This window comes from Moschus berezovskii, chromosome 14 (assembly GCF_049115385.1).
Source record: "Moschus berezovskii isolate FMDL1 chromosome 14, NW_MosBer_1.0, whole genome shotgun sequence".
Taxonomy (NCBI): Eukaryota; Metazoa; Chordata; class Mammalia; order Artiodactyla; family Moschidae; genus Moschus; species Moschus berezovskii.
This window is the reverse complement of record NC_142473.1, coordinates 28,139,630-28,261,525: the sequence shown is the minus strand read 5'-3', so window position 1 is coordinate 28,261,525 and position 121,896 is coordinate 28,139,630. Positions and strand designations below refer to the sequence as shown.

The 121,896-nt window shown below is 44.8% G+C and overlaps 2 protein-coding genes and 2 pseudogenes across 2 annotated transcripts; 2 read left to right on the top strand and 2 right to left on the bottom strand.

Moving 5' to 3' along the window:
• Positions 1-300: 300 nt before the first annotated feature.
• Positions 301-36,238, top strand: ZW10 (zw10 kinetochore protein). Its single transcript, XM_055423046.2, has 16 exons — positions 301-485; positions 2,691-2,825; positions 8,308-8,409; positions 8,608-8,685; positions 8,839-8,998; positions 10,431-10,583; positions 11,008-11,199; positions 18,495-18,658; positions 19,540-19,722; positions 24,460-24,698; positions 27,390-27,461; positions 30,044-30,213; positions 31,056-31,186; positions 31,822-31,953; positions 32,712-32,914; positions 35,686-36,238. Exons 1-16 carry the CDS (start codon positions 381-383, stop codon positions 35,804-35,806), a joined length of 2,340 nt encoding a protein of 779 aa, XP_055279021.2. The 5' UTR covers positions 301-380; the 3' UTR covers positions 35,807-36,238.
• Positions 3,307-3,750, bottom strand: LOC148775553 (large ribosomal subunit protein eL42-like; annotated as a pseudogene).
• Positions 36,239-53,487: 17,249 nt separating the features above from the next.
• Positions 53,488-63,066, bottom strand: LOC129553553 (lysosomal-associated transmembrane protein 4A pseudogene; annotated as a pseudogene).
• Positions 63,067-63,072: 6 nt separating this feature from the next.
• Positions 63,073-78,384, top strand: TMPRSS5 (transmembrane serine protease 5). Its single transcript, XM_088843372.1, is given in 14 exon segments — positions 63,073-63,178; positions 63,566-63,664; positions 64,158-64,277; positions 65,599-65,731; positions 66,044-66,157; positions 67,407-67,454; positions 68,080-68,241; positions 69,172-69,350; positions 71,122-71,220; positions 71,641-71,779; positions 71,865-71,868; positions 72,036-72,191; positions 73,357-73,605; positions 78,034-78,384. Coding segments are annotated over 14 exon segments (1,959 nt in total).
• The last annotated feature ends 43,512 nt before the right edge of the window (positions 78,385-121,896 follow it).

The following is a 121,896-nucleotide window of genomic DNA, read 5'->3' as shown; positions in this document are numbered from 1 at the left end:
GATGGGTTCCTTGGGTCTTCAGGCTACATAAATTTCACAGGAAAGCGTTTTGCAATTGAGAAAGGTTCACTTGGGACTGGTTATTAAATAAAACCATTTCACTTCTAGTGAAAAACCGGCGGGAAAAGACCAACTATTTCAAAGGAGCCAGTAAACGCGTCTACGCACAGTTTGCCAACTACGGGACACCGTGGAAAAGTCCCCGCCAGGATAGCCGCGATGCCTGCTGGGAGTTGTAGTGCGGCCATCGCTTTTCGTGAGGAGATCTGGGCCACGCGAGACTCCGTTTCCCGGCAGGCCGCGCGCCAAGGCAGCCGGCGGGACGGGAGCTGCCGCGCTGTCTGCGAGGGATCCTGTCAGTTTTGGTTCTTGTGGTGGCGATGGCCTCGTTCGTGACGGAAGTCTTGGCACACTCCGGGAGGCTGGAGAAGGAGGATCTGGGCACTCGGATCAGTCGCCTGACCCAGCGGGTGGAAGAAATCAAGGTGAAGCCGGAGCAGCGGGCGGCTGACTGTAAAGGGACGGAGGGAGGAGCCGGAGTGGGTTCAAGTCTGTGGGGTGAGAAGGGGACTTAGAGGGGATTCCGGACTGGGACTGGGGACTGCGGAGCCGAGGAGGCTGGGACGGTGGGAAGAGGCGGTGGCTGGGGCAGGATTGGGAGTGGGGTTAGGCTGGGGAGGTGTGGGGTAGGGGGACGAGGGGAAGGCGGTGGAGACCAGCGGAGCCGGGAATTCGGGACTGGAAGCCCGAGGCGTCTAGGGAGCGGGGGATAGCAGCTGGATAGAAATGAGGGCAGAGTCACCCCACCCCTCTTCGGTGTGCGGTTTCCTCCTCTGTATGATTCCTGGATGAATGTGATAGCTTTGGGAGGATTGTACCGTTCTCCTCCCTGAATTTTTTGTTATTAAAAACGTATCAGTACTTTATCAAACTCAACTCTCTTCACCCCCAGGCCTTTGAGACTATGCCGAATGTTATAAAACACGTGAACAGCACTTGTTTGGACCTTGCTGTCTTGCGATTGATACAAAAACAAAAGGCACCCAACCACACGCAGTTTCACTTGGTACTACTGTCATTACATTTGTTGTTTGCCGCATCTTTGTTGCTTTCTTAAACATCTTACAAAGATGTATACCCTGTGGATTTAAGAGAGCAAGTTTGGCACTGAACCATAAAGGCACAAAAATGGTTTTATTTTGCCAAAATGATTTCCTAAGTGTTAAGTATTCATGTCACTGGTATCTCCTGGAATATGGCTTTAGGATTTTTCATTGCTTTTTATATGATGGAAAGAGGACCAACTGTTAAGCTACTCTAGGGTGGCGCTCGAGGCTCCTCCCCATTCTGGAACCAACTTGCCTTTCTCCAGTTAATTTTCCCATCCAGAGAGATGAGTTACTTTCTATTCTCCAAGCAGACCCATTTTTCCCCTGGTTCCCAGATTTTATTTGTGTTGCCTTCTCTCCATCTTTTACCTGTTAGTATTTCTACTCATTCTTCAAGTTCCTTCTTGAATGTAGTTTCGTGTGTGAAAAATATCCCCATTTACCCTCAGGCAGAGGTGCTCTGTTTCTCAGTTGTGCTTCTGGAGTACCTGAACTCTTGCTATATTGTATTTCTGTATTCTGATTACTTAAGTGTATACTATCTTTCCTACCTAAAAGGAATTTATTTGGATCAAGCATAATTTCCCTGGTTCAGTGGTAAAGAATCTGCCTGCAGTGCAGGAGACATAGGAAACGTGGGTTCGATCCCTGGATTGTGAAGCTCCCCTGGAGGATGAAATGGCAACTCACTACAGTATTCTTGCCAGAAAAATCCCATGGACAGAAGAGCCTGGTGGTCTACGCTCTGTGGGGTTCAAAAGAGTCAGACATGACTGAGCAACTGAGCATGCACACAAGCATCGTTTATTCTTTTCTCCCAAACATTGGCTAATTCAGTGAAAAATATTCAATGACTTATTAAATTATTTTGCGTTAAAGGAGATAATGGAACTCAGATCAACTTAAGGGTTTTAAGATTGTGTGTGCTCAGTCGCTCTGTTGTGTCCAACTCCATAGCCCCATGTACTGTAGCCTGCCAGGCTCCTTTGTCTAGGGAATTCTCTAGGTGAGAATACTAGAGCAGGTTGCTGTTTCCTACTGTAGGGGATCTTCCCAACCCAGGGATAGAACCTGTGTCTCTTGTGTCTCCTGCATTGACAGGAGGATCCTTTACCACTAGTGCCACCTGGGAAGCCCGAATTAATTAAGATTAGGTCTTGCAATTTTATAAGCAAGAAAATAGAAATTCATAAATCAATTGAGGTATACAGATTATTTACTTTTTACAGATAGTCACTTTTTTCCCTATTAGATATATGATTAAAATTAGTGACTGTAGTCTGAACTGATTTGATTCAAAATGAGAATTTCTGGCTCTGCCTTTCTCTTTCTTAGGGTTTGTACAATTCTTGGGCACTGCTGAGATTTGTTGATCATTGTCTTCTTGTATCCTTGTGTTATAGGACTCTTAATGGTAGGAGAAATGATTTTTTCAGAGAAACCCATTGGCTTGGAGGGAAAGTGAATGGGTATGAGTAACTGGCAGAAAGGCCCTGACTTGGAAGATACCTAACATAAGACGAGCTATATATTTTAAGAATTCCCTACCCATCTCATTGTAATTTTTCTCTTGTATAATAGGGTGAGGTGTGCAGTATGATCAGCAAGAAGTATAGCGAATTCCTGCCTAGCATGCAGAGCGCACAGGACCTGGTTACCCAAGTGGATAAGCTGTCTGATGACATTGACTTGCTGAAATCTAGGATAGAGAGTGAGGTAAGAACAGTTTGTTATGTGGGATAGATTTGTAGGGAGAAATTTCAGCTTCCTGATTCCGAAGACAACCTAGTTTGCAACTTTTTTTTTTTTTAAAAAAAGAAAAATTATTTATTTGGCTGCTGCTGCTAAGTCACTTCAGTTGTGTCCGACTCTGTGTGACCCCATTGACGGAAGCCCATCAGGCTCCCCTGTCCCTGGGATTCTCCAGGCAAGAACACTGGAGTGGGTTGCCATTTCCTTCTCACCAGGTCTCAACTGTGGCATGTTGGATCTAGTTCCCTGGCCAAGGATTGAACCCTGGCCCCTTGCACTGGCCCTGTTAGTCACTGCAGGGAAGTCCACCAGGGAAGCCACCACCAGGAAAGTCCTTAATACAACTTTTAAAGACCTCACTTTCCTTATTGGTGAATAGAAGTTGAATTAGATGACCCTAAGGTAACTTCCAGTTTTAAAATACAAATGTTTTCCAAAACTATAAAGTGTTTTTTTTATGATAAAAAACTTTAGGCTATACTAATAATGTCTTGCATTTTAGTTCACTTTATAAATTTAAAAAAATAGCCTAAAGATTTTAATGTCTTCATAATAAAAACAGATAAAGCATAGAAGTGAATCATTTGGCCTTGTTTCTTATCATCTCCTACTTTAAAATGCTTGTATCTCTTAATGGCACGATTCTCTTATATCTGCAGCTGGCCTCAACATATTAAAGCTTCAGCACAATCTTTGTCATTTGGCTTTCTTGTGGAAAATTGGCTTCGATTGCCAGTCACAACCACTCTACTTCCTGTCATAAGGCCACTTTCCTTGGACATGCAGGGAATCTCTGCCCATCTTGTACTGTGTCATTTTACACTTTATGAAGCTAGTGCTTACTGTACTTCTTATGAAAAGTCTGGCAGTTTTTAAGAATGTTCACCATGTTTGCCAGAGCACTGTCATCACAAAGGAGTAAGCCAGTGTTGAAACAGGAATATCCACTTCATAATTAAAAAAATGCTTTTCATATATATTATCTCACCAGGACTTTTCCCTTACAGTTTTCTTTTAGGAAAAATAAGCAGTTGAAAAAAATCAAGCTGATATTAGAGATTTAAATTGAGTAGGTGTCTTGTACATTTATTTCTAAATTTTCACTCAGGGTGCATTGATATCCAAAATTAAGATGTTGAGATATTCTCAAGGTCCTAAAGGAAAGACATCAAGTCTCTTCTCTGTGTGACAGTTCCTAAAGAAGGAAAGGGAACAGATGTGTTTTTAAAAGTTCTGTATAAAACTTGAATTGCAAGTGGGGAAATCACTAGCTATTAAAATCTATTTAACAGTGAGTTTACCTGTCATTCTGGTTAGAGGTTTTAATAAAAATAAATCCATTACTCTGCAACTCTGGCACAGTTCAAATAATATATTCCAAGGGTATTTGTCAGACAAATAAGTCAGTAGTGCAATCATAGACTGTGTTATTAGAGATGAGGTATCTGGAACAAGAGAGTAATGGACTATGTACGTTTTCCTGGCCAGATTATGACTGGCCAATCACCCTTATGGCAGAAAGTGAAGAGGAACTAAAAAGCCTCTTGATGAAAGTGAAAGAGGAGAGTGAAAAAATTGGCTTAAAGCTCAACATTCAGAAAACTAAGATCATGGCATCTGGTCCCATCACGTCATGGGAAATAGATGGAGAAACAGTGGAAACAGTGGAAACAGTGTCAGACTTTATTTTTTTCGGCTCCAAAATCACTGTGGATGCTGATCGCAGCCATGAAATTAAAAGACGCTTACTCCTTGGAAGGAAAGTTGACCAACCTAGATAGCATGTTAAAAAGCAGAGACATTACTTTGCCAACCAAGGTCCGTCTAGTCAAGGCTATGGTTTTTCCCGTGGTCATGTATGGATGTGAGAGTTGGACTGTGAAGAAAGCTGATCGCCGAAGAATTGATGCTTTTGAACTGTGGTGTTGGAGAAGACTCTTGAGAGTCCCTTGGACTGCAAGGAGATCCAACCAGTCCATTCTAAAGGAGATCAGTTCTGGGTGTTCCTTGGCAGGACTGATGCTAAAGCTGAAGCTCCAATACTTTGGCAACCTCACGTGAAGAGTTGACTCACGGGAAAAGACTCTGATGCTGGGAAGGATTGGGGGCAGGAGGAGAAGGGGACGACAGAGAGTGAGATGGCTGAATGGCATCACCGACTCGATGGATATGAGTTTGAGTGAACTCTGGGAGTTGGTGATAGACAGGGAGGCCTGGCGTGCTGTGATCCATGGGGTCGCAAAGAGTCGGACACGACTGAGTGACTCAACTGAAGATTTACTCAGTTCTGATTGTTGTATTTTTGAAGATGACTGGTCTTGATGAGAGGGTCCAGACCTGATCACCATATCATCTGAAGAACAGTGAAGAAACTGGGGGTATTTAGCTGTGAGAAACACTTTCAATATTTGGAGTCTTATCATTTGAGAGAAAGATTCAAATTTATGGCTAGAGGGGGAATTCAATTCAATAGGTGGACTAAAGGGTTTATTCAGTCATTTGATATATTTACTGAGCATCTGTAAGGTGCCAGATACTATGGTAGTTGTTGAACTAGATAGGTTTTTATTTCAAAATGTGAATCTCATGCCTGCTATAGAGGAATAAAATAATGTAATACACACTAAATAGGAATAATTCAGTTAAAGAGAGGAGATGTTGCTAAAGATGTCTTCCTGTACAAACTGGGGTCCAAACCAAAGTCTGAAGTGATAGGTAATTAAGCTAAAGAAGAAGGAGAAATGTTTAGGCAGGCACAGGAAACATGGAGGTGGTGGAGAGATACCACTTTTGGTAATCTGCACGTATTCCATATGACAGATGTTTATAGAGTGTGGTGGGAGGGGCCATGAGATGGAAAAGGTAAGCCAGAACCATGTGTGTCAGTTTAAGTAGTAAGGATTTTCTTGATTGCCCTGTAGAAGCATTAGAGGAGTTTAAGTAGGGGAGTGATGTCAGATTTGAATTTTAGGAATCCCATTCTGCTTGTAGTTTGAAGAAAAGACTTGAGGGAAAAGAGACTGGGAAATGAGAAGGCAGTTGAAGCATCAGCAGGCAGTTAAAGTAATCAGGCAAGACAGGCTGCAACCTTCACCATAGTCAGCGGCAATGGGCAAAGAGAAAAGTGGATGAATCCTGGGGACTTTCAAAAGATATAGGATCTTTGGGAGTTGCTGACATGAGGAGTTAAAGATGGAGGAGTTACCGGTAACTGCGGAACTAGGTTATTGATGTGCCATCCACTGAAATAGAGAATCTTGAGGAGGAGTAGGTTTTGGTTGAGTTTAAATATGGGCTGCCTGTATGAGATCCAAACGGAGCTGCACAGTTGACTTATATGAAGATGGAGGGTAGACTGTTGTAAAGAAAGATGGGGCAGGGCCAGAAACTTGAAATGCATTGACTCAAACAAGATACATATTTTTAAATGATGGTCTCCAGGCTAGCAGGCTGATTCTACAACCCAGGGCCTGGCTATTCTAGTGCATTCTGAGTCAAGTACTGTGGTGGATAGTCTGTTCCCTACAGTAGTAGCCAGTGGTTGAACGTTTTTCACAGCACCCTGAGCCCCAGTTTCTACAGGGCAGTGTGCGGTGGGCTGCATGAGAGAAGAAAACTCCTGAGCTTAGACAGCATAAATGTCTTCTAATGGGTAGTAAGGATGCTGGATTTTTGTCATGAAGGGAAATACTATTTCTGTTTTTCAAATGTTTGTTTACTGCACAAACATTTTTGAAAAGATAGTTCAGAACAAAAGACAGTCCATTGCTTAACTTGCGAGATGGTGCTGAAGTGTGAGAAAATCCTAAAAAATTGTCTTCCAACAGTCTGTAGAGCAGTGGAACTGGCAGCATTTGGTGGTTTGGTAGACATGGAGGATCTCAGACCCCATCTCAGGCCTACTGAATTTGAGTCTGCATTTTAATAAGATTCACCAAGCAATATGTATATATGCCTGTTATAGTTTGAGAAGCACTGCGTTAGAATTTCGTTGTTGTTTATGTGGTTGCAGTTGGTCTGTCCCCATGTCCAGTGATATCTGGAGGTTAAGAGAAAATAGAGGACACAGAGAAGATGCATCTGTTTTCTTAAGACCCAGATTTGGAAATGGTAGACATCACTTCTGCTTATATTCCACTGGTGGGATCTTAGTCACATGGTCACACCTGACTGAGAAGGACAGTGAAAACATATGGTGTAGTTGGGTAGCCACATTGCTGTTCCTATGAGAGAGTGGATTTTAGAGGATAGTTTGCACATCACCCCCTCTATATACATATTTGTATTTTAGGAAAATGGTGTGGACTTGAGAGAGCCGCACTTAGAAATTGAAACTATGAGAATGGAGAGAGTATATAGAGCAGGGTTTTTCAATCTAGGCACTGTTGAATGCCTAGATTGGGACTGGATATTATTCTTTGTTGTGGGGGGGCGGCGATCCTATACATTTTAAGATGTTTAGATATTGAGTATCCCTGGCCTCTGCTCACTGGATGCCAGTAGAACTCGCTCACTTGTAACAAGCCAAAATGTCACTGCTGCTGCTGCTGCTAAGTCACTTCAGTCGTGTCCGACTCTGTCTAGACATTGCCAAATGTCCCTGGATGGGGGTGAGCAAAAAATGTTTAATTTTTTGAGAACCATTGGTTCAGAGTAATAAGAGGGCCGGGGAGAAAGGAATATCAGTATCTGTGAAGTGATCAGAGGGAAAATGAAGGTCCCAAAAGAAAATGAAAAGAAGTGGCCAAAGAACAAGGAGAAAAATGATTAGAAATTGGTGTCTTAGATCTAAGGGAAGGAGAATAACAGTGTACTGATGAATGGTTAAGTACTGCTGATACATGCTTTAGACATAGAAACAAGGATTTGACTGATATTTTTCTTAAAGATGGGGGAGTTTTTAACATATTTCAATCTGATGGGAGGAGCCATCCTCTAGTAGATATTGAATCAGTATGTAATTCGTGAACGAAGAATGATTTAGTAAAAGGTAAAAGAGAAAAGAGGAAATAATTGATAGTGCAAAGTCCCTGAAATGGTAGGACAGAATAGGAGGTGGATCCTAATTTAACCTAAGAAAATCTTCCTATTGGTTAGAACTATTGAACTCTAGAGTGAATTATCACTTGGCCGTGGGGATACCCTTCTAGTAATCCAGGTGGGTGAGTTCTCTGATGTGAGGTAACTGCTTAAACTAAGACTTGTTGCTGACAAGAGGATATTATGTTGATGACAGTGGGTGTTTCTGCATAAGACAAGGATTTGGGCCATTTGGACCACTTCAGGTCTCTTCCTACTACATTCTATGATTTTTATTCCGTTCTTAACCAGCATTTAAATTTAATCATGAGTTATATTCAGCTAATAAGGCTTATTGATTATAATAAGTGCTTTATTTCTTAGGTATAGTATAGCTAAAAAGTACTTGTCTTTAATTGTGAATTAGGTCCGCCGAGATCTTCACGTATCAACTGCTGAATTTACAGACTTGAAGCAACAGTTGGAAAGAGACTCAGTAGTCCTCTGTTTGCTTAGACAGCTACGAGAGGTCAGTAAATTCAAACCAAACTTTAGTGCTTTGGTGGTGAGAAAGTTGTTTGTTTTTTCTCCAGTTGGTTTTGTTGTTTAATGAGTATCCCTTGACTGTGTGCTATTCTTTTCATATTTTAAAAACAAACAAGCAGACAGACTTGAAATAATAAGATGTATCAGATAAAATACCTAATAACTATACTTATCTTTTCAGTTTTCTACTGCTATTGAGGAATATAATTGTGCATTAGCAGGAAAGAAGTATATTTCTGCTGCTCAGCATCTAGAAGAGGTATTAAACACTTTCTCTAAAGCATGAACAAGTAATGCTACTCTTGTTTTACGTAAATTTTGTGTCACATGTATTCCTTATTGTTATACAAATATATTTAGATTGCCTAGAGTACAGATGAAATGTTTAACAGTGATTCCATTTCACTGCCAGGCCCAGAAATGCTTGAAGTTATTAAAATCCAGAAAATGCTTTGACTTAAAAATATTGAAATCTCTCAGCATGGAGCTTACAATACAAAAACAGAACATACTCTATCACCTTGGAGAAGAGTGGCAGAAGCTGATTGTGTGGAAGTTCCCACCATCAAAAGGTGATGCTGACCTCAGTGAACTGCTTGAATCTGCCTGAACCAGCTTGGCTTCTGAATGTATTCCAAATATTTTATATTGGGAGAGAAGAAGACTTCATTTATTAATCTCCCAATTCTATATTGAGTTCTCATTTAAGCAGAATGCTGTTAGGACCAAAATGCTTGTTACTTCCTTCGCACTTCTCTTTCTGTCCCTTTCTCTAGGAAGCAAAGGGTGGGGTCCATGAGACGAGGGTGAGCTAGAGGAGGTGGTAGCACTTTAAGCCCACAGTTCTACTCCATTGTAGAGTGTGCTCATTCCCAGAGCCCTCATCCCAACAGTTTATCTTTTCTAAAAAGCTTAAAGAAACTGTTTGACCTTTCTCTCTCTTGCTAAGGAAGACAGGGGATCGATGGGATAGGAGTTTGACCCAATTTTTTCAGTCCTTGGGGAAAATCGGTGAAGAATCATGAGAAATGGGATAACTCTGGCCCTGGCTTTTATTTATACTACTTGGCTGTCAGCCCCTCTGCCCATCTCTGGGTGTGAGAGATATCTCTTAGATATCTTATTTACACAAAGTAAAGTCTCTGAGGGTATATTGAAAGACATGCCATTAAGTCCAGTACATTTTCCAACATTTAATCTTGAAACCTAGTCTGTTTCAGAGGAAACCTCAGAGTCTCCCCTTTCTTCCTTCCCCTTACCCACTTTGGCCTTCAAATACAGTGTGTATGTATGTATGTACATAGGCACTCCGCGCCCCCACAGACCCCATGTGTATTTTCAAGGAAGTCATCCAGAAGCTTTAGATTCTATTTCCAAGCAGATTATAAAATTAAGAGAAGATGGCAATTCTTTGTTGTAACACACCCTTGTTGTTCAACTTGTTTGGCAGGCTGTTCTCTTTCCTTCATAAGAGGAAACATAGAAGAGGAGGCCTTAACTGAAACTAGGATCTTACTTTTTATTCTTTGCCTTCATTCAGTCATTCAATATATTTTTTGTTGTTGAGGTATAGTTGATTTACAGTGGTATGTTAATTTCCTCTGGACAGCAAAGTGATGCAGTTATACATATATATATATATGCACACACATTTAAAAATTTTCTTTTCTGTTATGATTTATCATAGGAAATTGAATATAGTTCCCTGTGCTGTACAGTAGGACCTTGTTGTTTATCTGTTCTCAATACATATTTAATATGCAGTTATTGTAGGTACATCATCTTTGCACTCAGTTTGATTCTTTGAGCATACCAAAAGAAGTAATTTCTTGTTTTAAAGTGATGCCAAGGACTTGTATGAAGTAATTTGTACTTGCTTGCATTAGAAATGTTTTATACTAAAACCACGTTTTTTGGACTCTTGGTAGACAGTGGGCTCTCAGGAATAGAAATGGGAACGTCTTGTATTCCTGAGACAGCTGATATTTTTTCCCTTCTCCATAGATAACAGCAACTTGGAATCTTGCCTGCAAACAGAGCTTCATTTATGCACTGAACAATCTCAGAAAGAAGAGAAGAACCCTGTGCCACCAATCAGTTCTGTCCTTTTGGCATTTTCTCTTCTTGGAGAGCTACATACCAAGCTTAAGTCATTTGGTAAGACATCCTACCTTGTTTCATTTACATGACATTTTCAGAAAGTCCAATGTTAAAGGAATGACAGGAAAAATTAACAAGTATTCTCTGAATGATATTGATGATGGATCATAAGGTTTGGCTTCATGATTCATTAAGTAGAATTGTTATAAATATTACCCTTTTCATTAAGGGCTTAGATCCTTTCCTTTTTTCTTTTCTCTTTTTTTTTTTTATCAAACTAGCTGCTGGTGTTTTTTATTTTTTAATAATTTAAATAAAAATCTGTAGACAACCTGGGAAGCTTCAGTGGGAAAACTTGCAGTGCATATGGGTGTTGTATAATGTCATGGTATATGTTTTTTTGTTGTTAGGCTCAAAGATCTTTTTTTTTCTCAAGTGTCTTCACGTGATTTTTTTTAATAAGTGTTCATATAACTTTCAGGTCAGATGCTGCTGAAGTATATCCTTAAGCCTCTGGCATCTTGCCCATCCCTTCTTGCCGTGATAGAAAGCCAACCTAACATCACCATCATTCGGTTTGAATCTGTGATGACTGACTTGGAACATCCATCACCATCTGAAGTTTTTGCCAAGATCAGACTGGTACTGGAAGTGGTCCAGAAACAACTTTTAGGTATGTATTCCCAAGGCCATGCTTTCATATTTTGGAAAAGTTGATGAGGTATTTGAAAGTAAATATTATTTTAAAAAGTGGACAAAAATGCCGCCATTCTGAGTGAATGGAGGATGGAGGCGAGTAAATTATGTCATGGGAAAAAAGTAGTTACCTTTCCATTTCTTGCTCTGTTTTGCTTTCCTTCTCTGCCTATTGTTGACAGGTAAGGTCATCAGTGGTACCTCATATTCTTTGTTTGTAATATATAGTTGGATTTTGGGATGCATTTCTCTTATGGGACTTCTAGGGACATCATATTTTGGGACTTCTGGTTAATTATAGGAAAAGCAGAAATTAACTAAGTGCTGTTTTATGTATGTCGGAGGGAAAATCCCCATCAACCTAGTTCATATAAACAAACAGTTTAACATAGGACATGAATTTCATTCCAACTTAGCCTTCTGGTTAGACCTTTGTATATTCACCCTTGAAACAACCAGTTTCTGTGTTGCTTGAATCATTTTTTGGCTGTCACACTATTAAAAGTAAAATTTCTTCTGTTTTTTTATTATAATACTGTCATTTTCGTCTATTTGACTTACCTTCTTTTTGCTTTTCTCTGTTGTCTTATTGAATAGTCAAATTAAGCACTCTTGCTGTGGAAAAAATAAAAAAAAGAAATGCTGCTATTGTTTGTAAGCCTTCCTGGCAGTCACATAATTTATTTATATATAAATAATTTATTATGTTTTATTAAAGTATATTTAATTTACAGTGTTGTGCCAATCTCTGCTGTACAGCAAAGTGACTCAGTTGTATACATATAGACATTCTTCATTTATATATAAATAATTTATATGTAAAGCAAGGAATTCTTTCTAGTTTTGATAGCAGAGAATAAAAAATTTCAAGACTTGCATGAACTGCAAAAATCCAAGGTAGTTTTCTTCTTGTTCCTTTACTTAGGGAGATAATGTACTCTTGTTTTTATTAGATATAACAAAAGGTTGTAAACAAAGAGTCCAAGGGGTGGAAGGAGCTAGAAAGGTAATCAATCGAGATATCTCTGAGGCTTGACTCTCCTCTGTAACACTCCCATCAACTGGTCACAACAAACCTGAGCACCTTTTGAGAGTCTGTCCTAACCTCTGTGCAGCTCTGAGTACTGTCAAGTTTTTGTTTTTTTTTTCAAAATTGTGTCTCTTTTCTATATTAAATACTCTTACCAAAATGCCTTTTTTGGAAATTAAATCTTCAGGGTAGTTGTTTAAAAAATATGTTCAAAATATATTGCGCTGTAATATGTGCTTTACTGATGCTGTTTCTACTATGTGGAGCCGTATAGAAGTCTAATTCTTTGAAATCGGTCTTTGAAATTATTTCCAGTCTCTGTTATTATGTCCCCTACATCTTACCACCATCTTTACTTTTTTTTAAATGAAATAATGCTAGATCTTCTTATCTTCAGTGATCTTCTATGGATATATTCCATTTCTTCCATAGTCCTTTTTATTATAGTATGGTGTTCAAAACAGAACAAAGTATTCTAGATATAGTCTGAACCAATTCAGATTAGTATGGGAGGATTATTCACTCCTTCCGTCTCAGTTTCAGGTTTCTGTTAGTATAGCCAAAGGCTGTTTTTACACAGTTAACTTATTGAGCTTGATGTAAATGAAAATCCCATGTTATACTCGGTGCAAATGACTGCTTTCCTGTCTTACACTTGACTTTTTACAGTTAAACATTAATCTTTGTTAGATTTTACTTGATAAAATTTTGCGGTGAGTTAACTATCCTTTCTACTTCATGTTGAATGCAAATTTGATAATCATGTTTTCTTGTAGCTTAAGTCAGTGATGGCACTGTTAACCTAGGATAGGGCTAGATTGGAGGGTGCTCTGGGAGCACCCTGGAATGTCTTTTCAGGTTGACATTGGTCCTTTAAGCGCTCAATCCACTGTGTTTGTAACTTTTCTTTGCACCCAGGATATTCAGAGCAGAAGACAACTAGCTCACTGTTGCTAGGTTCGCTTCTCATCTCTTTTTTATCTTTCAGTCAATATTCCCTTTCTTCATACTTAATTTCTCTTCTTTGCATCAGCAATAACACCTAAAACAATGTTAACAAATATTAATGTCAGTGTGCGTTCCTGACTTAAAACTGATTTTAATGGAAATAAATGGGGATTTTTTTTTTATTTAATGGTTTCTTCTTCCCCTAACTATTAGCTGAGGATCATCCTTTGTAGCCTTAGTTCTTTTTGGAGTCCTCTACTCTCTTTGCATTTTAGTTAGGAACTTCATAAAGGTTTTTACCTTCTCTCTTATGTTTGTCTTTGGTTATATGCTCCTTTCATCTTTTAAATATGTGTTTTTTACTTCTAAGTTTTCTTTATTACTAAGCATCATTGTACCAACAGCAAAGGAATTATTAAAAAGAGGATAAAAAATTCTTTTGGAAATAATTTGGCAAAATATATAAAAAGTCTTAAAATGTTTGTATCTTTAAACCAAGATTTCAACTTCTAGGAATCTGCCCAGAAGAAATCATCTTAAATATGTGAAACCATTAAAAAAAAGCCCCATTTATTTCCATTAAAATCAGTTTTAAATCAGGAATGCACACTGGCATTAGTATTTGTTAACACTGTTTTAGGTGTTATTCCTGATTCAAAGAAGAGAAAATAAGTATGAATATTAAAGAGAAGAATTTACTTGTAAATGATGTGATTGTGTACCTAAAAAACCAAAAGACTACTAAAACTTTTATAATTAGTAAGAAATTTACTAAGTTGTCTAGGTACAGTATAAATCTATAAAAATCAGATTTCTTCTCTCTAGCAACAATCAGTTATAAAATATAAAGATATCTTATTTACAATGGCAACATAATCTATTAAATTCTTAAAGATAAATTTAATAGAAAGAATATATGTAAAGGAAAGCATAAAACTTATTGAGGGCATAAAGGGAAGGGAGGCTATCATGGATTAGAAGACAATCTCAAAAAATTGTCAACTCATTCCAAAATAACATATAAATTTAATACATTTCCAATCAGTTGCTTGTTATATATTTTTTGAACTGGACAAATGAATTACTCTAGAGCTTACATCAAAAAATATGAGACTTGCCAGTGAAGATTTGAAAAACTCTAGTTGGAGAATTTTATAATTAAAACTATGTTTTTGACATAAGTTCAGTGGAATGAAAAAGAGTCCAGAAGTAGACCCAGGAATAAAAGAGAATTTACCATTTGATCAGTCACATTTTAGTTTAGTGGGGCATACAGTTTATTAAATAATAGTGCTAGCAAAACCGGCTATGTGGAATGAGACAAAGTTAGATTCCTGCTTCGTACTTCAGAGATACATTCCAGACGGATTAAAGCCTTATATGCAAAAAGTAGAACGATAAAAGTGTTGGAAGAAAATTCACAAGAATACTTAAATATTATCAGGAAGCTCCGAATACATAAAGGAAATGACTGACAAATTTGACTGTGTATAAATGTCAAATTCTGTATGGTAAACAGTACCATAAACAAAGATTATATTATATGGGGAGAAAATATCTGCAGTGCGTTTGACAGACAAAGAGTTGATTTAAAGATTTTTTTCCAAAGAAAGAGAGAACATAGTAACAGAAAAAGCGTAAAAAATATGAATAGGCAATTTATGGAAGAAAAGGTTCAAATTATTAATAAACATAAAAATATGTGTTGCTTAATCTCCCTAATAGTGGAATGGAAATCACACCATCAGAGTAGAAATTTCCACCCTTAAGGCTGACAAAATTCAGAGATCTGTGTAAGACACTTTTGGTAAGAAAATGGAAAGGTAGGCTCCTTCATTGCTTTTGTGAGTGTTTTTTAGCAAGTAATCTGAAGCACCATAGTTATGCTAAGATATTCATCCCTTTGACCCAGGTAGCCCACTTTTTAATTCCTTACAGATGTCATATCAACAGTATGTATGTTTGCCTGTGTAAGTACTGTATATACTTGCATGCTGGAATGAGTGTCATCTGAAGAATGGTTGTATAACTTACAGTTGAGCCATAGTATGGAGTATTATTCAGCTATTAAAAAGAAGTGAAGTAGAGCTAGATACCTCAGAGATGGCCATGATCTATTTTTAAGGGATAAAAAGTTAAGTATAAAATCAATGGCAAGAACCCATTTTATAAAAATGGAAGTGTAGCTCCTTATTTGAGTATTATATTAGTTTACCAGGGCTTCCATAACAAAATACCACAGGCTTTGTGACTTAAAAAGCAGAAATTTATTTTCTCGCAGTTTTGGAGGCTGGAAGTCCAAGATCAAAGTGTTAGTGGATTTGATTTCTCCTGAGTCCTCTCTTCTTGCTTAGCAGTCTTCTCACTGTCCTCACATGTCCTTTCCTCTCTGCATTCTTATCCCTGATGTCTTTCCTTTTCTTAGAGGGACACTAGTCATAGTGAATTAAGGGCAGGGCTCCACCCGTATGACCTATTTAAAGGTGAGTCCTGTCTCCAAATGCAGTTACACTGGGGACTAGGGCTTCAACATGTGAATTGTGGGGGACACAGTTTGATCTATATCAAGTGTGTGTATTATAAATGTCAGGGAGGAAGAATACAAACCAAACTCTTAACACTGATTACTTGGGCACAGAAAGACAGAGAAACTTGTGGATATGGAGAGGGAAAATTACCCTTTTTCTTTAGAAACGTTAGTAGTGTTGATTTTCTAAAATTTACCGAGAAGTAGAGACTCTGAACATACAAATAGTTGTAGAAGAAATTTGAAAGGTTGTTAAAGATTTCCTATTTAAAAGGTCACCATTAGGCACATAAAGTTTATGGCTAAATTCTAGGTTCCCTTCAAATTACACATAATCCTTTTGATAATCAAGCTCTTTTGGTCAATAGAAAAGGATAGATAAGTATCCTGATTAATTTTTTAAAAACAAACATAAACTTGATATCAAAATGTACACACAGAGAAAACAGAATGATTTTATCAAATCATTTTATCACTAGCTAAATTTACAAGCTCAGTTCAGTTCAGTTGAGTTGCTCAGTCGTGTCTGACTCTGCGACCCCATGGACTGCAGCATGCCAGGCTCCACTGTCCATCACCAACTCCTGGAGCTTAGTCAAACTCATATCCATTGCGTCAGTGATGCCATCCAACCATCTCATCCGCTGTCATCCCCTTCTCCTGCTTTCAGTCTTTCCCTGCATCAGGGTCTTTTCCATGAGCTCAGATCCCGTTAAAATCGCATTTTTGGTTGGACATTTAATTGTGATTTCAGGCGACTAATTTTGTCAATTCTTTTTTGAGAGGAAGCTTGACAAATTCCTAATATATTTGCTGAAAATGTCTCCTAATATTGTCTGCTTTATCATCTTAAAAATTTTTTTGCATAGCAAAATTTTGCCTTGCTCTGTTTTAGCAAGTTGCACTGCCATTTGTTGTAAAATTCGTGGTATATTTTCTTCCAGTCTCTTTTTTCCTTTACTGTTTCTACCACTTCCTCTAATTTTTGCATCTTCACTTGATTCTGCATCAATAGTATATTTTAGTTTTAAATTTGAAGGTTTGTTTAGTTATTTTCTTAAATGAGAAAAATATATCATAATGAAAATAATAAGCACTTCATTTGACTCCTTTTTTCAGTTCATATAGTTATCACTGTAACCTGTGTGGTATGCACAGAACATTCAAGTACACACATTACAATGCTACACTGATGCATAGGGAAACAAAGTCATTGGAGTGGAATGAATCTGTTTACTTTGACTACATCGAAAATGTGTTTATATGAAATACTAGAAGTAATATACGTGCCTGAAATGAGCACTACAGTGCACATACGTGATGCTATGGCTAAAGTGCTGCTAAGTCACTTCAGTCGTGCCTGACTCTGTGCGACCCCATAGACGGAAGCCCACCAGGCTCCCCCGTCCCTGGGATTCTCCCAGCAAGAACACTGGCTAAAGTGAGATGTGGTCTTATCAAAGCAACAAAATTGTGTTTAACAGAAACGTGTTTTACGCTACTTCCTTTTTTTTTTTTTTCAGTTTAAAATTTTTATTCAAAAAATGTGTAGAGATCCCATATACCCTTCACCCAGCTTTCCCCAGTGTTAGCATCTTGTGTAACCATAGTATAGGATCAAAACCAGGAAATGGACTGTGGTACGATTCACAGAGCTTATTCAGATTTCTCCAGTTTTCCTTGCACTGATTTGTGTGTGTGAATAGTTCTATGCAATTTTATGACCTGGGTAGATTCATGTACCTGCCATTACAATCAAGATACAAAAACTAGCCTATCACCATAAGGCTTCCTTATGCTACCCATTATAACCACACACCTTTGCTTCCAGTTTTTGAAATTACTTAAAATTTAAAACAATTGAGTTCATCAGTCACACTAGCCCCATGTCGTGTGCTCAGTAGCAAACTGTGGCTGCTTGCCGTCATATCAAACAGTGCAGGCCTAGACGCCTGATAGTATAAGAGAGCTCAAGCCTTTGAGGCAGTATGGCCACTTTCTTTCAAGGTTCTCTTATACTATTTAGTTAATTAATAGTGAAAGTTGCTCAATCATGTCCAGTTCTTTGCTACCCCATGGCCTATATGGTCCCTGGAATTCTCCAGGCCAGAATACTGGAGTGGGTAGCCTTTCCCTTCTCCAGGGCGTTTTCCCAACCCAGTGATTGAACCCAGGTCTTCCACATTGCAGGTGAATTCTTTACCAGCTGAGCCATAAGGGAAGCAGTTAATTAATTAACTTCCTCAAAATATGTTAGAAAAAACCACCATAAAATATACTGTGGAAGAGATATTGAAGTCCGTTTGACAGACTAGATTTTACATAATAATGTAAGGTATTTATTGATATTTTGCTTAGAATAAACACTCTGATCCTTTGCAGAGATGAAAAAGTATGTTCATTTATTATTGGAGAAATGGGATTTTATTCTAAACTAGTTTCAGCTTGGTGTGCAGAACTTCTGAGTGCTTGTCATATAATCAGATCCATGGATTAGCAGTGGATGATTATAATGTAGATAGCGTACTACCTAATTGTTACAGAGAACAGGCGGGCAGTCTTATACTGCAGATGACTCATCGGAACAGTGAAAATACAATAATAATTGTGTGTCATGATTTTCCCACGTAGTTAGTTGAAGTAGGGTAGAATTACTTGTGCTGTTTTCTTCCCTGTCATCTTAAAATTGAAGAGTTCTAGAAAAGTAGGGAATTTGAGAATATATCTGGTGTGTGAATAGCTTCTTGTTTAAAACTTTTGATTTCAGATTTACCTCTTGATGCTGACCTAGAAAATTTAAAGACATCTAAGATCACATTGGCTGAAATGCTTGGTGACATGATCTGGGAGGACCTATCTGAGTGCCTTATTAAAGATTGTTTGGTTTATTCTATCCCGACAAATAGCAGCAAGTTACAGCAGTATGAAGAGGTAAGAGCAGAGGTGTGGTCACTGAAGGTTTGGAGAGACCACAGGTTCTTGTCAGTGTTGTTTGTTTATCTTAGAGATCATTTGTTCTCTAAGAAAATTATTCATAAGGTGTGGATGCAAATTCCCTATAACTTCATTTCTCTTCCGGCCTTCTGCCTTTTGATTGGGAAATATGCTTTCTTATTCAGTATTAATATGTTTTCATTAGGTACTTTTGAAAAACAATTGTTTTTATATTTGTATCAGCTCTAGTAGCTACTAGGCAATGCTTTACCTTTTGGCTTCTTTCTAGTGTTTCCTCAAACACTAAAATAAGTACAGAAGTCCCCCCTTATGTTTGGGGTATGTTCTAAGACCCTCAGTGAAGACGTGAACCTGTGGTTAGTATTGAACTGTAGATATATGTGCAGTGTTTTTTCTATACTAATGGGCAGATATAACACGGATATGCTGTACAAAAGGATGATTCACATCCTGTGGGTAAAACACAGCAGGACAGTGCAATATTTCATCACACTACTCAACAGCGCACAATTTAAAACTTAGGAGTTGTTTGTTTCTGGAAATTTTCTTTTAGTATTTTCAGACCGTAGCTGACTGTGGGTAACTGAAACTGAGGATAAGGGAGGGGAATTACTGTATATTTACTAAAAAATTTGTTTCACTTTTACTAAGCAGAGTCAAAAACTCCTAATGAAGATGCTCTTCCTGATGAATTTAAATATGTAATGTTTTCTACCTAGTAATGGATGGTCTGTTCTAAAACTTAAATAACCATCTGCTCCTTATTCTTTTCTGTACATTAGATTTGAAATTTTAATATTGAAAAGGAATATATCAATATAATTCTTTACTTTCTTTTTCTTTCATTTCTTTCTTAGATCATACAGTCCACTGAAGAATTTGAAAATGCCTTAAAGGAGATGAGGTTTTTAAAAGGAGATACTACTGATTTGCTGAAATATGCCCGTAATATCAATTCTCATTTTGCTAACAAGAAATGTCAGGATGTGATTGTGGCAGCTAGAAACCTAATGACCTCTGAAATTCACAACACTGTGAAGGTATGGGTGGGATGGTTATAGTTTATCACATTGAGTTAGGAAGCAGCTTATTTTTGAGATGATTGTGGTAGAGTGGAAGAGCATGTGACATTTGCTGAGGTCACTGAGTTGAGTTATTAATTTTCTTAAACATTCAGTTCAGTTCAGTCGCTCAGTCGTGTCCGACTCTTTGCGACCCCATGAATCACAGCACACCAGGCCTCCCTGTCCATCACCAACTCCCGGAGTTCACTCAAACTCATGTCCATTGAGTCGGTGATGCCATCCAGCCATCTCATCCTCTGTCGTCCCTGTCTCCTCCCACCCCCAATCCCTCCCAGCACCAGAGTCTTTTCCAGTGAGTCAACTCGTCGCATCAGGTGGCCAAAGTATTGGAGTTTCAGCTTTAGCATCAGTCCTTCCAATGAACACCCAGGACTGATCTCCTTTAGAATGGACTGGTTGGATCTCCTTGCAGTCCAAGGGACTCTCAAGAGTCTTCTCCAACACCACAGTTCAAAAGCATCAATTCTTCGGCGATCAGCCTTCTTCACAGTCCAACTCTGGACCTTTGTTGGCAAAGTAATGTCTCTGCTTTTTAATATGCTGTCTAGGTTGGTCATAACTTTCCTTTCAAGGAGTAAGTGTCTTTTAACATTAGTTTTCTCATTTTGAAAGGGGTCCTAAGACCTACCTCTTTTATAGGGTATTGTGGGATCCAGATAAGATAACACACATAAAAGTGTTGTATAAATTGAAAAAGTGTACATGAATTTAATGGATTACTGTTGTTGAAATCATAGAGTATATCAACCTATAGTTTTCTTGACTATGAAGTGATAACATTTGAATTTTCAGTATGCAATTTTGTGACAGGTACTGTTATATCCAGAGATTATATCCTGTTGTAAAAATGTTGACTTCAGTGCTTAGGCTAATAGAGGTGCTAGTTTTAAAGTTAATAAAAGGAAACAAAAAGATATGATCTTTGTATGGTATAAACAGTTATCTGTAAAATCCGTGGACAAATTATAATTTGCATTGAGAGTAATTTACTCCTTTGACCTTAGATAATTCTGTGTACTTTTTGTTTTTAATATCTTGCATGTATATATTTAGCAAATATAAGTGTTATTTAGATTAAAGAAGACATAGACTTAACTAACCCCATAGAAAATTCCTCAGCTGCTTTTCTGTTACCACTGAGAGGACCATGTTCTTCTCCCCTCTGTGCTTTCTGCACGCCCCTTTCTCCTGGGGTTACCCTGTTGTAGTGTCTGCTTCGGTAAAATATTTAATTAGCCATTTGAGCTCCACAGATATTAACACATTTTGGTGTAATCTGGGGACATGAGGGAAACTGAAATGCACTCAGTACTGGGAACTGGGCTGCAGGGTTTTTACACGAAAGTCAGTTATGTGACAAAGCCCATTGACTTCGTGTCTCATTCAGAGAAACACCCAGTCGGCTTACTGTGGCCTGCAAGGCCCTGGGTGATGTGTCCCCTATTGCTGCTCTGACTGCATCTCCTACGGCATTCCTCTTCAGTCATTCTCTTCATTTGCCAGGACAGCTTGGCTACAGAACTCTGAAACCTCTTTCCCCCTCTGCTTGGAATGTTGCTATAGACCTGCTCCCTTTCCTGATCACTATTTTACTTTTTTTAAAAAATTCATTATTTTAAAAAATATTTCTTTGGCTGTGCCGCTCAGCATGTGGGATCTTAGTTCCCCAGCCAGGGATCAAACACACGCCCCGCCCTTGCATTGGAAGCACAGAGTTTTAACCACTGGACCACCAGGGAAGTTACCTGACCACTATTAAAATTGTAACCTCCCCCTATTTCTTTTTTTTTTTAAATTATTTATATATTTATTTTTATTTTTGGCTGTGCTAGGTCTTCTTTGCTGTGTGGGATTTTCTCTGGTTGCAGTGAGTGGGGACTGCTCTCTAGTTACAGTGTGCAGGCTTCTCATTACAGTGGCTTCTCTTGTTTCAGAACTCAGGCTCTAGGCCTGCAGGCTTCAGTAGTTGTGGCTCCCAGGCTCTAGAGTCCAGACTCAATACTTGTGGTGCATGGGCTGAGTTGCTCTGCAGCATGTGGGATCTTTGTGGATCAGGGATCGAACCCGTGTCTCCTGCATTGGCAGGCGGATTCTTTACCACTGAGAGTCACTCAGTTGTATCTGACTCTTTGTGACCCCATAAACTATAGCTCGCTGGGCTCCTCTGTCCATGGAATTCTTCAGACAAGAATACTGGATTGGGTAGCCATTCCCTTCTCCAGGTGATCTTCCTGACCGAGGGATTGAACCAGGGTCTCCCGCGTTGTGGGTAGATTCTTTACCATCTGAGCCATCAGGGAAGCCTTCCCCTATTTCGTATACTCTTTCCTTGCTTTGATTTTCTTCCCCGATAGTTTAGTTGGTAAAGAATCTGCCTGCAATGCAGGAGACTCAGGTTTGATTCCTGGGTTGAGAAGATTCTATAGAGAAGGGATAGGCCACCCACTCCAGTATTCTTGGGCTTCTCCTGTGGCTCAGCTGGTAACGAATCTACCTATAATGCGGAGACCTGGGTTCAATCCCTAGGTTGGGAAGATCCCCTGGAGAGGGGAAAGGCTACGCACTCCACTATTCTGGCCTGGAGAATTCCATGGACTGTATAGTCCAGGGGTCCCAAAGAGTCGGTCGGACACAACTGAGTGACTTTGATTTCATGATACTTATTATCAGTATATATTTTGTCTGAATTATTGTTTTTCCCTGCTAGAAAATATGCTCTGCGTGGGGGTTTGGTTTCTGTTTTTCTGGTTTGTTTTGTTCTTTACTGTTTCGTTTAGTGTTGTACCTCTAGCATCAAGAATGTGCCCGGTGCCTACTACTGTGTACTTAGTGCTCAGTAAATATTTGGTAATGAATTAATATATATCCCAGTAGCTCTTTCATAACCCCTTGTTATAAATAAGACTGTTACTAGATTGCTTTGTGACTCTGGGCTAAATCTTTTAGCCTTGTTGGATCTCAGTTTCCTTTTATGTAACATGACAGAATTGAACTAGATAATCTCTGAGCTCCCTATTCAACTAGTTCTGACATTCTTTAAGACTGTATTTTCCTCCCAAATATCCAAATCCTAATGATAGCACTTCCTCTAGATCTGAGTTTCTCAGCAATGCCACCGTTGACATTTGGGACCAGGTAATTCTTTGTTCTGGAGCCTGTCCTGTAGGGTGTGCAATAGCATTGCTAGCCTCTCCCCGCTCAAGGCCAGTGGCACCTCCCCTGGTTGTGATATTTGTATTCTCATTGAAACGTTATAACAGTCCTATAAAATAGATAGTATACAAATGTTATATATAGATGGCAAGTCTGATGACTTTAATGTTTTTTTAAGACTTGAAAAAAACTTGAACTTTTTCTATCAGAAATTTTCCGTAGAGGTCCAGTATGTGCTGAGCAGAGCAGCTCGTCTTGAGGTAGGAACCTGCTGCTTCCACCTGCTTAATCTTCCCCCAACTTTTTTTTGGCTCCTGAGGCATCTTTGAGAAGCAAGATTTAAAAACCATTATTTTAGTGCAATTTCTTCATATTGCAATGAGAAAATTGAGGTCAAGAGAGGTTAAATGACTTTGTTTCAAGTTAGGGTAGAAAATATCACTGATGTTTCCAGACTAGAGGCCTAGTATTCTTCCCTTCGTGTGTGTGTGCTCACTTGCTTTAGTCGTGTCCGACTCTGCGACCCCGTGGACTGTCAGCTCCCAGCCTTCTTTGTCCATGGGATTCTCCAAGTAAGAATACTGGAGTGGGTTCCCATGCCCTCCTCCAGTGGGTCTTCACAGCCTAGGAATCAAACCAGTGTCTTCTGCATTGCAGGCCATATTCTTTACTGCTGAGCCACCAGGGAAGCCCCGTTCTTCTCTTTCAGCTCAGTTCAGTTCAGTCGCTCAGTCGTGTCCGACTCTCCGCGACCCCATGAATCACAGCACGCCAGGCCTCCCTGTCCATCACTAACTCCCAGAGTTCACTCAAACTCATGTCCACAGAGTCGGTGATGCCATCCAGCCATCTCATTCTCGGTCGTCCCCGTCTCCTCCCGCCCCCAACCCTTCCCAGCATCAGAGTCTTTTCCAGCAAGTCAACTCGTTGTATGAGGTGGCCAAAGTATTGGAGTTTCAGCTTTAGCATCAGTCCTTCCAATGAACACCCAGGATTGATCTCTTTAGTTTTCACCAAATCTAGGAATTCTCATTCAGTGTAAATGGAGGGAACGTTTTTGGATTTTGTTTGGAATTTTGTTTTTAATTTCAATTTTGTTTTTTTGTTTTAAGCTAGCTTGAATGTATTGTTTCTTTGGCTAAGCCAAGACATGTTTTTGATGGGAAATAATTTAATGACAGTGGAACACAAAGTCATACTGATGTGCGTTAATCCAATAGTCTAATCTGAGAAAGAGGATTTTTTGAAGGTCCTTTCATTTACCTAAAATCTTGGGTCAGTTTCACAGCTTTGTTGTTTCCACCAAAAGAATGCAGAGTGAAACAAATGGCACAATAAAGGGTATTGCTTATTCCTTATGACGTCCTTTCACCCACGATTGAGCAGTCATTAAAGTACTGCCATATTCACTCATATCTTGTAATTATTCTGTAGATCTACAGCTTAATTGTGATGGAAGCGGTCAGTATCTTATTCCTCACCATCTGCATGCATCTGGATTATTCTGAGGACAATGCATTTTCTGTGTTTGACTCTTAGATTACTCCTGCTTCTAAGATAAGTGTGCCAGACTTACTTCGTCCTAATGAGGACGACGAGCTTCAAGTACAGAAAGTGTCCACAGCTCAGTACAACGAAGTGGCGAATTTAGAGCCTGAGAATACGTTGGACCAACATTCCTTTTCTTTGCCTACATGTCGCATCAGTGAATCTGTGAAGAAATTAATGGAACTTGCCTATCAGACTTTACTAGAGGCAACAACCAGCAGTGATCAATGGTATGAGTTCTGATTTATCTGAAAATGGCAATGACTTGGTTAAATGTGTATCTGAACTAGACATTTATTAAGAAAATTAACTGGAATTCTTTGGGTTTTCTTATCCTATTAGTTAATATTTTTTTCCCTAAAGAATCAGTTTAGCACACAGATATGTTTGGTAATTAACTTTTACTTATACCAATATATAGTCTTACAGCAAAGTATGAGAAATAAAATCATATATGTGGATGGACAAATGGATTTGACATTAAAAATTTTTAATCACTTTTTAACGAAAAGCTCTTTAATTTTTTACTTTCAACTTTTTATTTGACTTGAATGGTATTACGTGAGAAAGCTCTTGTGAAGAACATAGAATGCTCCCTGGGAAATAATTAATCCTCAGATGTTAATTAGTATTGGTGGTGGTGGTCATAGTGATGGTTGTACCATCTGCTTCAGCATGCTCTGGCTCTTTAGCCTAACATTCATTTTACCTTTTGAAATCTAGGTCCTAATTAATTTATATTTTGAATACTAATTTTAAGCAGTAATAGTTTGTTGGGCAGCCAAAGGTAGAAGGAAAAGAATGAAATGCACCAAAGTTCTGATTTCTCCCTTTCCAGGAGATGTCTTCTAATCAACAAGATACCTAAACTCGATCCCACATACTTCCATACTGAATCTCTTTTTGTTGAGTAGGCTTCTTCCCCTACTCCTGAACCAGACTGAGGAGACGACGGTAGGCGGTAGCCCAAGTTGATCGTAGAGTGGGTTTTCCAAAGCCTCTTTAGTGTGAATCTGTGTATCATAGCTTTTTATTTCACATTCTCATAGGAAAACAGTTTCAGTCAGAGCTTGACTTAATCAAATTGCATCTTCTGAGGGGCTTCTGAAGTTTTAATCCCCACGTATAAACAAACCCCTTTATTCTGTTCCAGAAAGAACATGCATACTAAAATACTTCCATGAGTTCAATGAATCATTATATTCACAAGTCCATCCAGTTTTAAATATAAGGAGGAAGAAAAACGTAATACATATGAAGGGAATTATACACTCTTTTGGCAGAATAAGAGCTTCCCTTTGGCTCAGCTGGTAAAGAATCCACCTGCAATGCGAGAGATCTGGATTCGATCCCTGGGTTGGGAAGATCCCCTGGAGAAGGGAAAGGCTATCCACTCCAGTATTCTGGCCTGGAGAATTCCATGGACTGTATAGTCCATGGGGTCACAAGAGTCGGACTGAGTAACTTTCCTTTCACTTGGCAGAATAAATATAGGAGTGAATAGGGCTTCCTAGGTGGCCCAGTGGTAAAGAATCCACATACCGATGCACAAGACACAGGAGACTCAGGTTTGATCCCTGGGTCTAGAAGATCCCCTGGAGTAGGAAATGGCAACCCACTCCAGTATTTTTGCCTGGGAAATTCCCTGGACAGAGGAGCCTGGCAGACTACAGTCCATGGTGTAACAAAGAGTTGGACATGACTGAAAGACTGAGTATGCATGCAGGTTTTTTTTTACATGGCATTCACCTGAAATATACCTGAGCAGAAGTTAGGGGTGCAAGGCAATTTTTCATAAGATAGTACCAAACTATATATATGTGTGTGTGTGTGTGTGTGTGTGTATTTTTAAATTTACTTGTTTGGCTGCACCAGGTCTTAGTTGCAGCCTGTTGGGTCTTTAATTGCAGCATGCAAACTCTTAGTTTCGGACTGTGGGATCTGGTTCTCTGAACAGGGATCTTACCCACAACCCCTGAATTGGGAGTGCAGAGACTTAGCCGCTGAACCACAGGGAAGTCCCACCAAACAACAATTTTTGTATTCTGAATGTCTACAAACATCCTTCTCACCAAAAAATTAGTTTTAGTAGGACAAACAAAAACACAACTACAACAACCCACTTTCCTATTATCAAACTTCAAACAGCAACAATGCAACGAAAATAAAATGAAATAATTTAGTCAGGTATCATCGTCATCAAGTTTTAACAGTGTTTTGGGGTATAGTGAACCATGACTAATTTTTAATAATCATTGGTGGAATTCCTGTGACTTACTCAGGGTACATAGTTTTAGTTAGTCTTATGTAGAAGTAAGCTCCATGAGCCTTTTATTTGCTCTAAGAGCTTTTTAATAATAATCTTTAGGTGTTCTAAGACCAGACTTAAAGGGCAAGAAATCTTGAGGTTGGATTCTCTCCTAGAAATGTTGATTCATGTCCTTGCGTTGGGGTGAGAAGGAGAAAAGGTGGAGGCTAAAGGCAGACTGGCCCTGATAGCACCAGCGAGTGCCTTTATTGATGCCTTGCCCTTTGCAGAGTGCGCCAGTGAGCAGGTGACATTTGCTGAGGCTTAGCTCCATTTGTTACTGAAGGGATACTCGGGGTCCTGGCAGAACACAAATTGATAAATGGAAAAGAGGCTTTGGGTTGAACGTCACTGTTCTTAACACGGTGAATGGGCCCAGGTTTTCAGACCTGCAGTTCAGTTGGTAACTCCTAGCTGAGAATGCATTCCATCCAGAGGAATGGTGTTCTCAGCAGTGACCAAGGCAGCTGTAGTCCTAGCTGTAGACCTAGCTTAGTCTCTCCAGCTGTAGTCTTAGTGGGGGACTCTCACTTAAGGTGCACTGACTTTGAATTTTTTTCTCATTGCCTTTATATCCGTATGTGTCTCTCTTGAAACTGTGTTTTCTTTTTAGTGCTGTTCAACTTTTCTACTCAGTGAGGAATATCTTCCATTTGTTCCATGATGTTGTACCAACATATCACAAGTAAGTGCCATTGTGTATGATTTCTGTATAATATTGTAGGCTTAAAATGTTTCAGTTGGGTTAAAACAGTAACTTTATATTCCCACCTAAGATAGTTGGCTGATAAAATTCATGATACAGTGCAATAAACCATTTATAATACATGTTTAAAGAACATCAGTCATTTAATAATATGTTAATAAGGGTACTATAATCTGTAGTATAGTAGGTGAGACAGATTTGAAAACTCAAGAGAACTTTTACCCTATTACCGATGGTAGGTATTTTCAAAACTGTCCCACTTTACTTAGTTGCAAGGTCATCCATCGCTCCATATTGCTATCTAGTAAACACCCCGCATTTTTTCGTTGGCATTCATAGCTTTGCAGACTTAATACCAGGTGGCACTAGTGGTAAAGAACCTGCCTGCCAATTCAGGATACTTAAGAGATGCTGGTTTGATCCCTGGGTTGGGAAGATCGCCTGGAGGAGGGTATGGAAACTCACTCCAGTATTCTTGCCTGGAGAATCCCATAGACAGAGGAGCCTGGTGGGCTATGGTCCATAGGGTTGCAGAGAGTTGGACATAACTGAAGTTATTCCATCTTCCTCCACCTTTTCTCCTTCTCACCCCAACACGAGGACATGAATCATTTCTAGGAGAGACTGTTTGTGACAGCACACACACACAGCTGCTTTTCTTAGTGATCTTAGGCTGTATTTATCTCACATCTTGGATTTTTAAAGTTTCTTTTGATGTTAATCTGATAAGTTAATATTTAAGCCTCCAGGAGTTCTCTCTATCATCCAAATAAAGTGTTTTGGATGACTTTATAAATATTTTAAGTAACATGTCAGCAAAGCTATTCCTTAAGTCAAGAACTCTAGTTTCAAAGAAAAAGTCAGTTTAATGTTTATAGTGGTTTTTAGTTCAGATTTTTGAACAATTGAGATGTTTTTAAGTAGGCCCAGTTATTTTGTTCTAAAAGACCACTTATTTATTGTAAACTTATTTTATTTGTATTCTCTTTTCTGTGGCTTAAAATTTTATTTCACTTCCTACTTAATTAGGTAAAGGAAAAGAGAAAACATCTTCAGGTCAGTTAATAGCCATGTCCTTGGGGATTCAAAGACAGTTGGCTTAGGGCTTTTTGTGCTTATAGACATTTTTCACACTGGGGTGGAGTCAGATTTTCTGTTTCCCCTCTTTGTATGATCTGAGAACTTTATGCTAGACCAGTCATTTATGAACTTTAGTGTGTTTCAGAATCACCCAGGAAACTTTGGTAAAATACAGATTGCCAGATTTCATGCCCCAGATATCTGAATCAGTAGGACTGGAGTAATGTTGTTTGGTCGCTAAGTTATGTCCAACTCTTTGAGACCCCGTGGACTGCAGCATGCCAGGCTTCCTGGTCCTTCACTGTCTCCCAGAGTTTGTTCAAATTCATGTCCATTGAGTCAGTGATGCTGTCCAACCATCTCATCCTCTGCCACACCCTTCTCCTCCTGCCCTCAATCTTTCCCAGCATCAGGGTCTTTCCCAGTGAATCAGCTCTGCACATCAGGTGGCCAAAGTATTGGAACTTAAGCTTCAGCAGCAGGGTTGGGATAAAGCCTAGACTTTTTAACAGATTTCCAGGTGATGCTGCTATTTTCTTGCCAGGGGACCACACTTTGAGAACCACTGTTCTAGATTAGTGTTCTCAGCTTTGGCAGTATTTTAGACTCTTTCATGGACCTTTGAGAATATATATATTTGCTTAGGCCCTAATTCTAGAGATTTTGATGTATAGGTGTGATTTAAGACTCAGATCTCTCTGTTTTCTAAAGCCCTGTGATGATTCTGACATGTAGCCCAAAGTGAGGACAACTGTCTTAGGTTGTTAGTTTCCAACTTTGTATATTCTAGCCTGACATGGAATGAAAGTTTTAACTGAAAGCCAGGAAGTTTTAATTGAATGACTGCAAGTGGATTTGTAGCAGAGGTTTAAGACAAGCTCTCTTCCCAAGCTAGGTAGGTAGACTAATATGTGTGGACGAATTAAAACAGAGATTTTTAATCTTTTATGAAAATTTAAAATCACCTGGGGGGATTTTAAAACATATAAATGCCCTGATTTCACTCAGAGATTGCATTTTGTTTAGAGTGAAGTCTAAGCATCTATATATTTAAACTTTCTCAGATGACTCTAATCTGCAGCCAGCTTTGAAAACTAGTGAATTGGAAAATAGTTAAGTGCTTCATTGTAAAAATGAAATAGGAGTTTGGAGAAAGAGGAAGCAAACCTGTATTTCCACAGACTTATCAGTGTTAAATTTTAAGGGAATTATGTATAGCTATTCTAGGTTTCTAGTACAAAGAGTTGACACAGGTGAACATCCATTCCCTTGCTCTTTCTTGTTAATCACTGGGCTAGTTTTATCGGATAAGGTCTCATGCAGGCAGAACAAACTTACTGTGTGGGAGTGGGAGCGATGAGTTGACATCTTGTTACGTATAGCATTTATACAGTAGACAATGATTGATACCAAGAAAGTCATTAGAAGAGTCAAATTCAACAGGTGATTTCTTCCTTTTCCTTCACTTCCTCCTGACCTAGGGAGAACCTTCAAAAACTGCCACAGTTGGCTGCCATTCACCACAACAACTGTATGTATATTGCTCACCACTTGCTAACCCTCGGACATCAGTTCAGATTGCGTCTTGCCCCCATTCTGTGTGATGGCACTACTACTTTTGTGGACCTTGTACCTGGCTTCCGGCGACTTGGTAATGATGCCTCAAATGTAGGAAAGCATTTTGATAATGCAGCTTATCAGACTGGTATCTTTGTAATTTACAGATGAGACCTGTTTGAAATTAGATGGTGGTCCCTGAGCTATATTGGAAGAGAGAGGGCATTTAATTTGCAGGTGTTGCCAGTTATTTAGCTTTATGAAGTGAATGCAATCTTTTGAAAGCATTACTTTTTCACGACATGATTCTGTGGTACATTAGAGTTCCAAACTGCATTGCTGGTGTGTGGTGAATTCACCAAATTAGACTTATGTCAGTAGAGTGACATGCCCTAAGAGGTGGAGTGTGACAGTCCTGTTAGCATTGTTCGTAAGAATCACTAATGTCAGTGCTTATTCATTTGCAAAACCTCAAACCAGCTCCCTTCTATTCTACCTCCCTTAGCTTTCCTTCTGATTATTAAAAATCAAAAGAAATATGGGATATCAGTATGTTTACTATAATGATAGCCTAAGAAAAGCAGAGAATCTGTATCATTTACTTAGTTTTCAATTCCTGACTTTCCCCTGAGGTAATGTAGATATATCAGAAAAATAAGCAGTGGTTTCTACTGTATATGTAGTCTTTCTTATCTGATTCTGGATGGACTGTTGAAAAAAGCTCACTATTCTGAGGATGGGCTTAGAGGGACTGGCTGATGTATGAGAAGTGGTGTTTTTATTAATCGTAACCTTAGGGCCACCTTATGTTAACTAACAAGCAATTGTTTTCAAATGGGCAAATACAGATAACTTGGTTCCTTCTTGTCCTTCCTTTTCCACCCCGTGTGTAACTGAACAACGCTCAGCATTCTTTATTCTCTTTTCTCGTCATAGGGACAGAGTGTTTTCTGGCCCAGATGCGGGCACAGAAAGGAGAACTCCTGGAAAGATTATCAAGTGCTAGAAACTTTTCAAACATGGACGACGAGGACAATTATTCTGCAGCGAGTAAAGCCGTGCGGCAGGTGGGCTGTCGTTAGCTCTGCAGTCCATGCTCTTTCTTTCGCTGCTTCCTGCTTGTTTTTTAAGCAGCAAAGTGTACGTGGCAGGTAGCTCAGTTGATTCCCCACAACTCCCTGTGGCAATGTGGCCGCCTTTTCTAGTCACGTTGATGGCCTTTCCTTTCGTTTCCCCTGCCCCACCAAGTCAACAGGAAGCTGTCTTCCCATCAAGCCGGTAGTGCGCCTAGTTATCTAATAAGTCTGCCATCGCAAGTATTAGGTTAGCCAAAAAGTTCGTTTGGGTTTTCCCATAAGATGTTGCAAAGAACCCAAATGAGCTTTCTGACCAACCCAGTGTTTTAACCCATAAACTTTGAGAAGATTGAAATACTAGCTTTCATCTTTAAAAAAAAAACGCTTCTCTCTCCTGAGTGACTTACCTTTTTACTCCAGTTTTCCTGTCCACAGGGTAAGTATTTTTCATCAAGCAAGGATATCACTAGGGTGAAATATTCAAGAAACGTGTGTTCTGAATGCCTTTACATCACTTTTATATAACACCTCTTCTTCCACACACACAGAAATGGTAAATGTAAATCTAGGAAAATGTGAGTTGTAACAACCTCTGTTCCATGTAAAGATCTGTGTTTTTCTGACAGGTACTGCACCAGCTAAAGAGACTCGGAGTTGTGTGGCAGGATGTCCTGCCGGTGAACATATATTGCAAGGCTATGGGGACTCTACTCAACACAGCGGTTTCTGAGATCATTGGCAGGATCACTGCCCTGGAGGTAAGGGCCACTGGATGCCCCTCCAGACTTGAGCTGCAGTTGTTCTTCCAGATGATGTTGATGTCTCATTTTTAGTCAACACAGATGGTAGAAGAAGTTGTTCGTGTTTCATGTCTAAGTCATTATACTGTTATTTTCTCACTTTTGTCTTAATTCTGTTTTTCTGGAGTCTTGCTAATTTCTGTCCTTCATACCTATTGAAGAAAGTAGGATTATACAGCTTACGCCACCTGGGATCTGTGTAAATTATGAGTGAGGAGCCTGGAAATGGGGCAGTGCTCCCAAAATACAGAGTGTGAAGTTGTACACTTAATAAGTAAGTGGATCGAATAATTTAGATAACATGCAGCCTTATGCAGGTACCACTTTACCAGCACTCTGTTGACATTGGGACTATGTGTGTGATCCTGCGGGATAGTTGCCTGAACTCTGCGAGCTGATTCCTCTAAAGTATAGATTGGCTAAACCCCTGTAATAAGATTCCCTGATTTGTAGCATACTGCACCACTTTCTTCTGGAGAAATGGATTCTTTCATTCAGGCAAATGAAATTACTGACAATCTGTTGAAACCTATTGTGTGTCATTCTAGTTTTGGGAGTATTGTCAGAACTGATGAGATCAGTAAGATCTGCTAAATTGGTTGGAAAACATCTTGCTGCCACTGACCCCCTGAATAGCTTGCACCAAAGATCTGCTTTTTTCTTACCACTAAACTGGTCCAAATCTGTTCTGTCGTGTTCCCTTTGTGCAAAATCAGGACATCTCTACCGAAGACGGTGACAGATTGTATTCCTTGTGTAAAACAGTGGTGGATGAAGGACCTCAAGTATTTGCACCTCTGTCTGAAGAAAACAAGAATAAGAAATACCAAGAAGAGGTTCCAGTCTACGTGTCAAAATGGATGTCATTCAAAGAACTGATGATGATGCTACAAGCCAATTTGCAAGAAATTGGGGATCGGTGGGTAAAACCCTTCTGTAGGATTTATTTATGTCTTCACAACTATAAAAGAATATTAGTGCCATCGAAGGCAGTGCTTTTCTCTGTTTCTTAATGTTACTCAGGAAAGTTTCATATTGAGTGGCAGTAACTGGGGCCTTTGCATGCCCTGTCGTACTGTGGATCTCATGACCACTGTTCTTATTTGATAATGTAAGGACTTCTTGCTTCTATTATTTTTGTCTTGAGCATGTTGTTTTGTCATGCTCTACAGATAGATGATCTTGTACTACTTGCACTTACAAGAAGTACAACCTTCTGACACCTAGATGGAAATTCTTGCCCATTTTAACCAACAGTGGATGCATTTTGAGATCGATTTTGATATATTAATAGAGAAGTGACTTTTACCTGTAAGAATAGTCAGCATCAAACCATTGTTTGATTGAGCAGCAGTTTTCCTACAGGGATTCAGTACCACACACATAGAAAGGATTCATCTTTTCTTAAATACAGTGGATGTTGTTTTCTCTTAGCACCATCAGTTAACACTGCTATGCTCTGTAATTGCATGCTTTGTTGTATCTTGTTGAGTGTGTGAAGGTCATTGATACTGTGCAAAACAGGATAGATATAGGCTAGTTGCATATCCATGGATGCTTTAATTATTGTCTTGGTATATGATTAGCAAGCACACATAACCTTGCATAGAGAACGCACTGAATAGGCGTTAAGATCCATATCCATCTCTAAAACTACTTGTCTAGCTGATTCAGGGTGGTTTATTACAGATGCCCAAGTATATTAGACTAGCTATCCTCGATGTGTCTGAGTTGTTCCCAGCAAATACTATTCATTCTTAAACAAGGTAAATGAGATTTTTGCTTGAAAAAAACAAAATCACCTCAGAAGACCTCTAACTTAGTACAAACTTCAATTGATTCATCTGTTATTTACAAGTCCTTGGTGGGTTATGTCTTCAGATAAGACTCCAGAGGGCAGCAGATGAGAAATTTTGTTTCTGCTGTTAAAAGGGCCCTCTTGCAGCCCAAAAATGATGATTAATTCTTTGTTATGAGAACAGTTATAATACTGATATATCTAAGTTTCTTTTCTTCCGCCTAGGAAGATGTTTTTCCTCCCAGAGATTTCAGTAGATATAAGGATAAAAACTAATTGAGAAAATATTTTTTTACCAAAGTAACTATCTCCAGTTGTGTAGTTTAAACATTTGAAAATTAAAAACTATACCTATGAAGGAGTACAGTATATATAACATATTCACAGGTCTAAAGAAAAAAAGAGTAAAATAAATGTTTGCATACCTATTACCCAACTTAAGAAAAACATTATCATTACCTTTGAAGACTCTTATGTGCTGTTCCCCAAATGGTCCCCCCACCCCCAGAGCCAACTGTCTTGAATTTTGTGTTATCTCCTTGCTTTTCTTTATAGTTTTACCACATTCGTACATATCCCTAAATATGAATTTTAGACTTGCCTGTTTTTGAACTTCCTGTTAATGGAATCTTCTATAACTTGCTTCTTTTGATTAGAAAATTCATTCATGAAAGTATGTGTAGCTACAGTTCATATGCACTGCTGTATCATATTCTGATAACGGTCATAGTTTTTTTTAAAAAGAGTTATAATGAACATATTGCTTTCAGGTTTAAAACATAGTGATTTGATATTTTTGAGTTATGAAATGATCACCACAGTAATAGCAGTTACCATCCATCACCAAAGTTGTTACAAAGTTGATTGTATTCCTTATGGGTATGTTACATCCCTGTGACTTACTTATCTTATAGCTGCATATTTCATAGTTTATTTATTCTGTTGTTTCACATTTTCACCAGTATTTGGTATTATCAAACTTGAAATTTTTTCCTAGGCTAGTTGCTATGAAATGTTAGCTCATTGTCCTTTTAATTTATATTTCCCTAAATTCTAATGACATTGAGCATCTTTTTAGTGATCTTTTTTTTCTATTGTAAAATGCCTATTCATTTTTTTTTATATTGAAAAATTGTGCTTTTTTGTGGAAAAAGCATTTTGATGCATAATATTATTAAGTTACAGGTGCACAATGTGGTGATTCAGTTTTTAAAGGTTATACTCCCTTTATAGTTATTATTGGCTATATTCCCTGTGTTGTACGATATATCCTTGTAATTTATTTTATTGGTTTGTACCTCTTAGTCCCCTACCTCTAAATTCCCTCTCCCTACTGGTAACAATTAGTTTTTGTTCTTTCTGTCTGTGAGCTGTTCATATTTTTTACCCTTTATTCTACTGATTTTTTTGTGATTTTTATATGTATTATTTTGTGCCTATTCTTTGTCAGTTAAAATGTGCTGCACTTTTTAAAGTAGTTACAGGTCCCATTTCTCTATATAACCATGTAAGCATGTGGTCATAATTGTCAAGTTTAAATGGGCTTAGTGAGTATAGAATAAGGGAGAAGAGTTTTTATCTTTCTAAGTTGGTCTCTTCATCTGTCTATGCAGATACCAAAATGCAACCAAGAAGCAGAAGATGTTAAAGATACTGAGTGGTAGACTCATAAAGAAGGGGGAAAAATGCCAGAATTTGTTTTATTTCCATTTTAACACATTATTGAATCAGTGTCACTTATATAACAAACCAGCAGCCACAGGCAGTAGTTTCTGCAAAAATCCCCTGGTCAATAATGAGTTAAACAAATACATGTTTGGAATCAAGCAAGCAATTTAAAAACTTTGCTTATACTTAATAGAAAATAGAAATTGTGTTTTTTTATTTTGCAGGTGGGCAGATGGAAAAGGGCCTTTGGCAACTGCATTCTCTTCCAGTGAAGTAAAAGCTTTAATTCGTGCCTTGTTCCAGAACACAGAAAGAAGAGCAGCCACCCTTGCTAAGATTAAATAGCTCCATCTTCCTGAGAAAGCCATGTATTGACCAGGTGGATTCCTCTTGGCGTAATCACTCCTTTAAAGACTTCTTGGAATCACTGATACGTTGTGAAAGTTTGATTTCACCCAAGAACGCCTTACCTCCTGGCCTGTATGATAAGATAGCAAATGAAGTACCTCAAGTTGTTGACTTTTCAGCCACCCTCCCATGATAAGAAACTATGGTGACATTATTTCATGTTGCTCCCAGGGTCTGGGGACCATATCCATTGAAAATATAAGCCCTGGCCTTGGATCAAGGAATCCGGGACATTCCAAGAGTCAGGATAAAGAATTTGTGAGGGATGGGAGATTTATTTTGGAGGGCAAGGGAACTATATTTGGTCTCGTGGGAATTAAAGAGACTGCTTTTAATATTTCTTTCCAATAAATAATGATTTTCAGAGTTGTGGGTGAGTGTCTTTAATAATATGGGGGCTTAACAAAGGAGGCTATCAAGTTTTCCTATCTTTTGTGCCATTCTTTTTATTGACATTTATGATCCTCACAGAGGACTCACTGACTTATCTTCTTTCTTCATGATATTCTCTGATGATTTCTCAACATTCTTAGGACCACTAAGACTTTCTTTTAGTATAAATTTTTGGCACTTTTTGCTGTTTCAACTAAATGCTTTTTTTTTTCTGACCTTGCACACAGCTTGTAGGATCTTAGTTCCCTGATCAGGGATTGAACCCAGGCCCTAGGCAGTGAAAGTGCAGAGTCCTAACCTGTGGACTGCCAGGGAATTCCCAGACTAAATTCTATTTTTTTTAATTGGATTTTCTTTTCTTTTTTTTGTCTTCTCAAATTCCACTGTTTCTGTACCTATCAGATGGCAAAGGTTTTAAATTGCCAGTGTGCCTTCGGTATGTACGTGCTGTGAGGCGCTAACTCTGGGTTCTACAGCCTAATCCTTTGTTGGGTGAACGTGGTTAATCCTACAGTTCAACTTTCTGTGTTTGTAACTCTGCAGCCATTGGAGGTTATATTAGATTGAAGTTATTCTCTGTAGAACTCTGGATTGTATCTCTTCATGCAGAACCATGATTTCCTCTTGTGAAAAGAGGGAGAAGAGTGTCACCTGTGTGCACCTCGGAGAAAGTGTTGTCTGGAGGAAGATTTCAGTGTAGTGGTCTGCTTCCTTAGGCTTCAGCCCCCAGTCTCTGGCATGCACAGAATAAACTGCCTTCAATTATTCCAGCTTCGCCTTGTTCTTAGTTTGGGCTCAGCTGCTAGACATTCTGTTTGCTTAGTTTTCCTTTTACCTATTTAGAGGTCATAGAAGAATGAATTAGAAAGAAGGCTGGTGTTTTTTTATCAGAGAACTCAGCTGTGGTTAGTGACAACTATCTATTTATACTCAACATACCCTGTTAGGACAACGCACAGAGAAAAGATGCCTGAACCAACTTTAGTTTTTTGAGAACAAAGAAGTTGTCTTCCTTGAGAGAGGGGGAGGGGACCGTTTTCACAGATGAAGAAAATAACTGTTTTTGAAAATCCACACAATTTGAGGTAGCATTCTTCTTTTTCAGCAACGGAGAGAATGGGGAGCTGAGGACAGAAGTGAAATACATGAATTACAGGACTGTTAACACACAATAGCAGATTTCTTTTGTTCATGGAAGCTATTCCTGTTGCTTGACAGGTGTAGCAATTGAGGGGTGGGATCTCTTATAACTGAATAGCATGCTCCTCATCCCTTCCCTCCCCCCAATAGCACAAAAAACTGCATCACAATTCTTCTGAGGCTGGGTAGGCTCCATCCCTCAGCATTTGTTCGTCTAATGAATACCCTGTATATTATAGCACACAGAGCAGGCAGACTCCAATTGCCAAGGCAATGAACAACCAGCGTTTAAGTGAATATTCATTCTGGTCAGAGATGAGCCATCTGACTGAGCAACATGGGAGTAGGGTCTTGCAGCTCTTACTGAGACCTTGAGGTAACTATTCTGATCGGGAACCTAGGATGGACTGGGAGGGGAACCTTCTTCCTCTAGAAAGAGTGTGGATTATGGGAGTAAGGGGATTTTTTTTTTGATGTGTACCACTTTCAAAGTCTTTATTGAACTTGTTACAGTGTTGAACTTCTGTTTTATGTTTTGGGGTTTTTTTTGGCCAGGAGGCATGTGGGATCTTAGTTCCCCTACCAGGAACCAAACCTGCACGCCCTGCATTGAAAGGGAAAGTCTTAACCACTGGACTGCCAGGGAAGTCCCGAGGGTAAAGGAACTTTAAGAGGCTTGACTCTTGTATCTGTCGGTCAACAAGAAGAAGCCTCTTCCCAGATTACACCCAGAACTATACCAATGACAGGGAAATGAAATTCCAGAAAGGGTTTCCAAGGTTTGAGTAAAATGGGAAGTTTTCGTTAAAAAGGCAACCCCCCGAGGTAATTTGATAGTGGTTCTGTTGCAGTGTGGATTCTGAATCGTTAGTGACCCATGCATGGTCACTTTTGCACTGGATTCTCTCTGAAATGGGGATCCTCCAGATGGCACTCTCTGCTCAGGCCTAGGAGCAGCACAAGGCAGCTAGGCCTGGTCCGTGGGAACCGAGGCCAAGGAGCTTGTCCATTTCACCCTGTGCTTACTTTCTGGCCTTGGTCAGCGCAGCAAGGTGGTCCAGACTCTACATGCATCTGTATTATGAATGGTGACATACCACTGAACAATCACTTGTAAATAGATCAAGTGGTATTTTCTTTGATTAATAACATTGTTAAAAAAAGATGTGGGCTTTCCTAGTGGCTCAGTGGTAAAGAATCTGCCTGCAACACAGGAGACGCAGGCTTGATCTGTGGGTCAGGAAGATTCCCTGGAGGAGGAAATGGCAACCCACTCCAGTATTCTTGCCTAGAAAAATCCCATGGACAGAGGAGCCTGGTGGGCTGCAGCCCAGGGGATCGCAAAGAATCAGACATGACTGAGGGGGCATGCGTGCATTCTATTGTTTATTTGATTTCCTATGATTGAGTCTCTCTTCTGAAAGTTCTGAGAGGTACACATACATCCTCTGGGAATGTTTTTGTTATGAGAAAACTGGCCCAAAGGAGTAATTTGCCCAAGTTCCACAGCTAGCTTGTGCCATATAAAAATGAAGGCGTGTACAGTAGTGACTTCTTAGCAAAGGGAGGTAGCTTTAAATTCAGGACGGAATAAGGCTATTGAAAATATCATGGCACAAAGTAGTCTTTTTAAATTGGGTTTGGTTTTGCGATAACTTCCTCCTAAAAATAGACATTTTGCTAAAGCCTAAAATTTCCTGAAAGTTACAAAGCCCCAATTTTGAGAAGTTTTTCAATTATATGGTTTAGACAGACATTCCTCTCCTTGTCATGAGGAGTTTGGTTGAGAAGTTTGTGATGTCACATAATATAACGAGCTAGCCTTAGATGTCTTGAAACCCTGTTATGAAATCTCTGCCTTGAGTTTGGGGAGGAGGGCAATGATGCTGATGAGCTATGTATAAGTTCTGCACTCCTCCTCAGGAATCAGAGTGCCCCAGATTTCTTGTGTAGTGTGAAAGAGTGGGGTGCGAGTGGATAGGTCTTAGCTACACCTGCTATTGAAGAAGACACTAGTACCAGGGCTGAAGATACCTACTCCCTCCCTTGCCTCAGCTTTACAAGTGGTCCTAAAACTCCCGATATTGACTCTACTTACATTTACTGGGTGCAGGCATTACTTGAGTCACTGAAAAATGCTCCCCTCAGAAAAACCCCACAAAAATTCCCTATTTCTCTGGTGTTTCAAATTCTGGTTTTAAAGTGATAGATTTATTTGTAGTGATGCCTTACAAAGCTAGTGGAGGTGATGGAATTCCAGCTGAGCTAGTTCAAATCCTAAAAGATGATGCTGTGAAAAGCACTGCATTCATTGTGCCAGAAAATTTGGAAAACTCAGCAGTAGTCACAGGACTGGAAAAGGTCAGTTTTCATTCCAATCTGTAAGAAAGGTAATGCCAAAGAATGCTCAAACTACTGCACAATTGCACTCATCTCACACGCCAGCAAAGTTACGCTCAAAATTCTCCAAGCCAGGCTTCAACAGTATGTGAACCAAGAACTTCCAGATGTTCAAGCTGGGTTTAGAAAAGGCAGAGGAACCAGAGATCAAATTGCCAACATCCATTGGATCATAGAAAAAGCAAAAGAATTCCAGAAAAACATTGACTTCTGCTTTATTGATTACAGCAAAGCCTTTGACTATGTGGATCACAACAAACTGTGGAAAATTCTTAAAGAGATGGGAATACCAGACCACCTTAACTGCCTCCTGAGAAATATGTATGCATGTCAAGAAGCAACAGTTAGAATTGGACATGGAACAACGGACTGGTTCCAAATTGGGAAAGGAATACATTAAGGCTATATATTGTCACCCTGCTTATTTAACTTATATGCAGAGTACATCATGTGAAATGCTGGGCTGGATGAAGCACAAGCTGGAATCAAGATTGGAAAATATCGATAACCTCTGATATGCAGATGACACCACCCTTATGGCAGAAAGTGAAGAAGAACTAAAGAACCTCTTGATGAAAGTGAAAAAGCTAGCTTAAAACTCAACATTCAAAAAACTAAGACCAAGGCATCTGGTCCCATCACTTCATGGCAAATAGATGGGGAAACAATGGAAACAGTGACAGATTTTATTTTCTTGGGCTCCAAAATCACTGTAGATGGTGACTGCAATCATGAAATTAAAAGACACTTGCTCCTTGGAAGAAAAGCTGTGACCAACCTGGACAGCATATAAAAAGCAGAGACATTACTTTGCCAACAAAGTTTCATCTAGTCAAAGATACTGTTTTTCCAGTAGTCTCGTATGGATTGAGAGTTGGACCATAAAGAAAGCTGATCGCCAAAGAATTGATGCTCTTGAACTGTGGTGTTGGAGAAGACTGTTGAGAGTCCCTTGGCCTCCAAACAGATCAAACCAGTCCATGCTAAAGGAAATCAGTCCTGAGTATTCATTGGAAGGACTGATGCTGAAGCTGAAGCTCCAGTACTTTGGCCACCTGATGGGAAGAACTGACTCCTTAGGAAAGACCCTGGTGCTGGGGAAGATTGAAGGAATGAGAAGGGACGACAGAGGACGAGATGGTTGGATGGCATCACCGACTCAGTGGACATGAGTTTGAGTGAACTCCGGGAGTCGATGATGGACAGGGAAGCCTGACATGCTGCAGTCCATGGGGTCCCAAGGAGTCGGACACGACTGAGTGACTGAACTGAACTGAACCGAAAGAGAAAATAAACACACGAAATAAGTAAATTAGGTAATATGTTTGAAGATTTTAAATGTGTGGAAAAAAATAAACATGGGGTGATAAATCCGAATTCCTTTGTCCTTCCAGGGCTGGAGGGGAGAGGCGAGAGCTGACATTCTGAATAGGATGGTTAGGGGGCGCCTCCCCGAGGAGGCGTCTACGAGCAAGCTATGTGGATGGCTGAGTGCAGACAAGCCATGTGGATGTCTGAGCAGAGAGACCAGTCCTTGCAAGGCCCTAAAGTGGGAGGAGTGTGTCTGGTGATAAAACAACACAGGGTGAGGGAGAGGGGGAAGCAAAGGTGCCTGGAGAAGTAATAGGGGTGGGGTGGGGGGAGATCGTGCAGGGCATTAAAAGGATTCAGGTTTTTTTTTTTTTTTTTTTAAACGGAGTCAAATTGGAAACTTTTACTAGCTTCCAAAAAAGGGAAAATACATATAAAAGTAGAGAAAATAGTGTGGTGAACCCCTAGGTAGCTACCATCTGTCTTGGGCAATTGTGATCATACAGCCAATCTTGTTTCATCTGTGCCCACCCAACCAGCCCCACCCCATTGCTCCCGAAAACACACACTGAATTGTTGAAGCAAATGCCAGACAGCATTATCACTTTAAACCCAGGTCTCATTCTTGTGAGAAGTCTGAATGTTGTTTCCTGCGAAGCTTTCTCTTTTTCCGTCTCTCCACCCCTGTCATTTCTCTGCTCTGCCCACAGGAAGTGTCCTCTAGCTGGCAGCCTCTCCCTTTTATCTAACCAGCTTCAGCTCCTCACTCAGGTTGAGCCTGTATCCACCCCGCTCCCTTTCCCTGAGCACTGGCTATTAAATAACAAACGCCTCAAATGCCGTGACGGCTGACTCGCCACCACTTGCCCTTTGTATCCTCCTCTTCTCTGCCTAGCCACTTGCTCCAGTTAACCCAGTTCCATGGTTTCTGCGTGTTCAAAGGTTGCCCAGAAAAGAGTCTTCTTGCTGATCCTCTCATCAGAGAGGGTATCTCCTGATGAGAGCAATCCCCTAGAACCAGGGTCTCCTGGCTTCCTTTCACAGACAATCCCGGTAGACTCAGCGTCCCAGCTCCAGCTCTCTGGTGTAGGATGGACTCTGGGACTGGCTTGGTTTCAGGCAGAGTGACTCCCCTCCCTCAGTCTTGTCTGGGTGGAGTGGCGTCAGGAGTGGAGCAGCTGCTGGCTGGCTTCTGTCTCCCATTCCCATTCTCTGACTTCAGAAATGCTGCCTGAAAGAGTATTAATTGTTTTCATGTGCATGAAAGGCTCCATTTATGCTTGATGCAGCATGATAAAAATTATGCACAGCTTTAAATATCTCAGATTAACCTTGTTATACATTTCATTTAATTTCCATGCTAAGTTCTGTTCCTAAAGGCATAGTCTAAATAGTTTGCCATATCTGTATCTACCTATTATTACTTAAAACTAAAAAAATTAGGGCTTCTTGCTCACCTTCTCTTTAGTCATTTTTTCTTTTGTAAAATTGACTTTAATCACAGTAGGTCTTTTGCCCCTTTTTTGAAAATTGGGACACTTTCTCACTTCAAGGACGACATAACCTGAATTTGTGATTACATTTGAAGTTTCTTTTAAGTCCCATAATTCACCTGAGTCTAGAACTGTGAAAAACCCAGGTTTTCTTTTTCTGTCTTTTCACCTAACTTAGGCTTCATTTCCTCTCAAGTGCGTTTGTTCTAGCCTTCCCAGATTGAAGATAATTCTCCTTGATAGGAACTGGGGAGCAAAATAGTGTTTGAGTTGTTCAATTCTCTTTGTGTCACTTTTTTAACAGCACATGATCACGTATGCCTGCCTGCACGCTCAATCTTTTCAGTCGTGTCTGACTCTTTGCCATCTCATGGACTGTACCTTGCCATGCTCCTCTGTCCATGGAATTTCCCAGGCAAGACTACTGTATCCAGTTGCCTTGCCGTCCTCCAGGGGATCTTCCCGACTCAGGGATCAAGCCCTAGTCTCCTGCGTTCCCTGCGTTGCAGGGGGAGTCTTTACCGCTGAGCCACCGGGGAAGCTCCATTATCAAGTATCGCAGAATCCTTTGTTTCCTTTTCCTTCAGTGACCATCCTCTTTTGCTGCCCCCCATCCACTGTCAAATTCCTTGAAATAATGTTTTTCGTAAACTTCAGCATATTCTTGGCTTTGATCTTACTGACACTATCTTTTCAAGTCCAGGCCGTTCTTCCATTTTTGCATATAAAGGGCCTGTTTTCGTTGCTGTTTTGTTGAACTCATCACTGGGTTTTCATTTGTAGACTCCTGTTTTTTATTGTATTGTCACATTTATTATACAGTCAGATTTTCAGTTTTGAAGTACCTTCTCCTCTTTCTTTTTTAAAACTTTTTTGGCCACACCTCAAGGCATGAGGGATCTTAGTTCCCCAGCCAGGAATAGAACCCGTGCCCTAGAGTGGAAGCATGGAGTCTTAACCACTGGACCACCAGGGAAGTCCTTCCCCTCCTCTTTCACTCAGGGTATGAAGTATTTTTTATTTTACTTATTAAGCTATAAGTGATCTATGATGTGTTAATTTCAAGTGTACAGCTTCAGATTCTTTTCCATTATGGTTTATTATAAGATATTGAATATAGTTCCCTATGCTATAAAGTAATTCCCTGTTATTTATCTATTTTATATGCAGTGGTGTGGACCTACTAATCCCATACTACTAATTTAATCCCTCCCCTTCCTTTTTCTTCTTTGGTAATAGTAAATTTGTTTTCTATGCCTGTGAGTTTGTTTCTATTTTGTAAGTAAGTTAATTTTTTTATAAGTTGCATTAAAAAAATTCTGCATATAAACAGTATGTCTTTTTTGAAAATATCTATAGCCTTGAGATTATTTCTGGCACCTCTCTCTGCTCTTTTTTCTTTTTTGGCTTCGCCATGTGGTTTGTGAGATCTTAGTTCCCGGATGAAGGATTGAACCTGCGCTCTGCAGTGGAAGTTCATAGTCCTAAGCACTGGACTGTCTGGGAAACAAATAAGTAAGGAACAAAAAGTAGTTCAGTTAGAGGAGAAGCAGACCTATATGACAACTAATTTTTTTTTATAAAATCATGGTCTCCTTAAGAAAGTAATATCATTTTTCCATGAAGCAAAGGCGGTAAAAATGTTTTTAGTTTTGCACTGAATTATATTTCCTCTTGGAGTTTGCTTCAGAGTAGAAGAAATAGGCTTCTGAAAAGCCTGAATCCTAGTTCTCTGTTTTTTGTTTGTTTGTTTGTTTTGTTTCCTGGGGAAGAGTAGTAGAAGCTATGGATGAGTAGGTGGGAATGAAAAAGGAGAAACAAGAAGAGCGAGCTTTGACAATTTGGAGGATCATGGCAGCGGCCAGCTGGTTTACCCAGACTTGGGTACAAGGAAGGGCAGAAGAGGCAGGGTTGGGGGTGGGTGGGTAAAGTGCCAGCATAGGCTGTGGAGTCACACTGACCTGGGTTTCATATCTGAGTCTACATTTACTTAGTTCTGTGACCTTGGGCAAGTTTTTTATTCTAAGACTCAGAATCTTCATTTGTAAAATGAAGTTAATGACTGAGGTCATGGGTTTGCTGAGAAGACTCAGTGAGATGATTTATGTAAAATGCACGACACAGGGCCTGCCACAGAGTGATGACCACACAGATGTTAACTTTAGCACTTCAACCTCAATGAACTCAACTTAGAGTTTAGTTATGTAGGGATTTCTCCAACTTTACTGGAACTCTTTGCGGTCGAGAATGGTGTAGCTCTTCTTGGATAGAGTATACTTAATAGATAGTCATGGATTGATTTGAGGTCAGCCCCGCACAATGTGTGACAGCTTGGCCCAAATAAAAAGCAGGGCACATTTGTGGCATGACCTGGAGTGTCCTTGTATGTAGCCCTTGTGACCTCTCATGTGGGAAGGGTTTGACATTGTTTTCCTTGACTGTGTGCAGATATTTGTACTGATGTGTGTGTGTATATGTATACATATGTAGAGTTACATATGTATATGTTTATGCAGATACATACAAACCTATTCATTTAGAAGTCATGCCACCTGGAGGTGTAAGTTATTGATAACTTCAGCTCTTGTTCTCAGGACTCTTCAGCACTAACTGAAGGCCTGACATTGTCCCTGAAACACTGACAAATTCTATAAGGCTTCTGAACCAGGAAAGAGCAAACCATCCCAGTGCACTTGGAATTGAGCATATTTGGTTTATATTCTAATTCTTTGGAAGTTGTTCTCTAGCTTTGATAGGCTAACTTTTGATCTTTATTTTAATTATTTATTGTTATTATTTTATTTTTGGTTGCACTGGGTCTTTGTTGCTGTGCAAGGGCTTTCTCTGGCTTCAAGGAGCAGGAGCTACTCTTCCTTGCAGTCCTCGGGTTTCTCATTGCAGTGGCTTTTCTTGTCTTGGAGCACAGACTCGAGGCGTACAGGCTTCAGTAGCTGTGGCTCGTGGGTTCAGCATTTGGGGCTCTCTGGCTCTAGAGCATGGGCTCAGTAGTTGTGGCACACAGGTTTAGTTGCTCTGAGGCATGTGGAATCTTTGTGGACCAAGGACTGAATCCGTGTCCCCTGTATTGGCAGGAAGATTCTTATCCACTGTGCCACCAGGGAAATCCTGATAAGATAACTTTTAAGTAGAATGGAAAGTTAACCAAAATAGTCAATCTCCCAACAAATCTGGACAAATAGAGCTTTACTATATGAACTTATCAGTCCTTCCAATGAACACCCAGGATTGATCTCCCTTAGAATGGACTGGTTGGATCTCCTTGCAGTCCAAGGGACTCTCAAGAGTCTTCTCCAACACCACAGTTCAAAAGCATCAATTCTTTGGCGATCAGCTTTCTTCACAGTCCAACTCTCACATCCATACATGACCACGGGAAAAACCATTGCCTTGACTAGACGGACCTTGGTTGGCAAAGTAATGTCTCTGCTTTTTAATATACTATCAAAGTTGGTCATAACTTTCCTTCCAAGGAGTAAGTGTCTTTTAATTTCATGGCTGCAATCAGCATCTGCAGTGATTTTGGAGCCCCCCCAAAAATAAAGTCTGACACTGTTTCCACTGTTTCCCCATCTATTTCCCATGAAGTGATGGGACCAGATGCCATGATCTTTGTTTTCTGAATGTTGAGCTTCAAGCCAACCTTTTCACTCTCCTCTTTCACTTTCATCAAGAGGCTTTTGAGTTCCTCTTCACTTTCTGCCATAAGGGTGGTGTCATCTGCATATCTGAGGTTATTGATATTTCTCCCAGCAATCTTGATTCCAGCTTGTGCTTCTTCCATCCCAGCGTTCCTCATGATGTACTCTGCATATAAGTTAAATAAGCAAGGTGACAATATACAGCCTTGACATACTCCTTTTCCTATTTGGAACCAGTCTGTTGTTCCATGTACAGTTCTGACTGTTGCTTCCTGACCTGCATCCAGGTTTCTCAAGAGGCAGGTCAGGTGGTCTGGTATTCCCATCTCTTTCAGAATGTTCCACAGTTTATTGTGATCCACACAGTCAAAGGCTTTGGCATAGTCAATGAAGCAGAAATAGATGTTTTTCTGGAACTCTCTTGCTTTCTCCATGATTCAGCGGATGTTGGCAATTTGATCTCTGATGCTAAAGCTGAAAGTGCTATACTTTGGCCACCTCATGCGACGAGTTGACTCACTGGAAAAGACTCTGATGCTGGGAAGGATTGCAGGCAGGAGGAGACAGGGACGACAGAGAATGAGATGGCTGGATGGCATCACTGACTCGATGGTCATGAGTTTGGGTGAACTCCGGGAGTTGGTGATGGACAGGGAGGCCTGGCATGCTGTGATTCATGGGGTCGCAGAGAGTAGGACACGACTGAGTGACTGAACTGAACTGAACTGATATGACCTTATTGTTACAGGAAGTGGTTTTCCATTTGGTTTTGTTAATTAATTTGGGGTGGAGGTGGAAGGGTTTAAGTGACAAGATTTTTTTTTTTTTTTTAAAGCAGGAAACAAAAAAGACAAATCAAAGTGCATTTCTTTTTCTCAAAGTCTATTTGGGTGTCTCCAGGGGTGAGCTCCAGAGTGACGGTGAGAGTGAGGTCCTGGAGACTGCTAAATTAACTCTCCCCTCTGGCCCAAGTCTAGCAAGACAAATGAAGGAGAAGTTCTGAGCATTAAGCTGAAATCTCAGGACTTGCCTGGTGACCTCGTGGTTAAGAATCTGTGGGCTTGATCCCTGGTTGGGGAACTAAGATCCTATACACTACGGGGCAAATAAACTCATTTGCTGCAACTACTGAGCCTGCATGTTCTGTTGCCGTATGTACCGTAGCAAAGACCCAGGGCAGCTGAGGGAAAAAAAGAAAAGAAAAGCTGAAGTCGTCAGTCTAACAGAGGGAGAAAGAGCAAATGTGTGATAAATTCAGTGGGGCCAAAAGAACGGAGAAGGGACCCAATTGTCGCAACGTTCACAGAATCCCATGGAAGGTGTGGTAACCTCAGACTCTCTTGCACTTTGTAGTTATTTTACAAAAATGAGTCATATCCATTACATCGGTGTTGTTAAATGGTCATAATTTACATTGATGACTGTGCCTAGTTGCTGAGGGGTCATGTGTGACCTGGATCAACTGAAGCCAAAGACTATATTTTGAGAAAGAAGGATATTACTATCCCAATTTTACAGATGAGGAATCAAGGCGCAGAGAGATGAAGTGTCTTGCCCAAGGTCACACAGTGGATAATACAAAGTCAGGGTTCCATCCCAGCTTGGTTGGCCTCCAGAGCTGGTGCTCTTTTCACTGTTCTCATGAAAATTCCTTCTCACCCAGGGGTCTTTCTGCCTCTTGTGTGTTCCCAGATGTGTTACTTGGTGAGGTCTGCTGTGACAAAGCACCAGAAGTTGGGTGACTTAAGTAAAAGAACTGTATCACCTCACAGTTCTGAAGGCTAGAAATCTAAAATTGAGGTGTTGGCAGAATTGGTACCTTCTGAAGAATTGATGCTTTTGAACTGTGGTGTTGGAGAAGACCCTTGAGAGTCCCTTGGACTGCTAGAAGATCCAACCAGTCCATTTTAAAGAAGATCAGTCCTAGCTGTTCATTGGAAGGACTGATGCTAAAGCTGAAACTCCAATACTTTGGCCACCCCATGCGGAGTTGACTCACTGGAAAAGACTCTGATGCTGGGAGGGATTGGGGGTGGGAGGAGAAGGAGACGACAGAGAATGAGATGGCTGGATGGCATCACCGACTCGATGGACATGAGTTTGAGTGAACTCCGGGAGTTGGTGATGGACAGGGAGGCCTGGCGTGCTGTGATTCATGGGGTCGCAAAGAGTCGGACATGACTGAGTGACTGAACTGAACTGAAGGATCTCTTCCAGGCCTCTCTCCTTGTCCATCTTCTCTCTGTGTCTCTTCATATCGTCTCCCCTCTGTTCAAATTCCCCCTCTTCTAAGGACACCGGTCAGTCTTATTGGATCAGGGCCCATCCTAATGACCTCATTTTAACTTGCTTACCTCTATAAAGACACTATATCTGAATAAGGTCCCTTTCAGAGGCACTAGAGTTAAGATCTCCACACATGAATCCCGTGGAGGGAGGGCAATTCAACCCGTGTGTGTGAGAGTCGCTCAGTCATGTCCGACTCTGTGACCCATGGACTGTAGCCCGCCAGGCTTCTCTGTCCATGGAATTCTCCAGGCAAGAATACTGGAGTGGATTGCCATTCCCTTCTCCAGAGGATCTTCCTGACCCAGGGATCGAACCCTGGTCTCGTGCATCGCAGGCAGATTCTTTACCACATGAGCTACAGGGAAGTCCTAATTCAACCCGAAACATCAGATAAATCACCTACAGGTCATTCTCTAGCAGCTGCGCTTCAGATAATTTGTTTGCAGCGAGGGGACTGTTCCCATTGCTCCTTATTTTCTGTGACCATTCTATTTAATCTGTTAACCAGTGAACATAGTCACCTTGCAAGTGGGCCTGCTCACTGGAGTGAGTTTTAGGTCAATAAAGCATTCAGTGGGCTCTAATTTAATTAACCAAGTTACTGGGACAGCTGCTGCTTAACTCTGGTTTATGGACTGCCGGAGCTCACTGCTGATCCCAGGCATTCCTAATACAGCCTCAGGCCCTGGGGAACTTTGTTCCTGTTTTGGCAGGAAAAGAGAGGGAAGCTGAACTGCCATCTAGGATTTCCTACCCTCAATGTGTCTTTCAAAAGTATATGGGAGAGAGGAGAGGGTGAGATGAATGGAAAGAGTAACCTGGAAACTTACATTACCATGTGTAAAATAGATAGCCAATGGGAATTTGCTGTATGGCTCAGGAAACTCAAACAGAGGCTCTGTATCAACCTAGAGGGGTGGGATGGGGAGGGCAATGGGAGGGAGGCTCAAAAGGGAGGGGATATATGTATGCCTATGGCTGATTCATGCTGAGGTTTGACAGAAAACAACAAAATTCTGTAAAGCATTATCCTTCAATACAAAATAAATTAATTTTAAAAATTCCCGTAGGCAAAAAAAAAAGTATATGGGAACCACCGTAAAAGTCAAAGCCCTGCATTTTCATCTACCTCTTTTCTCGTCTTGCCACAAATCAAGTCAGTTCTCTCCCATAATTTTAAAAAGTTCCCTGGTGGCTCAGTGGTAGGGAGTCTGCCTGCCAATGCAGGAGACCCAGGTTTGATCCCCAGTCTGGGAAGATCCCACACACTGCGGAGCATCTAAACGTGTGTGCCAACTACTAGCCTGTGCTCTGGAGCCTGGGAACTGCTACTACTGAGCCCACGTGCCGCAGCTGGTGAAGTCAGCACACTCTAGAGCCTGTGCTGCACAAGAGAAGCCCCTGCAATGAGAAGTCCACACACTGTGGCTGGAGAGTAGCCCCCACTGGCGGCAACTAGAGAAAAAGCCCACACAGCAACAGAGACCCAACACAGTCATCAAAAAAAAAGTTTCCAAAAATCTCCCTCAGCTGGATTTGTCAGCTTCTTGCATCCCACCTGTCCAAGCTGCCTTAGTTCCTCAAGCCTCTTCCTGTCTCCCCCACCTAAACACTAGCTCTAGATTTCTCTCTTCCTCCAAGGGCACCAAGGTTGTCTGTTTTTCTCTGATCTTCTCAGGTCTGTGGGAGGCAGCCTGGAGAGAGGGAGAGAGCTCTGGATTTAAAGTCAGAAGATACAGATGCATTTTTTGCCCTTGGCACTGGACTCGCCAGCATGAACCTGGGCATAGCATTTAGCCCCTCTGCTCTCGTTGTGATCATTAATCAAATGGAGATAGAAGTCTCCTGCCTAGTGTCTCTCCCGGGGTGATCATGAAAACAGTGAACTTCAAAGGAGCTGTCCTCACACAGGATGATGTGAACATGAAGGGAAATCTGATTTTGCTTATGTTGTGTGTGCCATGCAACGCATTACTGGGGCCATTTTGTTGCCTCTGTTTTGCGTGTGTGTGTCTGCGTTGGACTATGAATTCCAAGACAGCAGAGAACTTTGTGCAGTGCCCTAACCCCACCATTTGCAATCAGCCATTGATGTGTTTTGGATAACTGATGAAAGCCAGTCTTGCAGAAGAAAGAAGAGACCAGTGAGTGACAAAAAAAGTGAACTTTAGTTGCTCAGTTGTATCTGACTGTTTGCGACCCCATGGACTGTAGCCTGCCAGGCTTCTTTATCCATGGAATTCTCCAGGCAAGAATACTGGAGTGGGTTGCCATTTCCTTCTCCAGGGGATCCTCCCGACCCAGAGATTGAACCCGGGTCTCCAGTGTTGCAGGCCGATTCTTTACTGTTTGAGCTACCAGGGAAGCCCAGTGAGTGCCAAAGTGGATATCAAAAACATTTGTACATGGAGAGACTGACTGCCTTTCTCTGAGTGACAAAGCTTTTACAGTCACATCAGTCGTTTAACATTGATTTAAGGTGTTTGCTATTGCTGACCTGGAGCAGATGTTTAGGAGGATACTTTTAATCAAACACATGATTGATTTATTTTGCTACTCCTTTGTGTCTTGATTAAGGCAGCTAAAAATTGCCCTTTGTGTCCAAGAGTGACACCGCTGACTCCCCATGTGGGGAATTCATCCTACAGTTTATATTCCACCGAGCATTTCCTACATTTATGTCTTTAGATATACATTTGAACGGCTCCCAAAGCCAATGGCTTTTAAGCACAATGAAAAAGAGGGATTTGAGTGACAAAATGAGCAATCCGGGGAGGTCACTTTTATTTATAGTATGTAAATCACAGACTTGATATTTTATTTTTGAGCTTAAGAAATTGTCCAGAAACCATGGCTGCTTCTTTGTAGGCTTAGAAACCATTTCCTAGAATACGGGTCAGGTTGTTTCTTTGTCTGAAGATGTGAACAAGCGTGGCTTTGTTTCCGTTTCCTCCTGGGAATGCAGGCTCCCACGTGGGGAGAGGGAGCTGCTTTCCCGTCCCTCCCACCTTTTTTTTTGTTAATTAATTAATTTATTTTTAATTGGAGGGTAATTGCCTTCCAATGTTGTGCTGGTTTCTGTCAAACATTCTACTTTTCATGGCTGCCTCAGTGGCTGATGAGGGACAGCGCAGGGCAGGGGCGGGATGGGACTAGGACGTGTTGGCTACTGGGCGAGGTGCTAGAAATGACTATGTATTAATACAAAGAAAAGATGTTACTAATTTTGGATTTGGGGGCTGAGAGGAGATGTTTTGGGATGGGTTAGCAGTTGAGCTATATCTTGAAGCACCAGAAGTTTTCCAATTGTGAAAACACGAGGGAAGCGCAGCCTCAGTAGAGGCATGGGGGCGGGGGGAGTGGGGATCTGCTTGAGGAATATTCTAGAGCCTTGACTGTAGATGGAATAAAGGGTCCAGGGAAGGAAGGCTCCAGTGAAATTCGAAGCCAGAAAGATTAGTTTGAGCTTGGATTGTGAAGGACGTTGAGTAATTGGCCTGAAGAGTGTGCATTTGATCCTGCAGGCTTTGGGGAGTACGTGAAAGCTTCTGTAAGTAGTAGAGTGGCCTGGGCTGACCTCTGTTTAGGAAGGAAACCTGGTAGGCATGGAGCATGGATTATGAGGGGAAAGAAGGGAGGCCCAATACGGAATCTAGAAAGATGCTGATGAACCTATCTGCAGGGCGGCAATGGAGCTGAAGACACAGAGAAGACAGAAACTTGTGGACGCAGTGGGGGAAGGGGAGGGCGGGACGCATGGAGAGTCGCACGAAACGCACACACACTCCCCTGTGCAAAATTAGATCGCCAGTGGGAATTTGCTGTGTGACGCAGGGAGCTCAAATCTGGCACTCTGTGACACGCTAGAGGGGTGGGATGGGTGGGAGGTTCAAGAGGGAAGGGACATCTGTATACCTGTGGATGATTCATGTTGATACATGGCAGAAACCAACACAATATTGTAAAGCAATTATCTTCCAATTGATAATAAATTTAGAAAAAAAGGAGACAGAGAGATTGCTTAGAAGCCAAGAACCAACGCAGCGGGGTGGGTCTTTCCTGACTGGGCAGGATGGTGGGGAGGAAGTGAAACTGACAACTGCAGCTATGGATTGAGGGATTGGCTGCGAAAACTCTTTACTGAGCACTTTCCATGTGCCAGACACTGTGTGCCACTGAGGGGACAGTCTCTGCTGTTGAGCACCTACCTGTCACCTCGCTGTCACCCCCGTGCAGAGTGTCCAGGCTGCTGGAGGGAGCTCTCCAGGACAGGGACTGCCTGGGATATTGTGAAGACAGAGGGACATTTGACTTGGGTCTTAAGGGATGGTGGCAAGCTGATCACATCCCTGGGAGACTTTTTTCCTTTTTTTTAAAATATTTAAGAGATTTATTAAAGCATCTTATCTCAAAGATGAAAACACATACAAATTAGAAGCATGCAACTGTCATCTTCCACAGTCAAATTAAAATGTTATATGTTTTTTCCTGTTTTCATAGCTGAAAACTTCAGATCTTACACTGAATTTATTCACTCTGAATATTTAATTCCTTCTTCCTGGAGTATACAGGGCAGCAAATAACCAAAATGCAAACTATTATATAAAGAAAGTGCACAGTTAAAAAAGAATGTGTATAGAGAATGTCCCCTTTCCACCCACCCCCAATCAAAGGCAAACAATGGCAATTTGCTCTTGCTTAACCTAGATTATCTTCAAAAACCACTAAAATGTAATATTCTTAACAACAGCAACAACAAAATCTGGTTTTTAATAGGTATCCAAATAGCTTGTTAGTGTTTGAAAATAAATGCTTGAACAAAGGAAAATATACTTTGTATCAAACAAGTATGAAGAGCCCTGTTTGGCAGCATTCTGTAAAATAAAGAGGACAAAAAGCTGGTACAGGGTTTATTGGCAAAGGCAGAATTTCTTCAGGCAGGTATATAAGGAGGCATTGGTTCCTTCGCAGGCGTCTTCACAGCCATTTCATAGGTTGGCAAAACATACTGGGGAGGTGCTTCAAAGGCCGGGCACACGGCAATCTATGGCATGTTGCTATCGATGTACTCATGACTTCCAAACACAGTTGATCAGATGAGCCTTAAAGTGATGAACAAGGCAAAGAACACAAGAACAATGGACAGAAGGCAGCTGGAGTCCAATGCCCGGAGGGCATCTTTATAGGGAAAATCAGGTAATTGATCCAGATATTCTTTGATTCTTGGCAAATAAGTGAGAGAACTGATAGCAACCAGGCAGCTGAGAAAAAAGTAAAAAAGCCAGTAGCAGAAGAGTGGAATCAACCAACCCAATTGATAAGAAATTGCTCCGTATACCAGCGTTCAATTCAGTTCTGTTCAGTTCAGTCTCTCAGTCGTGTCCGACTCTTTGCGACCCCACGAATCACAGCACGCCGGGCCTCTCTGTCCATCACCAACTCCCGGAGTTCACTCAAACTCATGTCCATCGAGTCAGTGATGCCATCCAGCCATCTCATCCTCTGTCGTCCCCGTCTCCTCCTGCCCCCAATCCCTCCCAGCATCAGAGTCTTTTCCAGTGAGTCAACTCGTCGCATCAGGTGGCCAAAGTATTGGAGTTTCAGCTTTAGCATCAGTCCTTCCAATGAACACCCAGGACTGATCTCCTTTAGAATGGACTGGTTGGATCTCCTTGCAGTCCAAGGGACTCTCAAGAGTCTTCTCTAACACCGCAGTTCAAAAGCATCAATACTTCGGCGATCACCTTTCTTCACAGTCCAACTCACACATCCATACATGACCACTGGAAAAACCATAGCCTTGACTAGATTGACCTTTGTTGGCAAAGTAATGTCTCTGCTTTTTAATATGCTATCTAGGTTTGTCATAACTTTCCTTCCAAGGAGTAAGCGTCTTTTAATTCATGGCTGCAATCAGCATCCGCAGTGATTTTGGAACCCCAAAAAATAAAGTCTGACACTGTTTCCACTGTTTCCCCATCTATTTCCCATGAAGTGATGGGACCAGATGCCGTGATCTTAGTTTTCTGAATGTTAAACTGATTATAAACATAAGAACAGAGGCAGCAAAAAAGAACACAGGCATTACTAGCCATTCTCTTGGACGAATAGTAATTGCCAATGACTTCATACTGAATGTTGACAGCTGGCATTGAGTTTGGGTGTGTTCCCTCCACGGTCAGCAGAATTGCAATTAGCAGGTTGACCACGGTATATCAGGCCCCCAGGACGATCGTCTGGGTGCGGACTTCGCAATAGTCGCAGCACCCGGTGCTGTGGGACTGGTCACTGAGGCTCCGCTTCAAAGTCAAGGACACCGTTGGGAATCTTGAGGGCCTCTTTCTTGGCCAGGCCCCTAACAAATGCCTTCTGCCCTGCGGTTGAATATCGATGGCTCTGTCACTGTGTACAAGCCAAACAACGACTCTTCCTGGGCTGCATTTTAAAAATGATTGCCAGGCTCTAAAGGTGCTGCCTAGGACTTCTCTGGTGGTCCAATGGTTAAGAATCCACCTGACGATGCAGAGGCCACAGGTTCGGGCTCAGTCTTATGTCTCTTTCGCACCAGGTACTCCTCAGAGCACTTCCTCAGAGATGTAACTGAGCACCTTCTGTGGTCCTTTGGTTGGTGTGTGTTTCTTCCCATTAACCAGGGTAAGATCTTTGAAGCAGGGATTGAGTGTGATTTTGCTCAGCATTGTATCTCTGGTGCTTGCACAGTGCTTGGCACGTAGTACATTCTCAACAAATATATATTGGCTGACTGGTGGACTAAAATAACTAGTAAAATGGGGAACGGTCTTTCAGGAATAGAGGACAGCAGGAACACAGATGCTGTGGTTTAGTGCAGGAAGGACTAGTGACTGGCTTATGCGAAAGGGGTTAAGGGAAGAAAAAGATCAGACTAGAAAAGTCTGTTGGATATACTTGGAAAAGACTGTCTGTGCCCTGCTAGGAACATTCTGGATTTACGTGTTCCCGTTACCTCCTGTTCTTCCCTGTCAGAAAGTGCACTCTAATTGTTGGCTTGACCCGACTAGACTATAAACTAGACTATAACCTCCTTGAGGGCAGGGGCTCTGCCTGACTCGTTTGTTAATGTAACTCCAGAGTCTAGAATGGCATATCTGGCACTTGGCAGGAAGCAACAAAAACTTGCTGAATGAATGGTTGAGTAAATGAATGGATGCTTTTTATCACGGGAGCTTGAGAGCCATGGTAGGCTTTTAATCTGTTTAGATTTGCTCTGGGAAATGCTGCTTTGGCAGCATGGTAAAAAAAGAAGGGTACATCTTCATTTATTTTATCCTTTCATGTTGATACTTGAGCATCCAGATTTCCTGAAAAGGAAGGAGTAAAGGTACAGATTGATTAGAATGGAATAGTTGAGAAGCAGGAGCTAAACTGGGTAGGTGTTAGAGTCATTCTGGGGAAGATGCTGGTGGATGGTCAGGGGGAAGCTGTGGGTAGTTGGAAGAAAGGGTAGAATTGAGAGATGATCAATTTGAATGACTGATGGAAGGTGAAGAGTTAGGAACAGGCAAAGATGATCCCAAGGTAGTTCCAATTTCCATTTGCCAAAGAAAAGTCAAATTTCTTGCTGGGGAGAAAAGGGGTTAGTGAGGGGAGAAGACTGAGTAGGAGTCACCTCCCACTCCAGTATTCTTGCCTGGAGAATCCCATGGCCAGAGGAGCCTGGCAGGCTGCGGTCCAGGGGGTTGCAAAGAGTTAGACGCGACGGAAGAGACTTAGCAAACACGCATGCCACGCCCGGCAGGACCCTTCTGAGGGGCGTCCCTCCCCTTTTGGAAATGCTTGGGCATCCCCTATTCTAGACTTCAGGTAAAATAGCAAGACAGAAGGGAGTGCTCCAAGACAATGTACTGATGAAAGTAAGCAGCTCATTACCATAGGAGACCACATAGATTTCTTTTTCTTCTAAATACACGCTAATCTATTTCTTTGTATTCAAAGCAAGCAAGACGGCAACAGACACTTGGGGTTTCTTCGCTGTTCATTGATATGCAGTGATGGCCTGGAATAAGTTAACTGGATCTAGCATTTTCCCAATTTTCACTCATTAAATCCTCCTTCTTATTAGACTTAGGAGTCGTTCGTTTAATTTCTTCATCGAGATAAATACTTTCCAGAGGATTGGATGGAAGGGGATGTGCTTGGGCCTCATTAGCCTGTGGGATGGCAGTAGAGGGTCTGGTGGCTTGGACTAACCTTGGTGGGATAGTTCAAACTGAACTTGAAGGAGGTAGGGCTATTTGAGGGGATGTGGGGAACTGTGGGTGTAGGTGGACAATGCTACAGATGGAGACGCTGTGAGGTTGATTGGCTCATTGCTGATAGACGAAGCTAAAGAGGGGGGATGGATGGGACTAAGGGGTATATAGAGTGTCCCAGAATCTTAAGCCGGCATTACGCCAGACATGCTTTCCTCCTGAAGCACCAACCTTTCCCTCTCCAGAGGATAAAGTGAGAGCAATTATAGAGACTGTCTAAGCAAGTCTGAAATCCACAGGGGAGGCAGTCAGAGAAGATCATGGGCAGGCTTAAATCCACAAAGGCTGACGCTGTCATTCACTGGCAGATATGAGATAACGATCAAGCTGGAACTCCATAGGCACTAGCCAGAGCTGTGGTCACAGGCAGGGTTTCTTCTCTTGGAGCCTGCTCATTCAGTGAATATGGGGTTTGTGGGGCATGTTTGGGAGTGGGTAAGACCCTGAGCAGATGTCTCTTTTGAAAAACTTTATACGTATGAGAAGAAAACACAGGGAGTGAGCTCCTTGACATTGGTCATACGTATAAAGTTTTTTAAAAGAGACCATTGAATCTACCATCTCTCTTATCAAAGGAGAAAACTGATGCTCTGAAAGGCGAATAAGTCATAGCACATTGGAGGCCATCCAGGCCCAGGTCTCCTGACATGTTGACTCTGGATTGATTTGGGTAGTATGGACATTTTAACAATATTAATTCTTCCAATCCATGAGCACAAATTTTATCTTTTACAATTTTTTAAAAAAATCAATGTCTTCTGGCTTTCCAGTGTACAGATATTCACCTCCTTGGTTAAATTTATTCCTAGGCATTTTATTCTTTTTGATACAACTGTAAATGGGATCATTTTCCTAATTTATCTTTCTAATAGTTAATTATTAGTATATAGAAACACAATAGATTTTTTTTTGCAATTTTGCTCTTTTTTTTAAAGTAATTAATTTATTTTTTATTGGAGGCAAATTATTTTACAATATTATATTGGTTGGTTTTGCTATACATTGACATGAATTCGCCCCGGGTTTACATAAGTTCCCCCTCCTGAACCCCCCTCCCACCTCCCTCCTCCCTTTATCCTCCCTCTGGGTCATCCCCGCACGCCAGCCCCGAGCATCCTATAACATGCATCAACCCTGAACTAGTGATTCGTTTCACATATGACAACATACGAGAAACACAATAGATTTTTGTTTATTGATTTTGTATACTGAAATTTTGCTAAATTCATTTGTTTCCAGGCAAGTCTTTACTGGGGCTCTTGTTACAGCAGGGGGGAGCAGGAGCAAACAACAGGTGCCCAAGCTTGCTTGCTCCCTGAGTGGCAGTGTTTCTTATATGGGGTGAGGGTAGGGGTGTGTCCAGGGGTCGGGTTGGAGAGGTGGCTTAGGTGTTTGGCTTGCCCAGTAGGGGCGTGGTGTGTGCAGGGGGCAGCTCTTCAAAAGTGGCAGTTACGTTTTTGGTTTCTTTGTCTCTTTTGTCCAGAATTTGCCCTAACTGCACACCCATACCATTATTTTTTGTTCTAATAGCTTTTTGATGGAGTCTTTAGGATTATCTGCAAATAAGGAAAGTTTTACTTCTTCCTTTTCAGTTTGGATGGCTTTATTTTTTTCTTGCCTAATACAGCCTGGCGTGCTGTGATTCATGGGGTCGCAGAGTCAGACACGACTGAGCAACTGAACTGAACTGAACTGAATATAACTTTTGTTGGCAAAGTAATGTCTCTGCTTTTTAATATGCTGTCTAGGTTGGTCATAGCTTTTGCCTTTGATTATTTTCCAGAGTTCTAAAAAAGTTGATTCTGACAAATTTTTGGCCAGTTTTCTCATTGTTATGGAGGAGACAATTTTTGAGAGCCTTTACTCTGTCATTTCACTGATATCCCCTGGACTATACTTGAAATGCTCTTCTATGTGGTTGCCTTCTCATTTCTCAGAAATTCAGCTCAAATATCTCCTCCATTGTGAAGCCATCTCTGGGTAAGGAGTAAGCTATCCCTTCATTCTCCTGTACCTCTGTGTTCATGCCTCCGTTATTTCACTTTTCACAAAAACAGTTCTTTATATCTGTTCCCATCTCTCCTCCCAGCCTGCAAGCTCCTAACTGTGACTTATCATTCCCCAGGCCCAGGTTAGTTCCTGACACACAGTAAGTATTCACATATGGTAATGAAGAGTATTGAAGAGTATTGTCCGGAGACCTCAGTGCCTGGCCAAGGGCTTCTCAGCTCCAGCCATCGTGTTCTCCTCCTGCTTCTGAGACTGACTCAGAGCTGACCTCTGTCTCTTCATTGTATTGTATGCGGAGACTTCTGTGTGATGATGAGAATGATACCGTAATAGCAGCTAATATTTACACAGAGTCTTTGTTAGACACTAGATATAAAGTTACAAGATTTTTAAGAATATATTTAAATGATCAAGTATTTATGTACTTTGGTTATACTGGGTCTTCCCTGCTACTCCTGGGTTTTCTGTAGTTGCAGTGACTGTGGTGCATAGGCTTCTCATTGTGGGGGGCTTCTCTAGTTGTGGAGCACAGGCTCTGGCTGAAAGGGCTTCAGTAGTTGCAGCATGTGGGTTCAGTAGTTGTGGCACATGGGCTTAGTTATTCCGCGGCACGTGGAATCTTCCCCGTCCAGGGATTGAACCCATGTCCCCTGCACTGGCAGACCGGATTCCTATCCACTGTACCAACAGGGAAGTCTGCTAAAAGTTTTATCTTCAATAGCTAAGATTTTGATACCCAGTGACTCATTTAATTCCAGCATCAGCTCTATGAGGCAGGTACTTGATCATAACTTTATAGGCGAGGCTGGGTAAGGGAAGGAGCAGAACTGGGGTTGGATGAAGGCTGACTGTAAAACCCATCTTCTTAACTGTCCCATCTGAGGAATCTTCGAGAGGCATTGGAGGAGGAGGAGCCACACTAGCCTTTCCCTTCCCTGAGACCTCTTCTGCCTCCTTGGCTAAACAGATATGGCTCCCAGGTGTGTTCAGCCCATCCTCGTGCTTTGAAGCAACATGGCACTGAAGTCTCCTCTAGCAACTGGCTCCCAGGGCAGTGAGGCGGAGAGGGCCCATTTCCCTGGCATTGGGGTGACAAGCACAGCCCGGAGAAGAGAGGAGACAGGGATCCGTCGTCATCATCCCAACTGCAGCACAGAGACAGCCCCAGACTGCTGGGAAAGCCAACCCACACAGAGGTGAGATCTCATCTGCAGGGTTCAGAAACATTTCAACAAATGCTAATGTCAGTCTCCTGAATACAGCCCTGTCAGCAGGAAGGGGGTGGGGGTGTATTATGCCAGCATGCATGGGGCACACTTTTTGGCACAAGGGACCTGGTTGCTAAGCAACAGGAGCTGGCATCCCCTCCTCCTTGTAACCTTTTTCCCTGTTTCTAAGCTTCCAGTTAGCAGATGAGAGGGGCTGGGGCTGCCCAGCCCAGTCTAGTCCTTGGCCCCCTTTCCTGCAACAAGGGGTCTATTCATGGTTTCTGAGCAGAGTTCATTGTCTCTCGTGTGTGTGTCTGTGTGTGTGTGTGTAGGGCGATGAAGGGAGGAGCCATGTGTGAAGCAGGGAGACCTCAGCCTCCAACCAAGCTGGCCAGGCTATTTAATCAATGCTGATCCAAGAACAGAGCCAGGACATTGCCTAGTAGACCCCCAGGTGCCACTGACCCACATGGTAAGGCTAAGCCCTGTTCTGACCCCTCTCTCTTTCAACCCCGCCCTTGACCCCACCCTTGGGCTTCTTTGCTGTTGTTCCTTGGCTAAGTCAAATCTAACTTCTTGCAACCCCATGGACTGCAGCATGCCGGACCTCCCTGTCCCTCACCATCTCCTGGAAATTTGCCCAATTTCATGTCCATTGAATCAGTAATGCCATCCAACCATCTCATCCTCTGCCGCCCTCTTTTCCTTTTGCCTCTGGCAGCTCTGATGCACAGGCTGGATCCTAGAGGGGGCCCCGTGTGGCCAGCCTGCTGGTTTCATTTTCCCTGGGGGCTGACATCTATATCCCTCTCTCATCCCTCACATGGCTAAGCCAGGTGCTTTGCCCATAGGTGACTCTTAGTAAATCTTTATTACTCAAAAGGAGGACCTGTGTCATTAAAGACCATTTTTGCAGGCTACCACAGGAGCCTGGACAGGTGAGTGTTGAGTTGGGGCAGCATCCCAGGTGAGGCCAGTTTGTTCAGAGGCTGAATGTCAAGCCAGGCTCGCTTGATCTGAGACAGGAAAAAAGCTGAGTGTGCCCTGGAATTCTCTCCAGACCAAGCCTGTTGACATGGGAAGGTGGTCTGCAGGGGAGATGGGTGTCACTTCAACTTTAGGGGCTCTTTCAACTTGATTGGAGTATAATTTCATTGAAGAAATGATCCATAGCTTTTACATATTTCTAATTAATATATTGGGCTTCTCTGATAGTAAAGAATCTGCCTGCAATGCAGGAGACCTGGATTCAATCCCTGGGTCGGGAAGATCCCCTGCAGAAGGAAATGGCAACCCACTCCAGTGTTCTTGCCTGGAGAATTCCATGGACAGAGGAGCCTGACGGACTATAGTCCATGGTGTCACAAGAGTCAGACATCACTGAGCAACTAACACACTATTAATATATTATTATACTTAATATTTGTGTTTTACTTTATAAAACCCTTTCAGCCACATAATCTGTTTAGTTTCTTCCTTCCTCCTTCCCTTCCTCTTTCTGTCTTCCTCCCTTCTTTCTTTCCTTCCTTCTATTCAATGTGCATTTCTTCCTTCCTCCTTCCCTTCCTCTTTCTTTCTGTCTTCCTCCCTTCTTTCTTTCCTTCCTTCTATTCAATGTGCATTAACCGAATTCCCACTTTGTGCTAGGACTTGAGCCAGACCCGAGGATCTTAGACCAGCGAGAAAGGGGAGAGAGAAAGGCAAGGAAAGGAGCATAGTATAGGGTCACAATGGCTGCCCTGTGGGTTGAAGAAAGCTTCCCGGAAAGATGGCACTTCAGCTGAGTCTTGAAGGGTCCTAGGGGTCAGTGGGTGCGGAAGGGGAGAGCAGGCGCCATGCCTTCATGGAGTGAGGGTGTGTGAAGGTGTGAGGATGGGCGTGTGTGTTAACACGACCCCGAGTCCTGCTGTGGAGGAGTTAGCGCCGGCAGGTGAGGAGGGAGAGCTGCGGAGGGTGAGATCACAGAAGACGCTGTGCTTCTCCTGACAGCTACAAAGACCTACTGGGTGCTATGAAGATGAGGTTAACTTGCTCATATTTGCATTTTAGAAAGATCACTCTGGCTTGGAGAAGGAATGGAGACAAGGGTAGAGAGGGGAGGCTACTCAACGCGAAGCAGGGGTTATCACTCTTATTTCATAAATGAGAAAATTAAAATTTGGGGGGCTGATGAGTCACCACATTCACACAGTAGGCTGTAGGCCTGGCTTTGAACCATGAACTTCAGACAAATGTCTGACCTACCCCCCTCTAAGCTTCCTTACCCCCATTCCTTTGCCTCCTCAGTACCCTTTTCCTGGAACACCCAATGCCCATATATGTCCTTTCAAACCCTATTCATCTATGAGGGCCTGTCTCAAAGGCTGCCTCTTCCAGGAAGCCTTTCTTGATCTTCCCAATAAGAAGAAGGCTGTCCTTTTGAATCCCAGTGGTAGCTGAATGGAACTTCCCTTTTGTCGCTGAACACAACTTACCTTCAGGACTCACCCGCAGATTCTTTGGGTTGGTGGTGGTGGAGGTCCACATTCATTTATCTTCAACTCCTACAGCATCCCCCATTGTGGCCTGTCCACTCGGGCTAAACCAGTAAATTTACTGGGTGAATAACTGCGTGGTTTGCTGGGGAGAGGCTCTTCTTCCTCTGAGATAGGAGGGAATGATGAAGGTGGGATCTTAGGATCTGATGAGGGATGTTGAGGGATTCAATGGATGACTTCCTTGCTGGTGAGGGGGTGGAGAAAAGTGTGGGCTCCGGAGTCAGCCCAGTTGAGGCTCGGGTGTCTGTTGTGGCACTTACTGGGTGGGTGAGAGTACGGTGGGTAAGGCAAGGGGTTCCAGGAGAGCTGGGCGGCCCGAGGAGCCTCTCTGGCGACACACACGGAGTCCCCCGGGTGGAAAAAGACTTGCAAGTGGCAGAGAGGGCGTGGCTGGAGGAGTTAGAGTGGGGACTTGTGCTGGGTGGAGATTTTCTTCTTGGTGAGTGACTGACAGCTGTTTCCGCATAACCCAATGCTGGATGGCCAAGCCCCTGCAGAGGCTCAGGATGCAGAGGAAGGGCTGGGATCTGCAGAGCGAGGAGACCTGCTACGGAGGCCTGAGACCCAGCAGCAACCCAATAGGCCAGACTGGGCCATCGGGAATGACAGGGTGAGGGCAGTGAAGGGCCGATCTTCCCACGTCCCCCAGCTTCTTTCTCCCCAGATCTTCCTAGGTCAGCCTGAAATGACTGATGGCCAGAGGCTTTCTCACTATCTGTCCTAGACCTGCTTTTGCTCTGCTTCCCATTTGGGGGCTTGAGTGGGCTCTGAGGCTCCAGTGATCAGAGCTCTGCCCCCTACCCATCCCATGATAATGGGTCGGGGGAGGTGGGCAGGTGCAGCGGGGCAAACTCCTGCCGCCGCTTGGTGGCTGTCTGGCCCTCGGGGTGCAGTGGGCTGGAGGGCAGGGGCAGGGCCCTCAGCAGGGGCAGGGTCCTCAGACACTCCTCTGCTCTTCCCCACAGTCTCTGGGGCAGGGTGCTGGTGTGCCGGGTGGCGCAACTGGGCAGTACTGGGAGCGCTGGGGCTGCTGGCTGGTGCAGGCGTTGCCTCCTGGCTTCTAGGTCAGTGCTGGGACCTTCAGTGACTGGGGGAGGGACAAAGAACAGACTCTGGGGGTCCTGGGAGAGAGGAGCATGTAGTGAGCAGGTGTCTAGGGCAGGTGGGATGACTGCCTTTTCCATCTACTCTGACAGCAAGTGGAGACGGGATGCAGGTCCAGCCACAGGGACTCGGGCTCTATGCAGAGGAATGTTTTCGTCCTATACTGAGAGATGTGCTTGAGCAGGCGATCCAAGGAGGCCCTGGTCAAGCTTCACCTGGAGCTCTTTCCCAGTGCGAGAGAGAGACAGACAAACAGACAGAGATGAGACAGAGCGCACGATGCCTCTCTGCGTGGGAGGGACCTGCCTGAAGCAGGGTGGTGATGAGGAGTCCTGGGAGGCTGCCTTGCCTCCCTCTGCAGCAGGTGTCTTGTCTGCACCTGGCCCCCTCCTGGGGGTCACTTCCTTTCCCAGCCTCTTCTCTGTACCCTCTCCTTGCCTTTGTCTTCTGAAGAGCTGTATCTGTGGCCAGCTGCCTCTCAGCCCACTCCCGGAACCCTGCAGGATGAGATGACTTTGAACTGCTCCGAGGCCCGCAGTGAGGAAGCCCTACTCCCCTTGATTCCCTGAATAGGTGAGCCACACCCCCAAGGTGGGGAGACTCCCCTCCCCACCCCCCAGACTCAGGGTCCCTGCACAGCGCTGGGATCCTTCGAGTTTGCTGTCATCCACCTGCATCTCCTGTGCTGTGAGGGTGAGGCCCTGGTCCAGCCTCCAGGAGCTGATCTCTGACTCAGCACTCCCCAGGGACTGTTTTGATCCCTAGCGGGGGCACGGCTAAAAACTCAGGCTGCCAGGAGAGGTGGTGACTTACCATTTTGACAGAGGGAGCCTGCCATGCGGGGCAAGAAGAGCCAGGTGTGTGTTGGGGGCCAGTGCGTGGTGGACTCGGGTCTTGACCCAGTGGCAAAGAAGGTGTAGCGGGCTGGAAACATCACACCACACCATCTCCCCATCTCCCCCAAATCTTGTCCCCTCCCTCCAGGTAAGGGTGGAGGCTCAGAAGATATGGTGATGCCATGGCTGGGGTTAGAATCAGTTACAGAAATTATTTAGAATCGGCTTGCCTGCCTTTGCTAGCTGTGTGTGCCTTTGAATACATTACTTCTTTGAGCTTCCATGTCCTCCTCCATGAAGTGGAGATAAATACATTTACTGCGCAAAGCTGTAAGCATAATAACAGCATAAAGTAAAGGAGCTTACCATAGAGCCCAGAAAAGGCAGATGCTCAATAAATGGGGGCCTTCACCAGTACTGTCACAAGATTTGAAACTGGATGCTGCTGCTGCTGCTGAGTTGCTTCAGTAGCGTCCAACTCTGTGTGACCCCATAGACGGCAGCCCACCAGGCTCCCCCGTCCCTGGGATTCTCCAGGCAAGAACACTGGAGTGGGTTGCCATTTCCTTCTCCAATGCATGAAAATGAAAAGTGAAAGTGAAGTCGCTCAGTCGTGACTCTTCGCGACCCCATGGACTGCAGCCCACCAGGCTCCTCCGCCCATGGGATTTTCCAGGCAAGAGTACTGGAGTGGGGTGCCATTGCCTTCTCCGGAAATCGGATGACTTGGCTCCATCGCTTGCAGATCCTGTGACCCAGGGCAGGTCGCTTGACCTTTGTGCCTTACTTCCTGCTGCAGAATGGGCATTTTCTCGCCATCGGGTGGCTGTGACCCTTGGTGATGGAGCACGTGTGAAAGCTCTTGGCTAAGCACAAACCTGGAGGGTGGCACAGAGAGGGGTTCTTTTGTTCTCAGCATCGGCAGGCTCCCGGGGGAACAGGGAGCCCGACGTTGGGTGACCCAGGCGATCATGAAGGTCTCTTCAGGCCCCATGGTGAGGGGTCCAGCTCCTCCATCCTGCTGCAGATGGGAAGGGACTTTCGTGCCGTGGTCTCAGTATCTTTCAGAATAAACACTTCTGAGGAGTTCTTGCTGGAAGTACAGCTGAGGGCCCGGCCAGATTGGCTGCTGGTCTGCTACGAGGGCTGGAGCTGTGCCCTGGGGGTCTGCAGGAGCTTTGGACATCTTAGGTAACTGGGGCTGGACCTGGGGCCTGAGGAAGGTGGAGCGTGGGTCGGTCGGGGAGGGGCTTTGGAGACCCTGCCTGGTACCATCAGAGGACTCAGGAAATGATACGAGGTCATTTTGGTCATCTCCTGGCCTTTGGGCATCCTTGCTTTTCAACAAAATATAAATCCCAGCAGAAGCCATTCATTGTCAAAGTCTTGCTCAGTCACTACCCTGGTGCAATATCTCCTGTACATTGTTATACTAACCCCCCCGTCTCTTGTGTTGCCATTTAAAGCAAATTTCCTCCCATTTTATTCCCTTTTCCTATCAAGACTCACTCACCACAAGGCAGTGAACCTGTCTGACATCAGGCTCAACAGTTCCAAGGAGTTTGCTCAGCTCTCTCCTAGACTGGAAGGCTTCCCGGAGGAGGTGTGGCAGCCTAGGTAGGGCTTCTCCAGAAGGGGTGGGCTTGGGGGTGGGACTGAGTGGTGCCCCTCACTTCCATGAAAAACCCAACAAAAATCTTCCTATCATGGGAGCCTAGTGGTAAGGACACTAGAGGCGTAAGATAGGACAACAGAGAGGAATATTTCATTTCATACGAGTTCTGCCCATATACATAATGTATTTGCCCCTCACAAAAATGGCAGGATTGGGTGTTATTGTCAGAGGATTTGAAATGGCACTCTTATTCCCATTTCACAGATGGGGAAACTGAGACTCAGTGAGGTAAAGGGCCTTGTGTAATGTCACAGAACTGATAATCAGCCAAACCATGTCTTGAAACCAGGCTCTTGCCTCCAAACTAGTCCCTCTTACTCCTGCCACACTTTATTTGGATGATTCTGGTATCTCAGGAGAGAGATAGTGGACTGCTTGGAACCCAGAGACTCTTCAGAGAAGAGAGGGTTCTGGAATGGACCTTCCCCCAATCCTGGGGGTGGGTGTCCTCAAGCTTTCCAGCAGTCCTCTCAACCCTGCTCTGAAGCCTTCTCACCTCTGCAGCCACTGTGCCTGTCTGAGCCTTGGCCCCTCTGACCCAGCTCCTGCCCCCTGGTGCTCCGTCAGGGGGACACAACGCTCCTGCCTTAGATATCCGAACAGGCAAAGGGAAACAGCAGTGGACAGACTTGGCCAGGAGAGCCGGAGGGCTGTGGGTTTGGGAAACCAGTAGAAACTGAGGATCCAGGTGTTGGAGGCTGGGGGCAAGAGAGGAGCAAAGAGAAGAGAGCTCTGGTCCAAAAGGAGTGGAGGTTTATGCTGCGAAAGAGGAGGGGAGAGGAGGGCGGGCATGTGAATACACAGAGGGCTTGGGTTTAGTGGAGTCAGCCTGGGCTGGAACAGGAGGTGAAGGACCGTGTCTGTTCACTCACTCGCCTATCCACTCTGAGCATATTTGGGGCTTCAGTGGGAACAACTGAATTTTTACATCCATCAATTCTCCATTTGTAATTCTGGGCTCTGCCCATATCGATCCCCTGAATGGCCAGGCAGAGCCTGCTTACTGCCCCGGAGACCTGCTGCGAGAAGGGGTCTGAAGGCTTGGTTGGGGGCGGGAAGCAGACAGCTGTGGCCACAGAGTGGCCCTGTCTGCTGTCCCGCAACAACGCCCCCCCCTCCAGGGCCCGAGGGGTGTTGGGCCGGGGCTGGGCCCCTGTCCATCTCCTTGCTGGCGCTGCCTCTGGTTTGCAGGGACCGCTGTGCTTCTGGTCAAATCGTCTCCCTCAAGTGCTCCAGTGAGTACTCTCTCGGGTCTGGGAAGGAGGCGGTGGGAGAAGAGGGTCTCCCCCATGCCTCTAGGGTGGGACAGCCCCAGTGGGAGGCTCGCCTGGGTCTGGGGGGATGTCTTGCCCACCCACACACCGGGCCCTTCCTGCAGACACAGTTTTGCCAGAACAGAGCCCCATGGATGCCTCTGTTCTGTCCCCCACCAGTTGCTGACCTGGGCAGGCGACCTCCTTGCCTCACTCCCCACCCTGGCCTCTGACACCCCTTCCCCTTCTTCCAGAGTGCCCCAAAGGGGGAGCAGCAGCTTCCAGAATCTAAGGAAGGCAAGGAACTAGGGGCCAAGTGGGAGACAGTGCATGGAGTTCATTTCTCCCGTCTTCCCGGTCATCTAGCTATCTTCACATGTCATCTTCCCGCATAACAGGCCTCATTTGACCTCTCCTGTGGCCCAGGCGTTTTCAAAGGTCCTGTGGCTCCATGGATGATGCAGTCACAGTCCCTCCCTTAGTGAGATGGCCTTTCCGCTCCATGCTTAGGACCAGGAATGATAAACGGGAGCCGTCCACACTCCCCGGCAGACAGCACTGTGCTGACAGCCACTACTGTGTCCATCTCATAGGTGCTTCTATGTTTGCAGAGTGTGGGCCAGGCCCCTGGCTTCCCAGATCATGGGCGGGCAGGTGGCAGCTCCCGGGGGCTGGCCCTGGCAGGCCAGTGTAACCCCCGGCTCCCGGCACACGTGTGGGGCCTCCGTGCTGGGCCCGCGCTGGCTGGTGACCGCGGTGCACTGCACGCAAAGGCAAGTCTGGGGCCCCCAAAACGGGAGGAGGGCGCCTCCAGGGCCTTTTCCATCAGCCGTTGGCATGTCCTGTATAAGATGTCCAACTGGCTGCCTGCCACGTCCGCTGCGAGTGGGCCCCAGGGAGTTTGTGAAATTCTCCCTGTTCAAGTCCTGCTGGAATGGCAGTAATAATGTGAACATTGGTTCTTAGGCTTCATTTGGTTTTTAAGGTTTTAAAACGCTTTCCCACTCATAGCCCTCCGTACTTCTTAATGTTTATCAGCACCGTAATTAAATCAGTTTCCATGTGATTCTTTATGTCTTTCCTCCTCTTCAGACTGGAAGCTCCACAGGGACAGGCTTGTTTACCACTGAATCCCTTTGTGGATTTCCCTCCTTGTCCCCACGGCCTAGAACAGTCCTGAAATACAGTAGGCTCTTATAAATATTGGTCGGAAGGAAGGAAGGGTTCTCCGGTCCTCTTTGATGGCAGGCCGAGCAGGTCGTGTAACCCTCATGTTACAGCGAGGAAGCCAAGGCCAGGAGAGGGGAAGTGGCTCCCTCGTGATCACACCTAGGAAGTGGGGAGACAGTGCTGAGGGCAGCCTTGCTGACTCAGCTTAGAGCTCTCACACCACATGAGGCTCTTCCTTATCTGTTGCAAAACCTGGAGGGGGTTATGCTGGAGTGGAGGCAGTGGTGGCTGATGACCATAGCGTCTCACTTCTCAGTCCATCAGGGCCTGAGCATTTATTAAGCAGCTACTGCACGCCCAGTGTCTTACCAAATGCTGGGGCAGATTCGCAAAGGCCTGGGTCCTGGGAACTTGCAGCCCGGTGATGGGGCCCCACTAACAGCCTCGCTGGTGGCTTCTTCTCATGCCACCTCACCTGTGTCGGCATCTCCTGCCCTTCCTTCCCCCGGGCTCAGCGCGGCCTCTGCATGCAGTTTCAGGCTGTCCTGCCTGTCCAGCTGGCGGGTCCACGTGGGGCTGGTCAGCCACAGCACGGTCAGGCCACACCAGGGGGCTGTGGTGGAGCGAATCATCACCCACCCTCTGTACAGCGCCCAGAACCATGATTATGACATGGCCCTCCTGCAGCTCCGCACCCCACTGCACTTCTCAGGTGAGGCTGCTTTGAGGGGTGGAGGGTGAGAGCCGTGAGGGTTCCTAAGAACCCCCCGTGCTGTGAACCTCACAATGGTCACTTCATTTGGGGACCATCAGGGACTCTGGCATCATGGGGACCTTGGGTTGCCCCAACTCTTCCACATGCTATTTTGGGGACAAAGGGTCTGGCCCTTTTCATAGCTGGGTGGCAGGTGGGATTTGCCTCGAGGTCCCCAGAAGAGCTTCCCAGTGGCTCCATCTCTAGCAGGCTGCTCCATCCAGTTCCCAGGCTGGTGCCAGGTCCCAGCCAGGTTAGGATGGATAATAGTTAACTATACAGTTACTGGGCTTCTTACGTGGCCCTAGGAAAGAACCCGTCTGCCAATGCAGGAGATGTAAGAGACACAGGTTTGATCCCTGGGTCAGGAAGATCCCCTGGAGAAGGGAATGGCTACCCACTCTAGTATTCTTGCCTGGGAATCCCATGGACAGAGGAGCCTGGTGGGACAGTCCATAGTGTTGCAGAGTCAGAGACGACTGAAGCGACTTAGCACACAGCATGTGTAATTAACAGGATAACAGGTAATAAGTAGCACCATATTATGGTTAATAAGACTTACTTTACCAAATATCCTTTCACCCAACCCCCCAGCCCTTGTAACAACCTTTTCACCTCCCCATCCTCGTGACAAGCCTGACAGGGAGCTGAGCAGGTGTGTATAGATGAGGGAAGTGACTCTCTTCCAGTGCAGGAGGCAAACAGTTCCGGGGCAGGGCGTCGCCTCCACAGGGTCTGCCCGCGAAGGGCAGCTCTCTCTTCCGCAGGCACGTGCCAGGCACGCACACACACCTGTGCATGTCGTGCAAGGCTCACATATGTACACAGGCACACCTACTCCTGTGCACGCTTACTCTCACACCACACGCACGCACACACACTCACACACACTCAGCACTCCTCCCTTCCATTGTCTCCTGTCGGGGTGTCCCCAGCAACAGATGTTGCCCTACACTGTTAACAGAGTCTGCCATAGATGAGTGCGCTTTGCACTGTTGTTCAACAGCTAATGCTTCTAAACAGACTCAATATACTTAAAGGGAAACCTGAGGTTTCCACCAAACTGGAGACCTTAAGACTTACAGTGAATATAACAACTACAAAAATGTACAGACTGGAAGCAAACCAGTGCTCAAGTCCCAGCTTGGCACTGTACTCTGCAGAACTACTGACTCAGGCTGCTCTCTCTGTGCTTAGAAGGGGAGGATGGAAGTCCAGAGAGGCACAGAGCGGCCCAGTCTCTCTCTCCTCGTTGCAGAGGGGCTGAAAGAGAAACGAAGAGGAAATACTTTCTCCCAGTGAAGTGGTGTCTGTCTAATGGCAGGTCTATACACTCTGTAAAATCGGGTTCAGGCTCACCCATGGAGTGGGTTCCACAGTTTTGGAACCATGTCCCAAGAGGATCTAGACACCCTGGGGAAAATCCACACAGGGTCCTCATTAGGAGAGGTTAGGTACAAGCGCCCAGCACGAGTCCCAGGTGGGGGATATCATGTGTACCCGCCCAGCCTAGGACGCCAGGCACACAGCAGTTTCCACAAGGTCCTGTGCATGAATGGTGACGCCCAGGTGGTACAGAGTCTGGCCCGCACAGCCACGTGGGAAGCTGGAACTAGGACTGGTTGAAGAGAGGGGCGAGGAGGACTGGCCGGCCTTGGTCCTTGCGCCCAGGCTTGGGGGGCAGAGAGGCGGAGCCTGAGTGGGGCCCAGGACCACTGCCTCTCCGCAGACACCGTGGGCACCGTGTGCCTGCCGGCCGAAGAGCGGGATTTTCCAAGGGGCTCCGAGTGCTGGGTGTCTGGCCGGGGCCACACTGACCCCAGCCACAGTGAGTCAGCTCCCAGGGCCCTGGGTGCACAGGATGGGGGGTAGTGGGTGGGAGGGGAGGCATCTGTCCCCAGAAGTGAGGCTCCTCGGCCTCCTCCTCCCTGGCCACAGGGCAGCACGAGCCCCCTTCTCCTCTGGCATCACCCTTGGTCAGACGTGGGCCCGAGGGTCCTTCTGGGAGAACAAACTGGTATTTCCCCTGAAACCCAGACCCTTTCTTCTCCCTCCCCGCCTCCCAGGAGTGCCAGGGCCTCAGCATCAGGGTGTATGTGTGATGCATACCCCTCTCCTCCAAGTCTGATGGACCCTCCTGGCCAGAGTCCTGGGCTTCCATGTCCCTGGGGTCCCTAACGCCCTCTAGCGCCTCCGCCTCCCCCGCCTCTGTCTGTGACCCTCCCATCTCCCATCTACCTCCCTGCAGCCCGCAGCTCCTACTTGCTCCAGGACTCCGTGGTCCCTCTGCTCAGCACCCAGCTCTGCAACAGCTCTTGCGTGTACAACGGGGCCCTGACGCCCCGCATGCTGTGTGCCGGCTACCTCGACGGGAGGGCGGGTGCCAGGTGCGGCCGAGGGCCTGGTGCGGGGCGGGGGCTGTGGGCTGGGCCCCTGGCCGATGTCTTCTCTGGTAGCAGAGGAGGAGCCCAGGCAAGTGGGCAGCGCAGTGAAGGTCGAGGAGGGATTCATCCTGGAAGCAGGACGGCTTGGAGTGCAGGGTGCGCGCCCAGCCTGGGGTGGGGGCGGGGAGCACGCTGGCGCCCCTCCATCAGGAGGGACTTAACTGCCCGCTTCTCTGTGTCCGGTGGCTGGACCCCTCAGGGGGACAGCGGGGGTCCCCTGGTGTGCCTGGACGAGGGCCCGTGGCGCCTGGTGGGGGTGGTCAGCTGGGGACACGACTGTGCAGAACCCAGTCACCCCGGAGTCTATGCCAAGGTTGCCGAGTTCCTGGACTGGATTCAGGACGCGGCGGCGCAGGTGAGTGGGGGCAAGTGGAGAAGACCCGTCTGTGAAAGACCCAACCCTCGGGAACCACAGCCCTCGCCCCTTAGGCCTGGGCCCTGCTGGAGGCGGGGGAAGGTTTCAGTCTGCGAGGAGGAAGTGATGCTTATGATGGCTGCATCCATCCTATCAGTTTAAGCATTCACTCGGGAAGAATCCACCCGAGTTTGTAGCCCAGATTCCTAAGCTTGGTAAACTTCAGTGTCCTGGTTATAACCATCCAGTCTATATTATATGCAGCCATATGTGGAGATCGCATGAAGAAAGGCCTGCCCAGCTCTAGGCTTGGAGTGAGTGACGCAAGTGTTATGATGCATTTATTTAGGACTGTTACTCTTCCCTGGTCCTGCCTGCCCACCCTGTACTAGGGAGAGAGCTCAGCATCTAGCAGTCTGGTTTCAGCAACTAATTCATTCTGTGTGGTCCTGAGCCGACCTCTCCACTTCATCCTTACAGTGGGAGAATGAGAATGAGAGCACGTGATTTGTATAAAGTCCTTTACAAATGCAGGGCGCGCGTCTTTCTGCAAAGCTGGGCTCAGGGCAGGTGGTGGATAATACACTTTTTAGAGTTTGCAGGACACCTACATATCCATCTTCTCATTCAAACCTTACAAAAACCCTAGAGAAACGGATATGCTGGTCCTGTTTGATAGAAGTGGAAATGAAGGAGCTGAGTGGTTAAGTGTTTAAACAAATTGCTTTTGGAGTATAGTTATTTATAGTAGTGTGTTGGTATCGAGTGTACAACAAAATGAATCTGTTACACAGACATGTATTCACTCTTTTTAAGATTCTTTTGGACATATACACACAACTATATATAAAATAAGTGAACTACTTTTAAAATGCTAGCTGCTTGGCTCATGGAGGGAGGAGCCACACTGTGGATCAGCTCCTTTCTCTTTCAGCCCAGGACTCCCTTCCCCAGGGGCCTATTGATTAGTTCTCCATCTCACTACACACCAGCCTTATGTTTCCTGGGCTCTCTGGCAGGTCCACTAGATGGAGGAGAAGTAGCCCCAGATGCAGAAGGCATGGATCTCTTTTCAGTGCACAGGAGACAGCCACCACCCACCGGCCAGCCTCCAGGCCACTGTGCCTGTCTCCTTGGGCCCTGATTGCCAGTCTCTCTATCTCAGCGGAGTGCCTCAAGGATGGGAGAGAAGTGGGACTGGCCTGGGCAGATGGGGGAGCAGAGGGCTGGGGCAGAGGGAGCAGCTGGAGAGGAAGAGGCTGTCGGTGGCAGCGAGGAGCCTGCCCGTCTGTCCTATGAGGTCCTGTGCGCATCTTTGGGAGGACGCCCAAGCCTGCCCTGGGCCTGCCTTCTCCGCACTCTCAGGCTGGGGAAGTGCCTCCCCAGAGATCCAGACTGGGAAGCTCCTGGGCAGGTGGGGTCAAGACTGGGTCAGCCCAGGTTAAGCCCATGGAGTCAGGATCCTCCCCACTCCCTGTGGATCTCACCCACGTCCTGCTTTCACTGGGCTCTGGCTGGCTGTGCTGCGGTAAGGCAGGAGACCGCTGTAAGAATACTCCGGTCAGCACTGGAACAGTGGGGAGGTTTTAAAATGACAGTTCTGTGAACTGGTCCAGGACTTCAGTATTAAAGCGAAGTACGGTCTCCGTCTCCTCCTCCCACTCCCCCTTCTCTCTCACACGCCCGCGTGAAGGTGGCAGTAGCATAATTTCCTCCCATGCGTGTTTCTTAAAGCTCTGGAGCTGACTCCTGCTCGTCTCTCAGTGCTTGTTTATGTACTTCTTTACATTTGTTAGGACTTCCCTAGTAGCTTCAAAGGTAAAGAATCTATCTCCAGTGCAGGAGGCCCAGGTTCGGTCCTTGGGTTGGGAGGATCCCCTGGAGAAGAGAATGGCGATCCACTCCAGTATTCTTGCCTGGAAAATTCCATGAACAGAGGAGCCTGGAGGGCTACAGTCCATGGGGTCGCAAAGAGCTGGATACGACTGAGCGCCTGCATTTGTTAAATCTGCATGTCATGATTGGCAACAAACAGAACGCTCTAGGTATCCGGGTGCTCTGATGCTGCATGTCTGAGGGCCACCGAGTCTGCTCCCTCAGGGAGGGTCTGGCGGCCCACACGACCTGTCTCTCCTCAGCTCTTGTTTCAGGACTGGGTTTTCTGGCTTAGGGAGATGTCTTTCTGAGTTTCTGCCCAGTTAGCATTTTCCTGGTTAAGCTTCTCCCTGACTCTCTCCTCTCTAGCAATTAAAATTCAGTTGGCATCTTGTTTCTAAAAACTGCAATGAATTTTTTATGGTGCTTACCCAAGGAAATGCAATTAGCATTTAGCAATAACACAACTTTTTCATGAGTTTATCAGCATTTTTTGAGGGGTACTACAAATGAAGATTCATTTCTGGAGGGTCTGCTCCTTTGCAGAAAGTGCTTAAAAAATAAGGGCCACAATTTACTGTGGTTTTTATCACCTGGGGAAGTGGTTGCTGGGAGTCTGCTGCCAAATTCCAGAAGCAACGTGGAAGAGGCCCCAGCAGGTGGGAGGTAGCCTCACCCTGTGTTCTGAGAGCCCTAACCTCCAGCCTCCATCCTGAGATCAGCATTTACTCCTCTGCTCTAAGTCTCCACTTCAAGAGGCAATTCCAGGGCAGCCTATCTCCCTGGCCAGACAAGAGTTACCAGAAAATCTATTAGCAATGGTCTTTTTTTTGTGTTTCTGTTGTCCCCTCTATGAACTTGCTAATTTAGAAGGTTTTTATTTACCATAGTCATTATGATCTGTTAATAATCAGTAACATTTGGATGCTACTTTACAGTTTAGCAATCCTGCTCATGCGTGGTATCTCATTTAAATCTCATACCATCTATGTGGCGAAGATATTATTTTGCCCATTTCACAGGTGAGAATATTTGTTCAGAAAGATTTAAGTGACTTCCCAGCACCAACCAGCTAATAAGTGCCAAAGCCAGGATGGGAACCTTGAGTCTTTTTATGCCAGATCCACCTCACTGTTTTGTACACAGGTGAACGAGATGGTCCAATGTTGCACAGAAGTGTAGAATGGAGGGCTGGTTTAGTCACCTGTCCATAGTAATGCATAGCTATCTCTGCTTTTTATACGTAAGGAAATCAAAACCAGGGGAGCTGAGTGGCTCCTGCTAGAGTTCCTTCCTGAGCAATGTTCTTACAGTCAGTTCTGCATGATCTGATTCAAAATGCTACAAATGAGTATCTTTCACAGGAGGACAATAAAGAGAATGCTAGTTAGAGAATTTGCTAATAGCAATTCCCTCTTTGCTTATAGATGGCCCTGGTAGATTTCACCAGGCTACCAGTCAGATCTACAGACTCAGAGGCTCTCATCTGCCCTTCCGGCACTGGCACCTGGCAATCCAGCTCTTTAAAGTGAGGAGAAGTGAATGTCCTGGGCCGGCTGCTGAAGAGCAGGGCTGGAGATGGGAGCGAGGGAGGGTGGGAGGATTCAGGGCTGGAAGGGTTTTAATGAGGACCAGCTGGGGCGCCCAGCTGTGTTACGCTCTGCAGGGAATTCAGAGGTAGAGAAGTGGCTGCCTTATTGGAGCAATGAGACATTTGCAATAAATTATTAGTGGCCAGCCACGAAGCTGAGTGCTGAGGCAGTAATTGCTAAGGGAGCTCCAAGAGCCTATTGTTGACTAAGTCAGGGCAGTTCTGTGTGCAGGAAACCTGTCTCTCTCCCCAGGGATTCAGCTTCCCAAGTGCCTGGGGAGAGCTTGCAGCTTCCTGAAGGGGGCTCCTAGCTGCCAGGGCAGAGCTCTGCTCTTATCTACTCCTTCTCTGTGCTTTGGGGGTCTGGCGGGTACTGCGGGGTGCAGGCTCTCTTCTTGTTAGACTTTCTGTGGAGTCCTGCTTCTCCTAGGAAGACTTGCAGTGAACAAGGGGGCAGCCCTGTCATTCCTTGGGAACGTTTCTCAGGCTGATTCCTGCATTTTATTTTTGGAATTGATGGGTTCACCCACAATAGGAGGAAACTGGAAATATTATAAATGCTAAAAGCTGGCGTGTCGGCTGTCAGGAGATGCTTTTCGTGAGTCTCTTCCTTGTTTCCTCTTGTCTCCCTTCTCTGCCTTCTCCTGACCATACACGGAGGTCCCTCCTGGCTGCTCAAAAGAGAACCCACCTACACCTGCTCCCACTCTTTCACCTCCCTCGGCATCCTGGGTCTGGATCCCTCTCCACCTCCCTTCTTAGACACACCAGAATGTGTCTTTGGGTTTGCGTCACCCCAGGGCCCTGCTTCCTGCTAAACTCACCGGAGCCCAGTGTGGTTGATGGCCCTTTAAGCTGTGTCTTAAATACCTCCACCCCTAGGAAGGCTTCTCATAGTAGGTGGGGAGCCGCTTCCTACTGAGAGGTGAGGCTGGCGCTTCTTTCACATTACAAGGCCAGGAAAGGGAGACGTGGAACCTGCAGGCACTCTGTAGGTTTCCAGTGCCCTGGAAGCCCCAGAGCTGGGCAGTGTAGGGAAATCTGCTGAGGGTTTTCTCCTGGGGCTGGTACTGGGATGGACCACACTGGGGACTCAAACAGAATGGAGAGAGGAGTTGTGGCTCCAGCAGGGGCCATCTTCCACTAATGTGACTGGAAGGCCAGGGCTTCCACAGGACTAGGCTTATCTCTTCTGAGGAAGCTCTGGCATCTGACGGTGGACAGTCCCGTCTGCATCTCTACCGCTTGAGAATGTGCTATCCTGAGCTCGTGACTCAGCCTCTCTGGGGTTTGGTCTCCCATCTGTCAAATAAGGGGTCTGGGCAAGGGGATCTCTGTGTGTTCTGCCTTTGTCAGGCTGGCTATAACACAAACCTCTGTTGCCTCTGGAGACATCTATCTGTCCACAGCGTCCACTTGGGACCCCTATGGAGAAGGGCCCTCTGCATGGGACAGATCTAAAGGAACAAGCTTGCTCTGGCTTCTTAGGCTCACGCCAGGGCTGTGCTCCGACTGCCCTCTGGGCCCCTGGGAGGCTGAGGCCCCAGGCAGAAGATTTTAAAGCCATCTTTCCCCTTGTCCCATGTGCCCTGGTGCAGGGTTCAAGGGCACGTTTTCTCAGGGGCTCCCCAGCTTACTCCCCAACACCCCAGGTTCTTGGTGGGGTTCCATGGTGCCAGCTCCCTAAAGACAGTGAGGGAATTTCCTCCCTGCCCTGAAGACCGTGGACACTTCCCTTCTGCCTACTTTCCCTTGGCATCTCCTGAGCTGCCCACAGGATGCCCTGATCTCCAACCTTTCCTCCTCCATGTGGCCCAGTAGTGAAGAAAGTTCTGGGCCTGCCGAACCATGACCAGGAAGCTTGGGTCCGAGCCATCCTCTTTCCAGTGCCGTGTGCCAGGCACACCGAGGGCAGAGTCTTTCCCACGGCCCCTCAGTTAGGGGACCCCATCTTCCCAGATTGCCCAGGACTGTCCCAGCTTTAACACTCCATGTCTCAGAAACCTACAATCCTGGGCAAAGCAGGACAGTCACGCCAAGTCCGTTACCTCTTCTCTGTATAAAAGGCAAGATCTAGCGCCCTTCAGCCTCCTCCCATCCCTCTTTGGTCTGTTTGAGCTTAAAAGAAGCCCTCCCTGGCGGCCAGGGAGGAGAAGGCTCCTTGGAATTCTCGAGATCTGGACTCTCTTACGAAGACGGTCTCATCAGCCGATGCTGTGTTGGCCCAGAGGCTATCAGCCCGAGAGTCCCTCCTTCCACGGGGTCTGTAGCTCAACTGACTGCCCCTCCTTTCTCTCAGTGGTCTCTGAGCTGGCACGCAGGGCAGCCACACCTCGTGTGGCCTAGTGTTTGGAATAAATAGCCTGACCCCTCCAGGCCCAGAAGCCCTGCAGTCTTGGGGAGGTGGGGAAGGTGAGGCAGAAGCAGGACTGCTCCCAGAAGCCAGGGACGCTGATGGCCGGGTTTCCCCTGGTCACACTGATGTCTGGTCTGCAGAGCCGGGGCCGGGGCTCCGCCTGTGACAGGAGCTGGCTGAGCTTACGCGGGGGGAGGAGGACAAGGGAGGGGCTGGCACCCCCATCCGAGACGGTGGCTCTCTGCTCCTGGCCTGTGGCTCCTGGAGGGGATTGGGGAGGAAAAGAGAGGAGACTGCCAGACTGCGGGAGCCCGCGGGGATTTGGCGGGGTTTGCTTTTCCTCCGCGCTGTCTGCAGAGGTGAATGCATGAATAAAAGAATGAGAAAGATTTACTGTTCCCACCGCTCGGCAGTAGCCCTGTATTTGTACAGGGGATCGAGGCGGGAGCGGGTGGGGGTGAGGCTGGCACTCAGAGACAGCCGGAGCCTTGTCAGGCTTTCTGCCAGCACCCTGGGGTGAAGATGAAGGGGAGACTGGGAGGGGTCTCCTTGGACCAACTCTCCAACCACCAGGGGCCAGAGAGTCCACTCCCTGTACTCTGCAGCCTTCCCCCCGGAGGAACCCAGAGCAGACAGCTTGCGTCCTTGAGTCTCTAAGTCTGGGTGCATGTGCTGGACCTGACGGGCTTCTGCAAGTGGGGACCCTGAAAGAAAGGGCCTGAGGCTGGGCTCGTCTGTCACACATTGTGTCTGGGAATGGACACAATTAGGAAATGACTTTCCTCATGGCCTCGTCTGGCCTGGCACTGGGATCCAGAACCTTTTAGCTGAAAGTGACTGTGGACAGGGTCCGCTGTCACCTCTGTGTGTATGTGTGTGTTAGTCATGTCTGACTCTTTGTGACCCCATGGACTGTAGCCCACCAGGCTCCTCTGTCCATGGGATTCTCCGGGCAATAATACTGGAGAGGGGAGCCATTCCCTTTGCCAGGGGATCTTCCCAATCCAGGGATTGAACCTGGGTCTCCTGCATTGCAAGCAGATTCTTTACCATCTCAGCCACCAGGGAAGCCCTTTGCATGTATGTCCATGGCTGTATAAGAGTGTCTTGATGACACTGTCCTTTCCTGGGGCCAACAAAAGATGGGTCACTTTTGAACCAAGTCACTTTTAATGGGTCACTCTGGTGTTGGGAGGGAACAGAAGAGAGGAAAGTCTGAGTGACTGGGGGTGGCCCCTGGGAGGTGATATGTCTGGATGTCTGTGCGCCTTTGTGTTTCTTTCTCTGAGTGTGTGCACATGTGCATCTATGAATGTGTCTGTGTGTGTCTGTGTATGTCTGGGTGTGTCTGCGTGTATCTGTGTGTGTCTGGGTGTGTCTGTGTGTATCTGTGTGTGTCTGGGTGTGTCTGTGTGTGTCTGGGTGTGTCTGTGTGTGTCTGGATATATTTTTGTCTGGGTGTCTATGTATTTGTGTATCTCTATGTGTGCATGTGTTCTGTGGGAAACTTAGGGGGACTTGAGAGGAGAAGCGGGAAGGGGAGAGATGTGAGGAGTCTGGGGAAGCCTCGGCTGGATAAATCCCCTAACCCCGAAGAGGCAGATCTGATTCTGGGCCATTTCCTAGTGAAGGGCCCCCACCTCCTTTATTGCCCCCTCCATGGTCAATGTCAGAGAAGACTTCTCTGGTCCAGTCTCCATGGGAGTTGAAATCCTGTGCACCCCCACTCCTCTGAAGTTCTGAATCAGTGCACCCCAGCCATGTTTCAGGGAGTCCCACTTTCATCAGCCCAGCCCCCACGGTGGTCCCTGGGCTCCTCCTATCTGGGAAAAATACCCAGAGTGATTCTTCAGGATTCCCATTCATGAGGTCGCTCAGAAATTAACTGAGATAAATGTGGAGAAAAAGACTAGTGTACAAATAGCTTGTGCTCCAGAACTCTCTTACAGAATTCAATAAAAACTGAGGAGAGTCAAAGCTAATTAGCAAAAATAGATGTATAGGGTCAAGGAAAGGCAGTGGGAGAGGAACGGGGATATGGATCTGTATGTGCTTTGAAAAGATCTGAATTAAACCAGCCCTGGACTGAATTGTGTCCTCATTTCCCTGTTCCCAATGTATTGAAGCCCTAAGCCTCTGTGTGACTGTATTTGGAGAAGGGCCTCTAGGGAGGTAATTTAGGTTAAATGAGGTCTTACGGGTGGGGCCCTGATCCCATAGCATTAGTGTCCTTAGAAGAAGAGGAAGAGACACTGGAGCTCTCTCTGCTTTTCTTACTCACATGGAGAAGAGGCCATGTGAGGACACAGCGAGAAGGTGGCCATCTGCCCTCCAGGAGAGGAGTTCCCACCAGAAACCCACCCTGATGATGGCATCTTGATCTTGGACTTCCAGGCTCCAGAACTGTGAGAAACAGATTTGTTCTTGCGCCAGCCAGTCTTGGTTTTCTGTTATGGCACCCCAGCAGACTCAGGGGAGCCTGGGTGGCTCAGCAGTGAAGAGTCTATCTGCCAATGCAGGAGACGTGAGTTTGACCTCTGGGTCAGGAAGATATCCTGGAGAAGGGAATGCCAACCCACCCCGGTGTTCTTGCCTGAAAACTCCCAGGGATGGAGGAGCCGGATGGGCTGCAGTCCATGGAGTTGCAAAGAGTTGGACACGGCTGAGCAGGAGCACAAGCAGACTAATAGAAAACTAAATCACCATGGGATACACTCGTAAACCAGTATAATCAATACCAGAGCAGCCCAGGGTGTTCCAGCCTGCTGTGGAGCCTGTGGCTCTGGTATTCCTCTTCCCATGTGCGGGAAGTGTTTAGAGGCGGCTGAGCAGGAGGGGAGAAGCATGCTGGCCTCAGAAGTCTGGGTCTTAATCTGTGGTTTGTTAACCAAGCCCAGCTGTCACTGGTCCTTGCTGAGTTTCTATTTTCTCCTCTAAGTAATGGGACTAATAATATATGTCCTGTGAAACTCACAGGGCAGATGGGAGTACCAGTAAAACTAAATCATGAGAATGCTCTGGAGATTGTGAAGAGCTAGGCAAATGTGAAAGGTTTTCCCAACCTGTAGTGGCAAACCTGCCAGAAGTCACATCTATTCAGTCAAACCCCATTTATTGAAGGTCACCTTGGTACCATGTTCCCTCTAAACCTGGAGTACCCAGAACTGAATAAAACAGCACTGCCTTCAAGGGGTTTGTGATCTAGTTGGAGACAATCACTAAAAATAGGTCATAATTATTATCTGCTAAACAATACAAATATGGAATATTTTGAAAGAATTTGCTATAACTACCTTACAACCTTTATAGATAGATGCTTATTGCCAAGAAAGAAATGATATGGTAAATGTAGAAATTTTCCACCTACTATATTAGCGTGTAAGCTTTTAAGAAAACCAGTGGAGGCTAACAGTGTTTTGACTGTAACCACAGAAGTGTGGTTTCCATACCAAGGTATTTCTGAGAATGAAAAGCTCAAGACAAAATACTGCCTCAGAAGTCACAGTATGGCTGGCTAGCCTCAGTTGAGTCATGTTTTCAACAGAAAAGGCGGGCTCTCTCCCTGTCCCCTCACCCCCAGTGCCCGTGCCTGGCCATAGTGTGTGTGCTCCCAGTGTACAGATAAACACAATGGTGGGTACAGGGGGGACTCTGGGGGTCAGATCAGGCTCTTCTTGGAATCCTGGATGCTAACCCTGGCCCATCACTTTATGTCCCTGAGTCTCAGTTTCCTCGTCTGTATAACAGGAATAATACTGCCTTAAAAGATTGACTGTCTTGCACCTGAAATGATGTCAAAGGTATTATTATCTTGGAAGAGTGAGTAGCATTGTAGTCACACAGGTAGCAGTCTAGAACACAGCTCAGCGTGGAAGGGCTTTCCCATGTACGTAGGAGCCGGGCCAGCAAAGCTCTGGAGGCTGCCTGGGGTCTGACGCCTGCCTTTGGTTCTGTGCCTGGCTTGTCACGGCATCTCCCCCGCTGGCTTCTGACCATGCCTTCCTCTCTCCCTTCTCTCCTCTTCCCTTTCCTCTCCCCAGCCCCCATCTTCCTTTCCTTCACTGCTATTGAATACCTGTTGTGTTGGATGTAATAAAGAGAAATATCTCACTATTCCAATAGAAGCTCCAAGTCATGTGGGCACTTGGAGATGTGCACCAGTCATTTCAGGACAGGGTCAGGAATAAGGAGCCTGGATGGGGCATGGCGTTGGGTAGGGGATTGCGCTTGAGTTGGACCTGGACTGAAGAGATGTTAGCTGAACTAGGGCAGGACCGAGGGGATGTGACTGGGAAGGGAAGAGAGAATGAGGGCATCTTGGGACAAGGGAAGTGCGTGAAATACCTGATATTTCTGGGCAATGCCAAGTAGTTCTGTGCAAGTGGTCCTATGGTGATGGAGCAGGAACAGGTCTGATGCCAGTGAACACTACGTGGGGATGAGCCAGGGAGTCCTCACTTTGTTCTATGGGAAATGGGGAGGAGCCTGAAAGTGTTAAAGCTGGGGCGACTTGTAGTCAAATCTCGTGAGGACCTGTGAATGTATAACAGGGAGGTTGCTCTGGAAGAGGCGTGCATGGGGGCTCTGAGGGTGCACTGTCGCCCCATTATAACCAACTGAGTTGGACTCCAAACTTCTTCTAAAGATAAAACCTTTATTTGGAAGATATATATAAATATATGAGGCAAAAGCAGTGTTTTGTTAGTATGCATTTATAGTCCCAAATTGGTGATACCTACTTCGTATAAAATCAGTGTGACCAACAACGTCATTTTGATGAGTATAGGAATTTTTAGGGACCATGCATCAGATTGCAGAGTAATATGAGTTTCCAGACTCACTTTACTCCCAGGGTTTGGTTTGGTTGCAAAGCACCAGGAAGTCCTGACTTACACATTTGTGTGCGTGCTTAGTTGTTCAGTCGTGTCTGACTCTTTGTGATCCTCTGGACTGTATAGCCAACCAGGCTCCCCTGTCCATGGGATTGGTCAGGCAAGAATACTGGAGTGGGATGCTGTTTCCTTCTCCAGACTGACACATTTAGGTAGTGGATAATAGCAATGGGTTTGTCACAACTTGACTTTTAGTCTCAGCAGACTCTAATTAAAAGGGGAAAACTTCACTCAGAGACTTGCATAAAAATGTGTTAATTTTGTATTCTAAGTTAATAGGTTAATGGTCTTCATGTCTCTAAAATGGTATAAAACATACTTTAATTATGATTTAATTCGTTAAAATGTGTTAACTTAGGCTACCATAACAAAATACTGTAGACTAGGTGGCTTAAATGACATAAATTAATTTTCTCACACTTCTGGATGGAAAGTCCCAAGATTGAGGCCTGGAAGGGTTTGGTTTCCAGTGAGGCCTCTCATCCTGGCTTGCAAATGGCCACACTGTGTCCTCACATGATGGAAAGAGAGAGAAAGCTCTAGTTTCTCTTCTTCTGAGGATACCAAGATACTTCCCTGGTGGTAAGAAGGCTAAGGGTCCGTGATTCCAATGCAGGGGGCCTGGGTTTGATCCCTGGTCAAGGAACTCGATCCCACAGGCTGCAACTAAGAGTTTGCGTGCCTCTTGCTGAAGGCAAAAGGAGAAGGGGGCAGCAGAGGATGAGATGATTAGATAGCATCACTGACTCAATGGACATGAATTTGAAAAAACTCCAGGAGACAGTGGAGGACAGAGGAGCCTGGTGTGCTGCAGTCCATGGGGTTGCAAAGAGTCGTACAAGACTTAGCCACTTAACAGCAAGGACACCGATTCCATCATGAGGCCCTATCCTTGTTACCTTGTCTAAACCTAAACATACCTCCCAAAGGCCATCACATTGGGGATTAGGTCTTCAACATGTAAGTTTTGAGGGAACACAAACACTTAGTCCATAACAGTCTTATAGCACCAAGAAATCTTGATTTTCACAGTTAAGTAATTGTGAATAGCAATAGGTTTTCCACAGCTTGACTTTTAGTCTCAGGACAGTCTCTAATTAAGAAGGGAAAACTTAACTCAAAGGCCAGTATAGCAAGGAGAAATTTTGGCATCCTAAGTAAATGGACTGGTGTTCTCCATGTACCCCAACTGGGCATATCACATTCTCATTGTGCTTTATATATTTTAATATATTTTAAATGAAATTTAGAGCTTCTCAGGTGGCTCAGTGGGTAAAGAATCTGCCTGCAGTGCAGGAGACGCAGGTTTGATCCCTGAGTTGAAGACATTTCCTGGAGGAGGGCATGGCAACCCACTCCAGTATTCTTGCCTGGAGAATCTCATGGACAGAGGAGCCTGGTGGGCTATGGTCCATGGGGTAGAAAAGAGTCAGATATGACTGAAGTGACTGAGCAGCCATGCATGCAAATGAAATTTAAATTGGTTATTTAAGAAATCTTGAGCCACGTATGGAAAATGAGAGACATGAGATTATTCCTACCTTGAGAGTGAAGGGTATTGCTTGACTTGTGTGTGTTGGTCACTCCCTGGGGGACACAAGGTGACCCTCAGCATGGCCAAAGTTGAACACTTAGGGTTGCACTAACACCCACTTCTTCAGGGTGGGCACTGAGAGACTTCTCTCAAAACTGGCAGGAGTGTGTGTGTGTGTGTGTGCACATGTGCAGGGGTGGCTATGCAGGGTCTGTCTTTCCCGTAGACAGCATGTGGCATTTGTGTAATCTTGGTCCCTGTCTGATCCGTGGGCTTTGGGAGAGCCCAGCAAAGTGTCAGGCTATTGAGAGACCTTGTATCCATCCCGTGAACACGCCTGGAGATTCCAAGGACTACACAAGCCCACCAACAGGAGAGTCACTGCAGCTCCAGTTACTGAGTACCTACTGTGTGCTGGGCATGGTTTGATGCACTTTGTATGCACTGACATTTAAAACCTTTGCAACAACGCTGTGAGACGACTGCTGTTAGTATCACCATTTTACAGGTGAGAATATTGAGGCCACAGGAGGTTAAGCATCTTCTTGCCCCAAATCACACAGCTAGTAAGTGATGGGGCTGGGATTTGAATCACCATGCTCTTTAATGTCTCTTGAAGATAAGAATTCACATGAGACCTCTGAGGTCAACTGTCTAATCATTGGGAATCAATATAGCATTTCTTAATTTTCCCTATTAATGCCCTCAGTGTTAGGCATAGAAAGTGGGTTCCTCTGATGATGTTCAGGAGGGGATTCCAGTAGTGATTTGCAACATGCAGTACAACTGGACAGGAGGATTCAACATATCTGTGGACTTTTTTTTAAAGGTATAGATATTATTTTTTATTATGGAATAAAGATTTGTTGTTTGTGGCTGTGCTGAGTCTTCCATGCTGTGCAGGCTTTTCTTTAGTTGTGGCGAGCAGGGGCTACCCTGTAGTTGCCATGCACAGGCTTCTCATTGCAGAGGCTTCTCTTGTTGTGGAGCGCCAGCTCCAGGCACTCAGGCTCAGGAGTTGTGGTTCCCCGGCTCTAGAACTCACACAGTTGTGGCATACAGACTTAGTTGCTCCCCGGCTTGTGGGATCTTCCCAGATCAGGGATCGAACCTGTGTCTCCTGCATTGGCAGGCATTTTCTCTACCACTAAGCCACCAGGGAAGCCCTGAACTTCTTTGCAGTGTGCTTTTTTGGAGCTGGGCTTGAGCCCTCCCTGGCCTGGATTCACGAGGCTATCAGAAAGTATTATGGATCATGAAGTCAGTAAACTGTCCTAGGGGGTCTGTGAGCCAGGAAGTATCCATTTCTCTTTTAATTGCATGATCCAAGATACAAAAGGATGGGACAGGCTCGGTGCAGAGAACTGGTGGGATGTTGAGGCTGTGGGTGCAGCGTGGTCCTGGCTCCTGGCTCCTCTGCATTGACTTTTTTTCTTCTGGTCTTGGTCCTTCCAAGTAATGAGAAACAGCCCATTAAGGTTCCACCAAAGATAGGGGGTTGAAATGCTCTAGAGGAGCCTGGAATGAAAGTAAATCGACAAAGCAACTGAAGTGACAGGAAACAGCAGAACGTGTGTGTGTTGGGGGTGAGGGCAGCCATTGCAAGCTCAGTCTATTACGGGAGGATCCCGCAAGGCCAGGCTGGATTTTCTCGAGAACGAAAGCTAAGCTGAGCAGACGGAGCAACTGAAGACACCAAGTGAACAGGCAGGTGGAGCTGCCCCGATCAGCAGGACCAGCGCCTTCTGGAACCAGGTCACGGTCCAGGCGGCGTTGACCTGTTTGCCGAGGTCTCAGAGTGGCCACCACACCTGACACTGGAAAGAGTTTATTTCAGGATTAATGAAAGGCATCTCCTGCTGGGAGCAATTTTATGGAGCTTGTTATCTCTCGTGTTCATGCCAGAGGAGGAGAATAGCGTCAAGGAAGGGCTTAATGAGTTCTTGGGGAGTGGAGGGGGAAAGGGTTGTTAAGGGGGGTCAGGGAGGTGCGGAGAATCTGACTGAGCTCCTGGGATTGTCGCCGTGAAGGTCAGCAGCCCCTCCGCCCCCTGGTGCCCCTGCGCACCTGAGTGGACACACGTCACGATGCCAAGTGACCCTTGAGGGCTTCTGCACAGTTTCCCGTGTGTGGTACTCACAGCCGGGCTTAGTCTGAGCTTCGTGTTCAGAGATTGAGCACCCCTGATTCAAATCCCAGAAAACTCAAGGGGGCAGTTCCCTAAGTCACGCTGAGCTCAGGCTTCTCTACGAGCAAGGAACTGGTTCCAACCTAACCACAGGTCTGTGAATCGAGTGTGTGGCCAGACCATCGCCCCTGGCCCAGAAGAGCAAGGAGGGAACCAGAGCTTTGGGAACACCTCCTTTGTAACAGGCCCTTGAACCACGCATGTTAACTACATTGGTTCATTGAATCCTTACAAAAACCCTGCCAGGGGACCGTCTGTTCTTTTTTGTGTAAATGGGGAAATAGGCTCAGAGAAGCTAAGCAACACATCCAAGATCACACAGCTAGTGAGATGCAAGGACAGGGTTCAAGTATACATTTTGTGTGTGTGTGTGGGGGGTCCCAAACCCCCAAATGCAATGTGTTCTTTGCATTACCTCTGCCTCCTGAGCAGAAGGCCAGAAGCTCACCTCTTTCCGAAGCCTGGGAGCAGGTGGCACGGTGCCTCCCAGCAGGGCCTGGGCCAGAGTGGTCCCCTCAGGACTCAGATGCTCTCAGTCCTTGCTCTGACCTTGGACGAGTCTTTTGACTGTTCTGGGCCTCAGTTTCCCGCGTGGCACTCCCCGTTCCCTTGTAGGACCGTGCATATAAGAAGAGAACAAATGTACAGAGCCCTTTGTCACTGTCAGGGACAGGTTTGCACACGGATCTTTAGGATGACAGGATTATCAGCGTTAAACTGCCCAGTGCGGTCACTCCTCTTCTGGAACTTGCAGCCCTGGGGATCTTGGGGAGAATGTTGGTGATGCGTAGACATTCTGCGCTTGAACGATGACGATCTCACTCTTCAACCAAGAAGAAAGTCATTGACAGTTCCTTTCAGAGTCTGCTCTGGTCATTGTGGGAAAGAGTAGGGGAAAATCCATCTAAGAGGCAAAACTTTTGTGCCAGCACAAGAAAAGAAGTAATTTTTTGACTGAAGGCCTGGGCAGTCCGCCAAGCTCCAGGGAACAATAGAAAGTGCTCCGGCTCAAGAGGAGGGCAGGCCATGGGTCAGTTCTCTGGGGTGAGGGCAGCAGCTGCAGCCAGAATCTCAGGCGTTGGATGGAGGAGGGAGGTGGTGTTGGTAAATGCAGGAGGAGATGAAGGGTCCTTGTGGACCTTGGGAGGCCCTGTGGGCTCTGCTCAGCAGGCTTGGCTCCCTGCTGTTGTGAAGGAGCCCTCCCAGGTCCCTGGCTGTCCCATTTGTTTCCTAGTGGTGAGGTCCCTAAGGAACTTAATGTCCCTAAGTTGCGAGTGTGTGTGCTCAGTTGTGTCTGCCTCTTTGCAACCCCTTGGACTGCTGTCTGCCAGGCTCCTCTGTCCATGGAATTTCCCAGACAAGTTTACTGGAGTGGGTCACCATTCCTTCTCCAGGGAATCTTCCAGACCCAGGGACTGAACCTGCTTCTCCCATGTCTCCTGCATTGGCAAGCAGTCTTTAGCACTGTGCCACCTGAAATTGTCCACTGAAATTACCCCTCTCTTAAAACACGTCTCTAAAGAGACTTCATCCCTTCCCAGACCACTCCCTTTCTTGTCACCTGTCCCTCAGCTTATTCTTTGCAGACTGTCCAGAACAGATACAATCTGATCAACACCTCCCACTCCCAGTTTTGATCCTCCAGAGACATAAGGGCTTTTATTGTGCTGTTCTTCTTTATTTTCTGTTAGCATCCACTGAACTGGTGCTCTGTGTCAGGCACCCAGGATGGGGATAAATAAATTGGCACTTGTATTAATCATATCTTTTCATTTTCTGGTGTTTTAACCTCTGAGCCTTGCTGACTCTGGAGGGGTCACTTGGGACACTATAGATTTTATGTATATATATATACACACACACACATATAAGTATAGTTGCTGTAGAATATAAGTTACAGGTGTATAATATAGTGATTCACATTTTTAAAATGCTATAATCTATTTAGAGTTACTTTAAAATACATTGGGCTTCCCCAGTGGCTCAGAAGTAAAGAATCCGCCTGCACTGCAGGAGACCCAGGGTTTGATCCCTGGGTCAGGAAGATCCCCTGGAGAAGAGCCTGGCAACTCACTCCAATGTTCTTGCCTGGAGAATCCCATGGACAGAGGAACCTGGCAGGCTACAGTCCATGTAGTCTCAAGCGGTTGGAAATGACTGAAGCAACTGAGCACATAAAATATATTACCCATTCTGTACAATATATCCTTGGAGCCTATAGTTGTATCTTATCATTATACCTTAGTCTATAACCTTAGAGTTACACCTGAGACCTACAGTTTGTGCCTCTGACTCCACAATCCTGATATTGCCCCGCTCCTCCCCTTCCCCATTTGTAGCCACCGGTTTGCTCTCTGTGTGTGGCTGCTTGTTTGCTATATACACTAGTTTGTTGTATTTTTCAGATTCCACATACAAGTGATATCATAGAGTGTTTGTCTTTCTCTGTCTGACTTCAAGTAGCATGATGCCCTCCAAGTCCATCCAGGTTGGTGCAAATGGGAAAAATTTCATTCTTTTTATGGCTGAATAGTATTGCATTGTATATATGTACCACATCTTCTTTGGCCTTCCCAGGTGGCACTAAAGGTAAAGAACTCACCTGGCAATGCAGGAGATGTAAGAGACTCAAGTTCAACCCCTGAGTTGGGAAGATCCCTGGAAGGAGGGCATGGCAACACACTCCAGTATTCTTGCCTGGACAATCCCATGGACAGAGGAGTCTGGCAGGCTATAGTCCATAGGGTTGCAGAGAGTTGGACACAACTGAAGTGACAGCGTAGACATGCACACCACATCTTCTTTATCCATTCATCTGTTGATGGACACTTAAGTTGATTCTAGGTATTGGCTGTTGTAAATAATAATGGTGCTATGAACATTAGGGTGCACATATCTTTTCAAATTAGTGTTTTGTTTTTTTCAGAGAGATATATTTTGGAGAGAGAATATTCTAGGCTTGGTGAAAGAATGATGAGGGGGAAGGATGTAGAAGGATGGGTGGCAATGTATACAGACCCTTAGGTATGCTGGGTTTCTAACTTGAGCACCTGGAGAATGGGAACATCATTCTTAAGTTGAGCAGACCACGGGAAGAGGAGATTGGAAGGGAAATTGACACATTCTGATTTGGACTTGCTAGGGGTGAGGTGTTTTCATTATAGGAAACAGCCTTGGTGGAGCAGCTGGAAATCAGACTCTGGGAGCCCAAGTAGGTAAGGCTGAAATGTTTCTGGCGTGGCGTTGGCCCTCCCTGAGCAGACCTTGGTGGTCTGTATTCTTTGCGGGGATTGTGTGGGCTGCTTCCTTGTGTGCATTAAGAGTTTCTCCAGAAGTTTATTTGTATCAACCAGCGACTCCAGAGATTCTGCGGGGAAGGCTGGGGAGGGCTTGGCAGTAGGGAGTACGCTCAACTTCCTCCCCGCAGGCTGAGGACACCCCTTCGGAGGTTCTGGGCATCCTGAAAGGACTCAGAGGGGAGAAGGGAGCTTGGATAGACCTACTTCATCTAACCATAACAATGCTAAAAACAAATGACTCAGCATCCTAGACTCTGCTTAGAAGTGAGATAGATCCCACCCCCACCCCAAATCTCCTGTTTTTCATATCAGATACAGTGTTTTTCAGAAATCCCAACCAAAGCCTGAGTATTACTGTTCAAACACCCCGAGCCAAAATGCAAGGAAAGACAAATAAGTCTAAAGCTTTGGCAGAATAGCTGAGACCATTAGAGCAGGAGAGAGAGCTGGCAAAACATCAAAGTAAAGCCAGTTTTCTTCTGCAACTCAGGGATTGTTCCAAAGGCAGTAATCAAGTATCTGGAGAAGCAGAGAATTTGGCCTGGGCAGAGGTTGTGATGAGAGGTTCCCGCTGATACCTGTGCACTTGTTTAACCCTTTTCCAGTGTTTCTGATGCTGGGTGAGGTGGTGTCTAGCTTAGGCCAGTAGTCAAAACCCCCAGGCCCAAACCAGCCCCAAAGAGAAGGCAGTGATGTAGGGGTGGAGTGGGGGATGAGTGTGAGTTTGGAGTGTGGCTTCCGAGGTGGCTCAGCAGTAAAGAATCTGCCTGCCAATGCAGGAAACTCAGGAGATGTGGGTTTGGTCCCTGGGTTGGGAAGATTCCCTGGAGAAGGAAATGGCAATCCCTGCCAGTATTCTTGCCTGGAAATTCCCATGGACAGAGGAGCCTGGAGGGCTACAGTCAATGGGGTCTCAAAGAATTAGTCACGAATTAGTGACTAAGCAACAGTGGAGGGATCTTAGCTGAAGCAGATATGCTTGTCTATGGGCACTTAGATGTCCTTGATGGAAATCTTTGGTGTGTAAATGGGTCTTATTTGTCTCCATATACTCAGCCTAATGCTTGGTAAATATTTGGGGCATTATACTGTTAACTGCTTTATGGGAATAAAGTGGAGGGGATGAAACACTCCAGCCTGGAAGGAGGAAGAGTCTCCACGGAGCCAGCAGTAGAGGAGGCCGGAATCTGCCCAGAGGACTTGTTGTGGAAGGTGAGGCTATTAGAGAAATTAAGGGGAGAGAGGAGGACAGACAGAATGAGGGGGTTAAGGGCTGACAAAGGAGGGCAAAGGGAGAGAGGAAGGATGGCTGACGGAGATCAAAATGCAGGGACGGATGGAGGTTCTGGCAGGACTTCTGCAGGCCGGAAGTAGACAAAGCAGCTCCCAGGCCTAGGAGCTCCTTTGCCTAGGCTCTATCCAAGTCCTTGGATGGAGGCCTCGGAAACTAGAGCAGAGACTGTACGCTAAGTGGGCGACTTTGCCAGACCACTGAGCAAACCGTGGTTCTCATGCCCTTTCTCAGAAAATATCCCCAAATATCATAGTCATGTCATTCATCAACTCAGTGGCTCCCCAGTGCTGGCAGCTTTAGTCTCACCTTTATCCCTCATCGCCATCCATTTGCTCATTAATTAACTAAAAACTCTTTATTGAGTGCCTCCTTTATGCCAGGTACACACTGGACACAAGGCTAACAGTGCAGTTGTTCTCGAAGTGTAGTTCCTGGACCAGCCTCATCAGCATCATCTGGTGTATTAGTTGTCTGTGGCTGCCTAACAAGTCACTCAAGACTTAGTGGCCTAAAACAACAATAACAATTTGCTGTCCCTCATAGCTTCCGTAGGTTCTCACTTAGGGTTTATCGTGACGTAGCTGTCAAAATAGTGACCGAGGCTGCAGTCATCTGAAGGCTTGACCCGGACTGGAGGGTCGGCCCCACGGTGACTCATTCACATGACTGGTAAGTTGGTGTTGATTTTTGGTTGGAGGCTTCAGTTCCCAACCCTGTGACCCTCTCCACAAGGCTACCTGAGTGTCCTCAGAACATGGTGGCTGGCCTTCCTTGGGCAATCCAAGACAGTGAGCGGCAAGCTGCAATGTTTTCTATAACCTCATCTTTTTTTTTTTAAAGTTAGTTAATTTGATGAGATGGTTGGATGGCATCACCAACTCGAAGGACATGAATTTGAGCAAGCTCCAGGAGCTGGTGATGGACAGCGATGCCTGGCGTGCTGTAGTCCATGGGGTCACAAAAATAGGACACGACTGAGAGACTGAATTGAATTGAATTTATTTTAATTGGAGGATAATTACTTTATAATATTGTGATGGCCTCTGCCATACATCAACATGAATTGGCCATAGGCATATATGTGTCCCCTCCCTCTTGAACACCCTTCCACCACCCTCCCCACCCCATCCTTCCGAGTTGTCATAGAGCACTGGCTTTGGGTTCCCTGCATCATACATCAAACTCCCACTGGATATCTGTGTTACATATAGTAATATATATCTTTGGATAAGAAAGTTGTGGTATATATACACAGTGGAATATTGCTCAGCTATAAAAAGGAACACATTTGAGTCAGTTCTAATGAGGTGGATGAACCTAGAGTGTATTATACAAAGTGAAGTAAGTCAGAAAGAGAAAAGCAAATATGGTGTATTAATGCATATGTACAGAATCTAGAAAGATAGTACCCGTGATCCTATGTGCAGGGCAGCAAAGGGGACACAGACATTAAGAGAGAGTGGGATGATTGTAACCTCATCTTAGAAGTTACACACCATTGCTTCCACAATACGCTCTTGCGTCACACAAGTCAACTCTATTCAGTGTGGGAGGAAACCCCATGCAGGTTTCTCAGGAAGCAAGAATCTCAAGGGTCATTTGTGAGACTGGAAACTTGTTAGAAATGCTAATTCTCAGGGCTTCCCTGTGGTCCGGTGGCTAAGCCTCTGAGGTCCCAATGCAGCGGGCCCGAGTTAGGTCCTTGACTGGGGAACTAGATCCCACACGCCGTTAACAGTTTGGATGGTGCGACTAAGACCTGGTACAGCCACATAAATAAGAAATAAATATTAAATAAAAAAGAATGCATATTCTCAGGCCTAACCTAAGACCTATGGAATCAGACACTCCCAGAAGAGGGACCTAAAACTGGTGGGTTGTATTTAAGATTTTTTTTGATGTGGACTATTTTCTTTAAAGTCTTTATTGAATTTGTTACAACATTGCTTCTGTTTTTATGTTTTGTTTTGGGTTTATTTTGCCCTGGGGCATGTGGGATCCTAGCTATCCCGACCAGAGACTGAACCTTCCCCTGCATTGGAAGGTGAAATCTTAACCACTGGATCACCAGAGAAGTCCCCAAATGGTGTTTTAATAAGCACTCCCAATGATTCTAAAGCACAGTAAAATCCAGGAAACGTTGCGATGGTGGATGAAAGAGTCTCCATTCTCGAGTTGCTCATCGCCCAGCTTAAATTATTAAGCAATCATGAAACAGTCCCATAGCAAGCACAGAGAGAGGTCTGGGGAGGTTTCCTGGCCCTGCATTTAAGGTCTGCGTTAGCCTGAGCTCCTCTGGCCCTCCCTCTTGCTCCTTATCTTTCCCTTCCTACTTGGGCCCTCTGCTGTTGCTGCAGAAACCAGTACTCAAGAAACCAAGCACCACACTCAGAGAGTTGGAGAATTCAGGTTTATTACGCCGGCGGGCCCAGGGGAGTTAACACTCCAAGCTCTGAGCCCCGAACAGAAGGATTGCAGAGTTTTTATAGACAGACTGTAGTGGGCAACACTAGCTGTTAATAGGCTGGTTTAAAATAAGAGGTTTCACACGCGGGAACAGTGGTAAGATGGGGAGGGGGATGCCTGGCCTGGACAGGCGTGATTAAGCAGGTTTGCAGGGGCTGGGTGACTGCAAAGAACAGGACAAGGGTGAGTGAGATAGACTCCAGTTCCTAGTATTGCAAGTCCCCACTTTGTGAGACTACGTGGCCGACGTGATCTAGACTTTGCAAGGGGCAAGCTGAGTTACAGAGGCAGAAGGAGGAGGTTATGTAAGATTTTAGCTTTTCCTCTTCACAGTCACCTGCACTCTTTCTTGTCCCTGTGCCCCCACGTGCTGCTCATCCCTCTTCCGCATGGGTGTGACGGGCCTCTGGCATGGTGTCTGACACATAGTAGTCGTTTTATAAATGTGATCTTGCTTCCATTCCTTTGTTCCGGATTTCACATGTCAGCTAAAATTGGCACTTGCCAAGGGCTTTTGCCATCTGCCTCTACAGAGACAGAACCCTGTGCTACTACAGCTCCTGACCTTCAACACCCCCTGAGGGGGATTCAGGGTGGAGAGTGAGGCACTCTGTGTTCCAGGGAAACTGGCGGAACCAGTCTTTAGACAATTAGATATTTTCAGGAACTGATTTCATGATTCCAATCCTTGCATCTCTTCATATCTAGAAAAGCACTAAATTCCTTCTAGAAAAGCACTAACTTCCTTCATAGTGATGTCACCTGCTAGTGATTAGCACGAGACTTTTGTAAAATGAGTGCTTGATTGCACTGAACTCCCTCTTCACCAGAATCGTATGTACTGACCTTCCCCCACTGCCTCTTGGGGGCAGTCTCAGAGCTATACTAGGTGCTGTCTCCCCGCTGCAGTCCTCATTTTGCTGCAAGTAAAACTTTACTCACAGCTCTCTTGTGCACCTTTTTTACTTGTCACACATTTGCAGGATCCATCTCCTGAGCCTTCCATCCAATCAGATTCTAACCTTTTTTTCAAGCCTGATGCTGGGTTTCATTTTCACGAAGCATTTCAGACATCTCTAGTTCCCTTCCCTGAATCTCTGAGCACTTAGAGTCTGACTTATACAGTCTAAACCTTGATTCCACTGATGCATTTTGTCCTGTATTTTTCTCCTAAGATTCTCCATTTGTGACCATCTTTACAGCCGTAATCACTGTCTGAAATTGCTTTATTATTCTGCTTTCTTGCTGCTTCCTATCATCACCACCTAGGCCTCAGCCTTTGCCTCCACCAATAGGCTTAAATCACTGCCCCTCCCACCCAGGGCCCCTGGGAGAGAAAAGCCTCCAAGGTCAAATACCTCTAAATTGGTTTGTCTTTGTTAATGTGCTCCTACTACATGCAAGGCCCCAAGGTAGAACCTGGGGAGAGTTCCCTCATAGCTAGGCTGGTAAAGAATCCTCTTGCAATGCCGGAGACCCCTGTTTGATTCCTGGGTCAGGAAGATCCTCTGGAGAAGGGATAGGCTACCCACTCCAGTATTCTTGGGCTTCCCTGGTGGCTCGGCTGGTGAAGAATCCGCCTGCAATGTGGGAGACCTGGGTTCGATCCCTGGGTTGGGAAGATCCCCTGGAGAAGGGAAAGGCTACCCACTCCAGTATTCAGGCCTGGAGAATTCCATGGACTGTATAGTCCATGGGGTGGCAGAGAGTCAGACACGACTGAAGAACTTTCACTTTCACATTTCATGTGAATGCCATGGCGCATTCACATCCCAAGGCAGACACCTCCTGTGGCTGAAAGAGCCCAGAGCAGAAGACCTGCTGGATTCCTGGCTCTTCCGGCTGCATAATCCTGGGCAAGCCCTCCTCATTCGTTCTGACTTCAGTTTTCTCATCTTTGACACGATGCCTACAGCCACCCACATCCAAAGGGTCATAAATACCTAAGGAAAGAATGGATATGGAAGAATGAAACTATAAAACTACCAAAGAAATGAGTGCTAATCCTGAAAGGAACTATCAGTTGTTTATTACCTACATATAAAATGTTTACTGCACGTTAGGACCTACGTCAGGTCCTGCATGTAGCTTGGTGAAAGATCTCCCTTAATTATCACTTTAGACTTTGGAACAATTATCAGGGAGAACAAGGCAGAGCTAGATAGCACTTATAAATTAATTATTTTGTGGCGTAATTAGAATTTAGCTATTTTAAAAATTGAAGTATAGTTGACTTATATATAGGCTTCCCTGGTGGCTCAGCTGGTAAAGAAACGCCCTGCAATGCGGGAGACCTGGGTTCGATCCCTGGGTTGGGAAGATCCCCCGGAGAAGGAAAAGGCAACCCACTCCTGCATTCTGGCCTGGAGAATCCCATGGACTGTATAGTCCATGGGTGGCAAAGAGTAGGGTGTGACTGAGCGACTTTCTCTTTCATTTGACTTACAATGTTGTGTTAGTTTTGGGCATACAGCGCAGTGATTCAGACACCTACATACATTTATATAAAATACATATTTTTCTGAGTTTTTCCCTTTATAGTTATTACAAAATATTGAGTACAGTTCCCTGTGCTGTACAGTAGATCCTTACTGATCATCTATTTTATATATAGTAGTGTGTATATGTTAATCCCAGTCTCCTAATTTATTCTTCCCTGTCCGCCCCCTCTTCCCCTTTGGTAACTAGAAGTTTGTTTTCTAGGTCTGTAGGTCTCTTTCTGTTCTGTAAATAAGTTCATTTGTATCTTTTTTTTTAAAGTCCACATATAGGTGACAGCATGTGATACTTTTCTTTCTCTGTCTGCACTTCGTGCATGTGTGGGTGTGTGCTCAGTTACTTCAGTCGTGTTTGACTCTGCAACCCAGCCAGTAGTCCAAACATTATGGACTGTGACTGCCTGGCCCCTTCCGTTCCGTCGCTCAGTCGTGTCCGACTCTATGCGACCCCGTTTACTGTAGCCTACCAGGCTTCTCCGTCCATGGGATTCTCCAGGCAAGAATACTGGAGTGGGTTACCGTTTCCTTCTCCAGGGGATCTTCCCGACCCAGGGATCGAACCCGGGTCTCCCGCATTGGAGGCAGACGCTTTAACCTCTGAGCCACCAGGGAAGCCAGGCCCCTAGGTCCATGGGATTTTCCGGGTGAGAATACTGGAGTGGGTTGCCATACCCTCCTCCAGGGGATCCTCCTGACCCAGGGATCAAACCTGTGTCTCCTGCTTCTCCTATATTGCAGGCAGATTCTTTACCGCTGAGCTACTGGGGAAGCCCCTGACTTCACTTTGCGTGATAATCTCTAGGTTCATCCATGTTGCTGCAAATGGCATTATTTCACTCCGTTCTATGGCTGAGCAATATTCCTCTGTGTATAGAAACCACATCTTCTTTGTCCACTCATCTGAAGTGAACGCGTAGGCTGCTTCCATGTCTTACTATTGTAAACAATGCTGCAGTCAACTCTGAGGTGCATGTATCTTTTCGAATTACCGTTTTCTCCTGATGTATGCCCAGGAGTGGGAGTGCAGGATAGCTCTTTGAACAAGTGGGCAGATACTGTGTGTGAGGGCAGGAGGGAGGAATAGGAGGACTAGGAGCCTGGCAGGCTGGCAGGGACCAGCTGAAATGGTACCAGTTCACAGGCAGCTCCCTAAAACCTTCACCTTCCTTCTTCCTGCCCCCAAGGGCCCCACTGCCGTCCTCAGTTTTGCTTGTGTCTTCCCAGTGGGCTGGGCCAAAGAGCGGAGAGGAGGTGGGTCTCTGTGGATTCCTCTGAGTTGGGCTTCATCTGCAAGAGGCCCCTTTGGAGAGCCTTGCCTCACAGGCCATGATCCCTCCCTCAGGCCTATCAATCAGACCCCTACCTTTTTTTAAAACTATGACAGCTGACCTGTAACTCATGTAATTATTTCTCAGATTGTTTTCAATATCAAAAGCAGGTGTCAGTTCTAATTGCCTTGAGGACTGATTCCTTTGTACAACCGACTTAATTGCAGACTGAAACATGCTTACCGTCACTGCAGGGATGGCTGTGAGATAAAAAACATGCCCCCATGGTTGGCTTCTAATAAGGAGCCATGTTTGGGCCTCTCTCATTAACATGATGCTCTTGGGGCCCCTCTGGCCTGCTTGGGATGGAAGACAGTCATCTGCTTGCCTCTGATGAATTCATGTTCAGAGAAGATGACAGCCAGCTGTAGTGGGAAGATCATTAAAGTGGAGTCAGGAGAATGCTCTTGGTCCCCGCCCTGTCACTAACTAGCTGGTGGCCCTGGTCCAGTCACAGAGCCTCCTGGTACCTGGTGTTCTCTTCTGTTGGATGGGTGGGAAGGATGGGGGTGACCCCTAAAGTCCCTTGCTGCTTTCATAGTCTGGGATTGTAGGAGGAGCCTCCAAGCTTGTTTCATGTCCTCTGACGTTATAATTTCTGTCTGCTACTCCGCAATACCTTTCTCCTCCTCACAAGCTGTTATTTCTGTGCGCATCAGCATCCCACCAGGAGGGACTGAGTATTATACGCAGATCAGAGAGGAGTATTGCAATATGAATACCCTACCCAGCAGGCACCTGTAATGTGGTATGTCCTCCCTTAAGAAGAATGAAAAGGGAAAACCATAGAGGTGAGCTCTGGAGACTGTCTGATTGTAAATTTTATGACTAGTCTAAATTTGTGTCTTTGTCATTTCCAAGCTTAAATTGTCACCTCTCCAAGCCCCAAACCCATAAGGTAATAGTCTCCAATATCAGTTATTGCTGAAATAGTTTATTCTTGGTCATTAAGGAACTTACCTCCATTTTTCAAAAAGCTACTGTCCTCCTATCATGTGCAAAATCACGGATGCTGTAGACAATGAAAAGGACAGAACAGTCTCTTTTGGGGGGACATGTAGTATATGCTATTCATTGATTATCTAAGAGGATAGTCGTACGTTTTGAACATCTGAAGGTCTCGGCACGCTGACTTCATAATAACAGCAGTGACTAACTTTTTTTTAGTTAATGCAAAAATATTCGCTAGCCACTATGCTAAGCACTAACTGTGTAGTTATTTTCCCATGTAATTTTTACAACAGTCCCATTCTAGAGATGTGGAAACTGAGGCCCAGAGACTTCAAGTAACTACTCAGTTGTATAACTGGTAATGACAGCATAGGGGCTCCAATCAGGTGGCCTGCCTCTAAAACCCATGATATTTATTGTATGAACGGTCTGCTTGGTGTGAAGTTGACAATCTATAAATATCGCTTGGATGATTAATCAGAGAAGAGTGGGACCTTGGAAGAACAAATAAGTGGAAAGCTTTGCAGTGCAGCCTGAGCGGCTTGGGGTGTTCCATGCTACCCCCTCCACCTCAGTGAATGGGGCCCAGGCCCTGCCACCAATGAATGGCTTCTGGGTCCCTTTTAGTTCTCACCCGCTCTTGCCTCGTGAAGGACCCACCCTGACTCCCAACACACATTCACCCATATTTATATTTTTATTTGAGGGCAGCCTGTGCTCTGGGTCCCTCAGATGACTCCTTTTCACACTGTCTTCACTCCCACCTCTGCCCAGGCCTACTTTCAGCTGGGCTGTTATGTAATGTAGTCCTGGCCTGAGATCCCGAGATATCCTGGGATGTGCTCTCAGAGTTCTTCCCTTATCTCCTTCCCAGATGCCCAGGATGGAGACCGTCCAGAGGAGCTGGGAGACGGCCTGATTTATACCCTCAGCACCCTCGTCCACATTCAGAGACTGTTGAGCTGAGAGACGCCCAGAGGCTGGGAGTCACCGGCCGGTGACAGCCCTTCCACTGGGCCTCCACGTTTGTGGTGTCCGTCCCTGAAGATTCAGGCAGCGGGGAATGCCCCCGAGGGGCAGCCAAGAAGTCTGACCTCACCATTAACCCTGAGGCCCGGCCGGGGTGTTCTCTACCCTCAGCCCTTGTGCTTCCTTTGTGTTCCTCTCAGAAGCCTGGTCCCTTGGGCCCCTCAGCCTCCCTACGGTGTCAAGGCTGACGGTCTCGCTCCTACTGGAATGCAGAGGCTGTCCTGAGATGGGACGAGGCAGGGGACGGAAAGAGAGGGCTGGCTGCCCTGAGGGGTGATGCCGAAGAGTGGGGAGAATCGGGGCAACTCTCAGAGGGTGAGCAGGCTTCCTGGACCCTGGAATTACAAGCTGGCCCTCAATGCCAGCTGAGGGAGAGAAAGGCGACAGGGAATACATCCATTGAGAGCTTGCTTCCGGGAGGCCAGGCTGTGCCCGTGCCTTTCCGCATGGTCTTGCCTTTGACACTTACGATGATCTTCTGGGTTGGGTTTGATTCCTGTCTCACAGATGAGGAAACTGAGGCTCCGAGAGGCTAAGTAACTCAACCATATTTTCACAGCCGTTGGTGGATCTGAGGCTTCCTGGTTGCCTCCCTACACTTGGTTCAGATGGGCACTTCTAAGGTTGGAGGCGAACTCCATGCTTCTGTGAGTGTGTGTGTGTGTGTGTATGCACATATGTCCTCACATATGGACTTGGATGCTGTGGGAAGTACAGAGGAGAAGAGGAAGGCTTATCCTTCTCAGATTTGTGGATTCTGCCCAAATGTAGTGTCCATGGGGTCTGCAGAGATGCCTTCCCGCCCCACCCCAGCTCCTGTTGCTGCCCTCCGGCTCTTCTCAAGCTCAGACTGCCAGGATCATGGTCCCCAGGCTGCCTCAGGGCTTTGGTGTTGTGTGGCAGGCTCTAGTCTCCTTCCCTAAGTGGGGGGTAATTGCCGACGATGCTCATGTGGAGCAATGTCAAAACCAACTTTATTTTACTTAATTCCCCCCTTCTTCTAGGTACTAAAAAGCTTTAGGGGGAAAAAAGCCTCTTCTAGAAAATTACACCCTGCATCTCTCTTTCTGCTCCTCCTAGGAAGTCATTTAAGATGGAAATTAGAGCCCATTATTGCACATTTAATTACCTACCAAATGAATGGCATATTTAATAGAAATGGCAAAATCCTCTAACATGTGTAAGATTTCTAGTTCACACATCTGCAGACATGTTGCAAAATAATTCATAAACTGGGAGATGTGAGTTGCTGGGGCTTTCTTGGGGGAAAAGCCAAGGAATAGGGCTGAGGATCTGATGAGCTAACATCTGTGCCCCTGGGACAGAGGAAATACAGAATTTGTTTCTAATGAGCTCAGAGGTGGAGGTCCCTCCTCTTCGGAGGTGGGACAGGAAAGCCAGCTCTAGGTGGGGGCCTGGGCAGGCTGCTCCTCGGCCGAGTGGGGAGAAGGAGGGGCGGTTTGCCCATCTCCAGCCCCAGCTTCCCGTGTCACCCATATTGCAGCCCAGGAAATCTGCAGAAGCAGCTGCGGTAGGGAAGCCTCTAGAAATGGCAGGGACAAGCGGAGTCTCTGAGATAGTCGCTGCGTGGCCGGCTTCATCATCCATCTCCCCCCACCACTGCTCTAGCTGTGTCCTCTCTGGCTTTGACTCTAAGCCATTGTTATATTTTAGGATGTTTGTTCGTTCACTTACCCAGGCAGCATTTATGGAACATCTGCTATTTGTGGAAAATCTGTTTGCTCATTCAACCATGCAAATAGGCAACCTTCTTATTAAATACCATTATTCATTCCTCATTCACTCATTTGTTTTAAGCCAAGAACTAATCAGCCAACACATATTGAATACCTACTGATTCACTTATTTATGTAACCAGTTGGCAACACTAGACCTACTGTTTGACCAGCCATCTATCTACCCCCGCTTCAACCAACAAACCGGCCAACCACCCAAGCAATATTTGTTGAATGCCTATTTGTTCATACAATGAACATGTACTATATACTGGACATTGTGTAGACACTAGGGGAACAATCCAGAAACACAGTGAACACATACTATATGTATACTGGGCATTGTGCAGACACTAGGGAAACAAAGATCAAGAAACAGGGAGCCTTTAGGGAGCTTAGAGTCAAGTAATAATATTAATAGCAGACATTTTTTCAGTATTTAATATATATACGCCCAGCACTGTGCTGAATGATTTACATATACTATCTTATTTGCTGTGCTAGGCACCGTGAAGAAAAAGGCATAGAGAATTTAGATCAGTTTCTCAATGTTACACAACTTTTGAGTGATGGAGTTTCAGAGTTTAAGCCCAGGCTCCTGGGTGGGGTATACATGTGGGGTAAAATATATGTTGTACATCTTATGCAGGAGAAAGAGAAGATGAATTGGCTCTGCCTGGAGGAAACAGAGGCATTGGCATTTAATCTGGATATTTTGGCCCAGCCAGGTGGCTTCTGAAATCTTAGTTCCCTGATAGGGATTGAATCTGGGACCTCGGCAATAAGAGTGCAGAGTCCTAACCACTGGACTGCCAGGGAATTCCCTGATCTGTATCCCAAAGGAGTCCATGAGCCCGGGAAAGGGAGAGACATACTGAATAGGATAGTATTGGGAACTGGAGAATGCAAACACGCGAAGACAGTTTCTGCTGTGGTACCTTCAGTATAATAGGAGAAGTGGTACACAGGCACAGTTTCAGCACATGACTGGTGGGAATGGATGACAAGTGTGAGATGATGTGTGATGAATCAGACAGGTGGTCCAAATTAAGTTGGTAGGGAAGCAGAGGGAAAGAAGACACCTCACCAGTTGGAGATAATCAGAAATGAGAGTGTGGAGAAGACAGAGTTTAAGACGGACCATGAATTGAGGCTAAGGAGACTCTCCTGAGCCAGAGATGGGGCTGAGGAGAAGGGGGATGGCATGAGAAGATGCAGTGGGCTGGAAAACAAGTGGTGCCATCTGAGGCTTCTCCGTGTGAGTCGTGAGTGAAGAAGAGTCTGGAAAGATGGTGTAGATTGTAGAGGGACTTGAATGGCCATTTGAGGAGATTAGGCTTTATTTAGCAGGCAGTGGGGAGCCACTGGAAGGTTTGAGAGGGGAGAGTGCTAATTATTCTGTTTCTTCCCTAATCTGTATGTACCAGAAGGATATCCATAAGCTGTATCACTCAGCTCCCCTGCTGGCCAGCTTCTGTTAGGCTTGGTCAGTGGAGCCCTGGCAATAGATCCAAGTGTGGGAAGAGAGAGAGGTCAGAAAACATCTCTGCTCTGCCCTGCTGGTCCAGCTGTGTCCCTCCAGAAATGTGTATTTTTAGCGTTCACCCCAGGTAACTCTAATGTTCTAGTGGGTCTGGGAATCATTGATCTATACTGTGTACAGGTCACTTTCTCACTTAATCTTGCAACTGAAAACAGGATTCTTATCCATAGTTTACAGGTGAGAAAATTGAGGCTCACAAGGGTTGTGGTGTGTCTAGTGTCACCAGCTTTTAAGCAGAATAGATGGGATTACAACCCATATTTCTGACTCCATTTTCATTTGTGGAAGAACCAGTACCAAGTTAGAAGGACTTTGCAAAGACTGAGTCATCGTATCATTTTCTTGAACCTGTTTCCTCTAATCTCTGCATTGCCAAACATTGCTCATATACTCTTTAATGCCCATCTTCACCATCATCTCCTCCATATGGCCTTATATGTCCCCTAGATAATCATAACCTCTAATCTTGTGGCTAAACCTAGTTGGTATATATATATACATCTTCTCTCTTTGGTTTTCTCTGAACTTTAAGGGGCAGTATGGAATAGTGGTTAGTGCGTGGCTTCTGGAATCTTTGATCTCTTGGATTCGATAATCTCACTCACCCCCTCACTCAACTTTTGCGTCTCATCGTCAGCTAGATGATGAGTGGTTTCATTTTTGAAGCACCAGGGCATCATTCTCTGACCACATCTCCCCCTACCCAATCCCTCCAGGTTTATCACTCACCATTTATGGATTCCTTGTTAGTAATTGTCCAATTTTGCCATTTGCTTATTAGGGTGAGGAGGAAGAAGACAAGCCAGTCAAGTAGAGATAATTACTTGGGGGAAGAGAGAGCCTGAGGGTACAGTTTATTATATCTTATGTCAGGATGAGGCCAGGAAGGACCATTATTTCATACCTAGTACAAAACAGCTACTTAGTGATATGATCGAATTTCACCCTCAGGACAAATTCCTATGAATTTGTCTCTATTTCCATTTTGCTTAAATAAACTGAAGTTCAGAGACGTAAATTTCTCTAGGTCCCTCAACTCATGGTTGCAAAGCCAGGACTGGAATTCATATCTGGGTGACTCAGAAGTCCAGGCTCCATCTGCCGTGCCTGTGACCTCTGACATAGGCGTGCTGAGATGGAGTCCAAGGCAGAGGGACCACTGCAGGACAAGCGGGTCTCAGGCCCCAAGCTGTGCCTAAGGATCTCAGTTCCCCTTTCCAGGTTGCTAGGGGCTCACTCTGCTCCTGCCCCATTGCTGATTTCTTCCCAGAGACCCTGGCATTGACTCAGCTAGCAGCTGTCCAGCCCCAACTTTCAGATGTAGTAGGAAAGACTTCTGAGGGAGATAATGGCTTTCAAAATGTATTTTGAACTTAATGCACTGCTGTATTGTTACCACTGTAAGCCCCATTGTGTGTGTGTCTCTGAGGCAGCCAATTATAGAAACTCACAGAAGAGAATGTATAAGCCGAGGTAACTGTTACTTTTCTGAACAAATGGGACAGAGTTTCAGCCAGCTGGCCAAGTGCTGACATTTGTGGCCTCAGTAATTGTGTTTGCGATCCCAGGCTTGATCCCCTGCAGAGTGGCACAGAGACCTGGGCTGAGGGTCCCTCTGTCCCCATGCCACCCACCCGCGCCCAGCCCATCACAATGGAACAAGGTTGTCAGTACCTGTGTGGGGACTTTTGTGTGCATGTGGGCTGAAGGCTTCCCGTGAATAAAAAGGCCTCTCAGAAGAAAGGGAAAAGAACTTGTAATACATGTTCTTCAGGTTAAGTGATCAGACGTAGTCAGGTTGCCAGCATCTGGGGACATTGAGTCAAGTCACAATTCAACGCTCATCTGACTGGTATACAAAGAAACTGCTTGAAATATACTGAGATAGGGACTCCGCTTACCTCCCTTCCGATTTCTGACATGAATCGCCTCTCCCTTTTCCTCCCACACCAAAGCCACCGCTGTGGGGTTCCGCTGGGCTCCCTGCAGGAAGCCACCCTCCGTCCTCCTGTCACTCAAGCCACACTTCAACACTCCTGCTCCGGAGGTAAGTTTCAAGGGCCCGTGACCTGGGGGCCGGTGTGTGACCCACTTCCCGGGGAAATGCCTGCCTCATCACATCCAGGCTGCAGCCCCGTGTGCCTCTGAGATTTCTGAGGGCTGCAAACTGAATTTCAAAGCAGCTTGTTTGGAATACTCATCATTTGATATGATGCTGAGAGCAAAGTAATCTATGCTATCCAATGTTGAGAAACACTCTGTTTGAGGATGGCAGCTTGGAGAGGTCCTTCCTCTTGGGGGTTTTGGGGGTCAAGGGCTTTTAGTGCCGTTGTGTGACATGGGGCCTTTGGGGTGTGTGTATCTGTGTGAAGTGACTAGACCAGGTGAGAAGTGTTGGGTGGACAAGGAGAGCCTCTCTGTGTCCCCAGGATTGGTACATGGAGTAGGGAGAGCACTGGGTCTTGGATTTAAGTCTCTGCTTCGCCAGCCCTGCTTTTCCAGGACTTGGGAATCAGAAGTAGAACAAAACCTCATTACCCTGGTGGAGCCCGTGTTGCAGTTTTGCTGGAGACCTGGCTGTGATATCCAAGACCTACCCACCCATCACCACTCCCATCGATCCATCAGTGTGTCCATCTTCCCAGCCTTATTGCCACATTAGTCGGAAACATCTTTCTCAGGAGATTCCAAACCTTGATGGAGTTTACAGGGCTCTTCAGCCTGGCGCCTGTCTACCCTCCAACCTGGTCCCTCCTGACTCTCTGCTCACGGTCTCTACACGCTACTGTACTGGCCACACTCCCACCTCCCATCTATGGCACATTGTGTCCCCTCACCTCATGTTCTACCCTTCAGACTTGAGTTCACATGTCACTTCTTCCAGGAAATCTTCCCTCACACCTGCCCTATTGCCCACATCTGGGTAAATATCCCTCCCCATCTGTGCTTCCCCATGAGGACACCTGTCACCTCTAGGGGAGGCCACACGTGTCATCTCAGGGTGGACAGATCTGTTGGTTCTCGGCTTCCACCTTGGGGTCGTCCAGGTGGCTGAAACCTCACAGAGTGGTCCTCATCAGTGGGTCTCCCTAGAAAAGCAGCTTTTAGTCATGAAGAGAGCCTCAGATTTAATCTGAGGTTGGTCCTGGGTATCACAGGGACTAGGGGTTTAGGGGCAAGGGGAGGGGTGATGATTAATTTTATGTATCAACTTGATTGGGCCAGGGAGCCCAGAGAGCAGTGACAAAGAATCCACCTGCCAAGGCAGGAGGCACAAGAGGTGTAGATTCGATTCCTAGATTGGGAAGATCCCCTGGAGGAGGAAATGGCAACCCACTCCCGAATTCTTCCCTGGAAAATTCCATGGACAGAGGAGCCTGGAGGGCTACAGTCCATGGGGTGGCAAAGAGTCGGACACAATTGAGTGACTAAGCACACACATACCCAGAGAGCTGGTAGAATGTTTTTTCTGGGCCTGTCTGTGAGAATGCCAAGAGATTGGATTTTGAATTTAGACTGACTAAAGTAGATTGCACTCACCTACTCAGGTAAGCGTCATCCAATCCACTGAGGGCCTGAACGGAACAAAAAGACAGTGAAAGTGCAGATTCACTCTCTGCCCTCTGTCTTCTCCTGCCCTCGGAGACCACTGCTTCTGGTCCTCAGGCTTTCAGACTCAGAGCAGGACTTACAGTATCAATGCCCCCAATTCTCAGGCCTTCAGATGTGGCCTGAATTGCACCCCTAACTTCCCTAGCTCTCCTGCTTGCAGATGGCAGATCGTAGGACTTCTCGGCCTCCATAATTGAGTGAGCCAACCTCAATATGGATGAATAAATCTCAGTCTGCCTGGATATCTACCTAACATGCTGTAGCCCATGAGGTCGCAAAGAGTCAGACACGACTTAGCAAATGAAAAACGACAACACCTATCTGTCCTCTATTATATATCTATCAATCTATCGACCATCTCCTACTGCTTCTGTTTCTCTGGAGAACTCTGACTAAGGCAGAAGATATATATATATATATATGTATATATATTCATCCTTTTGTGTATGTCTTGGGTCTGATGTCAAAGGCAGTCCAATCCACTCTGAGCCCTGCATTGAGCGAGGGAGGCAGGGAGAGTTACAATACAGCTCTAATTCAGCCATCCAGCAACTTGAAATTCCTTTCAGACGGGGAAGAATGTGAAAGTGGGAAATCCCAAGGAGGTATTTTGGGTAGGATGAGGTGTGGCAGGCAACCCCACTGCCAGGTAGCCTGTTTGTTGGTAAATGCACCCTCCTGTTACACGTTGCCTGGGTTTTGGGGCTTATCTTCTCTGTCCAGGTGGAATTTCAAAGCCAGCTGGAGCAGAGAATCCTGGGACAGAAGCAGGAACATGTCACCAGTTTTTATGAGAGTCATCCCTGGAATTTTAATTACCTTACCTTCACACTATTATATATTTACATATCCTAATGACGAGATTATACATTTCAATTAGTATGTAATTATGAGTTCTATTAATTAAGAAAAATACTTGGGGATAATTACACAATTATGAAGTACAGTTAGAAAATGACATATAATTAAATTTAGAAAAGCTTTTGAAACACTCCTCCTACCCTCCCACCCCGCCCTCCTGTACAAAGATTTCTTGTATTTTTTTCTCTTTCTTCTTTCTCTTCAAGAACAAGTGCAGCCCAGTCCAGTCAGGTATAAAACAGGGGTGGATATTTCCCAGGAGGGTGCAGGGATATAGTATCCTGGGGATGCAAGCCTTCATGACCTCATGGGGGTTTAGGAATAACACCTGACGTTGAAAATTTACCTGAGGTTGTGGGTGGGGGCATTTTTTTCCAGGCCCTTCCTTACTATTCCATCTGTGGGGGGTGCAGGAAAGGAGGGAGTAAGGTGGGACCTGGCAATTCCAGGGACTGTGAATGTTGCAGGCAAAATTAGGCTTGCAGATAGGTTATGGGTAGGGATCTCTTACATGGCTTACCATGGTGAAAATGCTTCCACTTTCCCCAGCTCATTCAACCCCCAGCACCATCCGATGAGACAAGAAAATGAATTAGGTGTTCTTGCCTCCCTTTTGGACCTCCTTCCTTTGATCTCAATGTCTCCACACTCCTGGCTTTTGTCTTTTGGTCTCTGATTTCCCTTCTCAGTCTTCTTCATTTTCTCCTTGGCTCTCAGATGAAATTTTGTTGTTCTCCAGAGTCCCATTCTCTCTCCTGTTCTTTTTTCTCTCTTTGGCAATTCAAATGGGATAGAGGGTGAGGTTGAGTGGTAGCAGAGATGCTAGATAGCAGATGGTGCTAGGAAACTCCCTTCCCCAGGGGCCATCTTTACCAGAATTTCCTGCGGTTATTACGTGTGGCATGTAACTGTGGGCAGAAGTAAGGTGCCCCACTTCCAGGCTTGGCCCAGTAAACTTCTCTCTCAATCCTCTTCTTTCTCTTCCGTCATCTGCAGGCTGAGTGTTGATGCCCCAAATTGCCTTCAAAGTCACTTTGAAGAAGGTCTGGACCCTAGCATCTCTACAGCACAGCATTCATATCATTTCCCTCTTGCTTTTCTGTAGTGTTTGAGCAAGAAATTCTTTTGCATAATATTATTGAAATGTCCAGGTTTATCTGTTATAGCAGCTGCTTATAAACTAACACATATGAATATGAAATACAACTTGAGCCCAAATATTTATATTGGCAGTATTTCTATTCTCTTTTCTGGTAGGTCTATATAGGAAGCCAACTTAATTCAGAAGTTGGTAAAAGATGAAACTCTATATGAATTACTATACTTATACATGAGTCTGCTGCTGCTGCTGCTAAGTCGCTTCAGTCCAAGATAAAAAAGGGTCCAAGGTCAAGGTGATGTTTCTAAGAGAAATGATCTAAACTGCAGGTCTGATTGTATCATTTGTTCCTCAATTCCGTCTTCTTCCCACCTCAGACTCTCCAGATCCCTTTAGGAAAAGGTCCAGACTCTGTCATGCCCCTACTGAAAGGTTGTTGCTGAACCATGAAAGATGCTGGGATTCTTGGCCTCTGGAGGAGAAGAATTCAATCTGGGGCCAGTGACAAGGCTCAGAGCTTTTGTGTAATAAAGTTTTTATTAAAGTATAAAAGAGAGAAAGTTTCTGACATAGACATTCGAAGCGGGCAGAAAGAGTGTCCCCCTGCTAGTCTTTCCCCGGGTGTTGTATAGCTGCTTCAGTTCAGTTCAGTTCAGTTCAGTCGCTCAGTCGTGTCCGACTCTCCGCGACCCCATGAATCACAGCACGCCTGTATAGCTGCTAGCAGCCTGCTAATTAGAGAAAGGGAATGTCTCAAAACTGAGAGACTGGCTCCAGACCCCTCACCCACAACATGCATTGAGATAACATTGGCACCAGGTGAGTCATCCCGGGCCATAAAACAATTGACGTGAATCTTGAAGAAAGGCAGATTTCTAAACAAATATGTAGTTTCATTGACATAGATTAGGGGAACAATGTATGCGTATAACATACTGGTTTGTCAAGTCGGTTCTGAGCCTTTAGGCAGAATCAACTTGAAGTCAGAGTCTAGGGTAAATACATGGTACATTAACATAGCTTAAGACAAACATTTCCATAAGAAAAATGCATGGGTTAGCTCACAGTTTGAGAAAAGTTAAGTTCCAGTGGAACCAGGTGTCATTATGGCAACACAGAAATTTAAGAGAAGCCTCTTTTTAAATTTGTATAGAGAAGGAGAAAAACTAGCATAACACTAGTTTGTTTCCTCCTGCTGCTTAAGAGAGGGATAAAAATATCTGGCACTTGCAGCCTATTTCCTCTGTTTGGCCTTCCTGTCTGTTGCCCTCTCACTGTGACCCCTGCCCAGCTTCTGCTTCCTTCTCTAGACTCATCTCTCATCAACCTGCTTTCCCCTTCCGTTCTTCCCAGGCTAACCTGAGTTTCTTTCACTGTTACAGAATACGGGAAGAATCTTGTCACCCCCAGGCCTCAGGACAAGTTGCCGGGGGCACCCACTCTTCCTGCTTTCCCCCACCAGTTCCTTCTCCTCCTTCAGCTCTCAGTTTAGACCTGACTTTCTCCACTTTCTTCATGACCACCTCCTGCCTTGGGCCTTAGGTCTTCCTCCTCTTGTGTGCATTCCACACCTCAACCTGCATGTCTCTGAAATAACATAGCAGATGTTTTACAATCACATGCAACAGTATTTCCCCATTAAAACAGTTCTAATATGGCAAGGACTGCTGTAACACTTGACATATCTTAGGTTCTGAAAGAATGAATGAGTGCAAACTTGTCCAGTCCAGAGCTATCCAGCTTTTAAGAAACCCAAGAGATGATGTTGACTAATATCCATACTTCCTGGTGGCATTGTTTGTAGATTTCACCTTCCTTCCTCTGCCATTGACCTACTGTCTCTCATCCACTGTGCCACTGGAGCCTCTTCAGGGGTTCTTGGAAGCTCTGAAGTAGAGTGTTCTTTTAGTTTGGCCTTTTAGAATTCGTGGAAGCAAGGCACCCCTTGGGAGGGCATTGCTTTTAGGCTTCAGAATAATGACTTGCAGAGATTCCCCAGGGTAGAACAGAATAGCTCCTTGAACTTTTTCTCCCCTATTTGATATTTTTCTGCTTACCAGTTGATGAAATCTTTTGAATTCTGCTACAAGCTGCAGGGGGAGAGTGGTCCTGTCTCTTCCCCTAGGGTTGCCCTGCTGGCTGAGCTTTTGAGCAGGAAAGGGGTGGGCTGAGAGGAGATTCAGTATTGATTCTGTAGCTCTCAGTCCTGCCACTGTGGTGGGGGTGAAACAGCTGTTCCCCGAGGGTGGTTGGAAAAGAAAACACCGTTGACATTCTGATGAAGACTAAGGTAAAGGGCCACTGCAGAAATTTCAAAACCAGCCCAAGAGGGAAGTAGGGAAGGTAGTCACAGGATGATAGTTATTTGAAGCACTTGATCCCCCCCAATTCACGGTGCTGGCCTTGCCTCTGGACTTATCCTTCAGGATAACAATCTGACTACATCTTGGCCCCAGTCTCCTGGAGGCAGCAGGCTTACACCATGCTTGATTTTGAGCTTAACAGTCAGTCTAGTGTTTGAGCGTCATGTCTGGTGGAGAAAATACTGAGCGTGTACAAGTTTGTCTGCTTTTTAATAAGATTTAGTATGAATTTCATTATGGCATGATGTGATCTGAGTGCACACAACCAGTGCCTATGAATACAAAACATAAGCTACAGGAGTAATGGTTGTCAGTCTCCTCTCCATCTCCATCTTTTTGGTTTAATGGGCACTTTTTCTTATCCAGTGTGACTAGGTATCTATTGTTTGTTGGGAGCCATCTGCCACCTCTCACAAGGAGGCGTAGAAACCCCACAGCAAGTTCTTTCTCTGATACTCACTTTCTGGCAGGTAATGTGATGTGATAATTTCCAAATGTTAGTATTTGCAACCAAGCTTTCATGGTGCTTTGCCCAGAGTGCCCAAGTCCTCCGTGCACCTTTATTAAGTAATAATGATAAGGTCTGTTACTGGGGAGGAAACAGGAACTGAATAAAGAGTAAAGGATTCTGCTCCAACATCTTCAGAGGAGATGGAAGAACTCTGGGAGGGAAAGTAAGGAGTGAGGGATCCTGCCTGGAGATAAAGATCTATTTGAGGTAATAGAAATTTTTTGTGGAGAAGATGAATAAGATCAGTCTTGGAGAGAGCTCTTTGGATGCAGGAGAATAGGACAAACTTGGCTTGGACTGAGAAAGATGAAATACTAGTCCCTGAACAAAGTGGACCAGATGAAGGCTTTGCAGCAGAGATGGTGGTTTCCAGGCTGAACAACTTCAACTCTGTGGTTAGAATTTAGGGACCTTCAAGGTCAAACTGTCTGTCTTCTTTCCCCTCACACGGAGGAGGAAAAGAGGCTAGAGAGTTGAAATGAATAGCCTAAAGTCACATAGCTAGTAATCAAGGGGTCAATAGAAGGTCAACTGCACCTTGGTGGGATTGTGAGTAGGGGTGGATGAGAAAGTGATTTAAAGTGGGCCTCAGAGAATGGCACTGGGCTTGGTGAGGATCCCCAGGCAGGCAGAGAACAGCAAGGTTTGCTGGATGAGAAAATGTGTGGTTTTTTTTTCATCATCCTAGCCTCTGTTAAGTGCTAGGGAGTTTCTAGAAAAGATAAAAACACTCTTTTATTGTTGTTGTTGATGAAAACTTGAAAAGTTTTCTTCAGTTCAGTTCCAGTTCAGTCACTCAGTCGTGTCCGACTCTTTGCAACCCCATGAATCACAGCACGCCAGGCCTCCCTGTCCATCACCAACTCCCCGGAGTTCACTCAAACTCATGTCCATTGAGTCGGTGATGCCATCCAGCCATCTCATTCTCTGTCATCCCCATCTCCTCCCACCCCCAATCCCTCCTAGCATCAGACTCTTTTCCAGTGAGTCAACTCGTCGCATGAGGTGGCCAAAGTACTGGAGTTTCAGCTTTAGCATCAGTCCTTCCAATGAACACCCAGGATTGATCTCCTCTAGAATGGACTGGTTGGATCTCCTTGCAGTCCAAGGGACTCTCAAGAGTCTTCTCCAACACCACAGTTCAAAAGCATCAATTCTTCGGCACTCAGCTTTCTTCACAGTCCACCTCTCACATCCATACATGACCACGGGAAAAACCATAGCCTTGACTAGACGGAACTTGGTTGGCAAAGTAATGTCTCTGCTTTTTAATATGCTATCAAGGTTTAGGTACAATTAAGGAACTCTGCAGGGAAGAATAAAATGACTTAAGACAGGCTTAAAGGAATACATCAACTCAATGTATTAGGTTTATACAGATAATAGGAACTATACCTCTTTCTCTCACAATGCATGTCAGGAGGTATAGTGGGTTGAATGGTGCCCCCCAGCTCCCACCTTATCTGTGTTCTAAGCCCTGGAACCTGTGAATTTGAGCCTGTGGAAAAATGGTCTTTGTAGATGTGATTAAGTTCAAGAGCTTGAGACGATCTTCTTGGATTTAAAGGGCCTAAATCCAATGACAAGGATCCTTTTAAGAGAAGGAAGAGGGAGATTTGAGACACAGACGCATACAAGAGGCTTCTTATGAAGACAGGGCAGAGATCACAGTGATGTTACCATTTGACAAAAAACACCTGGAACCATCAGATGCTAAAGGGTTAAGGAAGAGTACTCCCCTATAGCAGAGGGGGCATGGCCCTGCTGACATTTTTATTTCGGACATCTGGCCTCCTGACTGTCAAAGAATTAATTTCTATTGTCATAAGCCACAAATTTCTTATAGCAGACTTTGCTGAGTCACTGAGTCGTGTCCTACTCTTTGTGACCCCATGGGGTGCGGCACGCCTGTCCTTCACCATCTCCCCGAGTTTGCTCAAACTCATGTCCATCAAGTCGGTGATGCCATCCAACCATCTCATCATCTGTCGTCCCCTTCTCTTGCCCTCAATCTTTCCCAGCATCAGGGTCTTTTCTAATGAGTCTTTGGAAGCTAATTTAGGGTGCTGGGGTGGGCAGATAACTTCTGATTTATTCATTTCTTCTCAGGCCTTAATGTCTTTTTGTTTCTTTAGACTTCATCATCACCAAGTCTAAATCAGACTATCTCTGACTGTCCAGATTTTCTAGAAAGATTCAGCATCTCAGGAGGTAGCAGTTGGCAGTGGTTAAGAGTACAAGTTCTAAGTTAGATTGTATAATCTTGAGAAAGCTATTTAATCCTGTGCCTTGATTTCTCATATGTTAAATGGGGACAGTAATTTTATTTAACAACATAGAGAGTTGGTGAGGGTTGAAGAAATTTATATATTTAGAATCTAAACATACATATTTACAATCATGTGCAGCATATAGGATGCATGCATGCTCAGCCACTCAGCTGTGTCTGACTCTTTGCAATCCCATGGACTGTAGCCTGCTAGGCTCCTCTGTCCATGGGGTCCTCCAGGCAAGAATACTGGAGTGGGTAGCCATTCCCTTCTCCAATGGATCTTCCTGACCCAGGGATCGAACCCGCGTTTCCTGCATTGGCAGGAGGAATCTTTACCACTGAGCCACCTGGGAAGCCTCACAGCATATAGTTCCCCTTTGAAAATGTCAGATAGGTCGTGTGACCAAATAATTTATTGCTCAAACTGAACCAGTTTAAGAATGAAAAAGAAGCTATTAAAAATTACATCAGGAACAGACTCCCAAGGAGAACAAGGAGATGTGGTCACCCTCTGAGACTGTTTTTCAGATCAGGATATGGATGACAGTTTCAGACTCTTATCGTATCAGGAAGCCTATTATGAAGGACTTTAGTCAAGAAGCATGTGGACGACTCGCTGGGATCTTTAAAAACAACTAGCTGGAAGAAAAATAAACTAATGAAAAATATATGTGCATATATTCGGCCATTCAAGCCCTTCTTCTGTAAGGAAATAAAATCTCCAAACTGAAGGGTGAGAGAGTTCCCATTCGCACATATGGTTTACTCCTGCCTACTCAGTGTTAAGCCACCTGTGAACACACAGCATGGGGCAGACGGTGGGGGGAATCAGAGCATGGGGCAGTCTCCAGCAGGAAGTGGAGCCCAGGGAGTGCTGTCTGTGCAAGCGTGAGTGGGGTTTTCCTCGGAACACCCTTACCCCATGCCTCCACACGCTGGCTCGGCCGCAGGAAGGATGCAGGCAGTTTTCAGGGATGGCCTGTCCTCCAGCCTTGGGTCAGTCAGGCAGATACCCCGCCCTTTGCTTTTCCAGGAGCCCTTTCCCTCTGCAGGTCCTACTGATGTCCTCCAGCCCCGAATGATTCCTTTTCAAAGTGAATATGAAAAGACTCATACATTTAACTTCAAGGATTTGCCTCAACATCTCAGAATTTTGATTCTGAATAGAGGTAACTCCCTGACCTCTTCCAAGTGCTTGGTCCCCAGTAAGCCCTTTTCCATATTTCCCATATTCAGGAAGTCCTGAGCCTGCACAGGTTGTTTCAATGAAACAAATACATTCTAAGAGCAGAGGATCATGGGTCCCTGCCTTCCTTGTTGAAACCCCTTTACAATGACCACCAGGAAACCTAGTGATTATGGGAAACTGGGCTTATTAATTATGCTGGGGAAGAGGAGCTTTTCATGACACAGTCTCTACAGTGGCTCCAAAGGGAGAAGTTAGTGGGTTTTTGTGACAGGATAGTGGAGAAGTTAGTAAGTAAGTTCTGGACAAGAATTGGTCAGAATTAGTAAATTAAGTGAACTGGGGGAATAATCAGTGGCTTTGTCTTTAGAACTTGAATGCCTATGGAATTACTGTTTAATCTTTCCCCTCATGATCTTATTATGAAGCTTGTGGTTCTGTATGAGCTTGTGTTAAAATATTTTCATCTTATTTTGTACTTTAAGCCATAAGTTCATGGAATTGATCTATTTTGCAAGTCACAGTACAGTTTTGAAGTTTGTGGTTTCAGTTTTAGTTCTTACCTCTGAGGACAGGGGAATGTGATTTTCAAAGAGCTGTCTCATTTTTGATTCAGTCCAGAAAGAAATACCTAATGGAAGTGAAAATGAATGTTCATCCCTATTGGAAGCCTCCATCTACTGCCTCCTTTTGCTCTACTAGGAAGTCTAAATCTTGCTGAATTAGGGGCCTCCAAGAACTGGGCTCCCACCATCCACCCACCATTATCATCACCCACCACCTCCACTGGGACAGCCCACCCTCCCTCATTATCACCTACCACCACCCTGCCCCACTCCCACTACTCAGCTCCATCACTAACCTACCATCTCAACCAGCACCACTTATGAAGCAAGCACTCTCTGCCATGAACTGTGCCATGTGGGTTGGTCACCATTGCTGTATTCCATCACCACTGTAGCTTTTGATATGGATTAGTGGTTCTCAGCTAGAAGATATTGATGCTTGGACTCTAGCCCAGTAAAACTGATTCAGAAATTCTAGGACGGGGGCTCAGGAATCTGTATGTTGAAACTATTCCATAGTTGATTTTATCGCATACATAATATTCAAGCACCACAGATGTAAACCATGTTAACTTTGTTTTAGAGCTAGGCCAAGGGAGAGGGGATTAAATAACAATTTCCCATGGTCCCAGGAATGCTTGCATCTGAGATGAATTTGGGAAATAGTCTTAAAGAATCAAGAATAAAGAATGACCTCTATTTAATGATCTATTGTTTATCTAATTTTATAGAGGAGGAAACTGAAGGCCAGAAATGTCGAGTGAATTGCCCAAGATCACATAGCTCACAAGGGCAGAATCAGGATTCAGAAGCAGATACACCCCTTCCCATGTACCAAGCTCTTCCCTGCATACCAGGGTTGTCTCCGGAAGATTATCTCAGGCTAGCCTGGGTGTTTCTTTGTTTTAGACACATACTGCTCGTGTTTCTGTCTGTGCAGCTGTGGAGACACAGGTTCCCATCTGAGAATGACCTCTCTGCTATCCTAGCCTTTGTGAGCAGACATCTCACCATCACCACCTTCCTTCCTCCTCCAGCTGCGTCTCCCAACACCCTTGCCAGGCTCTGTCCTTCTCCCTGACACCTGAGTGTAAGACTTTAATGTTTTCTCTCCTTCACCTCTACCCAGTTATCACCTTTTGTCTATATTGCCCCCAACAAATTTCTTTCTTCTCTCTCCGATTCCGCAGCTATTTTTCCAGGTCTTCACGCTCTCTGAATCCTCGTAAATCTCTGAAACTGCCTTAGTGACACTCTTATTTTCTTCCTCATGTCACCCACGGAGAGATTCTAGAGAATATGTATATTGGTCTCTGCCCCTGGTTCTTGGCACGAAACTCCTAAAACCCTTGTAAATTCCTGTGATATGATCAGCAGGAACGTCTTTTGTCCTCATGAGAAGAGTCTCAGTGGGCTCCGTGATGGCTCCTGGATGGAGGCTGGTCACCAGACAGACCAAGCTGGTGGTTAGAAGCTTGGCATTTTCAGCCCTGCACTGCCCCCCTGCCCACCTTTCCAGAGAGTGGATGAAAATGGAAATGGAGCTAATAATAGATCACACCTATGTGAAGAAGCCACCATAAAGTCCAAATATTATGGGTTTTAGAGAACTTCCAGGGTCACACATGTTAGGAAGATGACTCATCCCAACTCCTCGGGATTCCAAAGCTTCTGCATTCGGGAGCCTTCCAGACCCCTCCCTCTGTATCTCTTCATCTGGCTGTTCATCTGTATCCTTTATCAGTGGCTTTAATAAACTGCTATATATATAAATGTTTCCCTGAGTTCTGTGAGCCATTCTAGCAAATTAATCAAAGTTGAGGAGGGACTCTTGGGTACCTCTGACTTCTAACAGATCTGTCAGAAGCTCAAGGGATAATCTGGACTTTTTTTTTAAATTGTAATTAAGGAAGGAAAGTTATGACCAACCTAGATAGTATATTAAAAAGCAGAGACATTACTTTGCCAAACAAGGTCCGTCTAGTCAAGGCTATGGTTTTTCCCGTGGTCATGTATGGATGTGAGAGTTGGACTGTGAAGAAAGCTGAGCGCCAAAGAATTGATGCTTTTGAACTGTGGTGCTGGAGAAGACTCTTGAGAGTCTCTTGTACCGCAAGGAGATCCAACCAGTCCATTCTAAAGGAGATAAATCCTGGGTGTTCATTGGAAGGACTGATGCTAAAGCTGAAACTGCAATACTTTGGCCACCTCATGCGACGAGTTGACTCACTGGAAAAGACTCTGATGCTGGGAAAGGTTGGGGGCAGGAGGAGAAGGGGACGACAGAGAATGAGATGGCTGGATGGCATCACCGACTCGATGGACATGAGTTTGAGTGAACTCCAGGAGTTGGTGATGGACAGGGAGGCCTGGCGTGCTGTGATTCATGGGGTCGCAGAGAGTCGGACACGACTGAGCAACTGAACGGAACTGAACTGACTGAAAGGAAAATTGATCTACAAAGTTGTGTTAGTTTCAGGCATATAGCAAAGTGAACCAGTTATACATATGCATATATCCACTCTTTTTTAGATTCTTTTCCCATATAGGCCATTATGGACTATTGAGTAGATTTCCTTGCGCAATATATATATATGAAACTTGAACTTATGATTGGCATCTAAAGTGGGGAGAGAGTAGTCTTGTGAGACTGAGCCTTCAGCTATAGGGTCTGACTCCATATCCAGGCAGATAGTGTCAGAGTTGTATTAACTTGCTTGGCCAGGGGAAACCCCACACATCTGGCGTTGTTAAACTGTAAAATAAGAATAGTGTGGAAGTATGAGTTTGAGTGAACTCCGGGAGTTGGTGATGGATAGGGAGGCCTGGCGTGCTGTGGTTCATGGGGTCGCAGAGAGTCGGACACGACTGAGCGATTGAACTGAACTGAACTGAATGTGAGAGCAAAGGAGAAACTCACAGGAGAACTGGGTTTTCCTCTTCTCAGAAGGAAAGGACTGAAGTTGTTCTAATACATCTATCATGCACTCAATAAGGGCTTTATCCTCCAAAAATAACTTTGCTGCCACTCCAGGCTCTAAGACCCAGTGGAGCCCAAATTGCTCATGGCAAGTCCTGCCAATGGGAACCCCACTGAATCCACGTTTTGTTAAAATAACAAATGATAACAAACCCATTTGTGTTTAAAAATCACTGCACAAACAAGTAACTAAGCTATTTGGACATTCTGTTCAATATTTGGACTCTTACTGACACTTTAACAGATTGCCTCCAACATAATATTGATGTTGATAAAAATCAGAGTGAATTTGGATGTAAATACTTCCCTAAATTTCATATAACACAACACTTTAATATTTATTCAGTTTCTTTTCTTAGTAACCGATTTTTTTTTCTGTGTAATTCTAGCTTTTGTAATGTTCAATATCCGGCTCTCACAAGTGTCTTTCATATTCAGTCTTTGCTATTTCAAGAAATGGTTGCTTTTCACTTTATATTCCACTTGAGATAAGATTTCCAACCTAGTACAATGGTATTTAGTAAGGATATAAAATATGGGCATTAATTCTAACAACAAATCTATAATCAGCATTTATATTAAAAAAAATCTTTCGCTGTTTCAGGAAGTGTCTGAATACTGAATACAGCACTACCCCTCCTACCAACGCTTGCAAATAATTACTTATTGGATTACAGTGACAATTCTCTAATCTCAGATTCAATTTTCTTCTCTATTGAAATGCAGAACTTTAATTCACCAGTTGTGAAACTAGTTTATACACATAATATAGAATCATGACATGAGGTATTATTTTCTGGCAAAAAGTCCTTCTGTTCATGGAATGACCTTGAGTAATTACAAACAACAACAATCACTCCTGTTTCAAGTGCTCAGAAAATCTCACCTTTTTGGCTTCTTGGGCTAGATTCTAGCTTGGATTGTATGTTAGTTAGAGCTATCTAGCCACTATAACTAGTAATAGTCACTGTAACTAGGACTAGCCACTGGAACCACAATCCTCAAATCTCAGAGGCGCGCAACAAAAAATTTATGTTGATGGGGTTGAGTTTGCTACTGTGCAGCTCCCCTCCAGGTGGTGGCTCAGGGACCCAGCCAAGCTCCTTCTGTTTTGCGGTTCCACCAGGTGGCATATTTGGTGTGGGGTTTGCTGGGGGCTGAGTCTGGAATTGGCACACATCACTTCCTCCCACACCCTGCTGGCTGGAACTCTGTCACCTGGCTGATCTACAGCAAGGGGTCTGGGACATGACGAGGAGGACACAAATTAAAAGCCCATCAGCTTCTGAAATTGGCAAACAAGTTTACCTTGGGTGGATTGGAAGAGTTGCACATCATAGAATCAGGAAGCTGTGGGAGCTAAGGTGGGAAGCTAAGTAAGAGTAAGACTCAGACTCTCTTTCTGAGTCTTAATTAGAGGACTGAATTCCCTGAAGTTTCAAGAGGAGGTCAGAAGCGGGATTTTTTGTTCAGTTGGCAGCCTGTGGGTCCAGATGCGTGCGTGTGTGCTCAATTGCTCAGTCATGTCTTACTCTTTGCAACTCCATGGACTGTAGTTCGCAAGGCTCCTCTGTCCATTGGATTCTCCAGGCAAGAATACAGGAATGGGTTGCCATGCCCTCCTCCAGGGGACCTTCTCAACCCAGGGATTGAAGCCGCATGTCCTGCATCTCCTGCATCGCAGGCAGATTCTTTATCCACTGAGCCACCTGGGAAGCCCAGGTCCAGATGAGATCTACCTAAAGGTTTATGACAAACTGTAAAAAAATTTTTAATTAACTAATGCAAAACTCTTGAACAGGAAAATAAGGCGCACTGTTTATGCTGAGACTTATATCAATAAGTTTTAAATGTATTTATTTAAAATTGAATACAATCAATTATGCCATTTTGAACTCATGTTTTCAATCTGCTAAACTGTCCCTTGCTATAAATTTAATGTGCATAACAATCATATGGGTATCTTGTTAAAATGTGGATTCTGATTTAGTAGGTAGGGTCTGAGGGTCTACATTTTTTTTAAAATTGAAAGATAATTACTTTACAATGTTAATCAGCCATAATAATATATATATAATATATATATCCCCACCCTCTGGAGCCTCCCTTCTCTGCCCTTCGACCCCTCTAGGTTGTCACAGAGCACCAGGCTGGGGTCGCTGTGTTATATAGCAGCTTCCTGTAGGTTTTACATATTTATGTCATGCCCATGTAGCTGATTGGAGGAAAGCACTAAGTAACAAGGCACCAAAGTAGAACATGGAACAGGGCTTTGTAAGAGTTTTTGACAAAAAAAAGTAGTTATGAATGTTCTTGACTCACTTTTGAGTCATGTTCCACTTTAGTTCATATGTACATGCTAATAGCCTAACTGTATAAAAATAAGTGCTTTGGAATTGGTAAGATTTGGGTGTAAATCCTGGCACACTTACTGGCTCTGTGAACCTGAGTCACTGAACTCTCTGAATTTTGGACTCCTCCATGAAGAGTGATGAACAAGATGGGGTGAAATAATTGTTGTGAGATTTACATGAAAGTCTTGGTAGAATCTCTGGCACAGAATTGGCAATGAACTAGTGAGATTATTAATCTCAGCTCATCTTTGATGTCAACAAAAGTTAGACACCTGGCATGCCGAAAATGTTCTGATCCTTGCCTTAGATTAAAAAAAAAAAAACCCATCATGTGCCTGATCAGAATGTTTTTTGGTCTTTCTGGACGTTCAAACCTGAGTCAACTTCTCCCATCCCCAGAATGCAAGATTCTGTTTGGAGTTCTGGGAGAGATTTTGATTGAAGCATCCAGAACTTCTGGGCTTTGCTTCTTTCAGCCTGAATCACATTAAAATTAATCTTTCATAGACAGTATTTGACTGACAGCTGTGCTTTGAGAATAGTCCTTGAGTCTCCTTTCTGGGACCACAAGTTACAAGTTTACTGCTTTTTATGCAAGTCTCCATACACTCACCCCTTGGGTTTTGTAACCCACGTGTCCAATTAAAAATTTCATTTTTGATTTTTTAAGTAATACAAATACATATTTTTCTTACCAACAACCCCCCGCAAGAATGTTTCTGAAAAGGCTAAAGTCTCTTTCAACCAATTTCTTCATCCCACATGCTTCTCCCCTAAAGGAACTGGGGTTATAAGTCTGACCTCTCTCTTCTCAATTTTTTAGATTTCATTTTTATTGATATACAGCACTGCATAAGTTTTAGATGTACATCATAATGATTTGACTTATATCATGAAAGGATTATCACAATAAGTTTAGTGAATATTCAATTTCTTCCCTGGTGGCTCAGAGGTTAAAGCGTTTGCCTCCAATGCGGGAGACCCTGGTTCGAACCCTGGGTCGGGAAGATCCCCTGGAGAAGGAAATGGTAACCCACTCCAGTATTCTTGCCTGGAGAATCCCATGGACGGAGAAGCCTGGTAGGCTACCGTCCACAGGGTCGCAAAGAGTCGGACACGACTGAGCGACTTTACTTTTACTATATAGATACAGTGGAAGAAATAGGGCATTTTTTGTGTGTGACATGAGAACTCTTAAGATTTAATCTCTTAATGATTTTTACATATAATATGTGGCAGTATTAATTATATTTATCATGTTGTGTCATCACCAGTACTTTTAAATCTTATAACTGGAAGTTTGTGGTCACTTTTGACTTCT

Coding starts and splice junctions, on each gene's coding strand:
- ZW10 (XM_055423046.2), top strand. CDS start 381: ATGGCCTCGTTCGTGACGGAAGTCTTGGCACACTCCGGGAGGCTGGAG. Junction 8,410..8,607: donor TGCTTAGACAGCTACGAGAG/GTCAGTAAATTC, acceptor TTATCTTTTCAG/TTTTCTACTGCTATTGAGGA. Junction 8,686..8,838: donor CTGCTCAGCATCTAGAAGAG/GTATTAAACACT, acceptor TTTCACTGCCAG/GCCCAGAAATGCTTGAAGTT.